Source organism: Lepus europaeus, chromosome X, assembly GCF_033115175.1.
Source record: "Lepus europaeus isolate LE1 chromosome X, mLepTim1.pri, whole genome shotgun sequence".
Lineage (NCBI taxonomy): Eukaryota > Metazoa > Chordata > Mammalia > Lagomorpha > Leporidae > Lepus > Lepus europaeus.
The window spans coordinates 24,187,754-24,331,932 of NC_084850.1; the positions used below are offsets into that span (position 1 = coordinate 24,187,754).

A 144,179-nucleotide genomic window follows, 5' to 3' on the forward strand; every position below is an offset into this window, starting at 1 on the left:
TTATTATTCATTCCATAATGGTCATTTTGTGGACAGCCCATTAGCCGGCAATGTTGTAGCTTCTTTAGGAACGAACAGAGGAGGACTGTGGTTTTTAGCATTTGAAAAGAAATCTGTATTTAATATCACAGCACGGCTCATATTTTCCCATTAACCTTCCTTCTAGAACAGGTTCTCTTTTCTCAAGGGACAATAACAGCAAATTCAAAAGATAGGCTAAATATTGCTAAAATAGCAAAACAACAATAACCGTTCTCTTGCTCAAGAAGCTATCATTGTTCTTTGGGATAATTCCGTGAGTCTTGCCTCGTGAGCATTTGTGGGGAGAAAAGTGTGGTTCTGAGGGAAAGAACAGGGGGGAAAATGCTCTGTCTTTTCTGAAGGAAACCTCTGTGTTGCAAGGGGTAGAATTAAGCAGTTGTAATGAGAACTTCAGGAAGTAATGACAAGTAGGGAAGAAAAATAGGATAAAAGACAATTTAGTTTGATTTAGTACTTCTAGTTCAAGGTTCTTAATATAATTCCTAGCTACAAGATGATTGCATACAATTATACCTCAACTCTTCAAGAAAGAACAAATGCATTAAGCACATCATTTGGTGTTCGTGTTCCAGCATCTTAAGATATGTACATTTTGATGTCAGGATTTACATGTGAACATTTTGAAATGTTCTACATTTTTGTTGGAACCCCCCAAATGCTGTTTGCTCTGATATTTACATTAGCTACTAAAAAGGAACAAAGAGTTCATTTTTTTCAAAATTCGTGCAAAATGCTGGTTGTTTTCTTTTATACAAAGATAGACAACTTTTGTAGCTCAACCGTGATGCTGGGTGTGTGGGTAGCCCAGTTTTCAAATGAGTATTTCATTTTTCTTTGAATCATGTGCTTTGGGGGTTATAACTTCATGGCTTCAGCTGCTGTTTTGCTGTCTCTTCCTTTCATTTTGTGTGTGTGTGTGCATGTGTGTGTGTGTGCAAAAGGCATTTCTGAGTCCACGGACCTGAAAGATTTGTTTTTGTAGCAAATAGCTTCCATTAGAGGTATGAGGCATTTCCTATTCTTTCTTGGAACTATATTTAAGGGGTGGAAAATGTCTTTTGAGTAGTTTATCCATTTGCGAGCTGGCGGTATATGCTCGCAGTGCTCCAGTACCTGAATTAGGGAGCTGGGTATTCAAAAGACACTGCTTTAGGCTAAGTTTTTAATAGATATTTCAGGCAACTCAAAGAAAAATCTTTGACAAAAAGTGACAGAAGAGTTTTCTGAATATGCAGTTCCAATTCAGATCCAATTAAAATGGGGGGAGCAGGAGCACAGTATCATAGCTTCACAAAATTCACCTTCTGAAGAACCAATTCCAGCAACTCGAAGCCAGCATGCTTTGGCTTCAAGTCAGATTGTCTGTTTCCAGCTGCAACACATTGTGTTCCTTGGAAAGATAATGAGAGAGATTTGATACCCAGCAATTGGGGTGTCAAAGTGTCTGATCTTTTCTGTTCTGTGGAAGGCTACTCTGTAAGTAGCAATTGTGCTGTTACCGAGAGTGGCAATAGCATTGGCTACAGTCCCATGAGCAGCTTTGTCCTGAGGGTGCAGCACCTTAAGTCAGTCATCCAACCATCCAGTCATCCAACCGTGTGTTCGCTCCTTAACAGGGTGGGAAGAATCATTATGTTCCTAAATTTGTTTATATAAAATGCATGAAGTTTGCATTCCTTAAATAAAACTTATTAAAAAAGGTAGTTGACTGATGAAGATGATGGTGGTGGTGGTGGTGCCAACGATATTAATGATAGCAGTAGTGAGTCGCCTGTGGATAGCATGATATTTTTTTAACATTTACAAAGCAATTTCACATCCATTAGTTCATTTGTTCCTCCATTCTACCCTGTGAGTGAAAGTAGGGAAAAAGATTCTTTTCTCATCTTGTCAAGTAAGAGATGTGGAGGTGAGTATTTGGCACAATGGTAAAATGCTGCTTGGGATGCCTACTCTACACATCCTGGAGTGGAGTGCATGGGTTCAAGTCCCAGCTTGGCTCCTGATTCCAGCTTCTTGCTAATATGCACCCTGGGAAGCAGCAGGTGATGGATGGCTCAAGTACTTGGGTCTCTGCCACTCACATGGGAGACCCAGACTAGTTTCAGGCTCCTGGCTTCGGACTGGCCCCATGAGCAGTGAAAAAACAGATGGTAGTGCTTTCTCTCTCAGATACATTTTTTTAAAGAAATGGAGGCTCAGGGATCTTAAATGACTTTCACAGGATTACACAATTTGTGAGTGTAGAACTGAGACTTCCTATACAGAACTCTTCCCCAATCCTACATATACACTTGTATCCAGAAGATTCGTCTGTCAGCAGCCTTCTATTACTGAACGATTGCTCCTATATTTTATTTTATGTTGTCCTAAATGGGCATAGAATTTTGCATACTGTGAGCTGTTGATGATTGTTGTGAACCAGTTAATATACCCTTCTTTGCTTGCATGGATGAGGAGCCATTCAGGAAAGTGATTTGTAAAGGTCTGGGAGATCATGGCATGAATGTTTCCACTGATTTAAATGCTTTAAACATAATCTAAAATGTGTCCTCTTTTATTAGTAGTAACATTTTATTCAAGATGAAGAAATGCATAGGACAATAATGAAGAAAACTCATTAGTCACCGAGGAAAGCCACTTGGAAGGGCCCTTGATAGCCACTTAGCCAAAGTCTCAAGAGACATGGGTCATCCCAAGGGAGAATTGTCCTTCGAGATGAGATTCAAGAAAACAATTGGTTGCATAATGAAAAATAGCAGACTTTTGGGAATTGGTGTTGAATTTACAGAAAGTGCAATGGTAGAAATATAAAAAGGACACATGATTAGAGAGAATAATGTCATCTGAGGGAGGTTAATTGACACCCAGAACCCATATTCCATCCCCCAGGGCCATTATCTTAGTGAATTTGCCAGAATCCAAGATCTAGCTCAGGCCTACAGATTCACAAGTATGATTTGTCAGCACTCCCCAAGAACCGAAGTTAAAAGTGATGAAACGAAATGCTACGGTCACCATTTGTAGTGGGATAGGGACACAGAGGTCCTCTCATCAGTTACATCGGAAGCCAAATTTTGATGGCTTAATTACGCATGCATCTCCACCAATGGCCCGTCATTGAGAACTTTTAGTCATTCATTCATTTAGTCATTTGTTGACAAATTATTATTATTGAAGACCCAGCATGTTCTAGACCCTGTCCTGAGCACAATAGACTCTACCATATGGGTAGGTAAGGATGGTGAGCACACTCTGTCCTGGGTAGTGCTGGCTGAGCACTACCAACCTTGGCTCTAGTGATTCCTTTTTCTCTCACTTCTTCCTTTATGAAACCCCACGGTGATTGTCCTATTCTGTCTTTAATTTGTTAATACCTTCAGTTAGATTAACTGGGGAGAATGATTGGCCTCAGAGTCATATTTTTAAAGTTCCTTTGCATATTTGTGCTCTGAGGCACTATGCGTTGACTTTATTGACGAATGCTGTAATAATATCAGTCAATCTTTTTCCTTTATGAATTTCTGAGAGTATTTAGGGGATGCCAGATATGTATGGGTCTTCAGAATTTGCTGGAATGTGCCTAGTAAAGTATAACTCAATGAAGAAAATGAATTTAGGGAAAACTTCATCTTTCTTTAAGCCCTTATATTTATTTCATAAAACTAATCATTGTCAAATACCAGTATCATTCTGAGTGCTCTTTTTATCATTGACAGCATATCTTTACACAGTCAAGGAGGGTCCTCTAGAATGATGATGGGGGTGGGTGAGCAGGAAGAAAAATGCAGTAAGATAATGTTTTAAAAATTAATTGCAGTTCTGGTGTAAATTTAGTTTTGCTTCATCACATGGGACCAAAATTTTCTTGACAGAAAAGGGGAAGATAAACCCAGGTCTTAGAGAAAAGAAAGTCAGGTTTGTAGGTCGACTATGAATGCCCCCAACACACACACACACACACACATACAAACCAGTAATAGTAATCAGTATCTTCGGATGACAGTCAACTTTTAAGTCTGAGTTGTTTCCAAAATAGTAGTCTCATTATCGTAACTGGCACAGTTCATGTGGTATCCCCCTGCCTGCTGCATTTCTGTCTTTGAAGAAGCTGTTTCTGAATTTCCAAATCACTGTTGACTTTGATAGCTTCTGAAGCCTGAAGTGAAAACAAGTGGCTGAAATTTCAACTTTTGCATTTGCATTTAGCCTTGGGATGTTTGTCCAGGAATTCGTTTTTTCAGTCTCTAATGCTGAGAGATCTTTTGTAGTTTGGTCAACAGGAAACTAGACAACCTCCTCCACCCCCACTTTCATATGATGAAGCCAGCTCCAGTGAGATCAAGTTGCTCTGGTGTCATGGAGTGTGTCTGAACTGGGAGTTACAAAATCTGTGCCATTTTGACCATATAATGTTGGGCCAGTCTCTTACTCTGTTAGCTCCATGGTAGATCATTCAGGCAATGCACAAGTAGTGTCCGACAAGTGCATGGAAAGTGCATATTATAATAAAATGTCCATGAAATTAAACATCTTTCACAGCAAAATTAACATATTTCAATTCCATTTTCCCACAGGCATTTTGAAGTACCCTTATATTCTATGTATGAAAGAAAAGTGTTGCAGAATCACTAGAGTTTAAACAGCTCAATGTGGGACACCAGCATCTATTTACTTATTCATTAATTCAGGCATTCATTCACTCAGCCAATATTTAATGAAATATGTGTCTTAAATTGCTGAAGATGCCAGGTATAATCTTTTAAAAAAATATTTATTTATTTATTTATTTGAAAGGCAGAGTTACAGAGAGGCAGAGGCAGAGGCAGAGAGAGAGGTCTTCCATCTGCTGGTTCACTCCCCAGGTGGCTGCATCAGCTGGAGCTGTCGCGATCTGCAGCCAGAAGCCAGGAGCTTCATCCCATGCAAGTGCAGGGGCTCAAGGACTTGGGCCATCTTCTGCTTTCCCAGGCCATAGCAGAGAGCTGGATCAGAAGTGGAGCGGCCAGGATTTGAACCGGCGCCCATTTAGGATGTGGCGCTGCAGACCGGGGCTTTAACCCACTATGCTACAGCACCGACCCCAATAGAATCTTGATGAAAGTATCAAATTTAGTGAGTCTAATTTTACATGGACAAACTACATTATCATACATACTAGCATATTTCAACAAGTTCATGGAAAGTAGAATTAAAAGATAAGTTTATTTTGGGGGTAAGGAATGTTGAAATCCATGCATATGCAAGGTCTGCAATAAGTGTGTGTTATGAAAAATCTATGCACAGATTTCAGAATTTTTATATGAATGAATTCAATTCCATTTCCCCACAAACCTTTTGCAGTTCCCTGGTGTGCCCAAGCCTCAATATTCCAGCTGATGGGGCTCTGAATGCAGTTAGTGGTGAGGATAGATAGGGAATATGGATAAAGGAGATGCTAATGAGAGAATTTCTGGACCCATTTGATGGCCCCATTTGTATAGGAGAGATGAGTAAAAAGGGAGTAGATAACCTCCAAGTTTCTCACTTAGATGGTGCCATTCACTGACATAGAGAATAAAAGCAGAGGAGCAAGTTCGGGGGACCATGATCAGTTTTGTTTTGGATTTATGGGATTATAGAAATGAGACACATCTAAAATTGTACTACCTGAATTCTACTCCAAGCTCCTACAATTTTAAGGTAAGGGACTTCAGGTGGGTGACTTCACCTCTCTATCCTGTTCCCTATCTCTAAAATGAGGCTAATCATAGCACATGGCTCCTGAGGTCATTGGGAAGAAAAATGGAAGAGCAGAAGTAAGGTTCCTAACACAAAAGTATGTTAACTGCCCACTCTCTTTCAAACCTCTTTGCTTCCACACTTCACAAACCAACATAGAACGAAGACTGTTCTCTGTCAGTTTGGAGTTTCTTTTGCTACTGCTTGATGTTGCAACCCACCTCCAGGCAACAGAGCTGTGCTCCCCCAGGTCTGCACTTCCTGTGGGGCCTTTCAGAGTTAATTTATCCCACTTCTGCCTTGTTTGGCCTGTGTTTAGTCATCAGCCCTAGGGGATTTGCTCTTTCCCCTGGAGTCATTAATCCTGGGAGGGCCCATAACAACTGTCTAGTCTAAGGAAGCAGATGGATATAGCCAAAGCCTTTGCATTTGACTACATTCTAAACTACTCCCTGGCCACTATTCGGAGTAATACTAACATAGTTACTAGTATTAACAACATTACTGAATAATGATCATAAATGGATTTATCACAAGCTATGTTCTAGAAATATTTGCATGTGTATTCTTATGCAAACTGTTGGACCTCTCAGAAGAGATGCCCACTTGCTTGAGAGGACGCCCAGAAATCCAGACTCCAAACCAGCTGATGCAAAAAGCATGAGGTATTTATTGTACGTTTGCGCAAACGGGCCCCCCACCTCAGGCAGTGAGGAGAGAGCCCTGAGCGGCAGTTTTACACAGGTTATATAGGCAACGAATTAGCATATTCCTAATGCATGCATAGGATTGGTCAGTTCAGAGGGACCGTTAGCATATGGGAGAATGCTGGCGAAGAATGCTGGTGGAGAGTGCTGGTATAAAATGCAGAGGTGGCACGGGATTGGTTGGTTCGGAGGGACAATTAGCATACCGGAGAATGCTGAGGGAGAGTGCTAAGGTGTTACAGGATTGGCCGGTCGCAGTGACATCATAAGTGTGCGCCTAGAGACCCTCCGAAGGGAGGGGCAGCTCTGCTCTGGGGCGCGCCCAGAGGTTTCCTGGAGGGGAGGGGCAGTTCTGCTCTGGGCGTCTAACCTCTTAAGAAGCCCCTGATATTTGCCCAGGCCTAGTTTCTTGTCCCTCTCCCCCATAAGGGTCCTTCATTCCCTCCTTTTCTCTTTGCACAGATTTTAATCCTAAAATCTATTGGACCTCGGAGATCTTTGAAGCTTGACACTGGTACTGTTGAGTCAGCACCCGGGTTTGGAGTTAAACTTGCCAAGCTAGGCGAAAGGGTGGCTGGCAAGAGGGGTGGTCTGGGGAGAGCCTGCCTCACTGGAGGGAGGGAACTCTGTTCTTGCTGGACTGGGTTGAGTCCCACTGACTGGGGACTGGGAGCCATACACGCCCCAATAGTTAAGACTATTTTTAGGGATTTTTGTCAAATTATTCTGGTCAGGTACATCCCAGGTATCTAACCCAGTAACCAGTTGACATACGTTCGGGTATAAGGTGGGCCACCATGCCCTGGGGGTATGTAACCACTAACAGACCAGGCCACCCGTCCTGTGGGGGAAATTACTTCCCACGTTAACAATTGTGGAGCATGGGGATTGGAAAAACAATGGGGAAAGGCCAGGAACATCACAAATATTAAACAGTTTTTGAAAGTCTTAGCTTGAGCGGGTTCTGAGTGCGCTGGAGCTTCCATTTGGCTGGTCTATCCGGATCCTCGGGGCCCTGGGGGGGTGGTGCTCGCTTCACGTGTGAGGCGTGGACCCAAGCAGCGATTTCATCGACCTTGACAGCGGTGGGAGTTGTCAACAGCACAGTGAAGGGGCCTTTCCACCGGGGCTCTAGAGTCTTAGATTGGTGCCTTCGGACATACACGGCATCACCGATTTGGAAAGGATGTGGGATGGTTGTCGTCTTGGGCTGGTAGGCTGCTGCAAGAGGTTTCCAGACCTGGTTCTGGATGATCTGGAGCGCTCTTAACCGGGCCTGTAACTTAGGGGCATCGGCAACGGAGTCACTGGCAAGGTCAAGCAAGCCTGCTATTGGTGGGGGCCCTCCATAAAGGATTTCGTATGGCGTCAGCCCGCAATGAGAGGGCGTGTTTCGGACCCGGAACAACACCATAGGGAGGAGTTGGACCCAGTCTTTAACGCCAGTCTCCAACGCTAATTTGGTCAAGGCGCCAGATGTTGGGTCTTAGTCCACCCGTACAAGGATGGACTGGGTCCGAGGAAAGGTAAGTGCGCGCCGCTCGCCCGTTCCCCAGCCTCCTGGTCCCGGAGACAATCAGACGCAGCGGGGAGTCAAGTCTAGCAAGGACTCAGTCACCTTCTGTATAATAGTACCTTTTATAACACAAAACTGCAGAGTCATTGGGGCAGGGCTAAGGACCAACCAATTACTTAAAAAAACACCTTGGGGGGGGGGATTTTTATAGGACTAGCCCTATGTCTATACACTTGTTACTAGTTTTGTTACCTCCCTTGTTGTTGCGCAGCCAATTAGTTTTAGTGGTAAACAACTTTGGATTCCGCCCATCTTACTTCCTCTGGGCGCCATCTTACTTGGCTCCGCGTGGCTTTGTTTCGCGCAGTTCGGTCGGGGGCACCCTGGAGCAGCTGCGCATGCAGAGCCCCCGGGCCTGGCCTGGCCTGGCCTGGCCTGGCCTGGCCTGGCCGTGCTCATGCCCCACAGATTCCCCCTTTTTGTTTTAGCACGCGGTCCCTGTCTTAGGTTGCCCCCAGCCGTCCTTGCCCTTACCCGTCATTGGTAACCCAGGCAGCTTGGCCATGAGCCCTGTCTTAGGTTGGTGCAGGACGCTGGGTGCTTTACCCGTCTTGGGGTGTCGCGTGACTTGTAATTATGGGGGCGTGGTGAGCTTTCTCCACCGCCTGTCTTAGGTTGTTCCGGTCCATCCGGAATCTTACCCGTCATTGGCAATGTGGAGAGCACCGGGGGTGCTTCCCCAGTTCAGGGGATCATAGCCCTCTGTGGCTAGCAGCCTCTGGTAATGAACCTCAACCTGTCTTACCCTAGTTGCCTCTATGCGCTGTTGTATAAACTGTATAAGCCTATTCGTTATGCATGGGCCAATAGCAAGGATTAAAAGCAGGGCAAGAAGCAGTCCAAGAAGAGAGAAGAGGTAGGGAAAGAGTCCATTAAGGCTCATCCAAAAGAGGCTTTTTTGGAGTACACACTAGATTACCTTGGAAACCAGAAATAAACACCTTGAACATAAGAGTTAGCACACAAAATCCGCACATAACTTAGAACTATTTAACAGAGCTAAAAAGAGCTTACATGACCTAACTTTAGAAATGGCAGAGTAACCCACTAAGCAGACACTGTTAAAAAGAGACACTATAGTTTTTGCAAAAGCAGATCTGTAAAAGAAACAAGTTTAAAGCATATTAAGGACATATAAAAACTTGTAAGACCACCTTAGCTGGAAAGCAAAAACACGAATACAACATAGGTCCGACATCATCTACAATATTTTAATACACTGCATAATTTAAATAGACTTAAACAGTTGTTACTTTAACAAATTTAGAGTCCCATCCTTTGAGAGTTCCAGGGATCCTACTGGAAGTCCCAAAGTTGTTAGACTCCATTTGAGAATTTAAACTGTTAGAGAGCCCAACCACTCAGCCAAAAACTAGCACGTATAACCTGAGTATTTTAATCAAAGCTGTGGGGTAGATCTGATCAGAGTTAGGTAATTACTCAAACATTAAAGACAGACAAATCCAATAAAACACAAAACCTTCAAGACACGTGCAAACTCTTAGATAAGTTAACTACAGCAGCACAGAAAAGAGCTGGTCATCAGCATAGGAGCCCATTGCTTAGGACAGGGAAACACATCTGAAACAAAGCGGCAGGGAATGAGAGACTTCCGTAGTGCTGGAGAAAAAGTCTTATTAACTGCAAATAAAGACTCATTAGGTTGGAAAGGGTTAGGTAAGGCCAGTGGTAGCCAAAGGCATTTTTTTTTCTTCCCCCTCCTAGTGAGGACAGCATTGAATTGTAAATGGAGAGGAAAAAAGCAGTCCAAGGACTAGTCTCCCCTAGAGTATCTGGCTGTGGCCTGCAAGGGTGTAACAGGCTACACTGACTGGAAGAGAGTGCAGAGAAAGGCCGTGGTCCCCCATTTACAGGGAAGACTGTGCACGTCGGGGTCTAGTAGGACTGGCTGTGAGGTTGGGTAGGCACGCTGTTTACAAGATGGCGGCGGGTGATTCAAGGGAGGGGAATAACCAAAAAGGGGTGGCCACATGGGCGGAATTGGAGGCGCAGTGCCTTAAGGCAGTGTTGGGCTTTTAGGGGTTGCTGCCACACCTGAAGGCTCCACCTTAGTTTTAACTGCCTCTGGGGATTTACGAGCCTCCCTCAGGCCAGTGCAGGCCTTCCGATGATCAGCATTCATTCCTTCCCAAACAAGCATTTTAACAAACTGATCCCAAAGGTCCCCAGCCAGCAACTTACGATGGAGACTGTGTTCGACCCTAGCTACAAAATCTGGCAATGACTTTCCTGGCTTTTGTCGCACCCCTGCGATGGGAGATTTGGTGGGCCCCTCCAAACCTATATATTGAAATACAAACTACTAAGGTAAAAGTATTAGGAGGTGAAGCCTTTCTGTATCCTGCACTACGGTGGCCAAAACTCTACTAAGCTCTTGATTACGTCTTTTATCTCTTTTGTCTTCCCTTTTTTCCTGCTCCTTGTGGATCCTTTTTGTTGTAAATCCTTTCTGCCTCCTTCATTAAATCTTGCATGGTATACCCCTGAAGCCCCTCTAGCCGCTGCAATTTATTGCGGATGTCCGGCGCTGACTGTCCTATAAAGGACATGATTACATCTCCCTGCCGGTCCTCTGCCAGGGGTCAAACGGGGTATACATACGGTAGGCTTCCATTAATCTTTTTAGGAAGCCTGCCGGCGTTTCCTCAGCCCCCTGCACTACTGCACGTACCTTGGCCAAATTGGTGGGGCGCTTTCCAGCCCCTCTGAGACCCGCAAGGAGAACCTGGCGGTAAAGACGAAGTCGCTCCCTACCAGCAACGGTGGTGTAGTCCCAATCAGGACGGGTTAAGGGAAACGCCTCCTCGATTTCGTTTGGCAGTAGGGTCGGTCGGCCATCTGCTCCAGGGACGTTTTTCCGTGCCTCAAGGTAGACACGCTGCTCTTCCTCAGTAGTGAGGAGGGTCTGCAAAAGCTGCTGACAATCATCCCAAGTGGGCTGGCTGAAAGACGCGCGCCTTAATCTGTAAAATAATATCGAGGTTAAAAGTGCCGTTCCTTGGCTAGCCGACCTCGAAGGCCGGCCACTCTGAGGAACAGAATTTTGCCCATCGTTTTCTTTTAACCTCCACTGAGAGGTGGCGCGCGCGTTCTCGAACGTCCTTCCAGTGATCTAGAGTGAGACTTAAAGGGGTGGTTATTTGTTGACCCATGGGTGCAAAGATTTCAGCCCAAACAAAAAGAATAGCCAATACACAGACACATACAGTAAACAAGACAAACCACATGGCTAGGACAAATCGAACGCTATTGCGCTATTTTTGGGAGCGGCTGCCTGACCAGCCCTCCCCGGGAAGGAGGGAGACTTAGTCTCCGACCCACCTCCAGACCACCCCGAGTGCGTCTTCCGGGGGAACAGACCGAGGGTTTCCCCTCATAACCCGGAGCGTCCTCCGGGTAACGGGCCAGGGGTTGCTGGGCACGCCTGCCTCCCCCACTGGTCCCACAGAGTCAGGTCAGATACTGGCCAGTCAGAATACTCAAGACGAAGACAACAACAGACAGAAAACACTTAATTATACCTCCAACTGGTCCGCAGAGAATGGGTCTGAGGGCGACCTCAAGCCCCACGTTGGGCGCCAAATGTTGGACCTCTCAGAAGAGATGCCCACTTGCTTGAGAGGACGCCCAGAAATCCAGACTCCAAACCAGCTGATGCAAAAAGCATGAGGTATTTATTGTACGTTTGCGCAAACGGGCCCCCCACCTCAGGCAGTGAGGAGAGAGCCCTGAGCGGCAGTTTTACACAGGTTATATAGGCAACGAATTAGCATATTCCTAATGCATGCATAGGATTGGTCAGTTCAGAGGGACCGTTAGCATATGGGAGAATGCTGGCGAAGAATGCTGGTGGAGAGTGCTGGTATAAAATGCAGAGGTGGCACGGGATTGGTTGGTTCGGAGGGACAATTAGCATACCGGAGAATGCTGAGGGAGAGTGCTAAGGTGTTACAGGATTGGCCGGTCGCAGTGACATCATAAGTGTGCGCCTAGAGACCCTCCGAAGGGAGGGGCAGCTCTGCTCTGGGGCGCGCCCAGAGGTTTCCTGGAGGGGAGGGGCAGTTCTGCTCTGGGCGTCTAACCTCTTAAGAAGCCCCTGATATTTGCCCAGGCCTAGTTTCTTGTCCCTCTCCCCCATAAGGGTCCTTCAAAACTTACACAAATCAAATGAGTGTCACTGTCTAGGGTAGTTATATAACCTCTCCGTAGCTCCAGTTTTCTCACCCGTAAAATGGGCATAATGTGAGACTACCCACATCCTCTCTGTGCCTTGGGTTTTCTCATCTGTACAATGGGAGTAATAGGAGAGTACCCATTCCACAGAGTTGTCACAAAGGTGAAATGAATTCATATATGTAAAACACATGGAGCAGTGGCAGACAGTGCTATGTGTTTGCTACACTGATATCTAATGAAATTGGCTTCAACTGTAAATGGTGAACACATATCCTGATACTTAATCATATGTCTAAGTTGCAATATTCCAAGGTGATGATGCCTGAAATATTTTTATGTCTATTTTGCAGGCATGGAAACTGGGACATAGAGGTTGACTTATCCAAGGTCATATTTTTATTTAAATTAGTGCATGAACTGAGATTCAAGACCCAGTCTGTCTAGCCTATTTGGCACATCACAGTGCCTGGGTTCAATCCTTGTTGCAGCTCCTGACTCTAGCTTCCTGCTAATGTACATGCTGGGAAGCAGTGGTAATGGCTGAAGTAAATTGGCTTCTGCCATCCACGTGGGAGACCTAGATTGAGTTCCTGGGCCCTGGCTTTGGCCAAATCCAGCCTTGGCCATTGTGAGCATTTGGGAAGTGAAGTAGCAGATGGGAGTGCTCGCTCTCTCTTTCATCAATCAATCAATCAATCAATATCTCTTAAATTCTGGCTGGTCATTGGTTAGGTGGTAGGGTTTTGACTTGAGTATGATTGCTGTATGTGCAGCCAAGATTCCTGGTTTTCCAGGACGTCATGGTATATTCTCTTGTCCCAAGCAGCCTGCCCCACACTAGGTGCTCAGTCAATATTTGTTGATATACTGATCAACAGGCTGACCAGATCAGCTCACCTCTTCCCCATGCCTGAGCAAAGAATGTCAAGTGAGGGGCTGGCGCTGTGTCATAGTAGGCTAAGCCTCTGCCTGCAGTGCTGGCATCCCATGTGGGTGCTGGTTCAAGCCCCGGCTGCCCCACCTCCAATCCAGCTCCCTGCTAATGCACCTGGGAAAGCAGTAGAAGATGGCCCAGGTACTTGGGCCACTGCATCCACGTGGGAGACCCAGAAGAAGCTCCTGGCACATGGCTAGGCCGTTTCAACCATTTGGGTAGTAAACTCAAAGAGATGGAAGATCTTTCTTTCTTTCTTTCTTTCTTTCTTTCTTTCTTCTTCTTCTTCTTCTTCTTCTTCTTCTTCTTCTTCTTCTTCTTCTTCTTCCTCTTCCTCTTCCTCTTCTTCCTCTTCTTCTTCTACCTATGCCTTTCAAATAAATAAATAAATCTTTAAAAATATTCTTTAAAAAAAGAATGCCAAGTGAAGCAGCTTCTAAATCGGGTTAGATTCTTCATCCTCAAATCATAATGTCCCTGTATAGCTAGCCAATGTTGGCTGTCTCTCTGCCAAGGCTTTATTTGTCGTTGCAGGGGTCCCATGGTTCCCGGGGAATGTCTTTGTTTACACTGGGTTGATTCTGTCCTTCATATCCTAAGGCTTGTTGATTTGTTCAATAAATTGAACTGAGAAAGAAAGAAAGTGCTTGTGCTTTGTCTGGCCCCAGGCCAGGCTGAGCAGCAGGCCAAGTGTGGTTTGGATGCCACCTGCCCCACACCTCTGGGGGGCCCCACATCTGCTGTCACCTGGCTGCTAGGCTGCCTTCCTGCTGGAGCTCAGAGGGGAGGTCTGCCCTGCAGCCTTCCTACGCCCACCCCTCCCCTGCCCCACAGCTGAAAGGGGGAGGGAACCGGAAGCCAAGAACATGTGAGGTGCTGGGGCAGGGGATTGGGGAACTGGCTTTGGAGCTAGGTGGGTGGCAGTTGGGTGTTTGTGCAAGTCTACACTCGTGGGAATCTCTGAAGAGTTTCAGTTAGTTGGGGCCTTGCCACCCCTTCACATTTCATCCCGGCCCTGGAAGGGCTCCCTACCCTGCAGCCAGAGTTCTCTGCTTCTCTCCCAGTGAAACCTGCTAAAGGGCAAACATCAGTCTATAAGGCTTTCTCTCTTTTGAATGGCCAGCTACCCTGTATTTGCATTGTTGGTCTGTCACACACACACACACACACAGAGGACATTAGCCTTAATTTGCACTTTAAGACAATTGAAATGCCAGTTGCAACTGAAAGGAGAAATTCTTCAAACTCCAAAGTCTTGGGGTCAAAAGGGTATGGCCTGAGGGGCAGAACCATCTTGGAGTTAGCTGGACTGGCCCAGTCATTTCCTCAAAGGGCCTGGAGCCTGCCAGCCGGGTGCTGGCTTTTGTGAGAGTAGGTGCTGCCGCGAAGCAGCTTTGTGCCAGACTGTCAGAGCTGGAAATGCGTTCGGTTAGACCAGTTCTACAGCTGAGCGCTCCACCCTGAAGAGTGCAACTGCACCCCAGGAGGCAGTGCAGAGTTGGCCAATGAGGGGCTAGGGGAAGGCAGCCCTGGGAAGAGCTGCCAAGGGCAGTAAAGCTCAGAAAGAGTGGAAGGTGACAGGCTCTCAAAGGGGCGCTCCTGTGGGGTAGGGCTTTGGAATGCTCTGAGATATTTCTTGTCTGGGTCTAAACACAGCTGCTGTGCAAAAGCTACAATTATACCCCCACAGACTCTGACGTCACCTCCCCTTTCTTGATCCCCTCTGCTCCTCTTTTCCCATTCGCTCCTGCTCTTCAGAGTCCAAGGTGTGAGGCCAGCAAAAGGGGAGGTCTGTCTGGGTGAGCTGACCCCAGGCCCTGGAAGCACTTAGGCATGGCGCCTCAGCACTAATCGCAGGGCTTAGCCGTCTCCAACAAGAGGTCCTTTGTCCTCTGAGAGGCCTACTATGATGACGAAATTCACCTTTCAACAGACTTCAAGCAAGGTTCTCCAGAACTTCACAGCCAGGGCATTTGAAGAGCTTGCAGGAGCTCTGTTACAAAGTTACTGTCAATTTCCCAGGAAGCTAGCAGATACAGTTTCCGGCCTTAACCCTGTTCCAGGTATTTGCACTTATATTATTTCATAGCTACGCTAATGAATAAGTTTGTGAAATAGGTGTGATTATCCTGCACTCATTCATTACTCATTTCACAAGCTCACATGAGCCCTCGCTGCTACCACACACTGTGTCAGCCATTGAGGATGCAAAAGCGAGTAAGATATGGTGCCTCCCCTCCCAGAGCTCATAGGCTAGAGAACTCTCAGAGATGCAGACAGCACGTGCGGGAGGGGTCTTCAAAAAGTTCACCAAAAATGCAAATTATAACAAAACTGGGCATGAGTCTCAAGAATCTTTTGTATCAAAATAAACTTACCTTTCAATTTCATTTTCCGTGAACTTTTTAACGTACCCTCCTATAAACATGATAGCAACAAGGGTCATTTCTGCTGGCACAATAAGAGACAAACGGGTCAGCCAGCTTGAAGAATGTTTCTGGAGGGGATAGTCGGATAGGGTTTACAGAGCATGGTGATGGCTAATCTGAGCCCTAAATGACTGGTGCTAATTATTAGGTATGTGTTAGGGAACTGGAGGGGGGGTGGGAAGAGGGGAAGCCGATTTGAAGGTTGGTCCAGGCATGGGAGTAGTAGGGAAAGACTTGTGGTCCTCAACTGCTGTACAACTTACAACGGAGGGCAGAGGGTGCTGAGAGACTGAGAGCTGAGACAAGAGAAACAAGCAGGAGCCAGTCATAAATGGGATTTTTCCAATGAAGAAATTAAGCTTCTGCAACAGTAGCCAACTACAAGTAAGTACTTGCAGCAGGAAGTAAAAGTTCAGGAATACTTGTAAAAGTTTGTGGAAATGAAATGAAAAGATAGGCTTATTTTGGTGCACAATGACTTTGAAATCCAGGCATACAAGAATTTTTCTAACAGTTCATGGGAATGTACATTATGAAAAAAACCGCATGAACATCAATTAAATGTTTTAGAAATTTATTCATTTTATGTATTTGAAAGGCAGAGAGACAGAAGCAGTGATCTCTCATCCTCTTTTTCACTCTCCAAATGCCTGCAACAGTCAGGGCTGGACCAGGCCAAAGCCAGGAGCCTGGCGCTCCATCTGGGTCTTCTACATGGGTGACAGGGACCCAACAGTCATTACCTGTTGCCTCCCTCTCTTTGATGATCAACTTTTATTTTTTTATTTATCAAAGAATACGGTTTTAAAAATATTTATTTATTTATTTGAAAGGCAAAGTTACAGAGGGAGAGAAAGAGAGCAAGGGAGAGAGAGAAAGATCGTCCATCAATTGGTTCAATCCCCAAATGCCTGCAATGGCCAGGTCTGGGCCAGGCTGGAGCCAGGAACTAGGAACTCCATCCAGGTCTCCCACATGGGTGGCAGGGATCCAAGTAATTGGCACATCTTCTGCTGCTTTCCCAGGTGCGTTAGCAGGAAGCCTGACCAGAAGAGGCGCATTCAGGACTTGAACTGGCACTCTGATGTGGGATGCCAACACTGCAAGCTGTGCCTTCACCCACTGTGCCACAATGCCAGGCCCTGTCCTTCAAGGTTTTCTGCTCTGGTGCCTTCTTTGTATTACTTCTCTTTGGCTTTAGGCAATTATTAAATAAAATACTGGTTATTTGAATATCAGCACTGCAATACTGCAACAATCTGATAACTCAGATGGCTACAAATCACTAACGGGGTCTGGGGGCAGTAGTGTACACATAATGGATACGCTGGACAAAGGGACAATTTCATTCTGGTCGTGATAGAGAGGGCTGGAGCAAGATTTCATCACACTACTCACAACGGCACAGAACTTACAACAGGAATTGTCTATTTCTGGAATTTTTCATTTCATACTTTCAACCCTCAGTTGATGGTGGGTAACTGAAACTAAGGAGGGTGGAATTGTGGATTAAAGGGGACTACATCATTGATGTCCTCAATAAGTAGGTATTGTCAAAATCCCCATGTGACAGATAAATAAACCGGGAAGAGAAGAGAAGTAAACTTGTCTGAAGTAAGTGGTAGAACCAGAATTTGCAAGGGGCAGTCTGCTTTAAGAGCCTGTGCACTTGACCACTTTAGCCACTCTCTGTCCAAGGTCTGTGTTTCCAGAGCCACCATGCTGGAGTTACCCTGGGATTTTCCATCTTAAATTAGCTTTTGTGTATTGGGAATAGTGGTGCAGAAAACAAGGTCAGCAGTTGATGGGAAAAAACTGACTTGGAAGAAGCAGGGCTGGCAAGAGCTGTTAGGGAGCTTTCATGGGACACAGGGACACTGGAAATCTCTCAGAGAAGTGGACAAGGTTATAAAGACGTGTGGCCTCTGAGAATCACATGAGGCTAAAAACTAAGGTCATTTTTGGAATGAGTGGGGTTAGAAGTCCAAAAGGACACCGGGCTATTCTATGAAGGCAAGGAATGTCTATTGAATAATCAGTGCTTAACCTGAAACATAGTAGATGCTCGCTAAATATGTGTTGAATCAATTAAACAGTGAATTCTGTTCTTGCTCTCAGCTGCCAGGCAGCCAATCCCAGCTCCACTGAGTTAGCTGATAAAGGGCCAGCAGGTAAAACATTCTAGCACATTAAATATTTTTGTAAAGATTTGTTTTATTTATTTGAAGGATAGAGCTACAGAGAGAAGAGAGGGAAAGAGGGGGAGAGAAGGGGTGGAGAGAGAGAGAGAGAGAGAGAGAGAATATCTTCCTTCCTCTGCATCCTCTGGTTCACCACGCAGATGGCCGCAATAGCCAGGGATGGGCCAGTCTGAAGCCAGGAGCCAGGAGCTTCTTCCAGGTCTCCCACGTGGGTGCAGAGGCCTAAAGATTTGTGACATCCTCCGCTGCTTTCCCAGGCCATAGCAGAGAGCTGGATCGGAAGTGGAGCAGCTGGGACTTGAACAATGTCCATATGGGATGCCAGTACTTCAGGAAGTGACTTTACCTGCCACACTACAACATTGGCCCCCAACATCAAGTGTTAAGTCAGGAGGGATGTGGGATGAACATTTCATGTATTTTAGTAACAAGTTTTCCCTGAATCAGCTGTGCATGTGGGTAGAACTGTTTGAAATGGGGTTTTCAGAAATGAGAAATGTTCTGCCTTGGGTTCCACAAAGGGCAAAAAAGGAGAGGTCATCTCTACTCTTGATAATCTACGAAGCTTCTCGGATCTCCCCATGGATGCCATCATGAACACGTTCATCTGTGCATATGTGGATTTGAGTCTCTTAAATTGAGAAAAGCAAAGGCCAAGTTCAACATTCCAAAGTGAGAGATAGCTTTGGTTTTGATTTATAAATAGCAATGAGTCTGCTTAACAGGATACCTCTCCACAAAGAATTCCACCTAAGCAATTAGAGAATGGTGTTGGAAAAGCTTACACTGGGGTGTGCTGCTAATTTTAAGATACAAAGATCAGTATCCCTTGGAACCCAGTTTCCCACTGAAGATTGTAAGTCAGTCATGAATCCTACCACTACCTCCTTCGCAGGTTCCTCATCATTCTGCACTTCGAAAGTTCAACCTCCATGTTGTCTCTTTATTCTACACTAGACTTTTCGATGCGTAGCATTTAAATGAAATATATGAATTTAAGCTGTTCCGGGCTTGGCTGTGCCTGTGCCTGCGTATGATTAGAGAATCCCAGCAAACTGCCATGAGTTCTGTTGCACACTTTACCAACAGAGCCACTGCACTGAACATGGAGGAGGGAGGATGGCAGAGTCTGTGGTCAGCCCCAGACTAAGCCCAGCTGAGAAGGCTGTACAGTCCCTGAGTTCGAGTTGAGAGTTCAGGAAACTCGAACGCTTGCCTGTGTGAGTTAGCACTCAAGGATTTGGATGGCCACAAACCAGAATAGGCTAAGGAAAGGGGTGGAAAGCTGCAAGCAGGTTCAGGAGTTAAGTTGTGCTAAACAGGTTCAGCAAATCTTCGTGAATGTGTGCATGGTTTTCTGGCATGTGTGCATGCCAGAATGTGTGCATGACTTCAAAGACTTCGTTAAAAAAAAAAAAAGAATGAAAAAATAAGTGTGGGGTGAGCCTATATGTTAGTACTCAGGTTAGGATGCTCACATTCTACATCAGAGTGCTCGGGTTTGATACCTGGCTCTTGTTCCTGACTTCAGCTTCCTGCTAACACAGATCCTGGGAGGCAAAGGTAATAGTTCAAGTAATTGGGTTCTTGCAACCCACGTAGGAGACTTGGATTGAGTTCCTGGCTCTCGGCTTCAGCCCCAGTCCAGCCCCAACTGTTGCAGGCCTTTAGGGAGTAAATAAAGAAAAAGAAAACGTGAAAGATAAGTTGTTTTTTGAACTCCAGGCAGTTTTTTTTTTCACAATATGTATTTTCCACTAACATCTGAAGACCGCTTGTATATGTAGATTTGTGTTCTTTGTGGCAAAATAAACTTAGGTTTATTTTTTAAGATTTATTTATTTATTTCAGAGTTAGAGTCACTGACAGAGAGAGGCAGAGAGAAAGGTCTTCCATCCACTAGTTCACTCCCCAAATGGCTGCAACGGCCAGAACTGAGCCGACCTGAAGTCAGCAGCCAGGAGCTTCTTCCAGGTCTCCATGTGGCTGCAGGAGCCCAAGGATTTGGGCCATCTTCCACTGCTTTCCCAGGCCATAGCAGAGAGCTGGATCAGAAGTGGAGCAGCTGGGACTCGAAGAGTGCCTATATGGGATGCCGGCACTGCAGGCGGTGGCTTTACCTGATATGCCATAGCATTGGCCCCAATAAACTTATATTTAAATTGCACTGTTCACGAACTTTCTGTAGTACCCTCCTACGTGCTGATCAGTCAAGAGGCGAGCAGAGCTACATGGAGTCAAGCGAGTACCAAAGAGCAGGAACACAGGTGGAGAGACTGGATGAACCCGGGTCAGGAGCTCAGGCAGATGTCTGGGTAGGGAAACAGGAGTGAAATGACAGGTCCTAACTGACTCCGGCAAGCTGGGAGCTTGGCAAGGGGCTGAGTCAACTCCAAGGTGGGGGCCCCTCTGAGTGTTTGTGCTGCAGGGCGGGACTGGTAGCTTAGGTGTTGACAAGCAGGCACACCTGGCTATCATGAGGGTGTTGGGATGGGGGTGGGGGGGACTTCATAGCTGGATGACTAGCTTGAGTGATAGCTCACAAGTCTCTCACTGTGCTAATCAGCCAGAAGCCCTCAGCAGTTGTTTTTGCTTTTACTAAAACCTTCACATGCACCTTCAATAAACAATAGCACCTCAGTTCATTACAAACAACTGTGGCAGACATGCTACTGTGAGGTGGTAACAGAGGAAATGGGCTGAGGGCCTTACGGGGGAACTCTATGTGTAACTACTTCACAGTTTTTGTTTGGTAAATTTACAACTATTCTGAAATCAAATCTGTTTAAAAAAAGATTCTGAGAAGCAAAAGGAACACAATGAAATTCAAGTATCAGTTCAGCACTCCAATTTTAGCATACACACATATGTAAGGACTTGGATGATATGCTATAAGCAGTTTTTTGAGATGAAGAGAACATCAGTGGGGAGAGAGGGAGGGAGGATGCTAGACAGTGCTCCTATCCACTGGCTTACTCCCCAGATAACCACAAAGGCTGGAGCTGGGCATGGGCTGAAATCAGGAGGCAGGATTCAATCCAAGTCTCCCATGTAGGTGGCAGGAACCCAGTTCCTTGAGCCATCACCACTGCCTTCCAAGGTCTGCATTAGCAAGAAGCTAGAGACAGGAGCTGTAGCCAGGAATCCAACCCAGACACTTGGATTGCAGGACAGGAGCATCTTGTCTACCAGGCCAAATGCCCATCTCTGTTATATATTTTAAACCCTGAAATATTACTTTATTCCAGATCCCTATACTCCACACGTGTGTTCCCATTACACTTGGGAATAGTTTCCTGAACACTTTTTTTTTTAAGATTTATTTATTTATTTGAAAGTCAGAGTTACACAGAGAGAGAAGTAGAGGCAGAGAGAGAGAGAGAGAGAAAGAGGTCTTCCATCCACTGGCTGCAGCAGCCAGAGCTGCTCCGATCCAAAGCCAGGAGCCAGGAGCTTCTTCCAGGTCTCCCACACAGGTGCAGGGGCCCAAGGCCTTGGGCCATCTTCTACTGCTTTCCTAGGCCATGGCAGAGAGCTGGATTGGAAGTGGAGCAGCCGGGTCTTGAACCGATGCACAAATAGGGTGCCGGCACTTCAGGCCAGGGCATTAACCCACTGCGCCACAGCGCCAGCCTCTCCTGAATACATTTTAAAGACTTTCTGAATAGTCCATCCAGATTCTCCGCAGTTACCCTAATATGCTGGGCTCCGTGGTCTAGATGTTTTCAAAGGTCCCATTCCTTAAGGGCTTCTTTATAGCGTTTCTGTGAATTTCACAACCTGTCAGAATGCAGTCACTTTCAACCTGCTCGAAGCCCTACCTGGGCGAGAGAGTGACTACTCTTTCTCAAGGAAGGGAAGCTCATCACAGGAAGGAAGAAACAGGAACTGGGAGCACGTGAGCCTAATGGAAAACAAGACACTGGGGGCGGGGGGAAGAGAAGAGTGAGTCCACCACAATACAGTCCAACGTTCACAAAGGATGATACATTCAGGTGCAGTGAATACGAAAGGAAATAGTGATCAAAAGAACAAGTTGCCGGTGTTTAGCTCTTGCTTCCCCTTCCGGCACCTGGATATTAGTTTTCCTTTTGCATTTTTAGGCCAGCCTGGTGTGATTAAATGAGCCCATTACTGGAGGCAAGATCTGGGTTCCACTTGTAGGTCTGCTCTTCACCTGCTGAAAGAACCCCAGGCCAGCATCTCACCTGCTCTGGTTCTAAATCCATTTACAAAATGAAGGGCTTGGAGTCCAAGACAGCTAATGGGCTCTGTTGTGTCCTGGGTGTCACTCATTGCTAGATATATACAGATTCAATTTCAAGCCCGAAAGAAAATTCCAACTACCATTTAGAATCGTGCATCATGCACACCGTACGGATTTAGTGCTACAGCAGTGCGTAGAAACAAACAATTATAATTGTTTTAATTACCCAGAGTAGCTAGTAATTTCCAAGCAACTTGGGAGCACAGTCTTGAGAATGCTGTTATTATGCTGTCACTTTGCAACAGTCTTTCTAATGTAGGCATGTTAATTTCCCTGTCCAAGGAATGGGGGTAAGATTGTTGTTAGGGTGGGAACGTTGTGGGTATTTTCTTAGTATTAAGGATAACTGTACTTTTATTTTTTACACTTTTATTTGTTATACTTGTTTCTGAGAGCAGAAACAGTCTGAGAGATGTCGCCCATCCACTGTTTCACTCCCAAGATGCTTGCAAGAGCCAAGGTTGGGTCAGGTTGAAGCCAGGTCTCCCATGTGGGTGGCAGGAACCTAAGAACTTGCACCTGCTCACAAGGGTCTGCATCAGCAGGAACCTGGAATTGTGAGCAGAGCCGTGACTCGAACCCAGGCACTCCTGTATGAGATGTAGGAATTGTGAGTGTCCCAAGCAGCATCTTTTTTTTTTTTTTTTTGACAGGCAGAGTTAGAGAGAGAGAGACAGAAAGGTCTTCCTTCGGTTGGTTCACCCCCACAAATGGCCGCCATGGCTGGAGCTACGCCGATCCGAAGCCAGGAGCCAGGTGCTCCTTCTTCCTGGTCTCCCATGCAGATGCAGGGGCCCAAGCACTTGGGCCATCCTCCACTGCCTTCCCGGGCCACAGCAGAGAGCTGGACTGGAAGAGGAGCAACCGGGACTAGAACCCAGTGCCCATATGGGATGCTGGCGCCGCAGGCAGAGGATTAACCAAGTGAGCCACAGCGCCGGCCTTGTCCCAAGCAGCATCTTAACTGCTGTGCCAAACTCCGCCTAAGAAGGAGAACTCTAACCAGTGAGAGTCTCATCTACTCCATCCGCCTACTCCAGCCAAGAGTGTGAATCAGCTGCCAAGCCATCAAGGTCCCAGCCAGGCCTCCATAAGGCCTCAGGCAATGACATCTTGCAGCTAGGAAAAGGTGTCTGCCCCACGAAGTATCCTGTCTCAGATCCTAGGCCAGCTGACTTCTTCCCGAGGTCTCATCGGGACCAGAATGGCCACGTGGCATGGAGGTGCTCATTTAGCTGCCGGCTCAGTCGCCTGGGCCAGTAACCCTTGTGAGCAGTTAATCCCGAGCAACTTTTAATCTTCTGCCTCTCACACTTGTAACTTCGAACTGCTTTATGCTTTCAGAAAGAAAATAAAAGCCATTTATTATTTGGTGTCAATTTCACAGGTGCACAAGCAACATAAGGGTTAGCCTTGCTCTACCCTGCGAGCAGGAACTTTTAAGAACACAGTTAAACTGTGCTTCCCTCCCGGGTTTATAGCTGAGTCCTATGGGCTCTGGGGAAAAGGCCTCAGTTGACTTCCTACTTAGTCTTTGCTCTTTGATGTGTCTACCTGCACCTTCCCCTCCACCAGCTGCTGAAAGACCAGACTGCCGGTGGAGAGCGCTCTCTCTTAGAATGAATTGCTGCTACCTGGCAATTAGCCTTTCACAACACCCAGCGGTTCTCTTTTCACCAGGAGTTAAACCCCCAGAAGGCTCACAGCTTGGTCAATGGAATTTCTTCTGCCCTAGCCTGAAGGGGCATTTTGCCCATTTCCCTGGGTGGCTTACTCAGTGCAAACTTTCAAAGTAGATTCAATTTATTTCTTGCAAAATTGGTTTCACTTGATTATTCTGGTAAACGTGGAAGATATGCACATACCTCTTTTTTAAGGACTTATTTATTTATTTGAAAGGCAGAGTTACAGAGAGGGAGGGAGAGACAAAGATCTTCCATTGGCTCCTTCACTCCCTAAATGACCAAGATGGTTGACCAGGCAGAAGCCAGGAGCCAGGAACTCCATCCAGGTCTCCCACCTGGGGGGCAGGGGCCCAAACACTTGGGTTATCTTCTGCTGCTTTCCCAGGTGCATTAGCAGGGAGCTGGCTCAGAAAGTGGAACAGCCAGGACTAGAACTGGTACTCATGTGGGATGCTGGTGTCACAGGCAGAAACTTAACCCACTGTACTACAACATCAGACTCATCGTTTTTCACCCCCAGTGTCAGACTATTTGCTTTTTTAGTGAAAAGTAAAAATCTTTAAAAAGTAATCTCAGGCCTTAATACTCAAGAGGCTCTGAGATTCCTTGATGCAGCCTATGGGTATAAGAGAGGAGAAAGGCTTGCCTTCAGGGGGGTCCGAGCCCTCTATAAGTGAGGTGTGTGCCTATTGCTATTCCTAAAGAGAGCAGGTTCAAGTGAAGGAGGGTACTAATGGACCAGGATGCAAAAGCAGGTTTCACTGTGTGACCAAAATGAAATCAGCACCATTGCAAATGGTCTGAGCCTGCATCTGCATCAGATGGTACCAAAACACAGAAATACCTTCAGGCTTCCTGGTGTACTTAGCAGCACAAGTCCACTCCCTAGCCAGTCCTGAGTTCCAAAATATGTCATTTGGAGTTCAGGCTTTGAAGAGTAAAAGGAGACGGAAAGTAGCCAGCCGGAGCTAGTGGGCAATGTGCTTATATGATTGGGAATGGACCCGATTTCGGGCTAATGCCAGGGTGGGCAAAAGGGGTGAGTCTCAAAAGGGCTTCTAGAAAAGGAGGCCTTGAGGTTCCCCATAAAACACTAGGAAGAATTGTGCTAGATGAGTGTCTTTAGAAGGAAATAAGAACACATCAGAGGTGGGATGTCAAAAGAATCTTCTAGAAGTTTATGCCAGCAGAAAGCTTTTGATATGATGAGCCAGGATTTTCTTTTCAGACTTGTGCAAATGGTAGGGAATCTCACAGGAGAGGCTTAAATATGTGCATAGATAAGTGGTGAAGAATGTTCTGGAACTTCTCCCCTTTTAAGTAGGGTGGTGTAGGGAGAATTGAGTAACAAGGCGTGGATGAGGAGTAGGTTAGGCAAGGTGCTTGTGTCTCCTCTTGTTGTCCACGTGGTTGGTAGACCAGTTGGTAAAGAAAGAAATGTCAGAGAAGTGCAAAGTGATGCATAAAGACTGCAAGATGTAGCTTAAGCTCAGAGTAGATGCCAACTCTTACCCGGACAGTGAGCAAGAGGGAAGCAAGTCTCTAAGGCCTGCAGAGAGAGTGCCAGTAATCTCTGGGATCCTCCCTGTCTGTTACCACCCCAAGTCCAGTTATATCATTATGGGGACACGTCCCCTATACAAAAAAGTTCAAAGATAAGGTTTTTGTGGTACAAAAAATACCCCTTGAAATTCAAGCATAATGTTTTCATAATGTGCATTTTCCTTGGACTTTTAAAATACAATTTAGATGTTTATTTACTTTAAGGGTAGAGCAACAGAGAGAAAGGGAGAGAGGGAGAGAGGGAGAGAAATCTTCCATCCTCTGCTTTACTCCCCAAATATCTATAACAGCTGAGGCTGGGCGAGGCCAAAGCCAGGAGCCAGAAACTCCATTCAGGTCTCCCCCATGGCTGACAGGGATCCAAATACTTGGGCCCTCTTCTGCTGCTTTCCTGGGTGCATTAGCAGAGAGCTGGATTGGAAGTGGAGCAGCCTGGATTAGAACTAGCACTCCATGATGAGATGCAGGCAGTGAAATGGGCGGTTTAACCCACTGTACCCCAAAGCCAGCCCCTTCCATGAACTTTTCAAAGACCCCTTGGATGCATGGATTTCAAACTTTTTGGCACCAAAAGAAGCTATTTTTAATGTCCTTTGCCGTAAACTTTTTGAAGTGCCCCAAACTAGCTTCTCTCATCTGAACTGTGGCAGCAAGCCGTGCTCCTCTGTCATCAGTTTTGCCTCCCCACGCTCTCAGCCTTCCCCTGTTGTTCCTCAAGGTATAATCCACAGAGCAGCACCAGGCGAGTCCCTTAGGAGCCTGTTAGGAATGTCCATTCCCAGGCCTCTGGCATCCGAATCTGCCTTGCAACAAGACCTGCAGGTGATTCATATGTGCTTTCCAGGCCAGTGTTCCTCAAACACAAGTCTGATGAGAGCGACTCACCGCTTACAGTCAGTCAGCCTCATGGTGCACCCCACCTGAAGGCACATAGCTTCATGTACCACAAAAGGCCCTCCTGCGTATGGCTTCTGTCCAGTATGTCAGATGCTTTGTCTCACTTTCACTTTTAGTAACATCAAAATGCTTGCAGGTTCACTGTTCACACCTAGTCTTCGTTATTCCTCTTTCCTTCCTTCCTTCCTTCCTTCCTCCCTTCCTTCCTTCCTTCCTTCCTTTTTTCCTCCCTCCCTCCCTTCCTCTCTCTCTCTCTCTCTTTTGAAACTAATGTCTTTTTTAAAGATTTATTTATTGAGAGGTAGATTTACAGAGAGAGGGAGAGACAGAGAAAGGTCTTCTATCCACTGGTTTATGCCCCAAATGGCTTCAGTGGCCAGAGCTGGGCCAATCGGAAGCCTTGAGCCAGGAGTTTCTTCCGTCTCCCATGTAGGTGCACGGGCCCAAAGACTTGGGCCATCTTCCACTGCTTTCCCAGGCACATTAGCAGAGAGCTGGATTGGAAGAGGAGTAGCTGGGACACGAACTGGTGCCCATATGGGATGTCAGTACTGCAGGCGGAAGCTTAACCTGCTAGGCCACAGCGCTGGCCCCACCCAGTTTTCTAAACTCTTCTGCCTCTGACTCCCTTCTAGCTTCCTTCTCTTCACCTGATGAATTCCAATTCTTTTTTTACACCTCCAATTAGTTGTCTTCTCTCTTAGGGATCCCTTGTACTACCCTCTTACCCATCTTCCTGGGTTAAGTGCCCTTTGGGCGTGATCCTGTACTGACCCTGGTATACACACCTCTGCAAAGACACTTTGCCCTAACTACTGTGATGAACTACTGCTGTGCCTGTCTTGACTGCCAGTCTATGTGTTCCTTGGTAGTAATGCCTCAGTGTTGTTCATATCAGCTCCCTGAAAACCTAGGAAAGTACCTGGCCCACAACAGGTGCTCAGTGATACATTGTTGGTTGAAGAGATGGTGGAAATGGTCACAAAAGGGTAAAAGCATATATGAAGGAACTTTAAAAAGTTCATGGAGAAGGGGCACTAAAAGATGAGTTTACTTGGGTGCATGGCATTTTGGAAACCCATGCGTAGTTTTCTTCATAATACACATTTCCATGAAATTTTTGGTTCACCTCCCAAATGGCGCTACGGCTGATGCGCCACAGCCGGCGCGCTGCGCCGATCTGAAGCCAGGAGCCAGGTGCTTCCTCCTGGTCTCCCATGTGGGTGCAGGGCCCAAGCACTTGGGCCATCCTTCACTGCACTCCCGGGCCACAGCAGAGAGCCGGACTGGAAGAGGAGCAACCAGGATAGAACCGGTGCCCCAACTGGGACTACAGATCTTGAATCGTCAAAGACATCCTGGCCTTGTCAAAATAGATCCCTTGGGTGGTCCAAATGCTAATAGCCAGGTAATCACATTCCACAGTTTGTCCCAAACAGCTCTGGTTTATTCCTGTTGTGATAATATAATTATTACTCCTGCTCCTTGTCACCTCAAAACCATCCAAGCTTGGTCAATAAATTATATGGCCACCCTACAAATAGCAAACACTTACTGAGCTTTTGCTATGGCCCAGGCACTATATAAAGTACTTAATATTCTCATTCGATGCTCACTGTGATCCTTTTAGAAACTGACATACAATGCACACACCAGAAAATTCATCCTCTTAAAGTGTACAGCTAAGTGATTTTTAGTATACTCGCTACATTGAGCAACCATCACAACTATCTAAGTCCAGAATATTTTCATCGTCCCGAAGAGAAACCTCTAATTAGCAGTCACTGTCCCTTACACCCCTCCCCAGCCTCCGGTAACCATGAATCTTGTTTCTATTCCTATGGATTTGCCTATTCTGGAAATTTCTTTTTTTTAAATATTTATTTATTTATTTGAAAGTCAGAGTTACATAGAGAGAGAGGAGAGGCAGAGAGAGAGAGAGAGAGAGAGAAAGAGAGAGTCTTCCATCCAATGGTTCACTCCCCAGATGGCCACAATGGCCAGAGCTGTGCAGATCTGAAGCCAGGAGCCAGGAGCTTCTTCCAGTCTCCCACATGGGTTCAGGGGCCCAAGGGGTTGGGCCATCTTCCACTGCTTTCCCAGGCCACAGCAGAGAGCTGGATTGGAAGTGGAGCAGCCGGGTCTCGAACCAGCGCCTATATGGGATGCTGGAACTTCAGGCCAGGGTGTCAACCCCCTGTGCCACAGCGCCGGCCGCTGGAAATTTCATATAAATGGAATCTTCGTATGTGGCCTCTTGTGTCTGGCTTCTGAAAATTCTATTTTGGAATTGAGGAAACTGAGGCTCTGAGAGATTAAGCAGCCTGCCCGTGATCAGCCCTCTAGTGGGTGGAGGAGTTAGAACTAGAGCCAAGTACATCTGGCTGCAGAGCCCACATTCTTAGCCACCATGGTGTGCTGCCCCTCATATTTATTGCAGGTGCTCAGCACATTCTTGGAACTCTTCTTTGGCCTTCTGAAACTGAGTACATTCTTTCCAAAATGCCTCACAAATCTTCATTATCTGAGCGTGGATTTAGAGTTTGAAAAGAGCCAAAAGTCATAAAGAGTAAATATAGTAACTGATGTGAACGGTAAACCTGGGTCCTTGCTATGGGTTGATTTGTATCCTCCCCAAATTTCCATATTGAAGCTCTCACTCTCAGTGTGACTGAATTGGAGATGGGGCTTTTAGGAAATAATAGAGGTTAAATGAGGTAATATGGGTGGGGTCTTTGTCCAATAGGATTGGTAGCCTTATAAAAAGAGAATTCTCTCTCTCCACTCCTACCCTTTCTCCCTCCCCTCCCTCTCCCCCTTACCCTCTCTCTTTCTTTTCTTTAAAGATTTATTTATTTAAAAGGTGGGGGCAAGGGAGAGCGAGAGCAAGCTATCTTTCATCCCCTGGTTTACTACCCAGAAGACCATGACAGCCAGGTATAGCCCAAGCGGAAGCCAGGAGCCAGGAACTCCATCTGGGTCTCCCATGTGGCTGGCAGGGACCCATGTAGTTGGGCCATCCTCCACTGCTTTCCCAGGCATATTAGCAGGGACCTGCATCAGGAAGTGAAGCATCCAGGATTCAAAACGGACAACCCTAGTTCCATCCCTGTCCCTTTCCCTCTCCTCCCTTTCATTCTCCCTCTTCCCTCTTTTCCCTTTCCCTTCTCTCCCCTCCTTACCTCCCTCCCCTTCCCCATTTGAGACCATAACAAGAAGACGGTTATCTGCAAGCCATTTGAAAGAGATACTTTACCAGAATCTGACCATGCTGGCACTCTCATCTTGGATTTCTAGCCTTCAGGCTGTGTGAAAATTAATTTCTATTGTTTGAGCCACCCAATCTATGGTATTCTGTTATGGCAGCCTGAGCTGACTAAGCTGGTTGTATTTTGGGTTAAAAATTGAGGCATAAACATAAAGGAGCATGAGTGATTATTATGTGTACATTTGAGAACAATTTCCTGAGGGGGAGGTAAGAAATATTTGGAATGCAAACAGAAGTGATTATAAGACACTTTGTGCTTTACTGTGCTTTTTAACTTTTGTCATATCTATAGCATTCCTTTGAAGAACATAACAAGCATAAGGAAAAAGTAAAAATATCCTATTACACTTCTGTTCATAATATGCTATTTGTTTCAAACTATCCTTTTCTGAAACTTTAATTGTAATGTGTATTGTTAAGTATATAATCAATATGTGGATATATTAAAAGTCTCTTTTTTCTTTCTTCTTTTTTTTTTTTTTTTTGACAGGCAGAGTGGATAGTGAGAGAGAGAGAGAGAGAGACAGAGAGAAAGGTCTTCCTTTTTGCCGTTGGTTCACCCTCCAATGGCCGCTGTGGCCGGCGCATCTCGCTGATCCGAAGCCAGGAGCCAGGTGCTTCTCCTGGTCTCCCATGCGGGTGCAGGGCCCAAGGACTTGGGCCATCCTCCACTGCACTCCTGGGCCATAGCAGAGAGCTGGCCTGGAAGAGGGACAACCGGGATAGAATCCGGCGCCCCAACCGGGACTAGAACCCGGTGTGCCGGCGCCGCAAGGCGTAGGATTAGCCTGTTAAGCCACGGCGCCGGCCAAAAGTCTCTTTTTTTCTAATGCTGGCTAAAGTGTTGTTGGTCAGTTGATTGATAAAATTTGCCAAAGCAAAGACTCATAATAAATCATATATACATAATACACAAACACATTTAATCGCCAATCTTAGTATAAAACTTACACATTTATATTCATCTGCCAATTTTTGATGTAGGGCCAAGGTCCTTTTTTGAATACAGACTTCTGATTGTGTTCTCCTTTGTCTTTCCTTTTTAAAATTTTTTTTTTAATTTCTTTGGGAGTCAGAGTTACAGAGAGAGCAGGAGAGACAAAGAGAGATATCTTCCATTCTCTGGTTCCCTTCCCAAATGGCCACAACAGCTGGGGCTGGGCCAGGCCAAAACCAGGACCGAGGAGCTTCTTCTGGGTCTCCCATGTGGGTGCAGGGGCCCAAGCATTGGGTCATCTGCTGCTGCTTTCCCAGGCACATTATCAGACAGCTGGCTCAGAAATGGAGAAGACTTGAACTGTTGCCCATAAGGGATGCTGGCACTTCAGGCAGCAGCTTTACCTGCTATGCCACAGTGCCGGCCCTCATTTATTTATTTATTTTTAAGATTTATTTATTTATTTATTTATTTGAAAGTTGAAGAACTTGAGCCATCCTCCATTGCCTGCCCAGGAGCATTAGCAGGGAGCTAAATTGGAAGTGGAGGAGCTGGAACTCAAACCAATATTGTATGTTGTAGCTTAACCTGCCAAAAAGAACTGGAGAACAGAATCCTTCTAAATTTTTATTTCTTTTCCCCATCACTCTCTCACTGCTGTCATATCCAAAACTAATTTGACAGCACATTTTTGGATAGGCCCACCTTACTCAGTCATTACAAAGAGATCAACTTAATTTTCACAGAGACAATTCCTGCTTTTACTAGTCATAATAGTTTTTGAAATATCTATAATTTAATTATGTTATGTAATTGGAATACCAAATAGAGCTGTCAAAAATATGTTCAAGAAGATAATTATTTGTAAACGTGGGACTCAACTGATGTCAAAGCCTACCATCATATTAGAGTGTCCTACTAGCCATGAGCTTTCATCATGATGTGGGAGTCTGCCAATCCTTGTTTTTCGTTTTTAAAATTTATTTGACTAATTTGAAAGGAAGGCAGGCAGACACACAGAGAGAGAGGGCATTGCCATCTACTGAATGACTCTCCAAATTCTTGCAACAGTTAAGGTTGGGCCAGGCCAAATCAGGAGCCAAGATCTCAATCTGGGTCTCCCATGTGAATAGCAGGGACCCAACACTTTGAGCCATAAGCAGCTGCCTCCTTGGGTGTGCATTGGCAGGAAGCCGGCATCAAGAGCAGAGCCGGGATTCTATCTCAGGCACTCTGTCTGATAGGGGATGCAGGTATCTCAAGCTGTGTCTCAACCATTATGCCAAATGCCCATCCCACCAATGTCTTTTTTTTAAAGATTTATTTAAAAGAGTTACAGAGAGAGGTAAAGACAGAGAGAGGTCTTCCATCCACTGGTTTACTCCCCAGATGGCCACAACGGCCAGAGAGCCAGGAGCCAGGAGCCTCCTCCAGGTCTCCCACGCAGGTGCAGGGGCCCAAGGACTTGGGCCATCCTCCACTGCTTTCCCAGGCGATAGCAGAGAGCTTGATCAGAAGTGGAGCAGCTGGGACTTGAACCGCGCCCACCGCACCCATATGGGATGCCGACACCCTAGGCCAGGGCTTTAACCCACTGCGTCACAGCACCGGCCCTCCACCAATGTCTTAAAGAGGGAATGAAATACATTGTCTGCTCATTGTTGAGTGGAAGTTGGTTAAGAAAGTTTCTACTGTCCTTGCTCATTTATTAAAAAAAAAAAAAAAACAAAACACAACCTCAGACATGTACAGAGTAAAAAGTTGAAGTCTCCCTTATTTTGTCCATTCTTCAGAGATAATGCTGTCAGCATTGGTTTGATGTATATCCTGACTCATTTTTTTTTTGAAAGCAGAGTTAGACAGTGAGAGAGACAGAGAGAGAGAGAGAAAGGTCTTCCTTCCGTTGGTTCACTCCCCAAATGGCCGATCCGAAGCTAGGAGCCAGGTGCTTCCTCCTGGTCTCCCATGCAGGTGCAGGGGCCCAAGCACTTGGGCCATCCTCCACTGCCTTCCCGGGCCACAGCAGAGAGCTGGACTGGAAGAGGAGCAACTGGGACTAGAACCTGGCGCCCATAAGGGATGCCAGCGTGAGGATTAACCAAGTGAGCCACGGCGCCAGCCCCCCTGACTCATTTTTCTACATGTATGCATTGTGTAAGTCACATGATGTACAAAGACCCTGATTTGAATTATCTTGTGTAATCCTCATCATGACCCTATGAGACGATACCATTTTTACCTCCATTTTATAGATGAGCACACCAAGGCTCAGACAGGTTCTGTAATTTGCCCAAGGTCGCATAGTGACTAATCTGTTTTACTCCTGCGAAGACTCTCATGCTAATGAACATGAATCAAGTTAAATTTAGGGGCCTAGTGCTTACTTCGGCAGCACATAAAGTAAAATTGGAACGATACAGAGAAAATTAGCATGGCCCCTGCACAAGGATGACACGCAAATTCATGAAGTGTTCCATATTTTTGTGAAAAATTACATTTTTACGTAAAAAAAATTGGGGGGGTGCTATTCATCTATTTTTTTCCAGTAGCCACTTACTGAATGTCCATTTTTTACCAGGCAGTGTGCTTAAACCAAACACGTGGTTTTTGTCTTCAGATACCTGAGAAAGGTAGATAAGTCTATTAGCTAATTGATTTGCCCCAATCCTCCAGTTAGAAAGTAGTACAAGATTACAATCGGGTTTATTTTAACAAATTGGCAACCGTTCTGGGGGCAAAGAGAGTTCAATGATTTGGTTTCTAGAGCTAGCCATTTTGATTAGTATTTTTTTTTCCATGAGGAGATGATTGGCACCCTAAGAATCAGTGTCCAATGATTATGACCCCGTGAACTGAATTTATAAATGCAAGTTCGGAAAGGTCTGTTCAAAATAATACGTAGGAGACAGAAATTTAGCAGAGCAGTTAAGAGACCTGAGTCACACATGGGAGTGCCTGGGTTTGCTGCCTGCTTCCCGTTCCTGACTCCAGGTTCTTGTTGGTATGGACCCTAGGAGGCAGGCGTGATGGAGGTGGTTGGGTTCCTGCCAACCCATGCAGGAGACCTGAACTGAGTTTCCAGCTCCCAGGTTCAGGCAGGTCCAGTCCCAGCCATTGGAGGAATTTCTTACGGGGAGTTGGGGGAGGATGGGAGGGTGAACCAGCAAATGGGAGCTCTCTGACTATTTGTCACTCTGCCTCTCTGTCTCTTTTTTTGTCTGTCTCTCAAATAGATTTAAAATGTAAATGAATAATTTCTTTTTTAAAAAATAAAGAAAATAGTACATGCATTATTCAAAGGTAGACACTGCTGCACTGTAATCCAAGGGAGATGAGGGCAAGACAGGATACAGATTTGTAGTTTCACTTCCTTGAGTGGGAGGACTGACTGGTGGGAAAGAATTTTAGATCCACTAAGCAGCTTGATTAGAATGCTGAAAAGTGTGGCTTACCCATGAGCGAGCAATTGTTCAGAGACTCAGAGAAAAGGAGAAAGTTGTACATAAGCAGAGAGTATGAGACAGATAATCATAACACAGAAATTGAGGAATGGGATCTTAATGGTAAAAAAAAAAAAAATAGAAACAGAAACAAACAAACAGAAAAGAAAGGCTGCATGTTGAGACGTAACCAAGACCTTACCTGTTATGCAACACATTCCACAGGGCTGGCCAATTTCAACGTAGGCTATGGAGGACTGCAGGGAAGTGCCGCTCCCGGAGATGGGGGTGGAGAGCTGGAGCCACGTGAGTGCCTGATCTCCAGGGGCATAAATGCCAAAGGCTTTTGGAACCAGTTGGCAACATTTACAAGACTGGACAAATCAGGGGGTTATTCATATATACCAGGACTTGGTATGGGATCTTCCGGAGGGGAGTAAAAAGAAGGCTTTGATTTGAAACTTCGGGGAGAAGGGCTATATATTCTTAGTGACTGCAGAAACATTTAAATATACAGACACATGGAATGTGGCAGTGTTGATAGGGAGGATTAAGTGCCGCAATGCAAAATAAGAATGAAAAATGAAGAAGCCAAAAGGAAATCTTGAGCTCCCTGAACTGTTTGCAAAGAAACTGGAGCCTACGACAGAATTTGGTCCTCGTGACTGAAATGTTTCTTTACTGTTGGAAAAAGTATTGCTGTCATCCCTCTCTCTTTAGAAATTCTTTTTTGTTGTTGTTTCATAATAAAAAATCTCGTGGCAGTTCCTTGTCTGGAGGACTTTAAAAATAGGAGCGATTTCATCTGTCTGGAATGGTTTGTGTCAGCATTTGCTCCAGGCAAGGTTGCCACATAGGCAAAAACTACCCCCCTACCTGCCCCCTACCAAGAGCCCCCACTCCCAGCCCCCAGTGCCCTCAGCGTCAGCACCCCCCCCCCAAGGGCTGAGCCCCCTTTCCTGGCCCTCGGCCCGATGGCGTTGCCCACATCAAATCGAAGCCCGGGTTCCTCAGTATGGCAGCTCTCTCCAGGTGCTAGGGATGCAACAGATTTCACCCTTTGTGGCCGACTTGCCTTTAGAAATAGGACCGTGGTTAACCCCAATGAATCTTGAGTCGGTGAGCTCTGGGGTGTGGAGAGACGTCCAGAGGCAGAGGGGTGTATTTTTGGTCAGTGGGGGGAGGGGGGCAGGGAGGCCGCCTTCCTGGAAGCTATTAAATCCCAGCTGTGGGCTCTGTTCCTGTGCTGCTGCTGCTGCCTTGAGGGCGAAGTGGGGGTGGGCGCTCAGAGGACTCGCTGACCTCTCAAGGTTGCTGCGAATTCTGTGGGTCGGTGATTTCCAGCGACATTTGCCTGCACCCGGCCTCCTTTGCAGCGCGCTATAGGCACCGCGTGACTCCGCTTTAACTAGGGGCTTTCAGCAGCCTGTCTTTGTGCCCATCAGCCAGGGCCCAATTTTCCCATCACCTTCCTCCCTGGAACAGCAACCCTCAAGTTTTAGCCACGGTGACTGCTAAAGATCAGCTTCAGCCGGACTCTGGGCAAAGAGATTTTCAAAGAGCTCTTCAAACTTCTTGTTCTTGGAGCCCCCCCCCCCCCAATATGGTACCTTGTGGGCTTTATGAAGAAAAAAAAATAAGGTGGCCTTAGGTAAACAGAGCGCTGTGTGCAGATTCGGTGAGCCCACCTGCAAAAAAAAAAAAAAAAAAAAAGAAAAGAAAAGAAAAAACCAACGAACTCTGATTCATTTGATCAGTGTCAACTTGGAGAAGCAAACATTCAGGAGCTGCTACTATGTGCCATGCTCTGAGTTAGACCTGGCGAACAATGGGGGAGAATAAAGCCAGGTCTGGGCTGTGGAGGAATTCAGTTGCATGGGGAAAGTAGACTAGACGTCCAGTGTAATAAGAAGTGCTGGGGTGAGGTAAGCCCGAGGGCGTCTGGGAGCACAGGAGACTGCCCTTGGCTTAACCTGGTGCTGACAGGGGCTGGGGAAAGCTGTCCTGGGGAAATGACATCCGAGCTGAGTAGCAGTAAGGCAACCCCAGACAGGTGGGAAGGGCGATCAGTAGAGAAAATGACAACAGCAGAAGCACGGAGGCATGAAACGACTTGCCATGTGCGGGGAACTAGGAGCAGGCAGCGATTATTAGAGAGGAACTGTCAGGACCGAGGGGCGAGAGATGAGGCTGGAGGGGCAGGCAGGGCCACGTGAGCGAGGGGGAAGTTTTATCCTGAGGGGAACCACTGCAGGCTTTTTAGCAGGGGAATAGTAGGGTCAGATTTACAGCTTGATTGAACTGACAATTCAGGCAAGATCATTCCAATCGCTGTGGGATTGATGAAAGAATTCAATCGAAAGGAGGGTCAATTTGCAGCCGGAGTTAAATGCAAGGCTCTCTTCTGTCCAAAGAGTTGGTCATCAGTGTGAGGTTGTTTTGGGGGATATCCCTAACGCAACTTCCAAATAGATGCGTGGATCCGTCTTTGAGGCTTAACTTAATTCAGGAAGACAAGCTTCAAGGAACCTGGCGGGGCCGAGTGCGGGTGGGGGTGGGGGCTTCGAGAATGCCTTGTGGCTTCTCCCCTTTATTCCACACTGTAACAATAGTATCAGGTGAAGAACACAAACTGTGCTGTGATGTCTGTGTCTCCTTTAGCAAAAATCTTCCGGAAAGGCACTGTTTAACCTCAGTTGCAGCCATCTCAACCTTGCTGAGAAGGAATATTTTGGATTAGAATTCTGCAGCCATTCTGGAAATAATGTAAGTCCATCTAACGTTGCTTTCAAATGCAGTTTTCAGTGAAGTCAATAGGGCTCAAACCTCGGATGGAATGGCACAAAATTATGTTCATCCTTGCAAAGTTGTTGAATCTGGTACCTGTTTTCCCTTCTTCCCCCTTGTAGTGCTACAGTCACCTCCATCCACCAAACGCAAACTTTTTCACCCTTGAACTTGTTTTGTCCCTTTGTGATCAGCTACCAGGCTTTATCTATTTTGACTTTGCAGAGACTGGACTTCAGCATTCAGAATCGGGACTCTGCCCTCAGCAGGGAATATCTGGGGGGCTCTCCTCTCCACTCTCTTAGGTCCTCATATTCACCCAGGTTCTGTCACCTTGTCCTGCCTTGGCCATCTGTAATCTGGCACCTGCCCAGAAAGGCTCATTAGGTCTATTAAGCTGGCGTTTGAGGACTGTAGCATTCAAACATGGAGCCAAATGCCTTCATTATTAGTCTTGTAGCAACTAATGAGCCTTGTATGTGGCACTTCCGTTGTCCTACTGAGGCAGAGGCGCTGTGATTGAAATGTCAACAGAGCTTATAGATCAAAAATGTTCACTTGTCCTTAGGGAAAATTTAGGGGCAGACTGAATGTGGTAAAGGTATGTCCTCTCTCTGACACTGCTATTTGTTTCTTAGTATGGTTAGATGTTAAAATAGTTCTGGTATTTATTTCTTTATCTGTTACCACAAAAGAAAAGAAAGGCTTCACTCAAAACCATGTTCTACCAATATTTTCATTAATGTTATTCCAGGTTTGGTTGGAACTTCTGAAGCCCATAACAAAGCAAGTAAAAAGTAAGTATGGAAAATAATTTAAGGAAGATAGTTGAAAAATACTTCAGCAACACCACACAGTTCCTCACCTTACTATAAGGGGACAAAGGAGCTTTGATAGATTGTTTCAGTCCTTCATACTTCCAGTAAATGTAGCAATTTAGAAAATGGTTTAATTTTTTGCCTGAGATGACGGAAATCATGCCCCTGGATCTTTGAGTAAATCTGAACAACCCTGATAATGACAGCACTCTGCAGATTGGCTCTGGGAATCTCACACTCGGGCACTGCACATCTTCAAGCATCCTTAATGTCAATCCGCAATGCCGTCACCTTCTGCCTGAAGCTGCTTTAGTTTTATGTCATCACGAGCATTGTCCATTTGCTTCAGTTCGTATTTCAGCACCTACTGTGTATGTAACACTTCCCCCTATATTTCACAATCCAGTGTGGTTGTTTTCAAGTCTCAGTGTGCATTAGGATCACCTGGGTTTCTTGATAAAACACACATTCCAGGGCCTTGTTCCTGGCGTGGGGTCTAGCCACCTGCCTATATTATAATACTCCACAGATGTTTCTGAAGCAGGTAAATTTATTTTTCTTTTTTTAAAAAAGTATTTATTTGAAAGGCACAGTGGCAGAAAAACAGAAACACACAGACAGAGCTCTTCCATCTGCTGATTCACTCCCCAAATGGCTGCAGCAGCCAGGGTTGGCCCAGGCTGAAGCTAGGAGTCAGCAGCTCCATCTAGGTCTCTCACATGAGTGGCAGAGGCCCCAAGCAGTTAGGCCATCTTTGACTGCCTTCCCAGGCACATCAGCAGGAAGCTGGATTGGAAGTGAAGTAGCAGGGACTCAAAGTGGCCTCAGATATGGGATGCTGCTGTCCCATTTGTTGGCTTAACTCCTGTGCCACAATGTTGGCCCTGGGAGACGGATTTCAATCAACACCTTGAGCAACACTGTCTTAGTGTCTCTTTTTCTGATTCCTCTAAATCTGGCTGCTCTTCACATGTTGGTGCTTCCCACAATTTTGTCTGTTCACACTGTGCAAGGATCATCTGTGACAGTATTCCAATAGCTTCCAACTTGATTCTCCTGGATCCTTCATCTACACTATTGCCAGAGGGATCTATTGGAAACACAATCTGGGGCCGGCATTGTGGCCTAGCAGGTAAAGCCACCACCTCTGTGTTGGCATCCCATACGGGCGCCGGTTCAAGTCCCGGCTGCTCCTCTTCTAATCCAGCTCTCTGCTATGGCCTGGGAAAGCAGTAGAAGATGGCTCAAGTCCTTGGGCCCCTGCACCCATGTGGGAGACCCGGAAAAAATTCTTGTCGCCTGGCTGCCGATCATCCCAGTTCTGGCCGTTGCGCCATTTATGAACCAGCAGATGGAAGACTTCTCTCTCTTTCTCTCTGCCTCTGCCTCTCTATAACTATGCCTTTCAGATAAATAAATAAATCTTTAAAAAAGAGAGAGAGAGGCCGGTGCCATGGCTCAACAGGCTAATCCTCCGCCTAGCGGCACCAGCACACCAGGTTCTAATCCCAGTCGGGGCGCCAGATTCTGACCTGATCACTCCTCTTCCAGTCCAGCTCTCTGCTATGGCCCGGGAGTGCAGTGGAGGATGGCCCAAGTGCTTGGGCCCTGCACCCCATGGGAGACCAGGAGAAGCACCTGGCTCCTGCCTTTGGATCAGCGCGGTGCGCTGGCCGCAGCGCGCAGCGGCCATTGGAGGGTGAACCAACGGCAAAAAGGAAGACCTTTCTCTCTGTCTCTCTCTCTCTCTCTCTCTCTCACTGTCCACTCTGCCTGTCAAAAAAAAAATAAATAAATAAATAAAATAAAAGAGAGAGAGAGAAAACCCTGTCCATACAACTCTACTGCTTAAAACGACTTCACAGCTCCCTATTGTTCTGAGAGTGAAGCCCAGACTCATTAGCATGATACACAAGGCACTGGACTCTGAATAATTTTCTAGCCTCACCCTTGCCACTAACCATTTGATATTCCTACCTCTGCTGACTTCCATGAAACTAATCTCAGGTACAGGCTCCAAAGGTAACATGCAGGATGATTAATTAAATTGGAATCCCAGATAAACGTTTCACAAGCCTCCCTTTCTCTTTCTAATTTTTTCCACATTTGTGAGTTGTAGCCTACTTTGCCAAATAGTTTGATATCTTGATATCAGTTTGCATTTGCTAAAAAAATAACTTTTTTTTTTGTATGAGAGTCTTCAAAAAGTTCATGGATTCATGGAAATGTTTATTATGAGAAAACTATGCGTGGACTTCAGAAAATTTTACGCCAAGATCAACCTTATCTTTTAATTCCTCTAAGGAATTGGTTGTAAAGATAAGGAGGTTGTTTATTTATTTATTTGAGAGGCAGAGAGACACAAAGCAAGAGAGATACAGACAGAGTGGAGAAAGGCTCCCAAGCACTGGTTTTTACCCACATGCTCACAACAACCAGGGCTGGGCTGGGCTGAAGCCAAGAGCTGGAAACTCCAAATCTGAGTCTCACATATGGGTGGGAGGAACCCAGTCACTTGAGCCATCACTGCTGCTTCAAGGATCTACATTAATAGGACGCTGGGCTCAGGAGTGGAGCTGGAAATCAAAACCAGGAACTCTGATACAGGATGCAGGTGTCCCAGTGGCATCCTAACCGCTGCCAAATGCCAGCCACAAGCACGTGTTTTCTTAGTGTGAACTTTAGATAGAAGCACCAGTGCGCACTGCTTCTAGTTCCCTTGATAAAATCCTTAGGCTAGGTGATATTCACCAGCTCCAGCTGAATCTGCACTCTCCCCTTTTAAAAGACAAGAATGCATAATCCTAAGTAGCAAGTGATATACTTTTCTGAATGGGACAATTTAAAAAAAGAGGGCATAGTAGGCCTCGAAGGAGCACATCTTTACATAAAAAAAAAAAAAACTCAAAGGGAGGGAGGGGGAATAGGGAGGGGGAATTACTGAATCTCTATCCACATAGACTCACTCCAGAAACAGAAATAGTTTATACATGTGAAAAATGGAAATGTAAAAGTCTGTGGGAGGGAGAGATGATGAAGGGAGGGAAGAGGGGAGGGATGTGTGTGTAGACCTGTAACTGTTGTGATGGACATTTAAATAAAACTTATGGAGATGTTGTGTTTTAAGATCCTAAGGAGATTGTTTTCAAATTTATGGTGAAATTTTTCCCAGTGGACCCTGGACATCTGCGGGAAGAACTTACAAGGTATAGTACTTACCTGTGTGTCTGCTGCATGATGTTACTTAAGAATCATTATTTTCCACTTAGCTGGGATAGAGCTTCTGACCCTCTTTGCAAGGCTTGGCTTTAAGTCACTTTCTGGGAGATGGTGAAGAGCTGGAGAGAGGGAGGGCCCGGCTGGTCCCTAAGGTGTTGTTCTTCCGAAGGCTGGGGACTGCAAGGAGCAGGAGGGCGGTGTTCTCAACATGGGAACAAGCCTGAGCCACCACTTGGGTGGTTGTGCCATTAACTGCTATAACAATAAGTGTGCTCTCCTTCGTGGCATCTGTGTTTTGACCAGGGGTAGCTTAATAGAATGGGTATGCCAGTTAATTTGAAGAGACATTGACAAAGGAGTGTGTGTGTGTATGTATCCCATAGGTAGAGGTGAAATATTCTGTAATGATGATAGATACTTAGGAAAAATGCCTTTCAGAATTACAATGTAAACCTACCACTGCAAAAATACATTGTCAATGTAAGAATCTCCAAAACTTTACTCTGCTTTCTAGACTGACACACTCCTACACATAGTAGGGATCTAAGAGATAATCTAGTCCAGCCTTTTTGGTTTATAGATGAGGAAACAGATCTAGGGGATCCAAGGTGATGTGGTCAAGATAGCGGAATGTGGGCAGTTGTTCTCCCCAATGTCTTTTCCCCAACGTGGGTCGTGGCCAGTTCACCTTCACCTCTTTCATAAGAGGGTCTTCTCTGAGAGGTTTTGCAGAAGTCACATTTCACAAGCCTCCCTTTCTCTTTCTAATTTTTTCCACATTTGTGAGTTGTAGCCTACTTTGCCAGATAATTTGATATCTTGGTATCAGTTTGCATTTGCTAACTCATTTCAGTTGAGTTTGAAATTGTGACCAATTTTGATGGAGATAAACTTGCTCAAAAAAAAGAGAATGAGAAAATCAATGTGATGATAAATGATTCATCAGCTGTTCAGAGCAATGATTCGGTATTTGTAGCACACAGCTGCCTTCTTAACGGCAAGGAACGTGTCAAATGACAAGAAGTTTCCTTTCTTCCTTGCTAGGAGCAAAATGAAATTCACTTTCCTTTTAGCAACCAAAGTTGATTATGCTCATTCACATCTACATTTGAAAACAGGCAATGTCAAAGGTTAGGCTTTCTCTGTTTTTCTCCATTGGCTCATTTAAGGATTCTTTATTCTAGTTGAATGTACAAGGATGCCTGCTTTGGGGCTAATACATGAGTTATTGAGAGCCGTATGCAAATATAATTTTTCTAATTGCATCACTACTAATGCATTAGGGAAGCTCACAATTTGAAGGATTATAATAATGAATGCTTTTGCAAGCTGAATAATCACCTTGCTTATTTACCTGGTTTTTTTTCAATCTGGATTTTCATCTATTCCCTGTAATTAATTTTAGTTCATCACATTGCCTTCAAGGCTTAATTGGTTAAAGAAATATTCCACATAGAACTTCATTTAGAAAATCGCATTATATGAATTTTCAATAAATTCATGGAAAATGCATATTATGGAAAAATTGCATCTATTTAAAATATTTTTGCCTCCCAAAGAAGCATTTTTAATAACGTTTTGGAAAGCCTTCTGTATGTAGGAAAATGCCTGCAATAGAGACTCCATAAATGTTACAAAGTATAAATTACAATGCTGGAAAAAAAAAATTTTTGGACCATGTTAGAAAGCAATCTGTGGTGGAGTGTTTGTTGTATACATTTTCCCACAACAGTTGACTTTCTTTTGATTTCTAAAGTATGGGACAAATGCAATCTGTCTGGCAGAGCCCTGGATACCAACTTGTATTTTCTATGTCTCTGATGAGCCGTATGTGGGAAAAAGGGCAACCTGGCTTAATGCCACTCAGCAAGCATGAATTACATACCTATTCTGTGTAAAGTGCTGATCTGGGCTCTGGTGATGGAGAGATAGTGGTACAGGCAGGAGGAACAGCATGGGTAGGAAGCATGGCCTCAAGTCCTTGATTTCGGAAACACAATCTTCCTTTTGGGAGGCAGACTGGATTCAGTGCCATAGCTCTTTGGGTCATGTGACCTTATCAAAAATTCCTAACTCCTGTCTTTTCTTTAAAGTTTCCCCCTTATTTATTTATTCAAGAGAGGGGAGGGAGAGAGAGAAAGAGAGAGAATAGGAATGAATTTCCATCTGCTGGTTCACTCCCGAAATGCCTTCAACGGTGAGGGCTGGGTTGGAGCCAAGACTTGGAGCTGAGAACTGAATTTCATGTCTCCCACATGGACGTCTCAGCCCAATGACTTGAGCCATCATTGTTGCCACATAGAGTCTGCATTAGCAAGAAGCTGGAGTCAGGAGCCTGAGCCAGGTATTGAACCCAGGTACTCCAATATGGGGCACAGGTGTCTTAACTAGCGTCTTCATGACAAAGCTAAAGGCCTGTCCTTTTTCCTAATTGTACAATGTGGTGATCTTTCCTGTTCCGCCAAACTCCTAAGTTGTAGGCATAGTGAGTGCTTGACGATACTTTGTGAACAGTGCAGTACTGGCTTCCCAAGTGTCCTTATTCTTGTTGGATCTCCTTTTCTCTCTAGCTAGGGATGTGGCTTTGCTTTGGGGCAGAAACCACCAGAGACTGATTATCTAACTCCCTCAAGTTGTCGAGAGCATTTGGACCAGGGTTATTCCTAATGGCTGTGAAAACTGCCAGAGTGCTGGATCAGCCCAGTTGTGGTCTGGGGTTGGTTTGGAGCTGAAGCAAAGCCTGTATTACTATTCACCACCCTCAAAAGGCATCTGACTTACTGGGGGTGCACTTCCTGTCTTGAATCATTTCGGATCGGAGAGAAGGGAACTGCTTATTTCTCATTCCTGTTTCTTTTCTCAAGAGATTTTCCCCCAACTTCTTTGCAGGTATCTTTTTACTCTGCAAATAAAGAAGGATTTGGCTCTAGGAAGGCTTCCATGCAGTGACAAGTGTACAGCGTTGATGGTATCTCACATCTTACAATGTAAGTAGCAAATGTCTGCTTCGGGACCTATCAGCCAGGGAGAGAACCAAGCAAAGGAGCTGCGCACCCTCAGCATGCCTGTCATTGTGTTAGGTCCTACAGAGGAGAGAAAACATGGATTAGATTTAGAGAAACAGCATGGTGCAGTGGAAAGAGGCTGCTTCATTGTAGTCACTTGTATTTGAATTCAAGTCCAAGTTCTACCACCTCCTGACTATTGTAGGGTGAAGTTCACCTCATTTCTCTGAGACTGAGTTTCCTGTCTTTCAAATAGTGACGAGAATACCTTCTGTGCAGACAGTGTAGATGAAAAGCTAACATTGATTTTCTTTTATCTCTGTCCAAACTTTCTGTCCTACTGCCCCTGGGCTTGCTGTGCAGGATCTGGTTTTGATAAATCTGGGCATAGATTTTGCCAGGCAAACCCCACTCTCTCCGCTTGCCCCAGGATATATCTCTGGTGATGCTTTCTGTGTGGCACATTGTCACGTTCCATGTGATTTCTGTTTTGTGCTTTATCATGGTTTCAGAGAACAAAGGCCGGAGCGCAGCAGGTGGAGAGACACTAAAAGGGAAAAAGGCCTGAGGCATCTAGCAGAGTTCCCTATATTCTAACAGCCAAGTAGCTGGATTAGGCTTAAGAATACAGGTAGAAGGAGCCCTGGGGAACAGCAAGAACTTGCCTAGGGGGAGGTGATCCTGAGCTGAGAAGGCTGCTCTTGCAACCATAAGGACAAGGACTAGGCGGCTGGAGATGGTATCTCTTGTTCTAGGGCCAGCTATACTTTCTCCCTCCTCTAGAGAGGCCTCCCAAGAATAAGCAATTCCTTACTAGTGCTGCAGAATGATAACTTTTTTATTTGTTTGATCCATTTTTGACCTATGTCCCTTACCTTCCTGATAGTTTAGAAATGGTAGATGTCGGATTTCACTGGGAACTCCACAGTGGAGTACTGAAGAACATTTACCAAGAAACTACTGACAGGGACAGGAGATGGGAACCCTTAGATCTCATAAAGACAGTGGGAAGTAGCAAAAATAGTAATCAGAGAAGGCTGATTGAGGAGGTGGCCTTGGCGCTGCGATTTAAAGGGAGTTGGATAGGTAGTGATAGATAAAACAGCATGAGAACGGTGGTCGGACAAGAAGCAACACTAATAGAGATTGAAGAATGACCCAGTACAGGTCAAGCATAGAGTCTGTTTAGAAGTGGTGGAGAATGAAGCATTGTTTTGGACGGTCTTGAATGCCAAGGACGCTAGCCAGCCGTATGTCCAATATTGTACTTGGCACTGGGATTGGAGAGCATGGCCTAGAGAGGAGAAAGAAAAGAATGCTGGAAGATATCCTTCTCCACTAGCTGCCTGGGAGAACAGCAGTCATGAGTTGGAGCTCCTGCCCAGCCTCTTTTGGGGGAGCTCAATTTCATTCTTAACAGTTCTGCCTTATGGGTTTGGGCATTCCCTAGTGGCCATTTCAGGCATAGCACAGAGCACTTGCTTCTCCAGAGGCTGCTTTGGTTTGTCAATAGAAGTGCTTGGGGGGGGGGGGGGGGGCTAAATTTGCAGTGAGATATTGAAGAACCTCCACGTGTGACAATTTGCCTGCTTAATTCTATTTTACATATCTCTCTGCTCTAGCCAAACGGTTCTTCCTAAACACGATTTGTATATTTCTAACGAAGCCTCCTCTCATTAGTTCCTGTAGCAACAACTCTTTGTCATTCATTCAACAAAAATTCATTGAGTCCCTGCCTTGTGCCAGATATTATTATAGGCACTGGGAATTCAGCAGTGAACTAAATGGACAAAGACCCTTGCCCCCCATGGAGCTCACACTCTGGGCATGGAGGAGAATCAAACAATGACCAAAATAAGTAAACAAATTATACCATGGGTGCTAGAAGGTGATAAGAGCAAGGAAGAGAAATAAAACCTGGAAGAGAGATGGAGGATTCTGGGGGTAGGTACTAAATATTTAAATAAGGTGGTCAGTGTAGGCTTACTGTGAAGGTAACAGCTGAATAAAGACTTGGAAGAAGTGAGAGTGGTAAAATTGATGGAAAAGAATTCCAGGCAGAGAGAACATCCAGTGCAAAAGGCCTGAGGGGGAAGGATGCCAGAGGTGTTCAAGAAACATCAGAAAAGCTTGTACGTTTGGCTGGATCTGAGTGTGAGAGGACGAGAGTAATCAAGGAGGGTGGAAAAAGCATGCTCAAGACCTAGAACGCGAGTCTAAATGAAATGGGAAGGCACTGAAGAAGTTTAAGCGCTGGAGTGAGATAATGTGAATAGGGTTTTCTCGAGATCGTGTTGGCTGCTGTGGTGCAAGTAGACCCTGCGAGGGAGTGGTGGAAGTGGGAGGCCAGATAAGAGGATATTGCCATGGAGAGAAGTGATGGTGGTTTGGACCAGCATGGGAACACTGAAGGTGCTCATAACATTTTTCATCTTCTGATACTGGTGATATTTCCTCATTTGCATGTTATCATTCTCTTCCTAGATTGTTACAGACTTGAATGTAGAGGGGAAAAAAGCACTTATGTTTCCTTAGGCTCAACACACAGACTTGTGCCTAATAAACTGAAAGATTGCAGAGAGAGAGAGAGAGAGAGAGAGAGAGAGAGAGAGGACACATATATGTGTAATGTATTTTAAAAGATATTTCAATTGAGGTACAATTTACAAACAATAAAATTCACCCATTTAAAATATGCAACTCAATTTTTTTAGTAAATTTATAGAGTTGTACAATCATTGCTACAATCCAATTTTAGAATATTTTCATCACATTAAAAGAAATCTCTTGTGCCCATTTGCAGTCATTCCCTGTTCCTATGTTGAGTCCTAGGCAACCACTACTTTAATTTCTGTAAATTTGCCTTTTCTGGACCTTTCATGTCAATGGAATGATAAAACATGTGGTCTTTAGCAACTGGCTTTTTGTACTTGATGTAATGTTTATAAAATTCATGTATGTTCTAGCATGATTCATAAATGTTTCTTCCTTTCCATTGCTGAGCAGTATTCTGTTTTATGAATTTACCACATTTTGTTCACCTCTTCACCTAATCATGGATGTTGGCACCATTTGTTGAAGACCACTGTTTCCCCATTGAATTAACTTGGCAACTTTGTAAAAAAACCAATTGGCCATAAATGTAAGGAGTTTATCTCTGGACGCTCAGTTAAGTCCCATTGATCTTTATGTCTATCCTTATGCTATTAATACACTGTCTTGATTATAGTAGCTTTGTAGTTAGTTCTGAATTAGGAAAGTGTACATGCTCTAATTCTTTTTCAAAGTTGTTTTGGTTATTCTGTGTCCTGTGTAAATTCTAAGATCATTTATCAATTTCTACTAAAAACCTTCTGGGATTTTGATGATAATTGCATTTAATTTATAGATCAATTTTGGAAAAATTGCTTCCTTAATGATATTGAGTCTTCTAGTCCATAAACCTGAAATATATTTCTGTTTATATGGAACTCTTAAAAATTTGTCTCACCAATATTTTGTAGTTTTCAATATACAATTCTTTTACTTCTTTCACTGAATTTACTTCTCAGTATTTTGTACATTTTGGGTGTTATTGTAAATGGAATTGTTTACTTAATTTCATTTTATGATTGTTCATTGCTAGTATCTACAAATGTAATCACATTTTTTGTTTTGGTCTACTATCTTGCTACCTTACTAAACTCATTTATTGATTCTATTCTATTCTATTAACGTCTTTATATAGGATCATGTTGACTACAAGTAAAGATAGTTTTGTCTCTTCCTTTCAGTGTAAGTTCTTTATCTTAGTCTTCTTGCCTGATTGCACTGATTAGAACCACCTGTATAAAGTTAGCTAACAGGGCAAGAGCATCCATTTTTATCTGGTTCCTAGTCTAGGGGAAGCATTCAACCTCTCATCATGTGGTATGATGATGACCTTAGCTGTAGGTTTTCCATAGATAACCTTTATCAGGTTAAAGAAGTTTCCTTTGATTCCTCATTTGTTGAATGGTTTTAACAATAAATGGATGTTGGTTTTTTTTCTTTGTAGCTATTCAGACAACAATGTGTGGTGGGTTTTTTCCCCATTATTCTATTAACATAATGTGTTATATTAATTGATTTTATGTATTGAATTGACCTTGCAATCCTGAGGTAAATCTCATTTGGTCATAGTGTATAATCCTTTATATGTATTTCTAGATTCAGTTTACTAGTGTTTTGTTGAGGATTTTTACTTGTCTATTTATGAAAGAGACTGATCTGTAGTTTTCTTAGGTTTTGTCTGTTTTTCATATCAAAGTAATATTGGCTTCAAAGAATGAGTTGGCAAGTATCCTCTCCTCTGTCTTCTAGAAGAATTTGAACAGAATTCATTATTTATTTCTTTTTTGAATATTTGATAAAATTAATTAATGAAACCATTTGGGGCTGATCGTGTTTTAGAGAGATTTGTACATTTGTCGATACTGGTGGAAAAAAAAAAAACAACTAAAAGAACTATTCCTTTGGTCTCTTAAAAATGCTTTTTATATACTTTCATTTTATTGTGATTTTGAAATATACATATACACTCCACCTGTCTACAAGTGAACATATCATCTGTCTAAAACACAAATGGAAAACCAAGATAGAAGAGAAGAAGGACAGCCTTCCAGCACCCAAACTCAGGGCCTATTGTCCCTGTGTTTTACTTAAGAGGAAAGCACCACAGGATTTCCTGGAGAGTCTATTTGCTCTGACAGTGTATTTTATGCTAACAGGTTTGCATACCTGGGTCCTCATTTTGTGTTAGCTTAACATTTACATGTCACAGTTTACAATGTTCTGAAGTCTGACTTCAAGGTAAATCAATGACCAGGAAGTGATTTACATAAATCTGAGAGGGAGGAGGTGTAAAAATTACAAAGGAGATAAATGAATTAAAAACTGAAAAGGGTATGAGATCATTTACATTAGGTAAATACCTCAGTTGCCATTGTAGGCATAGTATTGTAAGAGATGGTTATAACCAAACAAATTGGAGACATCTAGAAAAGAGTAAATTATGATCATGAATAAACTGCAAGCCATTTAGAAAAGCCAGAATAAGTTCCAGAATGATTCATCTATTAGGGATTCTAGATAGCTGGAAATTTACTAGATTACAAATATGCAGAGTAATGAGTTGGCTGACGGATTTGCATTGTCGCTGGTATTTATATTTCCCTTTCTTGATAGTGTATAATCAGGGTAGAGTGAGGTTGTGGCACTGTTTGTTTGCTAGAGCTACCATAACAAGATACCAGAGGCTGAATGGTTTAAATGGTAGACATTAATTTTCCCATAGTTTTGGAGTCTAGAAGTCCAAGACTAAGGTGTTAGCAAGCTTGGTTTCTTCTAAGGCCTCTTTCCTTGGCAAGTAGATGGCTAGCTTCTTACTTTATACTAACATTTTTGGTGTCTCTCTGGGTGTCTGCATTTCCTTATTTTTTTAAAGATTTATTTATTTGAAAAGTAGAGCTACAGGCAGGGGGGGGGGGGAGAGAGAGAGAAAATCTTTCATCTGCTGGTTTACTCTCCAAATGGCCACAACAGACAGGAATTGGCCAGACCGAAGTCAGGAGCCAGGAGCTTCTTCTGGATCTCCCACATGGGTGCAGGAGCCCAAGCACTTGGGCCATCTTCTGCTGATTTTCCAGGTGCAATAGCAGGGCGCTGTATCAGAAGAGAAGCAGCTGGGACTCGAACCAGCGCCCATATGGGGATGCCAGTGCTGCAGGTTGTTCCTTATTGTACTACACTACAGCACCGGTCCAGATTTCCTTATTTTTTAAAGTAATTATTTATTTGAGGGGCCAGTGCTGTGGCATGGCGGGTATAGCTGCTGCCCACAGTGCCAGAATTCCATAGGGGCATCAGTTGAAGTCCTGGGTGCTCCACTTCTGATCTGACTCTCTACTATGGCCTGGGAAAGCAGTAGAGGATGTTCCAAGTCCTTAGGCCCCTGCACCCACTTGGGAGACCCAGAGGAAGCTCCTGGCTCTTGTCTTCAGATTGGCCCAGCCCTGGCGATTGTGGCCATCTGGGGAGTGAACCAGTGGATGGAAGACATGCCTCCCCTGCCTCTCTGTAACTCTGCCTTTCAAATAAATAAATATTTTTTAAAATAATTATTTGAGAGAGAGAGAGAGAGAGATGGAGGAAGGAAGGAAGGAAGGAAGAAAGACTCCATCCACTGGTTCACTCTAACAAATGGCCACAATATCTAGAGCTATGCCAAGCTGAAGCCAGGAGCCGGGAACTCCATCCAGGTCTCCTACCTGGGTGGTAGGAGCCCAAATACTTGAGCCATCATCTGTTGCCTTCTCAGATGCATTAGCAGGAAGCGTGGTTGTAAATGGAGCAGCCAAGGCTCCACCAGCACTCCAATATGGGATGCTGGCATCACAGGTGGCAGCCTAACCTACTATACCACAATGTTGTCCCCCAGATATCCTCTTCCCAAATGGCCAGCCACCAGATTGGGTTAGAGTCTGCTCTAATAGCCTTATTTCAACTTAATCACCTCTTTTAAAGGCTCTCTGTAAATACAGTCAAAGTCTCTGCAAGCAGGGGTTAGAATTTCAATATACGAATTAGGGAAACACAATTCAACTTATACCAGGGGCTTATTGGAAGTTGGCAAGATTGCAAATACAAAGTGGGATGGGGCAGGAAAAATCTAACTATGTTCTCAGAGCCTTTAAAACCTGCACTGGGGAGGGCAGCGCTGTGGCACAGTGGATAAAGCTGCTGCCTGCAGTGCTGGCATCCTGTATGGGCGTCAGTTCGAGTCCTGGCTGCTCCTCTTCTGGTCCAGCTTCCTGCTAATGCACCTGGAAAAGCAGCGGAGGATGGCCCAAGTACTTGGACCCCTGTATCCACGTGGGAGACCCAGAAGAAACTCCTGGCTCTGGATTGGCCTAGCTCCAGTTGTTGGGGCCACTTGGGGAGTGAATTAGCAGATGTAAGATCTCTAACTCTGTGTAACTCTGCCTTTAAGGAAATAAATAATTTTTTTTTCAAAATAAAAAAAAAAGAGCTACACTGGGTCTGTGGCTTACTGTAGTGAGACTTCATAGCAACACACAGTTTCTGATTTGAAAAAGAGGAAATTGTCTTCCTCCTCATATGAATATAAATACACATAACATGGGGAAAGGGAGACATGGGGCTGCACTAGATGCAAAGAAACCACTGTCTGGCAGAGGTCAGCGGGTATGCTGGGCACTCCATTCCTTAATTCCTCAATGGTAATGTGAAAAATGTTACATTTTCTATCATGCAGCAGAACTGGGAGACTTTCATGAAGAAACGGATAGGAAACATCTGGCACAAACCCGGTACTTACCAAACCAAGATTGTTTGGAGGCCAAGATCATGCACTTTCATCAGAAGCACGTGTAAGTACTTCAACTTGCCACCTGTTTTCCCTAAAAGAGACCACTAAAGCTTGGGACAGACGCTAAAAAGACAAATAATCAAGTTTGAGAGGCTTCAGGTTCAAGAAAATGTTGAGCTTCTCATGGGGCCCTTAGGGGGGAAGTGTCATTCTTGCTGCATTTATTGGGTTCATAAATTCTTTCCCCTTGCAGTGGCAGGAGCCCAGCTGAGTCTGATATTCTGTTACTGGACATAGCAAGGAAGCTGGACATGTATGGCATCAGGCCTCATCCCGCCAGTGATGGTGAAGGGTTGCAGATTCACCTGGCTGTTGCTCACATGGGCGTACTGGTGTTACGGGTAACAAGTTTTCCCTTTCAAGCGCTTCAGCTTGGGTGGGAGGTGGGTGGCTCAAACTGGGATGTTAATCCCCATGGTGATCCCCTCCTCAGTCTAACCTCCAGCCAGAGAGGAAACCATGCTGGCGAATGTCTGGAGTAAGCCCTCTCTCCTCAGTGCGCTGCTTTTACGGGCAGTCTAAAATTGACTCTCGCTTCTGAAGCGTTCACACATTAGGGCCTATGGTGGAGAGACGAAATCTCCAGAGGCTCTTTGGAAAGTTCGATCACTGGAGTTTGGCATTGTAAAAGCTTAGACTGTGACACAAAGTGCAGCTACTCTGTCCAGATTCTCCCGAGACAACACAAGGAGTAAAAAATTTAGTTCTTGTTGTGTTCCAGAGCCTGCTTTCAGGGGATTAGTGCCCAGCCCTGCCAGCAACTACTTTTATTTACTGGATCATTATTTTCCCAGGGCGTTGTTTTCCATGGTTAGAAACCAATTCAGGACTCTCTGGTCTTCCGTCATCAATAATGCTCACTCCAGGGAACTTTACCAGAAGCTATTTTTTTGTTATCAGTTTCTTAGTCTAGTAGATCTCCTCATATCTCTGAACATTCGAATTTAGATCCAAGTTGAGGTTCAAGAACACTTGCCTAATCTTCAAAAAGATAAAAGAATGATGGACAGACACCTAGGCAGTTTTGTGACTAAACCACTTGTGAGAGAGGAAGGGATGACCTCAGGCCCACTAACTCTTTAGACTGAAGTTAAGTCACAAAGTAGGGCAGCTATGAACTTGGCAAAGGGTTTTGGCCTTCTCATTTATTTGCTTGTAAATTTTTCAGTATGAGAATCACAATGGTGGGAAAAATACCTAATGGAGCACTTGTTCACCCAGGAGAGACTTGTTATCCAATTCCACTTTAACATTTTATTCTTGCTTTTTTATATTGCATGAGAGGATGGGGAGGGAAAGGCTTCTCCTCTTCCTCCCACTTTCTCAAGGCCATTATGTTGGCTGTGATTGCTTTCAGTGTGAATACTTCCATGGACAGTTTGGAACAGTATTGCTGGTCGTTTTTTATTATTATTATTATTTATTTGAAAGTCAGAGTTACACAGTGAGAGGAGAGGCAGAGAGAGAGAGGTCTTCCATCCACTGGTTCACTCCCCAGATGGCTGCAATGGCCGGTGCTGCGCTGATCCAAAGCCAGGAGCCAGGAGCTTCTTCTAGGTCTCCCATGTGGGTGCAGGGGCCCAAGGACTTGGGTCATCTTGTACTGTTTTCCCAGGCCACAGCAGAGAGCTGGATCGGAAGAGGAGCAGCCGGGACTAGAACCGGCACCCACATGAGATGCCGGCGCTTCAGGCCATGGTGTTAACCTGTTGCGACACAGCACCGACCCCCAACTTGTCTTAATTAGAGTATCTATTGTTCCTACCCCAAATTCAAAGAATACATACTTATATATTGAATACTTTCTATGTGTTCTTCGTTGTGTTCTTTTAAAAACAGCTTTATTGAGATATAATTTATATACTGTAAAGTTCACCTGTTTGAACTATACAATTCAATGGTTTGTAGTATGTTTACAGAGTCGGGCAGATATATATTCATTCATCTTTTTCTTCAGTATGCTTATTATGTACCCTTTCTGTGCCAGGCAACAGAGCTACAGAGCTGAACAGGAATGATTCTGACTTCATGGAACTAAAACTCTAATAGAGGGAACAAAGATACTTACACAAATAATTCCAAACAAATGTGATGTGCTTGGCTGCTTTGCGAGAGGAGAATGGGGGGGGGGAGTTGCTAAGGTGACACAAGTGATTGGGAGTTAACATTTAAGCTAAAACATGAGGAGGTTATTTTGGCCAAAGGGATATGGTTGGGAGATAAAGAATGGTGTTCCAGAGACAGGACAAACAGAAAATACCCTCAGAATAAAGCATGACATAATAAATTAACATCAAACAGGAGACATGTGCCTGCCATTAAGATGATTATAGTCTATTTTGCAAGACCAGAGAAATAGTGATCAATATCAGACAATAAGTAGTCAACAGCTAATCTGCCACATTTACTTGTAGTTGTCTGGCAAGTATACATGATAGAATGATAAATGTGGTTGCCTATAGGGAATGGGAATATAGGGACAGAAGTAGGAGTGACAGTTGTGGGAATGAGATTTCTCAATAGTATATATCTTTTTGTGTACCTTTGATTTTTGGACCATGTAAATAGATAACCTATTGAACAAACAACAAAGAAACCAAAAGCTAAGCTTTGGGAGCAGATCAGGAGACCTGAAGGAGTTTAAGGGAGTTAGAAATGGGTATGGGCTACAGTAATTGGAATATCCTAGAAGAGGTGCTGTCAGAAGCAGCAAGAAGGTTTGACCATGTGGAAGGCATGTGGGATAAAGACAATGAGGAGACTAGAGGAGGGAAGGTGCAGCGTTGGACAAAATGGTGTTTTCTGAGAGCAGTGGGAAAACAAATTGTATATTCAGTAGGGATAGGGCAGGGAAGTCCAGCCAAGATTTGATGATGCAGGCAGTGGGAAGCTATTGAAGGTGTTTGAAAAATGGGAGGCAGGAGAAATAGAGCATATTTTTTAGCAGTTGAATCAGTAAATATGGGAAAAATATAAGATTGGAGAAACTATTGCAGTAACCCTTTCCTATTGTGAGCTCCCTTTCTTGGCAAGATCTTCTCCAGGCGTAGCCTGCCTGTCTGTATGTCTGTCTGTCTCTCTCTCTCTCTCTCTCTCTTTCTCTCTATTTTTTTCTTTTCTTTCCTCCCTCCCTCCCACCCTCCTTTCTTTCTTAAATCCATCATCGCTCAATCACACTTTTATTGACCACCTACTAAGCACCAAGCCCCACTTGCCTGCTCATTTAAGCACTGCCATGCCTTCAGCCCTAGGAAGACATATCCTTTCTTGCTTGCAGTCCAGAGCAGCCTTCTATTCCACCTGAAATGCCTTCTTTAGCCATATCTTGTACTGAGTGTAGCAGGATCAATATGTATAAGAGACTGGTCCAAGATGGTCTCATTCTTGAAGTTAATTTTCTATTAAGTTTGCACTACCTTACAAACCAACTCATGCTGATATATTCAGTCATCAGCTATGTGTTTCATTATAGGGAAATACAAAGATCAATACTTTCAACTGGGCTAAAATTCGCAAGTTGAGTTTTAAGAGAAAGCATTTTCTCATCAAACTTCATGCCAATATCTTGGTAAGTAATTTTCTAATAAGTTATTTTCCATTCTGTTCAGTTGGAATTCTTAGTTGCTTCTGCAAATTGTTTGAATATGAGGGTAAAAGCTGACTGGTCCTTAGGGATGATGTGCCACCTCCTTTGCTTCTTCATAAATAAACCAGAGTTGTTGTCGGATTTTCACTAAAGGCAAAACATTAAGAAGTCAGTTTCGCAGTTCAGAGTGAATAAGGAATAGGAAAATGGGGCAGCTGGCCTGAAAGATAAGTCTCCTTGAATACCATTTTTTCAGGGATTTGAGTCAAATGGGAGTAACCAGACCTAGGATTATGGACATATTAATTCCATATAGTCTGCTCCATTTTAGAAAGTATCTTCACTTACTTTCCTTAACAAAAACTATTGCTAGCTACCACATGCCAAAGCAAAGCAGGATATGTGAGGTGACCATACATATAAACAAAAGAAGCCATTATTCAACAAGGCTGCACTGTACAGGGTGAGACAAAGGGGCTAGAAAGAATTTCTTTTATGACCATAAAAGCAATAAACATGTATGAACTAATTTTTGACCTATAGAAGATCCAGTTGTCTGGGTTTCCTTCTCTTGATCTGGGCCTTACATAAAAATATCCTTTTGGGCCATTCAGGAGACCAGATCCAATGTGGAGCTCAGGGAAAGCCCCGCGGGCTGCATGTCGGAAGTTGGAGATGAATGGGAGAAAAGGTGGTCAGTGCAGTGGGTTGGTGGGGCTGCTGAAAACTGGGCTACAAACATGCCATCTAAAGGGGAGTATATTGTAAGTTAGGAGCTAGGGAAAACTTGAACTTTAGATCGGGAAGGCCAAGTTCCTCTAGGACAGATTAGAATACGCTAAGTGAGCAAGACATGGCATCATAAAACAAGGTAGCATATGGGGGAAGAAGTATTTCTAGCTAGCGCACTAAAGACTCATATACATGTAATCATCCTACAAACCATTGCATCTGTCAGGAAATCTCCCTCCCCTTTCCCGCTGGTCATTTATAACTTCGTGTCACCTTGAAAGGACGCCCTTTGATGTTCACTCTGACCTAATTTACAACTTCATAAAAGTGTTTGTGGCAGAGAAGAGGAGTGAAAAAGTGTTGGAGGTGAGGGTGTGTGCAAAGCAAGATTAGCTTCTTAGAGAAGGATCTGTTTGTGAGCAGTGGCTTTGTCTGTTCCTTGGAAGATTGCCAATCATTTGGTTTCAGTAGGTGTGAAGCCTATGGGAAGCCAAGTGGAAAATCAAAAGCTGCATGGGCCCCTCAACCCATAGTTCGGAAGGCATTGGGATGTGAAGGTCTTTGATATTCTTGCAAGATGTTTTGCTTGATGGGAATTGGTTTATACAGGTGCTGTGCAAGGACACCTTGGAGTTTACCATGGCCAGCCGAGACGCGTGCAAGGCTTTCTGGAAGACTTGTGTGGAGTACCATGCTTTTTTCAGGCTTTCTGAAGAGCCCAAATCAAAGCCCAAAACCTTACTCTGCAGCAAGGGTTCTAGTTTCCGCTATAGGTAATTAAATAATTGTACACAGGCAACCATACACATTGCTTCGTTTCAGTAACAAGCAGGGTGATAGGCGTTCGAATTCTAGAAGCAATAAAAAATCCATTTCAGTCATTTAAAAGGTAATGAATTATACCTTTCACTATTTATTCTTTAGGTGACAGTTTCTTTACTGGGAGGCAGGAAAATGGGGGAACCCGACTTAAGGGTTAGATCAGAATCTCAGCAAGGTTGGGGGAACATATGCAGTTTGAGAAAATGTATTCCATGAATCTGTTATTTCCCCTACATCCAACTTACACATAAGTCATGGAAAAGAAAACTTAACACCACACTGTTGGTGGTTTTTAGGCAAAAGATAGAGAAAGCACTAGATGGGATAAGAATGAAAAAGATTGTTTTATAAAGTAATAAAATGTATTTTAAAAATTGTATATATTTATGCAGTACCTTGTGGTGTTTTGTTACATGTATACATTGTATAATGTCTAACTGTTAAATATATTTATCTCTTCAAGTATTTAACAATTCCTTATAGTGAAAGCAATCAATATTCAATCTTCTCTGTTTCACTTTTTTTTTTTTTTGGACAGCCAGAGTTACACAGTGAGAGAGAGAGAGAGACAGAGAGAAAGGTCTTCCTTTTTCTGTTGGTTCACTCCCCAACTGGCCGCTACGGCCGGTGTGTTGCGGCCGGCGCCCTGCGTCGATCCGAAGCCAGGAGCCAGGTGCTTCCTCCTGGTCTCCCATGGGGTGCAGAGCCCATGGACTTGGGCCATCCTCCACGGCACTCCCGGGCCATAGCAGAGAGCTGGCCTGGAAGAGGAGCAACCGGGACAGAATCCGGCGCCCCAACCAGGACTAGAACCCGGGGTACAGCGCCACAGGCGGAGGATTAACCTAGTGAGCCACGGCGCCGGCTCTGTTCCATATTTTTTAAAAACCATATTTATTTATTTTGAAAGTCATATTTACACAGAGAGAGGAAGAGACAGATACAGACCTTCCGTCTTCTGGTTCACTCCCCAGATGGCTGCGATGGCCAGTGCTGGACCAGACCAAAGCCAGGAGCCAGGAGCTTCATCCAGGTCTCTCAAACGGATAGCAGGGGCCCAAACCCTTGGGTCATCTTCTGCAGCTTTCTCTGTCCATTGACAGGGAGCTGAATTGGAAGTGGAGCAGCCAGTACACGAACGGACACCCATATTGAATGCCAGCGTCTCAGGTGGCAGCTTTACCTGTTCCGTCACAAACCTGGCCCCTCCAGGTTTCATTTTTAAATAGGAAAATATACAGTGCATTAAAAAGATTGAGCAGAGGTAGGCATTTACCCTAGCAGCTAGACCGCGGTAGAGATGTTTGTGTTCCACGTTGTTGTACCTGAGTTTAAAGCCTGGCTCTGGCTCCTGACAGGAGCCTTCTGCTGATGGCTCAAGTGGTTAGAGCCCTGCTGCCCGCATGGGAGACCTGGATTGTGTTCCCAGCTCCTAGCTTTGGCCTGGCCCAGCCTGGGCCATTGCAGACACTTGGGGACTGAACTGGTAGATTGGCAATCTCTGCCTGTCTCTGCCTCTTAAATAAATAAATAAACAAATAAATAAATGTTAAAGATTGAGCAATGTTTGCCAGAGGCTCTTCAGGACAGGTCACATCTCCATATCCTGGAGGAACAGAAGTGAGGTCAAAGTAAGATCTTGTTTTTACATGAGCACACAAGCATAGGAATTCTTTGGAAAGGCATTTCAAAACTGAGAACATTTGAATCAAAGGCTTCCATTTAAGACATTTTCCCAACAGAAGGCTGCCCCAGTAAGAACTGAAATTTTCAATATGTGTTTTTGATGGAATCTTTCCAATGTATATTTTAAAAATCTCTGCCTTTGTAAACAGATGACACTGAGCATATTTTGCCCTTTTCATAATGACCAGAGTTCTTCTATACATCACTCATTGCCCTCTGCAGGCAGCTGTAATGTGGGGATGGCCTTGGGGGCGGGAGAGACATGTCAGATCCTGCACTTTAGTGATAAATGGCCCAGACTTTCTGGGTTTTATTATTCTCATGATTATTTATTTGTTTATTGATTTATTTCAGAAGTATTTACTTATACTCTTGTATTTTTCCCAGCAGTGAGCTGGCTTTCTTTACTAGTGTATGCCTGATTGGAGCAATCTCCTTCTACTGTTTAGTTTGATGTTTTTTTCCTTCTGCCATGGGTTGGGACAACAGATAAACAGCCTCATTAGAAGCTCTGTGTAAAATTAGGAATCAGTTGATTTAGAGGGAGGGGAAAGACTTTTAAAGGAAAGTATATTGTTTTTCAAGCCCAGAATTTCTGAGACTTTAAACCATTTTCTGTTGGTTGCTCTATTCCTCGTTTATGGGTGGGTGAGTTTTACCATTAATGTGATGTTCAAGATTCACAACATATGTCATTCATTTGTACTCTTGGTTTCAACAACAAACGAGGCTTTTGAACTTTTAGTAACCTATTGAATGATAACTGATAACTGGAATGAATGATTTTTATCTTATCTTTAATACTAGTGGAAGAACCCAAAGGCAACTTTTGGAATATGGGAAAAAAGGGAGGTTGAAGAGCTTGCCATTTGAAAGGTACTGGCTTTTTTTTTTAAGATTTATTTATTTATTTAAAAGTCTGAGTTACACAGAGAGAGAAGGAGAGGCAGAGAGAGAGAGAGAGAGGTGTCCTCTATCCACTGGTTCACTCCCCATTTGGCTTCAAAGGCTGGAGCTGCACCAACCCGAAGCCAGGAGCTTCTTCTGGGTCTCCCACGCAGTTGCAGGGGCCCAAGGACTTGGGCCATCTTCCACTGCTTTCCCAGGCCATAGCAGAGCTGGATCGGAAGTGGAGCAGCCAGGTCTCCAACCGGCGCCCATATGGGATGCTGGCACTGCAGGCGGCAGCTCTACCTGCTACGCCACAGCGCCGGCCCCAGTACTGGCTTTTGTTTCTCTCGCTCTCTCACACTGATTTTAAGTTGAATCTAGAGATGTACAGTGTATGCTAGTTTTCATGTGAAGGCCACTTCAATGTCTTCTCTGTTTGGGGATTTCAGGAAACATTACCCATCTCAGTACCATGAACGGCAGTGCAGGTCCTCACCAGACATCCTCTCTGATGTGTCCAAACAAGTAAGCTTTCTGAAAATTCCTGTTTCATTAGATAAATGGGAAATTCATCCAAATTTCAAATGCTTCCAAGAATTGATTCTGCCAGAGTCTCCCAAGATGTAAAAAGGTTAGTCTGTATGAGGAGGTTAGTCTCCTGGGAGGATCTGTCAGCTCAGACTTTCCTGCCAATAGAACATGTAGTAAACTACTTATAGACTAGAGGGAACTGGCACATCTTCACATTGCAACCCATATTGGCAACATCTTGCAAAGTGCAACAATCCAAGTGAATTTCCCTGGCTGTGTATTTTTAAAACTAAAAGCTCTCCTCTTTTGCCTACAAAAATCTTAAGGCTTTAGAGAAAAGTATAGTCTTGGGTTGAGGTTTTACAGCATTTTTGCCATGTCATTTTTTAACTCAAGGAGGAAGTGTTGTTCCCCTGGCACTGTGAGATGATGGTGGCTTTATTTGAGCTATGAACCTTGTTAATTATTTTTCTTTGGCTCTTTCTAAAATAATAATTATAGGTCTCAACCTTTCAGCTTTCATTCAAGGTCACAGGCAGTTTTTATCTAAAAGGCATCAGAGGTAAAATGATGAAAGATACCGTCTAGTATGTGAACCTACTCTCCTCCCCACCATTTTACGTAGAAAAGGGAGGAGGCTGGAACAGGGACATTTTGAGACTTGCCTAAGGTCACACAGCAAGTCAGACAGAGCCAGGACTAGCCAGGACTAGGCAAGACTGCTAGTTCATCACGTAACTACTAAATCAATGCTCCCTAAAGTACAGAGACTCAGAGGCTGGAAGTGGAATGGCATTGGGAAAGGAGAATGTCACATGTATTTTGCCTTTTAGTTTTAAAATTTTTAATTGACAATATGATATTTTAATATATGTGTACAATGTATAAATTATCAGATCAATGTCACTGGCATATAGAGCACCTCAGACATTTACAAGTAGCATTTCTGTGTGTTGGGAACATTCAAAAGCCACTTTTCACATGTACTTTTTTTTTAAAAGATTTATTTATTTATTTGAAAGTCAGAGTTACATAGAGAGAGAAGGAGAGGCAGAGAAGGGGGAGGGTCTTCCATCCACTGGTTCACCCCCCAACTGGCCGCAACGGCTGGAGCTGTGCTGATCCGAAGCCAGGAGCCAGGAGCTTCTTCTGGGTCTCCCACGTGGATGCAGGGGCCCAAGGATTTGGGCCATCTTCCACTGCCCTTCCAGGCCATAGCAGAGAGCTGGATCAGAAGTGGAGCAGCCAGGATACGAATCAGCACCCATATGGGATGCTGGCACTGCAGGCGGTGGCTTTACCTGCTACGCCACAGCGCTGGCCCCAACTTTTCTCAGGTACATTTAAGCACACAAGTTGGGACATGGTGCAAGTTACTACCCTTTCCATATCTATCTATCAACCCTGGGATAGAATATGCATTGAAATGACTTTGTACCGTCTACCTTGTTGACATCTGAAGCTACTGCAGATCTCTGCTCTCACCCTAAGGAAACGGCTTCTTCCTTCTTTCACCCATGTGTCCTTTCTCTCAAGGTGGAAGACTTGAGACTAGCCTGCGGTGGGGGGTACTACCGGAATGTGAATGGAGTGCACGCCTCGGAGCCTGTGCTGGATAGCAGGAGGAGGAACTCGGCTGTGGAGGTGACGTTTGCAGCCGAGCTGGAGTGTTCCAAGCCAGAGGCAGATACCACATCCTTACACCAGGCCCAAAGCACTTCCTCATTCCCTTTCATGTATACACACCCTGTCTTTAACGCTGACCCTGAGCCCAGAGCCTTCTTTGAGGAGAGGAGTCCTCTCAGTTCCTTTCAGACCAGCTCCAAGTTTGCCGACAATCACATGAGCGCATCTTCTGGGTTCGCAACTAAAGTGAGTTCAGCAAGGCAGCTAACTTACACAGATGTGCCCTATATTCCTTGTACTGGTCAGCAGGTTGATATTATGCCTCCCCAAGTCTTTTTTTATGTGGACAAGCCACCCCAGGTGCCCAGACGGTCTCCAATCATGGCACAGGAAAGGTCAAGGCCAGAGAGCTGTAAAGAGCCCACTGCCATGAAGCCAGTCAAAAGAAGTCCCAGGAGCATCAGACTGAAGAGCTTTCAGCAAGACCTCCAAGACCTCCAAGAAGCTATGGCCAGGACTAGTGGTAGGAGGAACATCAGTGTAGATCGAGAAGAGGAAGACCCACAGCTAGAAGATGCATTTGCATGTAACATTCAAGAGCAAACCCCTAAACGGTCCCAGAGCCAATCAGATATGAAAACCATCCGTTTTCCTTTTGGGTCGGAATTTAGACCTTTAGGGCCTTGTCCTGCTCTGAGCCGTAAAGCAGACTTGTTTACCTATATGTTTGCTGATCAGGAACTGCCAACAGTGCTAATGGATCAAAGTACAGCAGAAAGGTATGTAGCCAGTGAATCCAGTGATTCTGAATCAGAGATTCTTAAACCAGACTACTACTCTTTGTATGGCAAGGGAATAAGGTCACCCATGGCCAGAATCCGCCTGTCTTCTGGCAGCCTACAACTTGATGAAGAAGATGAAGATGTATCTGTCAACACCCCAACTGCTGAAGACAGGACTTTGCTAGAATCATGTAATTACTTTTTAGCTTAGAAGTTGAACTCTGAATATTTTAAAGCCAGTTCCATGTTATCAGCTTAAGAAAAAAAAAAATGGGAACTTTTATTTAAACCATTTTCTTAGCTGCTATTCATTGGTGTTAAGGGACTATTCTGATTTGGGGCACCTAGCTTATGACAACTCCAGCTGTTGCCTCATTGCCTGAGCTTCACTATTCTGTGCCACCTGAATGGACTCTGGAACATGCCCTTTCCTCTCCGGCAACCGTGGTGGGGGAAGGGGATCATTTGTCATCCTCATTATACATGTCCTTGTAAAGACGTTTCAAATGAAAGGTGAGCTCTTCCACGCTGAAGAATAGTGATGGTACGGGTTGGCATATGCAATTAGCTTCTAAAAGCATTGTGTGATTTAGAGGATTGTGACTGTTGATTATTTGCCTCTTAAATGATACTGAACAACGTTTTCAGTCCTCATTATTTGTCTAGGGCCCAGTAAAAAATGGTCTTACATGTCAAGGAATTCAATTTTTATAACATGTGTAGGTGAGCATGGGCCCTTACAGCCTCAGGGATGAGTTGGTGGCATAGATACTCTCAATAGAACACACATTTACAATTAACCCAGGACATTCAGGAATTACATCAATTTCTAAACCCAAGGAATTCATGAATCATAACAATTTCTAAAGCCAGATATATACCTGAAGAGGACACTATGATGTTTTACGTAAAACTTCTGTTCTTAATTATTACATGTTAATGAATGGCAAAAGTAACATGGCAGCTTATCTACTCTCTCCTGCCAGAATTTGTGGTGTTTGTTTCCTCCCATATCTTGTTGCATGTATGTAGGCAGGGAAATGAAAGGAATGTTATTTTAATAAAGAGTAGTAGAAAACTCCATTTAATTAAAAATAAGTTATGAGTATGGTTAGTTTCAGAAGTGAATGGTTCTGGCCTATTCGTAAGGAAATGGCCAGTTACAGAACACACAATAAAAGGAGGGAGTCAAAAGAAAATGTATAGTCAGGAGTGGAGAATTAGAAGATTAAATTATAGCTAAAAAGAAAAAGGATAGTACTGACACCAGAGTAAATTAAGGAATCAACGTTGTTTCTTAGCCCATTCAGAATTTTTCTACTAGCCCTCCTGCAAGGTATCATATTGTATTTGAGAACTTTGTTTATTGCTTTTAATGATAAGTATAATGTATTTATAAGATAATGTTAAGTACTAACTTCAAAGAAGTGATGTAACTATATGGGCAAACTATTGTTATATATAACTTAATGGAGAAAAGATGGATGGAATAGTTTCTTTACTCTTTCTAGTCCTCAAATCATGAAAATCAATTTTCATATACCTCATTCTACCCCTTTCCCACATTCTAGTACTTTCTTCTCTGATCCTGAATTCATATCCTGTAACTCACAAATCTAGAGCAGCTATTTAATCATAGGAATATATTGAATCCCAATCACCTATAATCTTATAGACCCCTGAAGCTATATTGAAGTCATCCTCAACCTTTACTCTAGAAAAAGCGGAAACTCCTTCATGCTATATGCTGTTTCTCTTCTCAAATTCTGGAAGTCTTTGTTGAATTTATGTTTTCTTCAGAGATCTGTAGGTCTCAAATCGTATATGATCTTCTAATAAAACAATAATTAAGGTGACTATTGAATTTATTGTCTAACCCAGGACACTTTTGAGTCAAAGGGGATTTTATTGATAATGTTTTCAAGATGGAAAGCAGAAACTGGGGTAGATGTCAGTATCTCCTATAAATGTGAAGAGAATCTTCAAATTTCCAACAGAAACTGTGGTTTGATTATTCCGACAATTAAGGGCAAAGGAGAAATATGTTGAAACAAAATAGAATATCCCCCAAGTAAGCAAACACTAAGGACCATGAAATTTAAATATTTATTTTTAAAACCCCCAAAACACTAGAGTATGTTTCACATACAAACAGTGTACAGGACAAATGACTATAATGACAAAACAATCCAATTTGCATCTGTGATGCTGTTGTGTTGTAAAGTTTCAAATAATCAATTCATAAATCTGCTGCTTTTACTTTTACAAAAGTTCACTGAATTCATAATATGTATTTCCAAATTATTTCTGGCCCTCTATAGATTATAAACTGTAACTGGGTTTCAGTTACAGAGTAGGTGAAAAATGGAATGGAACCACTATTTTGAAATACAGTTTAGGCCAATGAAAAGAATTTTCTGGGCATATGATGTGACAACTTTCTCATGTCTATTATTGTTTTTCTTAAAAAGGGGGATATAATGGCTAATTTACCTAAAAACTACTCATTACTTGAAGAACATCTTTCTTCTGATATTTGGCAATTATTCAGATTTTCTTAAAAAAATTACTTGTGCAAAAATCAAATTGCGCAGACCCAAACAATAAAACGCTAGCCATCAAAACTAATTAATAGCAACAATCCTACAACTACTAAAATATAGCCCCAGTTCACAACTCAGGCAGGCATAATATATATACTGGGCTTAACAGAAAAAAATGTATTACCCACTTAACAGTACCATAAATATAACTGAAAATTAACTGTACAGTCTATCTTTGTATGGACAGAAATTGTCCTGTACTATGGTTATTTTCATATGAACTAGAAAATGTTCATTTAAATATCCTTTCAAAAATGATGCTTATGTACTGATAATTATGAAGAACAAAAATGTATAAATAGTTTATAGGACAATTTAATAAAGTGAAACATGTATGCTGGTGTAAGTTATACCCGTTGATCAAGTGCTTAATCACATGACAATCAGCTTTATATAAGCTCTCTAAATTCAAGCATATACCATGCAGTTTGAGCTGAAGAGTTTAAAAATGAAGGCAGACTAAATCTTCCAGTATTACCAAAACCCTGTTCTTGGCTAAATGATATTGCTTTGAACTCCTAACCATTAACCATAAGGGTCAATTGCCTCTTCGATCTAAAAGAGAAGGTCAATACTGCACACCACAAGATACCTCCGTTGCTACACATTGCCTAAAAATGCTTCAAACACAGGGCTCTCAAATGTGATAATCATTGAGCTGCCTGTAATTCATACCAACTTGGTAAAAGAGTCAATACTTTTTCAGGTTTCATTGCCAAGAGCTTATTAAAAACTTGTGTTTTAAGAAGGTATGACTGATTTCCACCTCATCACCAATAGGCATTTTTAGAATATGCTTGTATTTAAAAATAAATGGCTTTTTGAAGCCTGATGATTTATAAAAGTTGAATATTTAGGATAACTTTGAAAGACCTGCATATTTCATGAGTGTACAGTTAACTAAAGATCAAAACATGAAAGGTATTCAACCTAGTAACTTAAGAAATAATGATACCTAAAAGCAACACTGTATCTCAACATTTACTAGAATACAGGTGAAACTATAGTATTAAAAGTTATTCCTTACAAAATAATCTCTTTAAAATATAAAATGATAAACACCATCACAAAATAGTCGAATAGCTTCTTCCAAATCTTCAATGTCACAAAGATCCAAAGGCACACGGAGCTCATGAATTAAGCATTGTTAAGCTTGAAGTAGCTTTGGTGGGTTTCTCTGGGTCCATATGAAACAGAAACCAACAATGAGTTCCCTAGGGTGATTCATCTGCTGAACACCTATAAAATTGAGAAAAACTTCAACTGATGTACAACTACGCTGCATGTTTGCATTGAGGAAATGATTCAACAAACAAGAGAAATTGTTTCTCTTCAAACTTATTGTGTAGATGTCAAAATAAAAGTAAGTTCAAAAATCCCTGCTGCCTCTGATTTCACAACTTCCAATGGCTTTGTTGGCATATTGGAAAACAGATGGGAGTTTTCCACTGAAATCGAAGGGACTTTAAAAGGGGCTTTAGTTTATGAGTACAAGTTGGCTGTATCAGAAAAAAGGATCTTTAAAAGTGTGTGATTTTACAGACCATATGATTTGTTTCATCTTGATCCCAGTGGCGTCATAAATAGGTTTAGTATCCCAGATCCAAAATGCTTGCACCAGAAGTGTTTTAGATTTTGGAGCTCTGTGGATCTTTGAATATTTGCATAGCCTGTACCATTTGAGCATCCCTAATCTAAAAATCTGAAATTTGAAACATGGTAAGTGGCATGTTGTCACTCAAAAAGTTTGGGATCTTGGAGCATTTTGGATTTTCAGGAGAGAGATGCCCAACCTGTACAGGGAACTATGAGGATGCATGGAGAAGAGAGAAAATGGGGTTAAGGCAGCTTGCTTCAGCTAAGAAGTATGTGTGTGTATGCGTGGAAAAGTCTTAAATGTATGAACTTTTTTGAATGTGAGCAAAATCAAATTAGTAGTTCAAGAGGTAGAAGAGAAACTGAAGTCAAACATAAGGGCCTTATATCATTTGGAGTCAGTTCCTCTACCTAAAATCCTTTATTTAACTTTTCATATGGGGGTCAAACTTAGGAATGTTAGTGCTGACAACTGTGAATAATGGTGTTCCTGCAAATGCTGAGGGTAGTGGCAAGAATGAAAACATTCCTAAATGATGTTTTACAAGGGCCCAAATAAGAACATGCTTAGTGACCTTTTCTTCCAACTCTTACTAGCAGAGAAAAGGAAAGAGAGCAAATGGCCATTTCATTCAGTGGAAAATTACCTTGTCATGCCTAAAGAGAATAATTCCAAAAACTAATGTTTAGCTGGGCAGTAAATAAAACACTTTACATACTCACATCTACTAAACAGAGATCCTGTTAGCAATAACTGAAATGGCTGAATCAAAGTTATACTGCATCATAAATTAACATGCCACAAAAATGTCAAGATAATTTTTAAATGGCATTTCAAACTTACTTCTGAAATTTCTCAATTAATTTCTTCACCATTTTATCTGTGATGCCAGGGCAGGCAGCTTCAGCCACAGCGATACTTTTCTCGAGTTCTTCAATGGCCTGATTCCTGCTAGCATTATTCTCATCCTGCTGTTTAAGCTGAGAAAAATGGGCGGTTATAACTTTTAAACTACTATACTACTTAACGTAGGCATTCAATGTTAGAGAACCTGCACTTACTTCAGCAAACGCGGGTGTGATTATCATGGACAAACAGCTCAGGGTTTGTACAAGATCTTGCTCCTTTGAATAAATAATATAAGGTTATATCCATGAAATGAAAAGATGGATTCATATTTTTCTTCATTATCCTATAGCAAACGTGCACTAATTTGAGGCTCCTCCAAAAGCCCCGACAAAAGGCAAGTCCCTATGCCTTCTTGCCAATCCACCATCCAGAGGGCCTCTATCTTCCAGGACTACATCAGATTTGCCAATTCCCCAGGCTTAGGCATCTGTTAAGTGAAATACATTTAAAATACACAAATGGCCACCTTAACGACTTCTACCTTTTCTCAATTAGCTGCAAACTAACGACAAACGAAGCACACTGTGTATATAGCAAGGCAGACAGTCATTCTAATACTTTTTGGCCATTATAATCATTCTACATAGTTTGGAAAAGTCTATGAAGGGGAAGCGATCACCCCCACATACGTACTGCCCCATTTTGTAGTTTCTTTGGGTCAGGCTTCTTGCGCACAGTGGTAAAGCTCCATTCAGGATGAGTATTATTTTCCCTGCTGGTGGATTCCCTAAAGAAATCGCCAAAGATACCTCCATAAATTTCAAAATAATTAAATGTGGTGAAAACATCAAATGAATGTAGGTAGACTTCAAAGAGATCATTGTCCCATTGTTTCAATGATGTCAGTTTCAGGTGGATACTACATCCTACCACAGACTAGCAGTAGTTCTCAACGCCAAGTGTGCATTTTGAGTCCCACACGGAGACTTCCTACATCTGTAAATATGTTTCCCATTGCTCCCACTCACTAATCTGGATCTCCAGCAGCATGCCTTGTGATGTTTTTTAAGGCCCCATGGGTAACTCTCATGAGCAGCTAAGGCTAACAGCCAGAGGAACAAGCTACAGACTCTTCTGGTATTTTCCCCTCATTTTTAAATGTTGGGTAATATCTCATAAATGCAAGAATCTGAGAGTATACTGGAAAGCAATTTGGTGCTTCCTTTGTACCAGTTCCCTGGTGGTGGAATAATAGGCTTTCCTAGTTTAAATTAAGTCTGAGGCTGCATTGTTAATGAAAATGCTGCTATTAAAAAAATAACACCATTTTTGCAAGGGGCAAAATTCATACATAAATGAATATTTAAATGTACCAATCTGATGACATTTGCAATGTAGCCACAAGGCGAGAAAGGCCTGGAGTTCAATTCTCCAGGGGGATTTGCAGATTGCCACCAATGTAGGAGAAGACATAGCTCCTTATTAGTTTGGGCCAACTTATGTAACACCTTTAATCAAATTCTGTTCCAAAATTTTGTAATATACTCATGTATCCACTAGGGGTTAGACTGAGACCATTTAAAACTAGAACCATTCACTTCCAAGAAAAACATATTTCCAAATTCAATGTATTCCACATACTGTGACTGAAAAAAGAGTTTCATAGCTACTAAAGTAAAACCTCAGAACACAGTTGATATTTTATGGTAGAGCAAGCGCACCGGATTATAGCTAAAATATGCAGTATTACAACGGGCTACCTACATAAAAATTAAATCAATTGTACATACGAGTCAGAGCCCTCGGAGTCAGATTCATCATCACTGTGTCCTTCTGCCTTCCATCTCTTAAATCGATCTATCAGTTCGGTGAGGTAAGAAGTCTTCTTTGAATTTTTTACAATGAATTTGTGTTTCAGAAGTTCTTTAGCTGTAGGACGCTATGGAAAAAATATCAAGGGTGCAGGATTATTTCTTGGCTTTTTATGACTGTAAAAGAGGTAAAAACAAACTCATTATTAAGCTAAAAGATGTAATAGTATGTCTAAAGATATAACAACTAAAAAGCTGGAAGAAAGTGGCTAATTCTATTATTTTTAAAACACTCTTTTAAAAATTCTTTTAATAATTTAAATTTACTTGTCTTAATCTATTTGAAAGGTAGAGACAGAGAGAGACAGAGAGAGACAGAGAGAGAGAGAGAGAGATCTTACATCTACTGGTTCACTGCCCCCAAATGCTGGCAACATCCAGGGCTGGGCCATGCAGAGAGCCAGGAACTGGGAGCTCTATCTGGGTCTCCCAAGTGGGTAACCAGGGCCCAAACACCTGAGCCATCACCTGGTACCTCCCAGGATGCATTAGTCGGAAGCTGGATAGGGGGCACACTAGTGGGGACTTGGATTGGCACTCCAATATGCATTGTGAGTGTCTCAAGCGGCAGCTTAACCAGCTGCACTGCAACACCTGTCCTGCTAATTCTATGTTTGAAGTGGCTCAAGGCATTCAAATTAAATTCACTACTTTGGTATGACAATTTGTCTAAAACCCAATGGGCAGAAGGTGGCCAAACTAACAAACCAGGGATTTCTCAAAAGTAGAACAATACATGGCAGGATTTAGAAAGTCAAGTAAGCCGGCGCCGTGGCTCACTAGGCTAATCCTCCGCCTTGCGGCGCCGGCACACCGGGTTCTAGTCCCGGTCGGGGCACCGATCCTGTCCCGGTTGCCTCTCTTCCAGGCCAGCTCTCTGCTGTGGCCAGGGCGTGCAGCGGAGGATGGCCCAGGTGCTTGGGCCCTGCACCCCATGGGAGACCAGGATAAGCACCTGGCTCCTGCCATTGGATCAGCGCGGTGCGCCGGCCGCAGCGCGCCTACCGCGGCGGCCATTGGAGGGTGAACCAACAGCAAAAAGGAAGACCTTTCTCTCTGTCTCTCTCACTGTCCACTCTGCCTGTCAAAAAAAAAAAAAAAGAAAGTCAAGTAAAAATTAAAAACATGTAAAAAATAATGCTTTAAACTACTTTTAGTAAGTTTACTGTAAATTCAGAAAAAAATGTATGCAAACTAACAAGGCTATCCTTTTGTGTTTATCCGTACAGATCTTATAATCCAGTTTCCATCATCCATCAAATTTTCATGCATCTAAATGCAAACACCAGGCACTGGGAAGCGGGGCGGCGGGGGGGAGGGCTTTATCCCCACCAGCATTTTATTCATATCAAAATGTTCGTTATCAACTTAAAGATGGTTATATCAAGCTTAGAGAGGTCTTCTACATTTCTAACCTCTAGAAGTCACAAGGCAGTTGTTATTTTTAACAACAGTAAGCCAACTATAATCAAATGTGCTAACTATATGAATGGAGTTCAATAGATCAGCAAAATATATAACTTCTTATTGCTATTTATAAACATTAAATACAAATAAACAAACATAAATTTTCATGAAAAATGAAAACACAAGTGAATAAATACCACTGTGAATATTTACACATACTTTAATAACGATATAATATAAAAGAACTTTACTTCTCAAATTTCCTTCCCCTTGAAATAGGAAGTGAGCACTAGAATAAAGAGGAAGCTGGGGACCAAGAAAAAGGTGCAGAAGAAGGAAAAAAGAAACTAAAGATCTGGTTAAACATGGAATAGAATTAACAATAGAGGGAAGAACCAGGTCTCTGGACGGACCTTTGACAATTTTCACATGTACTGTATTCCCCACTGTTACGAAAGCCATCTTTGCTGTTAAGTGGTTCTAATAATAGAAAACAAATGGGAGTAACAGCCCTTTATACTCACGAATGATGGATCTTTGTTCAGGCAAGCATCAATAAACTCCTTAAAGGACTTAGTAAAATCTCCAACAAGAGTTGGAGGGTTGTTTTTTGGAATAAGAAACAGAACTCTCATTGGATGCATATCGGAGTTAGGTGGCTCTCCCTTGGCTAGTTCAATAGCAGTAATTCCCAACGACCAAATGTCAGCCTAAGGTAAGAGAAAGAAAAAATATATATAGTGCCTTGAAACCCCATTCCAACACACTACCACAAAACAGCCAGTAGTACAGTTCCAAGAAGACAACCACACCTATCTCACTCCCCTGTACCTATGGAATGCATAAAATCTGTTCTCTTTATGTCAACAAAAAACTTTTGGGGCCGGCGCTGTGGTGTAGCAGCCATATATGTGCACCAGTTTGAGTCCTGGCTGCTCTACTTCAGATCCAGCTCTCTGCTATAGCCGGAGAAAGCAGTGGAAGATGGCCCAAGTCCTTGGGCCCCTGCACCTGTGTGGGGGACGCAGAGGAGGTTCTAGGCTCCTGGCTTCAGATCGGCCCAGCTCCGGCCATTGCAGCCATTTGGAGAGTGAACCAGCGAATGGAGGATGCCCTCCCCCCCCAGCCTCTGCCTCTCTGTAACTCTGCCTTTCAAATAAATAAATAAATCTTAAAAAAACTTTTTATTTTTTTTTAATTTAAGGTAAACAAATTTCATGTACTTCCTATGTACAGCTTTAGGAACACAGTGATATTAATAAAATGTAAAAAAAAAGAAAATGATAAAAAATAGCCAGTGGAATCTTATGGTCATATAATATCAAAGTCTCTCAAAAATTTGATGTTAATATATTTTATTAATAGAATTCATTTATTTTTAAAAAATATCAAATTCCATACTTTGTGCCAGATAACATTCTGGGCATGGAGGATTCAGGTGAATAAGCTAGGCAAAAATCCTTACTCTCAAAGATCTTACATTCTAATAAGAGATAAATAAATAAATATGAAAAGTCAGATAGGGCTAAGTTCTGGGAAGAAAGCAGAGTAAGCGAATAATGAATGATGGGATCAAGGGAGTTGCAGATTTGCATAGGATGGCTAGGGAAGACTTCACTGTGTAGATGATATTCAAGCAGAGAGCTGACTGGGAGGAAGGGTATTACAGACAGAAGGAAGGAAGTGCAATGGTTCTGAGGCCCGCCTATAATTGCTATGTGTGACGAACAAGGAGGCCACTGTGGTTGAAGCAGAGAGATTACAGAAGAGAGTGGTGAGAGAAGATGCTGGAAAGGAAGACAATGTCCAAGTCATGTAAAGCCTTATATGTCACAATAAAGACTTTGAGTTTTATTACAAGTGGAATGGAAAGGCAGTGATGTGAGTATGACCCAGACAGGACCAGAATCAAGGGAATTTATGCGTAAGTTGCAAAATGACATAACCTTAGCTTCAGAGAAACAAAAAGAAGGGAAATCTAAGGTACTTTATTAGCTAGGATAGTATGCTTTATAAAATGTACTAGCAAAAACAGTTTGTATAGGTAATACTTTACTTTTGAGTCATAAGCTGACTGTTGAATAACTTCAGGAGCCATCCAAAATGGAGTTCCCACAAAAGTATTTCTTTTAATTTGTGTATCTGTCAGCTGGCCAGCAACTCCAAAGTCAGCAAGCTTAACATCTCCTTGTTCTGAGAGCAGGACATTGGCAGCTAGGAGGAAAAAAAAAGGAAAAAAAGAAAAAGAAAATTCAGCTTTCTTGGAATACACGTATTTTTTTCCTCAGGTTTGTATTAGACTTTTGTATACCTTTTATGTCTCGGTGAATTTTCTTTTCTGAGTGCAGATAGTCCAGACCTTTCAAAATTTCCTTTAGCATCGTAGCGATCTGGAACTCATCAAATGGACCAGCTCGCAGCTTAAGGGGAAAAACACACACACACTCACACATGTATAAAAGTTTGGAAAGGCAAAATTCAAAATGGCTACCTTTGAAATTAGATATATGAAAACAGCTCTGTTTATTAAACCAATATTTAAAGAAATGAAGACACATTAAAAATGTAGGAGAAGAGAGCCAAAGGGTTAAGTCCAAAAGAATGAATAGGCTTGAAAGATAATACAAGCACTTTTACTTATTTATTAGCTTTGAATTTCGGGTTTCCTGAATATTTATCTGAAAGGTTCATGCCTAAATATGCACAAATAACAAAAGATCCAAGGACCCCTTTTTTCACATCAGAAAATAGAAATCAGAGACTGAAATTCTGCATTTGCTATTTCAAAGTTTTAGACATTGACACTAAACTGATTTTTAGATGAGATCACCCATGAGGTTTCCATTGCAACTATCTGCTCAGATAGGTCAGCTTTTAGCATTCATGTATTTCACTAATATTGTAAGGAATAGAGCCTTTTGAGAGTCAAATTTTAAATTTAGCCAGGAATATTATAATTAAAATTTTCAGACTTCCATTGTAAAAAAAAATTTTTTTTTCAAATCATGGAGGGATAGTTTTTCAAGTCAATGTAACACATTTCCCTTTTTTTTCCCCATCCCTGTACTAAAGCCAATAGTTCCAATTGTAATACAAGGCAAGCAATGATTAGGTTTCAGGAGAACTTGTAATGGAATATCTGAAAATCTCTCTTTAAAACTAAATGGTTATTTTAAAATTCTGGTACCTCATAAAGCACAAACACTGGACTGTATAATATTATTACAGGAAAGGGTGGGAAGCTAAAGTCAGAGCTGAGGTAGAGTTCTGTTTGCTGGAAGGAGGGAAGAGGTGGTGAAAATCAAACACTGCCCATGCTGCCTCACACTGGGAGGGATTCACAGCTCTTTGGCACCTTGTGTATTTCATCTTTCATGAATGCCATATTTATGTGGAATACAGGGCACTTTTCATGTTGCAATTTAACAGCCTAAAATAGAACGCATACTTCGGTCTCACCATTTAATATTAACTGTGGTCTGGGTATATAGTATACGCTAGGGATTTCTCTAATGCCATAGGTCCCTTTCCTAGGTAACATTATCTATTTACTTTTAAATCTATCAACTTCCACCCCAAAAGTTTCTGTTTAAACAGTAGTGATTAAAGTCATTCTAAAAGGTGAAAATGGCATATCATTTCATTGATGGCTGGCAATGAAATTCTCAAGTAGTAGTAAATAACTGAAGGACAATCACCATACTATTCAGACTGGTGCTTAGGATCACTTGATCATAAAACGTTGGCAGGGCCAAAGGAGGTATGCCCTGTTTACCTAAGAAGTTGGGCAAGGTCCATGGGGTACTAGCTACTACTCATATACTCACATAGATAAAACAGTATACTGCCTAACCCAGAGTTTTAAAATATACTTAGGTAAAAGCCTCCAAAAGGAGTCCTAAAGGCCCATTGACTTATTTTTACACCCTAAATTCAGTTTAAAGTTCAGTGAAACTATTAGCTAATTGCTGGAGGAGTATGGGAAGGAAGACTGTGGCAGGTAAATGGGCATGGACAGGTGGTATGGGTGCATTTGTCTGTTTTCTTATCAAATTGAATATGGTCCCAGAAGTTCTGGTTAAAATGCTTCCTTGGACATGTTGGTAGTGATTAGAAGAGGGGGAGTTGTAAACAACAGGAAAGTAAAGTAGACAGAACACAGATTCTTCTTTTTAAATTACCATTACAACTTTGGGAAAGATTATGCCAAGGTCTTGGTCTACTGTCCTTGGAGTGCTAATTGAACTGCTCTGGGCCATGGTCTCCAATAGGTAACCCCTCCTCTCCAGGGCACTATTCTCATCTTGAGAAATTTGCCTCTGTTTTCTAGTGAGGATATGCAAGAGAAGGGCATTTCCTCTTTCAATGACTTTACACTTCTGGACTTCCAGATTTTCCTCAAACTGCCTTGACTTTCAGCCAATCCCCAATGCAGCATGCTATGTTGTATCTTCTCTTATGGTTAGCATATTAGTTTATTTCTTGGTGCTCATGTTTTATGTTATTTACCTTTTTATATGTATTTTTGTTGTAGGTGGCTACATTTCTTTTTGGAAAGAAGTGGGCTATAATAAATTCGATAAAATAATGTATAATATGTTCCAAGCTTGTTCACATGCCACTGTTTTTTCAAGAATGGGAGGGACTCTTGAGGATCACATTACATAATGCTGACATCAATTACAAGTCCTAGTCTTATGGTAGCCCATTAGGCAGGCAGCAGTTGAAAGTGAGAAATACATGCTCAACATGCCTCTTGTTTTCTCCTGTTCCTGGCAGCAGAGCTGTCCCCTACACCTAAGTCTTTCTTTCTTTCTTTCTTTCTTTCTTTCTTTCTTTCTTTCTTTCTTTCTTTCTTTCTTTCTTTTTAGTGGGAGGTAAAATAGCAAGGTTTATTAGGGAAGGGACATCTGAAAGGACGGATGGGCACCTCTCCAGACAGAGCCTGAGAGACTGGGGAGGAGGAAGGAGGGAGGTTACATGTTGCTACACCTAAGTCTTTCTTAGCTCCACCAAGTGACAGCATTCATTTCTATAGGATTAAAAATGGAGAAGGAATAGTACATTTCTCTTCCTACAAAGCCCAGTTCCACAAATTTATGACACCCCATATTATTGAATTTTCTAGTTAAAATAATAAAAACTAATGATTACTAAGCTACTTTCTTCATTTTTTTTAAAAAATGACTTATTTTTATTTATTTAAAAGGCAGAGTATCATAGAGAGGGAGAGACAGAAAAAGAAGTGATCTTCCATCCACTGGTTCACCTCCTAAACAGCCATAACAGCTAAGTCTGAGCTAGGCCAAAGCCAGGAGCGAGGAACTCCATCGTGGCCTTACAGAAGGGTAGCAGGGACCAAGTACTTGGGCCATCTTCCACTGCTTTCCTAGTTGCATTAACAGGGAGCTGGATCAGAAGTGGAGTGGCTAGGACTCAAACCAGCACTTTTATCTGAGACACCAGAGTCATAGGCAGTGGCTTAACCTACTGTACCACGATGACAGTTTCCAATTTTTTCATTTAACATTTGAGGAAATTAGGGTAGAGAGACAGTAAGCGGCTTGCCAAATTTTAGCCAGCTAATCAATGGCAAAACTGGGACCAAGTGCTAAGAACATTTTTAATTTGTTGACTTCACATTCATTAATTGCCATTTGTTTTGGTAGGCAGAGATCAGAATGGCAGGATGAGATTAAGATCTCACAATTCATTTCACTCAGAGATTTCATAAAAGTGACTGTCGTGTTACTAGGGGATATGAATTAGGGCTGTTAGTTGGGGTTGGTCTGTTTTAAAGGCTTAATATTGTTATCAGTGATCCTGATGAAGAGTGGATGAGAACTGCCAATGCCTAAAAAAAGGGGAAGAGACTTGGTGAATGCCTAGGGGACCAGATAAGGTAACTGATAAATTTGGAAAGGGCCAGTAATATTTAGACAATGGAAGGAGGACTGCAGAGCAATTGAAAGGCTTCTTGTGGAATTAATGAACACATTATTGGATAATTTGACTCTGTGACAAGACAATTGGAAGGGAGATCATTTAACTTCAAGAGGAGAATGAGGGGCCCGGCGCCGTGGCTCACTTGGTTAATCCTCCGCCTGCGGAGCCGGCATCCCATATAGGTGCCGGGTTCTGTCCCAGTTGCTCCTCTTCCAGTCCAGCTCTCTGCTGTGGCCCGAGAAGGCAGTGGAGGATGGCCCAAGTGCTTGGGCCTGGCACCCGCATGGGAGACCAGGAGGAAGCACCTGGCTCCTGGCTTCGGATCAGTGCGGTGCACTGGCTATAGCAGCCATTTTGGGGGTGAACCAAGGGAAGGAAGACCTTTCTATCTCTCTCTCTGTGTTTGTAACTCTACCTATCAAATAAATAAATTTAAAAATCTTTAAAAAAAAAAGAGAATGAAGCCTGACTCCATTTGCGGGAACAATTATTATGCAAAGAAATGCCAGTGGAGTTCTCTCACTACAGAACAGAGAGAGGAAAAAAACAAACTTAAGCTTTAGGATACAAAAATCAGGTGAGACACAAGGAAGGATTACCAAACTCAGCACAGCACAACTGACTGCAGGGAGATGAATGCCTAGAAGTAGATGAGGCTCTCCATCAAGTTTAATTACCATTTCTTTAGCATGGTTTAACCATCATTCTGCCTAAAGGAAAGAAAATCTCCTATAGTCATCTCTGTTCCTAATACTATTTGAAACTTTGAGTCACTTGCAGTCAGGGTTGAAGTCTTGAAAATACACTTGACGGGCAGGCGCTGTGGCATAGTGGGTGAAGCCATAGCCCACAGGCGCTGGTTTGAGTCCCCGCTGCTCCACTTGCAATCGGCCCTCTGCTATGGTTTGAGAAAGCAGTAGATCATGGCCCAATTTCTTGGGCCCCTGCACTCACATGGGAGACCTGGAAGAAGCTCCTGGCTCCTGGCTTCAGATCGGCCCAGCTCCAACGTTGCGGTCATTTGGGGAGTGAACCAGTGGATGGAAGACACCACCCCCCTCAACCCTCTCTGCCTCTGCCTCTCTGTAACTCTGTCTTTCAAATAAATTAAATAAATAAATCTTAAAAACAAAAAGAAAATGCATTTGATCACTTTTGGTTAGGAAAACTCAGCTCCACTTTAAAAATAAGAAGACATTATTTGATGATCTTCATTTTCAAAAAGTGTGTATTGGTACGTGTGTGTGTGTAATTAAAGATACTTACGAGATCCAGTGCTGAGCCACCTCCCAGGTATTCCATTATTATCCATAATTTTGAACCCTGTAAAGTCATGAAACATTTCAATTACAAACCTGAGCCAAAAAAACACACTAGGAAAAATGTTAAACCTCACATACCAATGCACTGATGCTAAGATACAGGTTTAAAAGCTATTGCTTGGAACTTAAGAATATATTTTTCCATAGAACTTTACAAAATGAACCAGCCAATGTTCGCCTCTCCAAACCTATTCACCCTTTGATATGGCTAAACCAACACAAGTACTGTTTGTTGTTGTTGAGCTGCAAATACCAATTTTCATAAAATCCAGAAAAAGTAAACTACACCTTTAATTTATTAATATTGAATGATGAGATTGAAAGGAAAAGACAGTTGCATTTAAGAATGAGGAGGCAAGTGGACACATGTACAAATTCTGAATCCTTCTCATGCCATTTTAGAGTTTCATAGAATTTATTTTTTAAATTCTCACATAAAATTATACATGTTTATGGGGTACTATGTAATGTTTTGATAAATGTACATATTTGCAATCTTCGAATCAGGGTAATTAGCATATGCATGACCTCAAAAATGTATCTTTTCTTTGTGGTGAGAACATTCAAAATCCTCTTCAATAGCTTCGTGCAATTAAAAAAAAAATTCGTTATTCATTGAGAGAGAGAGAGAGAGAGAGAGAGAGAGAGAGATCTCCTATCTACTAGTTCACTCCTCAAATGCCCTCAAACAGCCAGGTGAAAAGCAGGAGCTCAGAACCAATCCAAATGTGCTGCGCGGGTGACAGAGATCCAAGGACTTGAGCCATCATCACCTGCTGCCCCCACGGGGTGCATTATCAGGAAGCTGCATTGGCCGTGCAGGAAACAGGACTGGACCTCAGGCTCTCTGACTTGGGGGACATGGATGCCCCAAGTGGTGATTTAACCACTGCCCCAATGCCTGCCCCATTTCTTGCAAGTTTTGAGCTTAGGGGACACTGGCTGGATGTTTTTCTTTATTTCATTTTTTGGCTTTCCTTTTTAAAATGTAATTTACAACTTTTTACCAGTCATGATTAGTATACCTTGGAACCTAGAAAGCATATTGCTTATTTTTCTTCTGATGTACATGGTTAAGAAAAAGGGACTATGTGGCTTAAAAAGCATATGATTACTGCAATTGGAATGAACTTCACTATGAGTTGCCCAAGAAGAAACAGAAGAGAATACATACACGTGAATTCTAAAACAACTGCGCACACATACATAAACACATACCACTCAGCTCTATCAGTTAAACTGTGGAATAAATCATCACCCCCCCTTTTCCCCCACCTACAGCCTGAAATACTAGGGATACCTCTCCATACCATTTCATAGGTGGTATTCTCTGAATTTTTGTGGGACCACAGAGCTGACTGGAAGCAGAATGCTTGGTTTTACTATACTGGCAACAGCCAAGTTGTAAATGGTTCCAAAAGTCCATTTCTAAGTAAGATGTTTGGAATTTTGAAAGTAAGCATTTTCCCATAAAAACAATGTCTAGGTTCCTGGGGTAGTCCCTGCAAAAGACAATTGAACAGAAATGTATTCATAGTATAGCATGAAGGGTTCCAGAGAAACTACTATTTATGCCTTAACAATTTTTTTCTGGGAGGAAACTATATTCAGTGCTGTGCGTCACCTTGGGATGCCAGGAATACATTTCTCACCTTTACAGCCCCAGCTATGGGATGAAGATTCTCAACTCTCAAACTCCGCCACTTCTGGAAAGTACTCAGGAGTTCAATTTAAAATTTCCAAGCATCTCCATGGAGTTGGAACTTTATCAAGGCAGAGAAGGGACTCCAGTGACATGATGATGAGTGCTTAGCAGATGGTAGAGGAGGGGCGAAGAGTCAGAAGTGGGTTTCCATGGTAGTGTGGGGGGTGGGATGTGGCCTGAGGTTAGGGATCGTGCAGGGAGGGCTCCGTTATATTGAGACAAAAGGATTCTCCTTTGTTAATTCTGCAACTATGTAGAATGTATAAGAGAAAGAGAGAAACAGTGTTCCCTGACCCCATTCAGCCCCTCCACTAATGGTGACATCCACTCTGGCAGGCCACAGCAAACCAGCTTGAACTGAAGGAGTTGAGTGTCTTTGTTAGTAGCAGTGTACACAATATGCAAGAGAGGAAATAAATTCCCACAATAGTGGGGTGGGAAGAGGAGTTCTGGGAGTGGCTCATGCACCTTGTATTTATGTATAGAAATTCAGCACCAGACGGTGAGAACTGTGAACCCGAAGAATCTTTATATCAAGGGAAGAAAAAGGTGTTACTTATGACAAGATTTTTCCCTTAGGGCGAACATTCGGCCTAGCAGTTAAGACACTACTTGGGATGCCAATATCTTACCTATATCAAAAGGACTGGGTTTGGGTCTCAGTTCTGCTTTGGATTCCAGCTGCTAGTGAATACACACCTTGGGGAGTGGGGTGGTCAGTGGGTAACAGCACACACAGTTGGGCTTCTGAGACTTGGACTGAGTTCCATGCTCCTGGCTTGGGCCTGGCCCAGCCCCACCGTTGCAGTCATTTGAGGAGTAAACCAGCAGATGGGAGATCTCTTAATCTCACGCTCTCCCTCTCAAATAAAATAAACTTCAAAAATTTTCTTTTGACATGTTTGTTTCTAACAAGCACTATATTCTACATTATGAATTCAGAAAGTTTCCCAAGCACCTGACATTTAAAAGAAAATGATCTCCTAAAACATGTTTATCTGTTTTGCACTTCTGTGTGAATGAAAGCACCTGTTTTCCAAGTTAAAAACACCGTGTGCTTTTTGTTTGTACTAATACAAAACAGAAACTTACCAACTCTCTGTCACTAAAAAGTATTCACAGAAACCTTTAAAAGTGACTTTATAAAGCAGTCCATACATACTGCCAGGTTATTGATGTTAATGTCTAAGCAACTTCAGGTCTGAAAATAATGCTTCTTATCAGTAAGCAAACTGTTCTGTGGAACCAGGACTTCTTCCGATGGGCAGAGGACCAGGGCTACCCAATAGCTTTTCTGGCTGCCTCCTTTTGACTGCTACATCTAGAGACAAGCCTCAGTGGAAGATGGCCATTGGTCTGGACACTCAGGAATAGCCTGAAGCAAGGCCTAAGTGGGTACTGCTGGGACTGGCCAGCTGGTGGGCCCCTTCTAGGCTCATGGAAGCTTAATCCACAAGAGATTCTTCTAACAAGTTCCTCGTCCACAACATGCATGATTGGCTCAATGGAAACGTCAACCACAGACAAAACCAAACTGAAAAACCTAGATAATATGATCCTATTATTTTGAGGGATGATGACTTCCACATTGAGAGACTTAGTGTGGAGAATGCAAGAAAGTGTGCTTGGCTTGCTTTTTGAATATTTTAAAAAGGTAACGTCCTGTATCAACATGGGTGGCCAGTCAGGGATTATGATTGTCCCTAAGTTCAGAACACCTGAAGAGTAACTGCTCTAGAGTGATACTAGTTACTTGGAAGAAGTTGGAGCCTAGTGTTAACAAATTACTGATATCTGAAGTATCAACTATTACTCACTGAGGCTTCCGACTAGCAATTCTTTGCCACTAAAGCAGACATTTAGCCAATGAGGGGAGAAATGCTACTGTGGAACTTACAGTTTATTTGTTTATGGAAAAAAATTAAAATTACCATTATAGGTATTTGATATTAGATTATTTGTAATACATCTATGATTAAATAAGCTTTAATTTACAACTGATATATTTGATAGAAGTTACTTATATATTGAATTATGTGAGCTGTAATTTGTTATATATACATATACAAATCGAATTAAATGAGCTGATCTTTTAATCCAATAGCCAATCATAACACTGGCCACATATACTAGCAGGTATAATTAAAATAAGCCAGTCAAAAAAGGACAAATAGTATAGGGTTCCATTTATATGAGGTACCTAGAGCAGTCAAATTCATGGAGACAGAAAATAGAATAGTAGTTGCCAAGGACTGTGGGGAGGGGGAATGAGGAGTTATGCTTTCGTGGGTATAAAGTTTCAACTGGTGAAGATGTTTTGGAGATAGATGGTGGTGATGGTTACACAGCCATATGAATTTACTTAATATTACAGAATTGATACATAAAAAGAGCTAAAATGGGAAACTCTATGTTATGTATAGTTTACCACAAGTGAAAAAACACAGCACACAGACTTTATAGAACTGCAGGGGACAGCAGAGATCATCTTGCCTAGATGTGGCTAGATACTTCACTACCTCTGAGTCATTTCTTTCCAGTTTAGAATGTTCTGTCCACCCTCACATCCCAACCCCAACCAAAGTCACATTCAAGATCTAGTTCAAATGTTACCGCTCCTGTTGTCAAGTTATTGTACTTAATGTACCCACAGGCCTAATGAGTAATATGAGGCAAGTGGCCAGTACATAGGTGGGGCTGAGGAGGAAGGATGGAACCAGAGGCAGGAATTTACAAGTGGTGAGAATAAAGCAGATTGATAAGGGCAAAAATGCAGAATCAGAGAAATACACAGAGTAGGCACTCAATAAATAAGCGTGTGTTGAACTAAAACTAATATGGGGCTTCTTATGAGCACATTATGCTAGGTTGAAAGCTATTCTTATTTTGAGAAAAGAACATTTTAAACAGAAGAAAATGTTCTATTCTTGATTTCCCTCAAGTTTTATAAAAAATTCAATTTTTTTAAAAAAATAGAATATTTTAGAAGAATTGAGCATACACTGGATGTAAGCACACACAAAGTTTCCGTGAAAAATGAGGCTAAAAGACTTACAAACTTGATTATGGAATACTTTACTTCATTCATCCAATTTTTTATTATTGTTGCTGTTTTTAAATAAATACTGGTAGTGTGCAGGGAAAACCAATATTTCTTTGCCATAAAAAGAAATCTATGTTTCGCTAAACTCAGTATTTCACTAAAAAAAAATCTAAAAGTAATTTCTTTCAGTAGCAAATAAAGGCATGATTCAAATTCTATTCAATGCCTGGGTGAGCTTCATTTTAAGATTTATACCAAAATAGAAAAATATTTCAGGATTATAAAAGATTGTTCAAATATTGTGAGATCAGAAGGGACGGGTTTGCTTATTTTAGCACTCTTCATAAAGACTAACTCGGTTAAGAAAATCTGCAATGAGCTAAAATTAAAGGAAAACACTGTGGCCATGCTGATGTGTTTGTCTGGTTTTTACTCTTGTTTTTCAAACTGGAGCTACACAGTGACCTCAGTCAAAATGAATACCTAGTCATTTTTGCATGTCTCAGGGAAATCACTACAACTGTATGCAGTTTCAGAGAACATGTAATTTTCTCTCAAATGCAATAACCTTTTCCTCCAGCTTACAGTGAGGTCTTGGTTATGTATGATGTCGGGGGGGGGGGAGGGGCAACTGGAGCAAAACCCATATCCTGCTTTGTTCAATTCACTTCACTCACAAAATCCTCCATGTCCTCTGAAATGGATGGATGGGCCACAGTAAGTACATCAGCGGATTGATAATGCAGCTCCCTGATGGTGCTAAGAGGACGTGGCCTTGAACTACAGTGACGGCATTAAACAGACCCCCATCATATTTGACACAGTCTTAGTTTAGAAAAAAAAAGTCAAGATTTGAGACAGCAAATTAGATTGTATTTAAGCTTAAGCCATTATTGGATGATGAGTATATGCATACTACTTTGCTAGGTTTTGAAGGGAATTTTTCCAAAAAATTGAAATCTTTGGAATGAAAAATACAGCGCTGCAACACATTGTCTCTGAGAGTACTGAATAAAGGCTATAAGCAATCAATAAAATCCAATTTAACACAGCACAATCCATTTTGAATGGGGTTTACTTAAGTTATCAAAAATAACTGATCTGTTACAGATAACTAAATATAGCAACGATTCAGGTTTGCTTGACAGTGGTACTAGAATTACTAGGAATCCAACTAGAATGAATAAACACACACATACACACACACACACAGAGAGAGAGAGAGAGATGTCTAAGGAATCGGACCTGCTAAATTAACTTCTAAGGAATGAATACAAATGGAACAATTATGCTACAAAGGATCAAAAGAGTATGGATATGGTCAAATACAGAACAGACAGTAGTTACTACACTGAAGGAAAGGCTGATATTGGATAGAAACTTTCCAGTGTTATTACCTCCTCTGGGAGGTCTTTTATTCAAGTAATTCCACAGAAGGACAAACATGACCACCTCATTTGTGACTCATCTGTATTGCCTACATACTTTAATCAGCAAATCTGCAACATTTTAGAATCACACAGGAAGGTAAGTTCTTTGATGGCAGGAGTAGAGAGATCTCATTTTTCTATCTGTAGCTATTTGGCTGATTTATGATTCATTCTAAGCTTTCATTCCATATTCATCTAATTCATGTAATATTAGCATAATTAGGCTTTGTGAAAAGGCAGAGAAACTCATAATGAATTTCCTCATCTGTATTAAGTAATAGATAGCTCAACAAAGTGGTGACAGAGTGAAGTCACCAAGATCAAGTAGCAGGAGGTATCATTCTTAATCATCCCACACAGACAAACAAATAAGCCAACATAACATAATCCAAAATAACCCAGGAGAAGAATCCTCAGCAACCCGTGGGGTAAACACTGCACTCTCAGCACAGAAAGGATCGCTGGTGAGATGCGCAGGTCCAAGCCACCAGGAGACTGCCAGGAACCAAGGGCACTGTGGAGACACCACCATGGTCCCCACCTGGGGCGGAGAATGCTGGCGTCTCTTAACACTGAGGTAGCCAGCAGCCATTCCTGCCAGTGAACTGCAGAGAAAGGTACAGCGATACAATCCTCTCTCAACCAGACGCTGTTGGGGGCCGCTTCTGACCCCCCCGGAGAGGTGACATCCACACTGCAGACCTGTGCTTTGTGAACTTCGCCAGCCTGTAGCTCAAGCCATGGAGATATCCTGACGCTGCCATACCAGCCATGGCTTCCAACCGCGTCACAGCCAAGCGCTCTGTCCTTGTCCGTGCTCTAAACAGCGACTCAGCCACCACTGAGCCGGTCTGCGCTCTGAATTGTCTCCTGTGGCTAACCTGCGACCACCACACCTCCAATGCAGATGCCAGAGTGAATGCCAGAGCGAGCTGGCTCGCAGTCTGCCGGATCTGAGGTTTCTGCGCCAGCAAGTGGTCTGCGCACCTGCTCTGCCGCCATAGGCATTCGACTCCGCCCTTCCTCCCAACCACACTTGCTCGGTAAGCCCGCCCTCCTGGCCCTGGTGCGGCACAAGCACCCACGCCGTGCCTACCTGTAGCAATGTGGCAGCTGCAGGGGTAGGGAGAGAGGATGGGAAGAACTACACCTCACTACTGCCGCATTATGCCGGCAGACACTCGCGGGCTCATGCCTTCAAGCCTCAGCTATCTGGCCTTCCACTCATCAGATGAGCCCGCTCACAAGCCAGACTCTGTGTCCAGAGGGATCCCCTCGGTCATGACTTCTTCTGTGGGAGGAAGAACAGACTGGGGAAACCCAGCCGCCCAAGCCAGCAAAGACTCGCACGAGCCCTTTACTCTGTTGCTGAGACAGATCTCTGTTAACAAGGACCTCAGCAGACAGAGAGACACAGCCGACTAAAGGGTGCAGAACCACTGGGGAGCAGCCAGCCAGTGCCCTCACACTCGCCCACAAAAGAAGGCCTTTCCACGCTGAAGCCAGCCTGACATGTGCAGAAGAGGTGGGTGCACCAGCAAATATGCAGACATTAACTTAAGGCAACAAGAAACAACAAATCCTCTCCTCTCCTCCCCTTATACAAAGCCCTGAAGGGCAAGGACCTAATACTTTCACTGGCTTCTTTTGAAAAATTTTTCAACATTGTCAGAAACAATTTTAATTCTAAAATAACTTAAACTCGAGCCTTTTTTTTTTTGGCCTGCCAAGGGCCGTTTGGATATTTATAACATCATTCCTCGGACACAGAAAATGATCAACTTAAAAATTAGCCTGCAGTAGATTTATTGAATTTTGAGTCCCGCCTACGGTTGCCTTGGCAGGACCGGACCAAATGAGTTTGCTGGCCTTATATGGCCCGGCCGCCTGATGTTCCCCACCCCTGTACTAAGCTAAGACTTTCCCAGCTATTTATTCTTCATATTCCAATAGACACCAATTCTGCCTTCTAACACAGGAACCCAAGAACTCTTGCAATAGTATCTCCATCTGCTGGAACTTTTTAGCTGTCTGCTAACTCCAACTTTGGGGGGAGGGCACATAGATATTATTCCACTTAATTCCATTTTAACAAGTATAGTCAGCCCTCCAACATCCATGTTTTCCATGTCCCCAGATCCAACCAACTGCAGAGCAAACATATTCAAAAAACATTGCATCTATACATCTATACAGATATTTTTCTGTCATCAGTCCCCAAATGATACAGAATAACAACAACTATTTCCAGAACATTTACATTGTATTAGATATTATAAGACATATAAACTTATTTGGGAGGTTGGGTCTGGGTTATATGGAAATGCTATTTTATATAAGAGACTTGGGCAGCCATGCAGTTTTATATCTGCAAGGCATCTTGTGGAGCCAATCTATCCCCAGCGTGTACTGAAAAATAATCGTATTTATCAGTTGCTTAAGATGTGTCATACCCTGTGCTAACTGATGTACAAGCCCAGACTAGTTAAGCCAAGACATCAAGGAGATCACAACCTGTTTGCAGGGAGACATGCAAATAACCATTACAACTCAATGGAATAAGTGACATACTTACACAGTCTATCCAATCTGAGGTTGAAAAACACCAGCCCATTGAGAATAATATGTGGATACCTGGGGGATAGCCTTTTCCTGCCAAAAGATACATCTCGAGGACCAGCTGTACTTCTGCTCCCCTATCAACCCCCATCTAAAAGTTCAGGTGTGGAAAAAGGCTACAGCTGAGTACTAGATGCACGCAGGACACAGCTGTTAAATCTAACAACGGATTATTTGGTTCTATAAATGGGGCTGGATTCCGTCTTGAGGCCAAACACTGCCAAGTTCTAATTTAAGATACTGCCTTTCAAAAAATAGAATTTTTAAAAAAACAAAAAAAGTAATGAAAATACCTTATGACTTAAATAATACAACACATACATTACCTTTAAATATGACCCATAGTATTTTGTTACATATGAGCTGTCACATTGACTCAAAACAGTTATTTCTTGCTGAATGTCTTCTATTTCATCTTCAGCTTCCTCAAGGTCAATGATTTTAATAGCAACCACTTGCTGGGTGCGGTTATCAATTCCTTTGAAAACTTCTCCAAATGAGCCTTTTCCAATGCGTTCTAATTTTGTGAACAGTTCTTCTGGATCAGCTATATTATTCTAAGGGGGGAAGGAAAGAGACAAAGAAAGAACAAAAATGTTTTGAATCAAATATTTTTAATGGAAGGAAAATAAATCACATAAGATAATATTTTATAGGATTTTTCCTATTTTTATTATTTTCTTAATTGTATATATTTATGAATAAAATGTGACAACTCAATGCATGTATACAATGTGATGATCAAATTGGGGTAATTGGCATTTTCATCTCCTTAAACATTTCTCATTTCTTGATTTTTTTTCAAAGCATGCAAAGTCTTTTGATATATGCTTTGTTAGAACTACTGTAATCTCAAAGGGTCAGCTAGACCGCATTCTACTGAGTCACCCACATGCAGTGGGCTTTGCTGATCCTGCTATCCAAAACCATCCCATACAGCAAACGTGGTCTCCAGTGCCTGCCAGAGGATCAGACATTTTTTTTAAAATACAGCAACTAATTATACACAGTTTGTACAATCATGCAAATTTGGCAATGGTGAGAGAACACCTAACCTAAGCGAAAGTGAATCACTAAACATTCGAACATTCTACCAGTATGTATTACCTCTAACTTTCTTTCTCTGCCTGCAACATTTCAGTTACTCCACTCACACTTCAAAACCGCCATCCAGGCAACCACCAAATGCCAAAGACTCCAGGATTTACAAGCTGTCTTATTTATTCATTTATTTTACTTAGGATCCTATCTGTAGGTAAATCAGTAATTGAGATAAGGTTCTGTGCCTTTATTTTGTTAGTATCATTAAGAAATAGTAGCATGTGCTGGCGCCACGGCTCACTAGGCTAACCTGCGGCACCGGCATCTCATATGGGCACCAGATTCTGTCCCGGTTGCTCCTCTTTCAGTCCAGCTCTCTGCTGTGGCCTGGGAGTGCAGTGGAGGATGGCCCAAGTCCTTGGGCCCTGCACCCGCATGGGAGACCAGGAGGAACCACCTGGCTCCTGGCTTCAGATCGGTGTAGCGCACCGACTGTAGCGGCCATTTGGGGGGGTGAACCAACGGAAGGAAGACTTTTCTCTCTGTCTCTCTCTAACTCTGCTTGGCGAAAAAAAAAAAAAAAAAAAGAAAAGAAATAGTAGCATGCTGAACTTTCACAACTCACAGTGAGGAACAAGAATATGCTACAATAAAATCTGTAATCAAGTGTAGGATTTTAGACCTAAAAATGTATAAGGCACATTTACATTTATAAATGAATTGTTCATGCATGGGTCAGAAATACCATTTATCTTATAATATGCATACATGATCTTGAATTTAAATTACACTCCCATGACACAATCTTTATAGCTTTGTTTGGACTCATATTGCTTAAGATTTCATAAAGCAGAAACTCAAGATTTCCAAATTCTCAAAAATTAACATTACTAAATTACATTTAATGACTTTATTATGCTAAAACATTACTTTGAATTCCTGTAAAATATATGAGGATGCTATCTGGTTCTGATGAGGTATCTATAATTAATTTGTCCATTAGACCTGGAATACCTGTTCCTGTACTACAATTTTACCTAGTTTCACTTCATCAATTTCAGATGACAATTATGGAGGATTCATGTCCCTTATGTCTTCTTTTCTTAGACAAAGAGGCCATTAAAATTTAGTATGTTTCTCTTACCAAGTTCTTTGCACAATGATTGCCAAATTTATACACTACTACTTCAGTAAACTCCTTATAAAGAATTTGACCAAATTCTCTTGTTTCAAGTAACCTATAATACAGTTTGCACATGACCTACCTGTTTATGAGTTTCTCTATTCCATTTGATTGGATTTTTCCCCATTTTTAAAAGATGTACTTTCCATGTGGTAGTCTCTTTGATGTTGCAACCTATTTGTGTATCTCCATCCTCATCCAGTACCCACATGGAACAAACATACACATGTTGACTTTCCCACATGACTTTCCCACTTTCAGAAATAGTTTAGACTTCAGTTAAGTTGCAAATTCCTCTACATTTTGTTATAATGCCTTCTCAAACACTACAGAACTATCATAACTCATTTATTTGGTGTCCTCTTTTTCCAAGACATTGTACTCCATTGAGTTTACTACTACACAGTGGCTAACCCACAGGTACTTCTTCCTACTTTGGGTGATGGTTATTGTCTTTATATTACCTTGTGCTAAAAATACCCACCACATAACTTGGTGAAGGATTCACCTCCCTCTAAACTTCCTAAATGTAGTGGTCTTGGAAAAGTTTTTTTTTAATCTTTTTTTCTCATACAGTCACAAAATAATTCTAAAATTTGTAATACAGTATGTATTGAAAAATTCAGACTGTGCATTCTGATAACACACTCCAGGAAGTATATTAATTGTATAAGAAGTTATCATCTGTTGTTAAGAAACAAAAATTAAATCCTAATCTTACTAATTAGTGCTTTAAAAGGATTTGAGTGAAACAATCAACTCCAGGGAGGATACAGCTGTTCCTTGCTTTCTGTAATAAACGAGCTCCTGCAAATATGTAAATCAAAGACTTAAAATCCAAGTCACATTTTGCAGTTTAAAGAAGCTCTGAAGTGAAGCCTAACTCATTAATATAGTTTAAGATTTTAAATTGAGGAATGGCATAAAACATTGAGAAATGGCAGGTTGGAGAAAGAAAAGGAGAAAGACCCATCATTTACAAATGGATTGCACTTCAGTCTTTTATTTGGGGTCTACACTTTTCAAGCAAATCATCAACTTTCAGGGTGGAGAGGATCATGAAAACAAGTCTTTTACCATCGTAAACCAAAGTTTTCTAAATCTTTATAAGACATATTTCCTTCCTGTTTTTTAGTACAAGGGGGAAAAAAAGTCAAGTAAATAAATGGTAAATATCCCAAGTAAAACAATTTAAAAATCATTTATAAAAAGAAAGCTGGTTTATCCAAGAATTCCCATTGTTCTTTGGAGCCTGTAAGAAAATCAAGCCAAGTCAAGTCCCTTTCTATCTAAATCCAATATTCTTTTAAGAATATTAAAATTTCTAAATCTTTCTACCTCTACTGAAAAATTATAATTGAGCAATAGGTTCATATCTGTGTTTGCATTGCCATACAGCAGAGGTGGGGAACATCCTCCCCCTGGGCCATTTAAGGCCTGTGAAATCATTTGGTCTGGCTCTGTCAATGCAACCACAGATGGGACTCGAAATTCAATAAATCTGTAGCAGGCTAATTTTTAAGTTGATAATTTTATATGGTCCGTGAATGATGTTATAAATATCCAAATGGCCCTTGGGAGAAAAAAAAAAGGTTCCTTACCCCTGCCATAAAGGAAGGAGCAGTAGGTTCTATAGCAGCAAACAAGAGGAACCGGTAAATTAACTTTATATTGATTTACAACAATGGACCATTTCCACGTGTCCCATAAAAATGAGTCTGTGAAAATGAAAACCTCACAGACGCACCTCAGGACATTCACATTGTTGCATGATTTACTTTACACCTGTTCTTTGCCTTAAATCTTCACCCTTCACATTAATGTACACTGTCACAAATTTAAGTCTTAAACAGAAGGTATCATTATCATTAAACAACAACAACAACAATTACTCAGAATGGAAATAATCTCAGGAAATCCAAAAGGGAAAAAACATAAGGTGATCAATTGTTTGTCTTCTGGGGGGTAGATAGAAGAGGACTTCTTGGATATTAAACCACAGAAAGAGAGCTGGATGAAGCTGTAACAGTTCTCTAAGAGCTTTCTAATCTTGGCGATACATTAACATTATGAGTTTAACTTAAAAAAATGTAGGTAACTAGACTTCATCCGAAACCACTGGTTCAGAATATCTGAGATTGGATCCCTGCAACCAAGTACTTTTTAAAAAGCACCCCAATGATTCCTATGTAGGCATGTGGCAGTAGTCTTGAGATCAACCTGTGGGAACTGCTGAGCAGACAGATGTGAACTTTGTATACTTGTTTCCAGGGAACTCATTATCCCTGTTTTTCCCAGGCAAGCATATGGGTCTAATGTAATTCTGTACACTAACAGTGAACAACTTGGGAATGAAAATAAAACCAAGAGGATTTTGGTATTTACATATCAGAGTACCTTAAAAGTTTTGTGGAAAAGGTGTATCATGAAAAATTCTATGCATGGATTTCAAATTTATTGTACACCAAAAAAACTTATCTGTTAATTACATTTCCATGAACTTCCTGAAGTATCTTTGTAGATAAACTTAATATGCTAAAACAAATCAAATCTGCAACACTTAAAAGTATATGTCTCTAAAATTAGCACTTGTTCTCAAGGCTAGACTTACAAAATTAAGCACAGTATATCCCAAACTCTTTATGTATGTATTCTTCAATATTATTTTTACCCAACACAATCTATGTATAATCTACAGAGTGGATAATAAACTAAGATGTGATTGATTACAGAGTTTTGAGGTTGATAGCCAACACTGATGGAGTAAAAGTTTAGATCTAGGAGGCAATATAAAATGGGTCCAAATTGCAAGGAGGGCTTGAGGAATGGGTGGCCAGGAGCAACAAAGGAATCATAGACACAACTAGAGTTAGCTATAGAGTTCTAGCAGAACACAGACCTAGAAAGCCAAAGGTGAGAAAGAACCAAAGATGAGCAACGTGAAAGAGCTTGATGTGAGGTAGCTGAGGAAGACCTCCAGCATAGCACTGAGAATAATCAACAGATTGCTCAGAGGATTTGACCAGGAAGGACTGAGCTCTGGAACACTGGAGGCACTTTCAAAAACCAAGACCTAAGCCAAGCAACATTGAACTCACTGTTTTGAACTTGTCTCCCTACATTAACGACATCCATACTATTGATGTTTGTTGAATGTTTCCTAATTAAGGTATGGCCAGAAGAGGGGGAAGAAAGATTTTAAAATCAACAGCCCGGTCGGGGCACCGATCCTGTCCTGGTTGCCCCTCTTCCAGGCCAGCTCTCTGCTGTGGCCTGGGAGTGCAGTGGAGGATGGCCCAAGTGCTTGGGCCCTGCACCCCATGGGAGACCAGGAGAAGCACCTGGCTCTTGCCATCGGATCAGCGCGGTGTGCCGGCCGCAGCGCGCCTACCGCGGCGGCCATTGGAGGGTGAACCAACGGCAAAAAGGAAGACCTTTCTCTCTGTCTCTCTCTCTCTCTCACTGTCCACTCTGCCTGTCAAAAAAAAACAAAAAAACAAAAAACAAACAAAAAAAAAAAACCCCACCTTTTCTATGTGCTAAAGCATGATCAGCACACAACTGACTTCTACCTCAGTGATAGACTTTTAGGGCTAGAAAGAAATGTATAGGCCATTGAACCCAACTCCTTATACTATCATAAAGAACAAGCATTTAATGTACGCCTGCTGTGTCCTTGGCCAATACCATAAAATGGATGCCACGAAACTTGAGATCAATTATGTCAAAACAATGAAAGAGGTAGAGGGGTGATGAAGTGATCAAGTGCTTGGAATTAAAAAAAAGTGTGTGTGTGTGTGTGTGTATAATCTTTTGAGTTGAAATGGAACAAACACCTTAAACAAAATCAATTTTTTCTATCAACAAAACTGTAGTTTAAAGAGGTTATACATTGTTCAAGGATATAAAGTAGCTGACTAGTGGCAAAGTTCAGTGTTGAACTCAAGTATCCTGACTTAAGTCTAAGGTTCATTTATCAGGGCTTCAATTCATTTGTAACTTAAGTCATACTTCCTTTTGCTATAAAATAAAAATGATTTTCTATCATAAACAGATCACACCATTTTCCAGTGTCTATTTTATACTATCCCAATATTTATAAAGAATTTGAAAACTTTACACTTAAAAGAATTTGCAAAGCACAGGACTTTCCTGTTCTCCAAATGATATATTTACTTATTTTATTTTTAATTTACAGACAAAATTGTATAAGAGAACTCTAAAAAGTTCATGGAAAAACAAAACTGAAAGATAAGTTTAGGAGGCCATGTGGTGGTACAGCAGGTTAAGTCACAGCCTGCGATGTGGCCACTGGTTCAAGTCCCGACTGTTCCACTTCCCATCCAGCTCCCTGCTCATGCACCTGGGAAAACAGCATAGAATGGTCCAAAGTTCATGAGCCCCTGATACCTAGGTGGGAGACCTGGATGGAGTTCCTGGCTCCTGGTTTTAGCCTGGCTCTGCCCAGCTGTTGAGGCCATTTTGGGAGTGAACCAGCAGATGAAAGATCTCTCTTTCTCTCTCTCTTTCCCTCTCTCTCTCTCTCTCTCTCTCTCTCTCCTTCACTCTCTATAACTCTTTCAAACAAAAAAATCTTTTAAAAAAAACAAATTTATGCGTTCGAAGGATCTCCAAAAAGTTCATGGAAAATGTACAGTATTGGAAAAAACTGCATGAACTTCAAAAATTGTTTGCATTGAAAATAATCTTTTAATTCTATCTTCCACACACTTTTTGAAATACTTGTGTATTTATAATGTTCAACATGATGTTTTAAAGTACATATACATTGTGGAATGATTAAATCTAGCTAATTAATATACATGATTCCTCAAAAGTTATCAAAGCTTTGTGGTAAGACATCTTACTCTTTGCATTTTTAACAAATACAATATATTAACTATAGTCACCATATTGTAAAACAGATCTCTTGAACTTAAACTTATTTTTGAGATTTTGAGATTTTGTATCCTTTGACCAATCATTTGTGATAATACAGCTGAACCAGAAGGACATGCTGTTAAGTACAATAAGCCAGGCACAGAAATACAAATACTGTATGATCTTGCTCATATGTGGAACCTAAAAATTTTGATCCCCCATAGCACTAGAGAGCAAAATTCTGGTTACCAGGGGCTTGGGTGGTTGGGAGGAAGGGGTTGTCAAGTAGATACTGGTCCAAATGATATGATCTCACAATTTTTGAACACCTATAAGACTGTCTGCCCCATGTGTATATGCACGTGTATGTGTGTGTTGCTAAATATTTCAAATTATAATGTTAAGAAAAAGTGATCTATAAGTAATCCTGACTTTCTGGCAAGTTTGCTATACCCATGCCATTTTTTCCCATGTCAATAACTAGACTGGAATGGGCTAGCCTATAGAGTGTGGGAGGCAAACTTGTAAGGATATTCAATAACACAATTCCCATAGGATCTGATGTCAGCGAGCCAACAGCTCCAATTCCAGCTTTGTCTGTGATTTATTGTAGACTTCAGTAACCGTTTAATACTATGGTTTTCAGTTTTGTTCACAAAAATGACCACAAACTGATGAAACTGCACAAGAATAAAAATAACATTTAGCATCAGTTGTTGATTTTGTACTAGGTTTTATGTAGGCTTATAATTATTAAAATGATCATGTGAATGCTCAGATTACTTTAATAATGAGAAGGGTGAAACAAGCTCCCCATAAATTTTTCTAAATTTGGGAAGGATGTGATAGTAGCAGAGCATTTCTCTACTTTGCAAACCTACGGTTCATATTACAAGGATCTGATAAAGGTTTTTGAAATTCTTAAGAAACCTCTGTGATTTACATTTCTAAAATAAAATACTTATATTTGCTATATTTTCACATATGACAGAATAAGAACTAAGATAAAAAAATTAAGTAGGTCGGTGTATGTTTCAAATTAAACATGAAGAATTTGGCTCGAGATCAGATTTCTTCAGGTGGTCAGTTGCTTCAGTTTGGATTTCCATGTTTATAAGAGCTCAAAATATTTAACTAAGTGGGTAAAGAAAATGTTCTTGGTTTACCTATCTTTTGGAATATTCACATTTTTACATCTCTCTGAAAGGTTAGGATAACTCTCCTTTGCCACACAACGTACCAAATTGCCAATTTTACATGTATGCAAGAAAATCAATGAAATATAGTCAGAAACACAGTTACAACAATCATGGGCTTCCTGGGGTGATCAGATAGCACTTTCTCAACTCACAGTTGATGCCCTGTCTTGAAAGGTAGTTCTGAGATGGAGGAGGCACAGCACTGCAACCTTGGTCTTAATGGCAAAGCAAAAGTCTCACGTGGTATGTAATGTTATACTCTTAAGGCAACTGTTTAAACATTCACCCATATTGTTCATAGCAACAAGAAAAATGTATTCATAAGGCAGAAATAAAATTAAATTTATAAGTACTTTTCCATCTCCCCTTTATTTTATTATTCCTATTTTTAGTGCATCTCATTAGTAAAAACACTTGGAATGCAAATATTTTCATAAAGGGTAACTTGGTTAAAATTATTAGAAAAGGTTTTGACATAGTTGCACAAATAAAGCAGCTGGAGGAATTTCTCCTGCTTAATAATTTTGAGTCTACTTTATCTTTCCGAACAAAAGAATAATTGATAATTTTCCTTCATTTTAATTCCTCCTACTCAACAGTAGATAGAAGAGTTTGCTCTGTCTCCTAACATTAATTCTTCTCTTTACGTGGGCTCAGAGCTGAGGAAAAGAACAACAAGGCAAGCTGGCCACATTCTGGGATGTGAAGAGTGTGGTTCTTTACATATGTCTGTAAGACACTCACTTTACAATTGGGTAAAAAAAAATAAAACATTTCTTATATTCCGTTGTCATTTTACCACATACCACCGTTTTCAAAAGAAAAATGAGATAAATTGGACCATATCTTCTACATCTTAGAACTCCTCATGCGAGCACCAAAGTCACTTATAGGCAGCACCTATAATGGAGTCATTAGCTCCATTTCCCAGATATAGAGGTCTTCACATCCCTGTTACTTTAATTGAGAGTAGAAATGTCTGATCATTTTGACTAGCCAGCTAAATTATCTTTGGATCCAAGACCTCTTAAAGGGAAGAACTGATTTTGTCTTTTTGACTAGTTTTCTGGGATCTGAAGTTCCTTTTAAGCCTTTAATTACATCCATGGGTAAGGGTGAAGGAAACATCCTGCAAACAATCAGAGTCTTCTCTCAATAAACCAAAAGCCAAGGTACCATCACAATAAATGCTGGATGCAAATTCCATTGCATCATTTAGCTTATTTCTCTCTGACCTTATAGCCATTCGAAAGGAAAAAGGAGGTCTAGTTTCTCATATGTATTACAGACATAAAGAGAGCAAAGAGGTCAGGCAAAATTGGCTTAATTTTGCTTATCCCCAAAATTACAAGAAATCAGTGATTAAATGCAAGCCTCACCGTCTGTGTAATGAAGGAGAGAAGTAGGTTCCATGCTCTCTGAATCCCTTGCTATTATGAAGCTGTGTAAATTTGTGAAGTATTGGAAGCCAAATCCCTCCATTCCCTTCCCTTTATCACTAGCAGTCACCACCCTAGTTTTGACACACAAGCTAAGGGATGAACTGGCTTTGGCCACATGGCCAAATCTGTAGTGACAGAAAATAGCTTCACGATTTAATGTCCCAGTAAGAACTTAAGAATCATTAGTAGACTGCATTCATATCTCAAGTCTCTGATATTGTGATGAAGATGGCTAAAGAGCAGCAAAATGAGTCATTGTCCACATTGATCTCTCACCTGTCACACTAGCCATGCCCCATTATGTTTGTGACTGTCCCCAAAGAAGTCATGGAGGGTCAGTAGTTCACTTCATTCAGGACCTAAAGTCCTATTAGTCTTCCTCTCCTTTAAATGTGAAGTAAACTCATTCAAAAGTAAAGTAGTATTCAGAAAGTAATATAACTGTAAAAAGCAACCACATATTGAACTTGAGCATCCAACAAAACTAAGTGACCAAAGGGAAAATTCCAGGCATATCTTAACCATAACTCAAGCCCAGTGACTCAGTAAGTAGTAGTTTAGACAAATAACCTTAAATGCAATTCTCCATTAGGGAATTACTTTCTTATTTTTGAGCCTTTGACGTGTGCCTTTTTTTTTTTTTAGTCTACAATACCCTGCCCATTTGTCCATCTCTGATTGAACTATCTTTGATTGATGACAACAACAACAAAAAACCTTCCCAGTTCCCTTTGGAAATCAACTGCTTTATTCTCTGCCCTCCTGCAGCCAGCCCTTTCCTTGTGCCTTCATAAGAGTACATATTGTATTATGTTCACAAACTTTTTCATTGCTATGACCGTTCTATTTTCATTAAGGTCATTAAGAATAGAGCTCTGTCATACTCAGAGCCAGGTACCCTCAAAATGGCCCTTGGATACATTTGGAATTTTGTTTCTGACTTTTGGTATAAGTGAGATTACATTCAAAAAACAGAATGTTGTTAAAATATGTGAAATGTAAAGTCAACCCCTACTCTCATGATTAAATTAATAGAAGCTTTCCAAGTAACACCTTTGAGACATTTTTCTTTCAGCTGGAGAGCTCTTTATGTTACAAAATAGTAGTTCTTGAAATAACATGGAGCTATACTACAATTGGTAGTAGCCACATACATAAGGATGCATATCACTGATATATGCAAATCTCATTTAGAAACACACCAACAATCACTTTTAACCAGAGTCACATGACTACTATATGTCCTGGAATATATATGATGATGTCATACTTCATTGTAAAGATTAGAGGCCTCAGGGAACCACTCTGCTGTACATTTCTTTTAATTTAGTTGGGCTAAAAACATATAAAAATATACAATTCAACCAGGGGTCAGGATTAGCCACAAGCATTCATGTTAATATTAAAGGGATTATTACTGACTAGCCAGGATGTTACATAGATATGGCCTGGGATTGATAACAAGCCCTATCTATAAAATATTCATATGGAAAGGGGGAGGTGGCTGTACAATGAAAGGAAGACTAAGATTCTCTTAATGCTTGTATATGAATGATAAAACAGGTATCCTAATTTATTCAGGCCATTATTTAATCAAATCCACACAGGGCACTTTAAAGTGATGGACAATTTCAAGTGATGGACACGGAGAGCCTCATTTTATGCTATTCACATTAGAGGTAAAATTAAAGCATATAATTTTAGTACTTTTAGAAATAAACACCTCTGGTTAAAATCTAAGGCAGCAGACCCTTATAGAAAATATCGAACTATCATGTTATGGTGAATCTTCAGCACACTTATTAAAATGGATTGGATTAAAACCAAATTGATTTGCTCACAGCCTATCTTCCTTCTAGATGTGGAACTCCAATTAAAATCAATGGGCTTGAAGCTTGTAAGCACAGCACTAAATTATTAACACCATGAGTTCTTTAGAAAATTAACACTGATTGAAAAAGTGGAATTTTACATAGACCTACCTTTTCATTCTTAATGAGAAAGTGGCTGCAGAATGATTTCCCTCCAACATTTTCCTCCTTAATCAAATCTATACTCTGAACGCATTTAATCAAATAGTGTTTGTGAAGAGTTACCCAGTGGAATCTTAGGACTTAAGAAAATTATCTCTAGGGGCCTGCTGGCTTTACCATTTATGATCACAAGAAAAAAATACTGATGGCATGAAGGCATCAATAGCAAATGATTTTACTCTTGGCAACCACTGGAGCACAGAGATTTTAGTATATTCTAAAAAAATGGTCTCTAATATTTTCAGCAACTTGCTTTTCATTTCCCCAAAGTAAAACATATCATCAGAGTGTATGTTTATGTGTGCACAGGTAGAAGAATGCTTATTATTATTTTTATATCCTATTTACTTCTTCAAAAGATTTTGAATAGTTCATTAACAAACACAAATACACTCAGAAACCAACTAAAAATGGTATATGTAGGTTTGTGTGAAATAGTTGTACCCGAAAGCCTAAGCTAAAAACTATTACAAATAAGTATAAAAGTTAGATCTTCACTGAGCACTATGGTATACTCAACATGCTTAAGAAAGTAGCTTGTTAACAAGACAGGAGGCAGGCTAGATTTCAGCATCCTTAATGATGATGATTGTATCATCATTCTTTCCACTTTGCACAAGGAGTATCATTTGTTTGAAAACAAAGCCCTCAACGCTGTCATATTTCCATTTTCCCAAAGAATTCCAGCTTCTTATAATTTTTGTAGAAAAGGCTAATCTCCTTTTAAAGTTCCCCAATGTTTCTTGAACTAAAATTTCTCAATCCTATGAGAGGTCTTCAAAAAGTTGAAGGAAAATGCATATATTAGGGGAAAAGTACACATGAATTCCAAACCTTTTTCTGCACCAAAATACTTTTAAACTTCATTTGTCCATGAATTATATGGCCATTCCACTCGACACCCTGTTGTGCTCATTGTCAAGAGCATTTGTGAACATCATAATCCATATCCCTACAGCTGCAGATTCACCAGTTTTTACATCCGTTGATCTGTGACATTGCTGAAGTCTATGAGCAAAACATGAATTAAGTGTTCAAATAAGTAGGAAATGCTACCAAAATCATTAGATGTGTACTAATATTAGTATGAGTTGACACTTTCAATTTTTAGCTAGTATAGCACAGAGCTGTTTCCAAGCTCTCCATGCAAATATATATGCCAAATACCAAATATATAGCATATATATCAAATACAAAGCATTTGATTAGTTAAAATTTATAGCCCTTCTCTACTTAGCAATCAATTTTACAAAACTGCAAATCTCCAATTAAAATACTCAACAAATTTGCATATATGTGCAAAATCTAAATTTTCCCTTCAAAAAGATGCCACACAGTCTCTTTAAGAACTTTAGGGGGCAATAGGAGTTTAGAACTGGATATGATGTTTATAAAATACTTGGGTTTTTTGCTTTTGTAATGAGTGATTTCTAGCTGGGTGTGGGGTGGGAAAGACAATGACAAACAAGTAACCACAGGAAAGACAAATGACAAAGTTCCCTAATTAGTTCTTGAGTTGCCATCGCCAAAATAAGCTTGATGAACATTTCAAAATAATTGAAATGCTTGGAACAATGTGTGCCTTAAAGATTTGTGATCTACAACTTGAGTTAACTTGTACCCTATCATTTTACAGCTCTAACCAGAGAGAAAGTACCATTCACCAAATTCTCACCACCCATCCCAAATGGACTCAAAAAAGGTTTTGAAAAACACAACCTTAAAATTCTGTGTTCTTTTTTAAAATTTCTTTTGTTAAATTTTATTTAACTCACACAAGTTTCATGTATTTCATATACATAGACTTAGGAACACAGTGATACTTTCCACCCTTGCCTTGGCTAATTTCATTGCCTTCCTTTATTTCCTTCTTCACAACCAGTCTGAAAGCCAGTTCTGCGACCCGGCGATGCCTTTTCTTAGCATCTCAGCAGCCTGGCTTCACTCCTCTTTCCTCAAAATTTCTGGTTGGGCTAGTACGGAGCCACTGAAAGCTTTCAGCAGAGGAGTGGGGGAAAAAAAATAAACGCTGTTTCAGGTAATTCCATCACATCTGCACGCAGCCTCGGGTCTACTTAGTGACAAAGGCCAGAATGGCTTGCTAAAAGAAGAGAGAAAGCCTGACATTTTCCAGAAAAAAAAAAAAAAAAAAAAAAAAAAAAAAAAAAAAAAAAACTGCCAAGAGAACTTCCTGATGAACCAAATATGGACATAAAAGGAAATCAGCAGCAAATTGCAAATAATGCCTGGTCTTTTTTGCCCTCGATAAGTTTGCGATTTACCAATCCATGTTTGATGACTGATGGCACATCCCCCACTGAATCGTCAAGTGTTAAGTGTCATTTGGCAGAGCCTGATTATTTCCATAGGCTATGATGTATTAATTTTAATGCATTTTTGATTAGGTATTGTTCTGCTGACAAGGTACCTGAGACCTTAATTGTGGGATGAAGACAACACTTAACACTCGCTATTCACTAGCCTTTTCTAACACATTTGGCCATCTAATTTAAAATCCTGATAAAAGCAATTAATGCTCTTCCCTGCCCTCCCTTATATTCCTTTACAGAGTAACCCCCCCCCTTTATTTTCTTTCTCCAGAAATGGAGAAGAACATTAACATGGACCCACACACAACCACACAATGTCCTTTATTATTCATTATTGTCAGATATACAACTTTTCATACAATTCAATGGCTAAAAGTTTACCACCAGTAAAAGATGACTACAGATTTACTATAATCTGAGGTCGTTACTTGAATTAAGCACTACACTAGTGGGACCGATATACAAGTCAGTTACCTTGGTAAAGGGGAAATCTTTGTTATTACCATACTGTATCCCCAAGCTCAGTGAAGATACTATAAAATGCTTCCTTTCTTTAGCTCAGCAATTCTCAATGGGATTCCAGACCCTAAGGCAGGGGTCAGAAAACGTTTTCTGTAAAGGGCCAAATAGGAAATATTTTAGGCTTTGTAGGTCACGTACACTCTGCAGCCTGAGTCCATGTCCCATATTCTTCTTTTTAAATAACTCTTTTAAAACCTTAAAAAAATAAAAACACAAAAAGCTTGCCGGCCACACACAAACAAGCTACAAGGAATCCACCGCATGTAATAAATGAACTGCTCTCCAGTGTATCGACAGTTGGTCTTAGTTACATGTCCTTTTGGGGGAATCTGAGGAAACAGTAACAGAAACAGTGTTCTCTGTTTCATGGTTCAGATGAGGAGCCCTGTTTGAGAAAGGCTACATTAGATTAACACAGTGCCAAGAACAGTACTGTAGAAGGTAGATGATTGTTATTTTTTTAAAATATAGGCATCTGGCAATATTTACCATGAAGAACTTCAAAATGCAAAATTTCAAGGACCTTTCTTTCTCTCCAAAGCTTAAGGGAACATGATAGCCTTACTACCTCTTTAGTAAAAATTAATTACACATATTTAAAAAGTAACTACATATTAATTGCCTCAGTAGAAAATCAATTACTTCTAATTCAAATTTTGCTTGGAATGGGCATTTGAACCCTTTGATGCATAAACACCTGTGAGTGTATTATCTTTTACAAACAAGAACTTAATCCCAACTCCAGAGCCGAATCCCCCAAATTCCCAGTTTTAGGGCCTAAGGGTTACCTATGCAATTCTCTCACCTCATGTTTAAGGAGATGCATGTAGGCATTATTCCACAGGGTAGTGGAACAGAATACACTCTAGTCTTCATTCTAGTACTTAAGAGGAAATGATTTAGTGTCCTACCAGGAAGGAAAATTCAATTCTTCAGCTCTGGAACCACCTGACAACATTAAATAAGAAAATTCCCTTAAAATGAACAGATCATCTTTTCAATTAAAGAGGTTTTTTTTAAGCATCTATAACTCTGCTTTATCTCCCACCCAGGATCTCCACTACACTATAACTGCATGACACACTGTCATCACAATGTATAAGCCAGAGTAACCAAATTAAAATGTGTCTAGTTAAACAAATGTATCTAAAATCCAGCCACATGTGTAGAGAATGGTAGGGAAGTGTCTCTTTCATGAAACTTGGAAAGGGGGCTGCAATCCCTGGGCAAACAGTGGTTCTTGTTTTGTTTTCTTCTTCTTGTTTAACAGGGAGACATTTCTATCTTTTAAACTACTGGACACTAAGAGAAACAACGCTGTATTTTGGATACGTAAGTATTTTTAGAAAAAACTAACCGGCCTACTACTACTTAGAACTGTTCTTGCAGCCAAAACATAAATCAAGTGGTGCTAAAAAGTCATCAGGCAAACTGATTTTAAAGTAAATCTGAGATGCTACTCAGCCTTGAAATTCTCCAAAGTACTGTTTAAATCATTTCCCGAGGGGGAACTTTCATGCCAGAACCTACTGGAAAAGTAACAATGATACTGAGTGCAGTCATTTGAAAGTGAGACTCCTTTTTAGCCTCCCCTCCCCACAAAATAACAGTCCAAATTAGCCAAAGAAAATGTGGTGATATTCTGGCATTTTCCCTTGTTAATGAAAGATATTCATTTTGGCTACAGAGGCAAAAAGGGCCACCCCAAACGACTCCAAGTGTCTAGAAACACTTTTATTGGCCCAATTCACATGCCCCCCCAAATTTCCCATCTTCAATAGAAAAGCAGCTGAAATCACCATCCCCCCCATGATGTCTCCTCCTCCCCCAATCTTTCAAAAGCTTCCTCCCAACAAGAAAGACACTTCACAGACATTTATTTTCTTGCCACAAAAATTAACTATGGAAATGTAACTTGCATTGCAGAAGTCACAAACAAGTAAGAAATGAATTACTATTACCTCCCCAATTTCGCTTTCTGTTAGCTTTTTCTCTTCTCTGCAGAAAGTAGAGAAATTTCCCATTCTAAAAAAAATATGGAGAGAATTCTCAATCTGTAAAGCAAAAGACTACTTTTTTTTCTTTCCTTGGAAATACTGTCTTTCTGTTCTTCCACAGTCCAACACCGCTTCCTTCACCTACATTTTCTGTTTGCTCGTGAGGCAGCAGTAATCCTCTGGCATTATGAAATTCTACCTTCCCTAAGCAGGGTTTAGACCGCAGCCTCCAAAAAACTGATGCTTGAACCTCAGCAGATAGAAGATCCCTAGCAACAGCAGGAAGAGTTTTTCTTTTTTTCCCCCCACTTGTTATTATCAGAAAGCACAGTCCTAAAAGACGACCATGGAGGTGTCACCTGTGCTAAAACCTCAAAATTGATTCATTATTTAACCAGTGGGTTCCCACGTTTTCATTTTATGTGCTCTTTGAGAAGCCTGTAACAGAGTAAAAAAGATCTTTTGCAGACAGTCACCATTTTTCATGAAGAGATAAAGAGTTAACAACAACAACAAAAAGCAGCTCTCTTGGTACAAGATTCTTGTTTGTCACTGAAACTGAATCCGAAGCCCACTTTTCTCCCTTCCCTATCACCTTAGAATCTGTAGTGTGAAGTACCTATAGCAATTTTTGCTTCAAAATAAGAGCTTACACAATGATGGTAAGCTACTGTCACCTAGAAGTCATTTGTATACCACCCAGTTTCTTTGATTCTACTAATAGGTAAACAGATTTGTATTTATCAAAAGCACTTGCTTTCATGTAATGATTCTCTATAAGACTGTTCTATGAGAGAAATTAAGCAGAATCGGAAATCTTGATAAATGTAATCCTGTGTAATGTTCAATTCAATTGCAATTCACCAAAACTGCTTAACACTAGTATTGAATTTCATTAAAAGTAATTTCCCATGATCTGTAGGCTGTATGGAATAGACCGCTGTGAGTTCAATTTCTTCAAGCATGCTAAGAGTTTTAGTATCAAAGGCAGAAAGAAGTAGCTGTGACAGAGTGTGAGATGTGTCACAATAACAGTGCAACATGTGTCAACTCCTGATAATCCTTTTACATTTGGATATAAGGACATATACACAGATGTTTTTACCTTAGGGTAAATATGTTAATTGAAGTAAACAATTCATTATTTTCTATACATTTCTCATATAATAAAAACTTTATCAAGGCCATTGATACCACAGTGTTTAATGAATACATAATTTTAAGTAAATTTTACTGATTTATATACAAGCCTCCTTAGATGATATTGTCAGATGGTATTTTTCTGTTTCTTTCTTTTGACAATGCATTTTTCTACTTCTTAAAAGTAGTTATATCTATAATTAGTGCAGCTGGTTAAAAACTCTATGGGCAAATATTGAGCCTTTTAAAATACAAAATAAAACACAGAATATGCTTCATGTGTAATATAAATTGCATGCACATATATACAAGATCCACTCATCTTGCTATCATTTATCTATCATTTTGAACAAGAAAACCTTAACTATCCACAGTGAGAAATGGGTCAAAAGACTAAGCACCTTGGAAAAGAGACAGAAGTGTAAGATATAATGGAAATAAACTGGAATTTTTATATCCAAACCAATTTTATTCCCCAAAGGGGAAACAAGTCGTGTAATGATTCTATGAATTTATTCTAATGATAAACATAACTTGAATTTTTTTTTTTTTTTGGACAGGCAGAGTGGATAGTGAGAGAGAGAGACAGAGAGAAAGGTCTTCCTTTTTGCTGTTGGTTCACCCTCCAATGGCCGCCGCGGCCGGCTCATCGCGCTGATCCGAAGCCAGGAGCCAGGTGCCTCTCCTGGTCTCCCATGTGGGTGCAGGGCCCAAGGACTTGGGCCATCCTCCACTGCCTTCCCGGGCCATAGCAGAGAGCTGGCCTGGAAGAGGGGCAACTGGGATAGAATCCGGCACCCTAACCGGGACTAGAACCCGGTGTCCCGGCACCGCAAGGCGGAGGATTAGCCTGTTAAGCCACGGCGCCGGCATTAGCCTGTTAAGCCATGGCGCCGGCCACTTGAAATGTTTTTAAGAGGACTTTCCGACACATGCTGCTAAATATCTTCTTGGTGGCAAGCATTTGATTCAGAAGGATAGATTCATTTTTGTTGCTTGGGTATTCATTTTAGATATGTCATGAAAAGTGATTTAAGTGCAAGACTGGTGAATGAAGTGGGTAAGCTTGCACAAATTGTCTAGTGTTGGCAAACTCATCAAATAGGCCCTATTTCTTTTATTTGCAGTTCTAATCCTTTGTTTGAACTAAAGTTTGAGCTTTCCTATATGGTACCTGTTGGTAAAAGGTCATATATTAATCTCGCTCGAGAGGCACAGAGACACAAGAGAGCGTTACGGATAGGGAGAGCTCTCATCTGCTGGTTCTATCCCCAAATGCATACAACTGCTTGGGCTGGACTAGGGCCAAAGCTAGGATCCAGGAAATGGGTCTTTCACATGGATGGCAGGAACCCGGTTACTGGGGCCCTCACTGCTGCCTCCAAGGGTCTGCATTAGCAGGAAGCTGGAGTCAGGAACCTGACCTGGCTTTTGAATTCTGGCACTCCAGAATGGGATATGGACTTCTTAACTGGAGTTAAGAGCCACCTCTAGAGAATATTTTAGATAGCAGAGAAGTCATTTGGGAAATTGTTTGATATTTCCTTAAAGATTCAGAACTAACTTCCTTTCCCTTCCAGGAATTCAAAAATGTAATCCAAATTGGCTTCAGAATGTCATAATTATTAATGGGAGTATTTTATACACTAGCAGCTCAGAGCTATTAGGTCTAGTTTATTTGTTTGTTTGGGGGGAGGTGATAAGGGAAAGGAAAGGAATTTTGAGCAATAAAAATTGGTGGGATATTATCAATATTACCAAAGGTCTTAAAATCTCTGCTACTGGGGGAGATATTACTACTTACTGGTATTTAAGACACTGACATTTTATTTGCCTTTAGCTAAGTTTCATTTCCACAACTGTATGCATAAACAGATTTTATGTTTAGCGTTTACATTTGAAGAGCAATTACTACACTGTTTACTATGATAAACACCTAACCACACTGAATGTGGTGATAACACAAATCCACAGAAAGCTTCTAAGAACCTGTCATCTAAGATGCTTATTCAGACAGAACAGTGTCAAAACATAGAGATATAAAATGAATAAAAACGGAAGTACCTTACTTACAGCAGTCATAGGCCATGAGAATGGGCATTTGCTGTTAAGAGTTGGAAACCTACCTGGATCAAGGAGAACAGAAACCATGGACAACAGTGAGATTTTGCCAGCTGTAGAATTGAACCCAACGATGAGTTCTCTTCTTGGAAGGATCATTGCAAATCTGATTATGTTCACCTCGCACAATTTCACATACTATCTATTTCCACACAGGACTCTCCAATCTCCAGCTTTTCTCCTCAATAAACCTGTTGCTAATTGTTTCCACTTGGATATGTGACCAGCACTGCAACATCTCTAAAAATGAACACATTTTCTTCCAAACTCAGCAACATTTTGGACTCTCTTGTTCCTTATCATGTTTCTCCTTTTCCCACATTCAATTAGTCACCGTGATCTGCTAAGATCTTCCTTGAGTGGTGCTCAGTGTGGTCCCCAGCTCAGCTGCAATCTTGTTGGCAGTGAAAATACATGGACTTCACTGCAAACTCACTAAATCAGAAACTCTGGGAACACAGCCAGGACACTGTGCTTTAACACGCCCTCCAGGGGGTTTTCGTGTGTGTTCCAGTTTGACCATCACTGCCCTAGATCAAACTCTTATCACCTAAAGTCTCCAGCCTTCCCCTATCTCCAACCCAACCTGCTGGGTTGCAGGCCTCATGAAAGCTTCCCAAACAACCAACCAACCAACACTGCTTCCCTCCTCTTGCTCTCTTGCTGAGAAACTCCTTATTACGGACTGAGTAAAGAATAAATGTCTCAGTCTGGCATTCAAGGTCTTTTACAATCAGACCCTAACATGGGTTCATGCCAATAGACGCCTACCTTGAACCTCAGTTATAGAAGGAACATGATGGGTGTCATTTTATGCCTTTTCTTCTGATTATCTCCCATTCTTTTTTAAAGGGCATGTTGAAGGCCAGCCTGCCCAGAAGCCAGGCAGTGTCCGGTATAAAGGTATTCCACAAATGATAGCTTCACTTCCTATTCCAGTCTTCCTTGGGATGCTTCTAGATCAGATTCCATGTCGTTTGTGATTCATCCTATTGGTCTGCATTGTGAGACTTCTAAATGTGAAGTCACTCCAGGGAGAGTATAAACTTCTTGAGGTCACCGACTCTGTAAACTTTTTGTATCTTAAAGACAGACATCAAAAGCCCTTTGTCCAATGCAAAACAGGGCTTCCAAACTTTGCTGTTAATAATTTTCTAGCTTAAATCAGAAATTGTCTCATGAAGACCAAATGTGTAAAAACATTAAACCCAGGTCACCAATGTCCAACCTGGGCAAGTCCAATATATTACCATTTACTGATAAGCACAGAGGAAGCCTCAGAACTCAGTTCAAACAAAGCATCTGAACAAAAACCAGAGAAGCAAACAGGACTCTAATTAATGAGTTTGCTAACCATTTTTCCCACGGGGTGAGTAACACTTAAAAAGCATACATTTGAAATATGCTTCTTTCCCCGAGGCTGCTAGACACACTGACTATAGTCTCTCTCTCTCTTTTTTTTTTTTCTGACTATAGTCTCTTTACCCACAAGAGGTCAAAGTTCTATTGTCTATCACCATACTGAGTAGCATGTGTGCATGCTTTGCTGATTGGTTTCTATTGTGCTTCTGCTTAAAGTGAAGGCGGGCAGCAGGAAATTGAGAACAGGGAGTCTAGAAACTTTCCCAGGTCTAGTGGGCAGCAATAATGATGAAGTGGAGGCTTGAAAAGCTTCTGACTTTATGGTTCCTACTGAACCAGCTTCGCCCAAATTTTGTTACATTAATAACAACTTATACCCTACCTACCTATCTATGTTGCCCAGCCTTTTCCCATCGAAACTGCTCGGTTTTTTATACTATACTGTGTCAAGCAGTTAAACCTAGCTTAATATAACAGGTTGTGAGTGGTAATGTCCCAAAGCAAACAGTTTAATGGAAAGCTGGGTGGGGTGGGGAGTGTGAAAAAGGCACTAACAGAGCTTCTAAAAATGCATTTTTAAAGAAGTCTGGATGCTTCTAGATGTCCTTGAAGTATTTCCTCCACCTGCCAAAAATTCACTCGCAGGATTGTGTTACCAGGCACTATTGAAACCTGGTAGAGTAATTCACTCGGATGCTTAGAAATTTCCTAACACATCTAGTGTGCTATGGATTTCAAATCCAGCAAAACTTCACTACTTTGATACTGGAGGGCTGCTTTTATAATTGAAAGTAACTGTTAGTGTTTGGCTAGATACCCTACTGTGACATAATAAACAAATTGAAAAGAAATCCAATGATGGTTGAGATGAACTCAACTTGTTTCATTCCTTTGTATTTTAAATGAACAGGTTTTACAGATTTCTTTTTGCTACTCTAACAGGTGAAAAGCGGGAGAGGGGAATAAAAAAGAAAATCAGTAACACCACACAGTATTACAAGGATCACAAAGAAAGGATCCAAAGTATTTTTCATGAAAAAAATACAAAAACACAATGCCTTGGATTTCCTCAACAGCACATTTTTAAAGCTACTTGACTAACAAGGGGGAAAGTAGACGATTTTAAAAAGAGAATTACTTTCAGCTCTTTCATCTAAACTGTCTACAATTGTGTTTACTCTGGAAGCCAAGAAATATGAACCACAACTTTGTTCTCATTTCACCAGATGATCCGAAGCTATGCCATATGAATGGCTAATCTGATATTTGGGGACATGAATCTCTCTAATCCATGATCTTATGATAAATGAAGGAAAAGGCAGCCCAGCAAGCTGCTGAAAGGGCACTGCCAAAACAAGTTCAGAAATGCAGTGTGTGTGTGGGAGGGGTTCTCAACAGCATCCTTTAGCTCTGGCCCCAGGGAGGTATATGCCAGTGAGAAGTGGGGGAGGGGGGAGGCAGGGAGGAATACAGGACAGGACCTCTACTCCATACATAGGTTTTCCTGCTTCTCTGAGCATGCACATCAAGTGATTTCCTGAGTCATGGAGTTTTGGGGACAGAAAACCAAGGTTCACGGGGGGAGTAGGCCAGCAATGTGCTCCTAGTTTTATTTATTTTTTCATTTTGAATATCAGAGTTGCAGAGGGAGACAGAGAGAAAGAGACAGAGGGAGAGAGAGACCTTCCATCCTCTGGTTTATTTTGCAGATGGCCACAATGGCTAGTACTGAGCCAGGAGCTTCATCCAGGTCTCCCATGTGGGTGCAAGGGGCCCAAGGAGTTGGGCCATCTTCTGCTTTCCCAGGCCATAGCAGAGAGCTGCATCGAAAGTAGAACAGCCGGGACATGAACTGGCGCCCATATGGGATGCCAGGGTCAAAGCAGCAGCTTTATCTGCTACACTACAGTGGCAGACTCAGTTTCCTTTGCTTTTAAATATTTATTAGAAAAGGAGAGACATAGGGAGGGATGGGAAGAGGAAACAAGGAAGGGGCAGGGGAGACGGGGAGACAGAGAGATTGGAGGATGAGAGAGAAACAGTGAGAGCTCTCCCATCTGTTGGTTCACTCCCCAAATGCCCACCACAATGGGATGCAGCAGCCTGAAGCCAAGAGCCAGGAATTCTATTTGAGTCTATTCTATTGGGTGGCAGGGATCCATGTATTTAACCATCACATGCTAGCTCCCAGTGTGCATATCAGCAGGAAGCTGGAAGTGGAAGGAGACCCAGGACTCAAACCTAAGCACTCCAATACAGGAAGCAGTGTCTTCTTTTTTCTATATTATCTGTTTTTGTTTTATTTTTCCACCCAGAAACCTTTTATTTAAGGAATATAAACTTCATACATTTCATAATTACAACTTCAGCAACATGGTGATTCTTCCCACCGTATCCGCCCTCTCTCCTATTCCCATTCTTATTTTTTTACCAAGATATATTTTCAAGTAACTTTATACACATACGATTAACTATGTTAAGAGTTCAACAAATATTATGGAAAAAATCTGTTCCTCAACAGTTGAGACAAGGGCTGTTCAAAGTCATCACATCTCAAAGTGTCAATCTCACTTCTATAGATTATCTTTTAGGTGCTCTATTAGTTGTCACAGGTCAAGAAGTACAGAAGCAGTGTCTCAACTACTGCACCAAATGCCCACTCCTCATAGTTTGATTTTTAAATACAAATTTGAAATCCCCTAAAGAATCGCTCTTCCTATTTCATAGAACTGTTGAGAGGAATTGGTTAATATCTTGAATACTTGATTCCTACAAACATTAATTCAAAGACGTGGTCTCTACCATATAATACCTTAGTCTGTGGCCAGCAGGTTGGGCTGCCACTTGCAACACTGGCATCCTATATCATAGTGCTGGTTTGAGTCCCAACTGATCCACTTCTAATTCAGCTTCCTGCTAATGCTCCTGAGCCCCTGCCACACATATGAGAGACCTGGATTGGGTTCCTGGCTCCTGGCCCTGACCTACCTGGCACAGCCATTTGAGTTGTAAAATACAGGATGGAAGATTGATCTCTCTCTTTCTCTCCCTTTCAAATAAATAAATAAATAAATAAATCTTTTTATGAAACAAACAACAACAAAACAACATCTCAGTCTACAATGACAAATGACGAAGTAAGAAATGTAGATGAAGTGAAAAGTTTAGATGTGCAAGGAGGGCATTTAGCCTACCAGTTAAGATGCCAATGTCCCACATCAGAGTGCCTAGAATCTATACCCAGCTCTGACTTCTCATGCCAGTTTCCTGCAAATAAGGGACCCTGAGAGGCAGTGGTGATAGCTCAAATAATTGGGCCCCTGCCCCCGACATGGAAGACCTGGATTAAGTTTCTGGCCCTCAGCTTCAGACTAGTGGGCATTGGGCAGTGAATCAGTGGATGGGGGTGTTTCTCTCTGCCCCCCCCCCAAATAAAAAACTTTTAAAAAAATTTAGTTGTAGGTATTTCATTGATTTTTGTTCTTTTTCAGGCAAGTTACTTCCAGAGAAATTTATTTATTTATTTTGAAGGCAGAGAGAGACAGAGACAGAGACAGAGACAGAGGCAGGCAGACAGAGAGATCTTACATCTGCTGATTTGCTCCCCAAGCGCCCACAACAGCCCAGGGATAGGCCAGGCCAAAGTCAGAAGCCAGACAATCTGGGTAGAGATATTACTTTATATGTACCTATGGTAGAAATTCTTTGAGTCTGAGTTACAAGAAATGTATCACACCTAATCATACTACTAATTTTTGTTCTCACTCCCTTTTCTGGCAGCAGATGAAAACAGTAAGATCACCACTCTCTCAGAAGACACAACTCAATCAAAAACTATTATCAAGACATCAGAAATTCTCTTATTAGATTTCCATTTCATTATGGCATTATTCCCTGTCCAATATGCACATCCATAGGAGAGATCTCATACTGAGCCATTAATCAAAACCATCTTATCAGATTTTCCTACTATGACTTCTGGGACATGAAAGTAAAGAATTGTTTGTTTGTTTTAGGTGGAAGGGTAAGCCAGAGGGAAGGGACAGGAGGTAGGTGTGTCCTAAGGACCAAGACAGAACACTGAAGAGCCAAGAGAAACTACAACTAGAAAGAAGGAATAAAAGGAGAGGAGATGGAGGGGAGAATGTTTCCCCAAAGACATGAATTTATCTGAAATCAGCTCTGCTTACTAGGCAAGCATTGAAGCACATTATTTTTATCTCAGAGGCCTTGGAAGGCAAGGGAATGCGAGTTTCACTGTGTGAACAACTGATTAGTTACAAGTATATTTTGCTAGGCACATTATGTATAATAGATTACAATTATTTTAACAAGTATAGAAAATCTACGTTGTTCATACACAAATTAACCTTCATGATCCACAGAATCCAAACATTATACAACATATTTAGGGTCAGACTTCAGAAAATGAAAATGTCAAATCTGTAGCATACTTATTAGGCAGCACTATTAAATATGATTCATACCTAAGGGTATAAAGAAAAGTAAAATACATGGTCCCTGCTTCCAAGAAATTTACAACTCAGTTTGGGAGACAAATGTAACATACATAATTAGAGACAATCTAAAGCAGTATATAAATTAAGGACTAGTTTGGTTTGCTGCTGACAGTAGGTACATATGTGCTTGGAAATGGGATAGATGTCTATAGCATGAAATATTCTAAGAAGGTTAATGCAGTTGGCATGATGGAGACCTTGAAAATGAGGTAGGATTGGGCCAATCAGTGACTACTGAATTGTAGTGGGCATGGCAGAGCAAGAGATCTCTTTGTGGAAGTAGTAAGAACTAAATTTTGATCTATCCAGAGGAGCCAGACAAGAGAACGTATGGAAAACTGAGCATACGGCTTTGCATCTGATTGGAGGGGAGTGGGGGAAGAATACAGATTGGATTTCAATAGAAAAATATGGGTTATCAGGGCTGGCTCTGTGGCTTAGTGGGTTAAGCTGTCGTCTACAGTGCCAGCATCCCTTATGGGTACCAGTTCGAGTCCCAGCTGCTCCACTTCCAATATAGCTCCCTGCTAATGCACCTGGGAAAGCAGTAGAAGATGGCCCAAGTGCTTGGGCCCCTGCCCCCATGTTGGAGACCTGATGAAGCTCCTGGATCCTGGTTTCGGCCTAGGCCGGGCCATTGCAGCCATTTGGGGAGTGAACCAGAGGATGGGGGGTGAACCAGTGGATGGAAGATCTCTCTCTGTGTCTCTGTCTCCCCCTCTATTGCTGTAACTATGACTTTCAAATAAATAAATCATTTTTTTAAAATGTGCATTATCAAGCAGGATAAAGATGAGAGAATGACCTGTTTTCATGTGATTAGCCTAGCACTGTTTTTCAGGATGAACTGCCCATATATATCATAACAATGTTTAGAAAGCAGAGCAAAGTATATTGCACAGATGATAGTTAATTTATCCTATTAACCTCTCATTGAGGCAAAGTAAATGCAGTTTTTATTATTCCCCAGTTGGTAGATAATTTGCTCAAGGTCACTGAATAAAAAGAAAGGCAGAATAAAAACTACAGCATCAAAATATTCAGTGGTTCTCAAGTACCAGCTAAATTATATCTCTCATTTTTTTATGACTCAAGCAAGGGAGATACAAGATGGACCCATATACGCAAATGCCATTTTTCATTACTGTTCAAGGCACATGTCCTACCATCCCAAATTCCAATTTACTCTCCCTATCAGTCCCTAGTCCCGTAACTTCAAAGCTTCCAAGTACCCTCAAGTCTCTGAGGTAAGAGTTGGCATTGATAATTTTGTTCCAGCTGGTCCTCTGCCATTATCAGTAGCATATTCAACACCTCTTCATTGACCACTCAACAACAAAGATAATGCTTTGGAGGCCGGAGCTGTGGTGCAGCAGGTTAATGCTCTGGCCTGAAGCACTGGCATCCCATATGGGCGCTGGTTCGAGTCCCAGCTGCTCCTCTTCCGATCCAGCTCTCTGCTGTGGCCTGGGAAAGCAGTAGAAGATGGCTCAAGTGCTTGGGCCCCTGCACCCGCTTGGGAGACCCGGAAGAAGCTCCTGGCTCCTGGCTTCGGATCAGCGCAGCTCTGGCCACTGCAGCCAATTGGGGAGTGAACCAGCAGATGGAAGACCTCTCCCCCCTCTCTGCCTCTCTTCTCTCTGTGTTACTGTGACTTTCAAATAAATAAATCTTAAAAAAAAAAAAAGACAATGCTTTGGTTTCAACAAAGCAAGGCAATGCTTCACCTCAAATTGCAAATTTAATTAGTTCTTTCCAAAGATGTAAAGGGAGGTAAAAACTCCACATCCTGGAAATTGTTACTAAACTGAATTCCTTCTCCTTCTTGTTTGCAGGCAAATAAAGAATTCCCCACAGTTAACTCGCTTGGTCTCTACACATGTTTTCATCCTCCCTTGTATCTTAAAGCTATGCTTCCTATTATTACAACCTTATCAGGGGCCCTCACCTCCACATATTGTCTCAGAAAGTAGGAGTATCTCCTGTGTTGGAGGCTCCATTCTTCATTTTTAAGTAAAATACTTGGTATATAATAGATGCTCAGTAAATGTCTCATAAATGATTAATGTTCCAGTGCTACATCTTTACTCACTGAACAGGTTTACTTGGTCATCAGCTATTACCTCGAAATTCAGAATTCTAGAACAGAAATAATTAATTTCCTACTGGATCTGGCTCTTAATAATCACATCCTGATTTCTTTCAGATGTAGTATAACTCTCTCATACTCCCTATTCAACACCACAAAAAGCTTTGGCTCCTCCTTCTGTAACTAGCTAATTATTAAGTTTGGTAAGTCATTTTCTACCACAGTATTAGGCATATGGAAGGCAAGCTGTCAATGCAAAGCCCATTGTATCAGCACAGCTTGATTTTCCCACTGAAATAGCCTCTGTAGAGCAAACTGCCTTTCTTCTCTCAATCCTCCACGTCATCTATTCCTCCAATCTGGAGATTTTAATGTCTATAACTTTGAGTATCCCTTACTCAGACATGTTTAATGGGAATTTCAAAAGCCAACATCCTCCCCTAGCATTCAAGGACCACCATATTCTGGACCTCATCCAATTTTCCAATAATCTCTGTTGCTTTTCTAGAGGAATTCTGTAAGACAGCCCAAGTGATCTTATCCTGCTCTCAAAGACTGCATGTGCATGTGCAGGCACATCTGCTTTTCCCCAATCTGTCTGTCCATCTCCACCTTCCCCTCCCTGTACGGGGCCAGCCCACCTTCTAAGAGAAGCCTTCAAAACTTCCAGTTGCAAATTGTGATTATCCTTACAGGAAGTTCACAAGCTTTACATTGTATTTTTTGCACTAGTTTTAACCACCCCCTAAGATTTTAAGATACAGTGAAGTCATGTAGGGTACTCCTGTATCCTTCCCAGAACCCAGAATCCAGGGTCACCAGTGCGAGGCAATATTTTACACCTCTTAGATAAAAAGTGTTCAATAACGTTTTCACGAATCCTTAAACTTTGTTTCCACTTCAAATCTCAACAGCCATTTTAAACCTGTACCACCTTAACTTATTTAAAGATACATGAAGGTTAGTTTTGAAAATCCTTAGCAGGAACTTTAAAAAAAAACTATTATATATAATAACATTTACAACTCTAATCCAACATTTAACTTTATTCTCCCAACTACATTTTATGCAAGCTCTAACAATCAATTTAAAATATCTGTCTTCATAAATACTTCTAAGGGGGAAATATCTTAAATATAATTTATAACAGAAAGCTTCAAAGGAAAAAACACGTTCTAAACCATTAAATAATAAATATTTGGACGGAAAGAAACAGGTTTATAGGTTTATTATTTTTTAAAGCTGTACTTTGAATATTTTTTGAGAGTTCACCACCCACTACGGAAAATTCCTTTACTTATGCACTCAAGAAGGAAGCACAAGGTAAATGCCTAAAAATTCATACCCTCCACATTTGGTGTAATATGGCAAAAATGTTTATTACCACAATATTGAGAAAAATCAACAATGTGAAGTTGAATAACCGATTCATGAGGAAGAGTTTGAACTGGATCAAATCCTGGGTTTTCTTTCTTCACTCCAAGTTTCTTTTCTATTTTAAACTAGTGGCAACAGAAATTTCTTTGTTTGGAAGTCAGGAATGCTGGAAGTCTTAAGTGATAGAACAGGTAGCTCAGCTTCTACTCCTAGTCTCTCCTCAGAGGGAGAAAAACATTGTGGATAAAGTAATTTTGTTTTTGTTTCTGGAAAAATCATTTTTCCATCAATCTTCATAATTCTCTAAAATAAACTGTTAAAAGTTATAGGCCAGTCAACCACTTCACTGTGACTTGTGGAAATACTATACATTAATTTCAAGAACACATGGCTAACTCAAACTTTCTTCTTACTTGAACAGTCTAAAAGTCCCTCCTCCTTTTTAAACCAAACTCGAGGAGAATTTTATAAGCACGTGGTATATTTGTGCATCTCATCCACAATAGTTTTGCACAAAGTATAGTGAAAGTAGCATGGGCTCAATTTGTGCTAGCAAATTGATTTTTAGGGTACTGTGCAATTTCAGCTGTGGCAAAAAGCATTGTGTTGCACTAAGTGCTTAAGAACCATAACTAGAAAGCTAATGGAACTAAAAAGCTAAGGATCTGCAAGTTCATTAAGATGGAGAGAATGATATAGCTTTCTCTCAGCTAACACTAAGAAGATTGAGCTACTCAAACGAGGTTGAACTAAGTCATCGAAACTTTCAGAGGGCATAAATTGAGAGGCAGAATTTGTAAAAAATAATTAATTCACATTCTAACCTACTTTAAGATTTTAAAAAATTCAAAACATAGGGAGCTCAGATAATTAAACAAAGCAGGGAGCAATAAGAAATACTAAATAGCAAGCAGTTCCTCAACCATATAAATGAAATAAAGTCAAGACAAATCAAATAAAGACCAGAATCCATGTTCATCAAATAAAGGCAAAGTGAGGTCAAAGACCAAAAGTAAAGACCAGAAACCATTTTCTGCCCAGTACACGGTTCCCCCACCATCACAGACTTGATGAACGGGAGGCACTCTGCTGACGTACGCACGCACGCACGTAGGCAGGCAGGCAGGCAGGCAGGCAGGCAGGCGTGCACACACAATGGAGAGAAGCATGGAGACCTCGGGAGGCAAACTTTAACATCCGTACCGTTCGACTCTCCACAGAACGGGGAGAGCGCGGTGGGAAAATCTCACACTTTCTCCCATATTGGACAGAACAAAACTGTAGTTAGCTTGGGAGCTACTCATTCCCTTGACACAGGCAAAGACAGAACTGAATGAATGGGGTGTGAGTGAGGGAGGTGGATGTGGGAAAGAGAGAGAGGGAGGGAGAGGGGAAAAGGCCTGGGAAGAAAAAAAGTTTGAGGCACTTCGCAAAACTTGTATAGATTAACTTTAAAAAAAAAAAAGTTAAAGCCCTACTTTTTTTTATTTTACATTCGTCTCTCCACACACCCTCCCCCTTATTAAATACACACCGACTTCCTGGGACTCGATACAGACATGCCCTAAATGTAGCTGAAAGGCCTGCTTCTTGGGACACACCAGGAGTCCTAGGTCAGATATCTGTCCCACACAAATGGCCCTCACGTGGGAAGGGATTTTAAAAACCACTTTTGTGACTAGGCATCAAATGAGATCAAGTGCTTTAAAAAAATAATAAAGATGAATTTCCTGCATCGAGAAGTAAATTGAGGCCCCAGTGCACAGCACTTTGATTCCCACTAGAAACACATGCCATTTTACCCTTGGCCACAAGTGCTCTGAACTTGAAACAGTGTAGTTTCACACTTTTAGAAGATCGTCAGGGGCTGAGGCTTTAGTATTTTTAGCCTCTGACCTATTCACAAACGAGCTGTTTAGGCTAGCTAGCAAAGGGGGAAAAAAGTGCGAGTGCCTTAAAAAGTTAGTTGATTTGGAATTAGCAGACAGCCTGAAGGGCTCCGATTTAAAAACATAACTGCACAAACAGTCTCTCCACGTAACTTTTCTTTCATACATAAACATATAATGCGGGGGAGCGGGAGGCGAGGCTGGGTAGAGTCCCAGTAAGAAGTTGGGTCTCCTGCGTTAGTCCAGGACAAAAAAGCTGCTGTTCCACATGCAACAGTCATCTTGTGGGGCAGGGAGGCGGAGGGGACTGGGCACTCATCACCTTGGCTACTCTTCATAGGACCCTGCCTTTCTCACGCCACCCTTAGGGGCTGGGCCAGGTGGGAGAGAGCAGTTCAACTTCGCTCTGAGGCAGCAGCACCAGCAACGAAAGGGAAAAAGAAGTCACCCTGCTCTTCGCTTCATACACACAGGAAGAGCCCAATTCAAGGCCACCGCCACCGCCACCCCGTGTCTTGCCCCGCCCCAACTTATGTGTGTGTGTATGTGTGTGCGCGGGGGGGGGGGGGAGGGGAGGTGGGGACGACTGGCATTTTGCCCCCACACATTCCGAGCCACCTCCATCTCTCCCAGGTTAACTTCCCCCACTCCCAATCCGCAATCGTGCCACAACTTAGCAGGCGCAGGTGTCTCTGGCCTGTTTTTCTAACCTCCTCCGGGCAACTGCCACCTAGTTGCGCGCCCCGTCCCTCCTCGCCTGCCCAGCGCAGAGCACCACCTAGCCTAGACGCCAGGAAACACCTCGAGCCCTATCGGGGTCACCTGGGCCGGGCGTCCGGCCCTGCCATCAGCTGGGGGCCGTGGGGCCGCCCCTCGTCCCTGGTGCCTAGCGCCAAACACTCCCGGGACTCCAAGACAGTCACGTGGGCGGCGGGGAGGCCTGGGCTTCCTCACCTGCATCCCGGGCACTTGCACAGCCACCGGTGAGTGGGCCATGAAGACGACTGCTGCTCCGCACGGCTGCGGCGGCGGCGGCGGTGGCGCCTCGGGCTCCGACTGGCTCCTCCTCCGGGGGTAGTTCGGCGGCCCTCCCAGGCTTTTCGACCAGGGCCTGGAAGGACACACAGAAGTGGGGTTACTGGGCTAGTGGCGCGTAGCCCGCCACTGGGAAGTGGGCGGCTGGCAGTGCGGCTCTCGGGGACTCAGTCTACCTTTCTGGCGCCCGCCCGCTGCTGTCGCCGCCGCCTCCGCTGCTGCTCCTCTTCCTAAATGCGGGCCGCTGCGTGCGGCGGTGGCTGGGACCTGGGCTCGAGTGATGCCGCTCGTCTGCGCCTCGCCGCTTTAGGAAGAGGAGGTGGAGGCGCCCCAGCAACCCGCCTGCTCGCCTGGCCCGGGAGGCGGTTGGGGGCGGTCCCGCCGTTGGCCCTGCCCCTGCCCGGCAGCTGGGCGGCGTCGGGGGAGCTAAGGCTCCAGGCAGCAAAGGGGCTTGGCTGGGGCTGCTGGAGCCCGAGAAGGGGGAGACTCTGTGGGCAAGCGGCGGCGAGAACCCGGGGACAGGGAGACCTGGAACACGGCTGGGGCTGGAGAGAGAATGGAAGCGTTTAGGAGACCCTGGGGGTAGGAAGGCGTCCCAGTCGCGGCCACGTTGCAGGCAGGCAAACGAGGCTGGGACGCGGGCAGCGTCGGAGACGTCCTGGGTTGAAACTTGCAGAGGGTTGGAACTCTTTCCTGGCTTCCGGACCTGGCAGAAGGTGGGGCCACACAGAGCCCCCGAGACCGCAGACCTCTGCGCTTCCCCGCCTTCGGGTCTCCCCAGCCGTGGGCCGCAACACTCGGTGTAGCCATTCGCATTCTTTCCAGGTTCCCTGTCACCAGACATGCCTCAGGTGGCTTCAGCCTGAGGCTAACCCTTAGCTCTTGGGCTATATCAGTTGAATAACTGCCAGACTGGGGCTTCCCTACCTCCCTCTCCCCCACCTCCACCCCTTCACCAACACCACCATCACCAAGTTCTGCACGTGGAACGGAGAGGAAAATTGGAAAACAGATGGTATATTGGCAGACAAATTAATGAGGATAATAGAGGCGAGGGAAATGAGATTGGATCATTAGCAGGACGTATGATTGAATTCAGCACACAGGCTGCTCCCTGCCTCTGCCCCATTTTCTGTGGCACTCCAGGAGGCATATGGGCTCTTTTAAGAGTACTTAATACGCGTAACAACAACAGTAACAATGGTAATAATACCAATGGCAGGAATCTCATTATGAAAATACCTTTGGGAAGGCACAAGAGGTTAATTACATTGGAAGGAGGTAGTATCCAAGTGCCAGTTTCAAAACCCTTATAGTTTGTTAGGGGTCTGTACACATAATAAATGTACACACACACACACACACACCAGCTCCATGCAATTTCCGTGCAATTGGGGGCTCTAGTAGACATAAATATTTCCCTTTTTCCTTTTGAAGCCTTTTCAGAGAATAACGCAGGGGTATTCATAGTCTTATTAGTGGATGTCATTTTCTTTGTCCCAGGGAGCACTGCATTCACAAGGGCCTTCGGCTCCTCTCTCATTTTACACATGAAGGGAAAGGCTCTGCCAGGTTAAATAATTTGACCCAAATATCACATAATTACGAAGTGGTGGAGCTAGAAATTGAAACCCAGGCTCCCGGGACCTACACTGTGGCGCAGTGGGTTAACACCCTGGCCTGAAGCGCCGGCATCCCATATGGGCACCGATTTGAGACCCGGCTGCTCCACTTCCACAGCTCTCTGCTATGGCCTGGGAAAGCAATAGAAGATGACCCAAGTGCTTGGGCCCCTGCACCCATGTGGGAGACCAGGAAGAAGCTCCTGGCTCCCGGCTTCGGATCGGCGCAGCTCTGGCCATTTCAGCCATCTGGGGAGTGAACCAGCAGATGGAAGACCTCTCTCTGTCTCTATCTCTCTCTGTAATTCTGTCTTTCAAATAAATAAAAATAAATCTTAAAAAATAAATCCAGGCTCCCCTGACTGGTCATGAGCTTACTACTTCCTTTACGGTTTCTGTTTTGAGTGATGCTAAAGGCTATCACTGCACTCACTGTCCTTACTCCTAGTCCCGCAGATCCAGGCTTTCACTATTTCCAATCTGCTGGTGGGCTCCAGCTCACATTTAACAGTGCCAGCCTGGCTGGAAACAAGCGGTGCCACCTAAACTTTAATGTCCACGGATGTGATGTCAGTCTGCAGTGAGCCCGAGGTTCTGGGTTGCTAACAGCTCCCAGGTGGAGGTGATACAATTGATCCAAGATCACACTTTCAAGTAGCAAGGGTCTGAATCAAGCTCTATGGCTAGAGCGCTCTCCAGTCACACTGCCAATGAGCCTTTCTAGAAGCTGCAAGCCCTCCTGCAAACTCCTCCTACTGCCTATCGGGAGAAGCAGCACTCATGTTGTAATTCTTTCTTCCTCTCATTATTTCATATACTTCATTTGTTTTGTTCGCTCATCCAACTAAATGAGGTCCTCAAGGCCAGAGATGCAGCTTCTCTTACATGAGAATATTCACATCCAACGACAGTTCTCCGAGGACAAGGTTTTGTTTTTGTATGTTTCATTCATGCTGTTTCCTCAAAGCCTAGGAAAGTGGATCTGGTGCTGTGACACAGCAGGTTAACGCCTTGGCCTGAAGTGACGGCATCCCATATGGAGGCTGGTTTGAGTCCCAGCTGCTCCACTTCCGATCCAGCTCTCTGCTGTGATCTGGGAAAGCAGTGGAAGATGGCCCAGGTCCTTGGGCCCCTGCACCCGTGTGGGAGACCCAGAGGAAGCTCCTGGCTTCAGATTAGTGCAGCTCTGGCCGTTGTGGCCAATTAGGGAGTGAACCATCAGATGGAAGACCTCTCTCTCTCTCTCTCTCTCTCTCTCTCTGCCTCTCCTCTCTCTGTGTAACTCTGACTTTCAAATAAATAAATAAATCTTTTAAAAAAAGTGCATGGCAAATACTAGGCCCTTACTTTCTTGAATGAATGAGTATACTTCCGCTGAATTCTTCATGGAGGTCAGTAAGTGTTTAATGGCTGTTTTATTGGTGCCAGTTTAAACTCCTGGGCTCTGCTCTTGCTGAACCTTTAAACCGTTCGCTTTATTATGTATTACACCTTTCATTGTTTTGCCTCCTAAATTCTTTCCAGTTGCTTTCATTTTACAACTGCCTAGGAGCGAGTTGTGCGATTTCAATAAATAGGTAAATGAAGAACATCAGAGAAGCGACTTTCCTCGTTACCATTCTGGGAGGGAGTTATATAACGATGTAGAAGACTGAATGACATCTCCTCGAAGACACTGCTTTTGAAAGCCTAGTAATGTAAACCTTTTGACGTTTATTTAGGTCTACTGCTATTAAATAAATCATATGTTATTATTAATAGAGACCATCTGAGTTTTTGCATGGGATTCCTTGTTGTTTTGTTCATGCCTTCTCCACTGTGCATGAGTGTATACATAAAATCTTGTGAAGGTGTCAACATTTGAAAAAAAAACAATTCAAAATGTATGAGTACTGGAAACTCATGCTCCCACCCCCACCCCCACCCCAGGGCTGCATTACTTTTCAAATTCTTAATGAAGTAAAATGGTAAGAAATTCAAGTATTTTGTTATATGCCCCCCCACACACACAAAAGAACACTTGAATATTTTACTTCAAAATGTCAGTCCAGGGGCCAGCGCAGTGGCGTAGCAGGTAAAGTCACAGCCTACAGTGCCAGCATCCCATATGGGCACCGGTTCAAGTCCCAGCTGCTCCACTTTCGATCCAGCTCTCTGCTATGGCCTGGGAAAGCAGAAGATGGCCCAAGTCCTTGAGCTCCTGTACCCACGTGGGAGATCCAGAAGAAGCTCCTGGCTCCTGGCTTCGGATTGGCTCTACTCTGACGTTGCAGCCATTTGGGGAGTAATGGAAGACCTTTCTCTCTCTCTCTCTCTCTCACTCTGTAACTTTGCCTTTCAAATAAGTAAATCTTTTTTTTTAAAGTCCAGCACCTAATGCTACATTACAATGTATTCCCATGGCTTGATAGCAAAAGTTCCTTGAAGGGAGACAGCACGTGCTATGATTTTGGATAGCCCTGTAGGATGCATCATAGCACCTGGAATAGCATTTTGTACTTGCTTGCTTGATGTGACCTGAGTGACTATGTATTCTTAATAACCATGTAAATCAAGTAAGATTATACACAAATTCCAAGTTTGACCATATCCTTGAGCCCCACCCACAAAGGTTAATCATTTAAATTTAGCATTTGTACTTTCAATTTCCTGACATTTGTCATATCTCAATATAAAATATTTAACTTACCCATGTTGATAAATTTTTAGTGAATGGATTAGTTCATTACTTAAATGGCAGGTAGATGGAAATTTTCAGGAAAACTGTTTTAAGGATTGGTTTATTTATTTCAAAGGCAGAATGAGAGAGATACACACACATACAGAGTCAGAGAGAGAGAGAGAGATCAAGATCTTCCATCTGCTGTTTCACTCCTCAAATGGCTGCAACAGTCAGGGCTGGGCCAGGCCAAAGCCAGGAGCCAGGAGCTTCCTCCAGGTCCCCTATGTGGAAGCAGGGGCCCATGTACTTGGGCCATTTTCCGTTGCTCTCCTAGGTGCATTAGCGGTCAGCCGGATTGGAAGTGGAGCAGCTGGAACTTGAAGTGATTCCACTGTCACAAGCACTGGCTTAACCTGCTGCACCAAAATGCTGGCCCCGGGAAACTTTAACATGGGCAACAATGCATTAAGGCCACAGTGCCCAACCATTGCCAATTTTGCCTCCTAGTGAACAGTTTTGGCTGTCCCAAATGAGGAGGAAGTCTGGTACTGGCATCTAGTAGACAGAGGCCAGGGATGCTGCTAACCATCCTCAAAAGCACAGGCCAATTCCCCGAGCAAAGAATTATCCAGCCCCAAATGTCAGTGATGCCAACGTCTGTGAAATAAGCTCCATACTCTTTAAATTAGGGGCTACTAGGCAAGAAACAGACTTGGGAGTCACTGTTCCCTGAGTGTTGAGAGAGAGAGAGAGAGAGAGAGATTGGGCCATATCAAATAGCAACTGGAAGCAAAGTCGTATATCATATGTTTTCTTTATGGTAACCATAGAATATCTGCTCCCAAAGACTGAATATAACCTAATTAGAAGTATTATTGAACAGAAAATAACTTTAAGAAAAGAACTTAATGATTTGTTTTTAGAAGTATTTAATCACTGAGCATGTTCTCATGTTGCAGGTATTATGTAGGAACCTCCCAATACGTTTTCATCAAGATCAATTTGCCCTCTTATTTCCCTTTACAAAATGTAAGATTGAGTTTCACATTTTGAACTTCCACATTTTGAGCTCGATGATTCTGTTGAAATATATAGTCTGTAGAGTATAATAGCAACTTGATGTGCTTACCTGAAGTTCTTTCAATTATCTGAATATTTGAAGCTTGAGGAAATTATCAGGGTAATTCTAGAAGCTCACCACCCAGGAGGGGAATATTTGATTGAGGCTACAAGACTCTGTACTGATATTTGGACGCACACCATTCAAGGGGCCCCTTTTGTCTTTTTAATAACAGCATCTGTGATACCTCAAATCACCTCCTGACTCTCTGTGGATATCAAATTGGGAACGGTGATACAGCAGTTCCTGCAGATGTTGTATCCTTGCTGTCGTTCCAGCAAAGCATCCCGAGGAAAAACCTACTTGAATCAATTCTTGGTCAAGGAACATTAAGCCTGTGTAATTGCTGAATTCTCCCGAATAACCTTGCACCTTTGGGGGCTTACATAATCCTCTATGTAGCATCATTTATAACAGAAACTAGAGTCTGACTCGGCCCAGCTGAATTTTCTCGCTAGCTTTACTTCCTGATGCTACGGAGGGGAATAGAGCAACAGAGGAGGTGGCTGGGAGCAGATGCTGTTTAAGCGCTTTCCTGCCTAGCAGCTCCCTCGATGTGAAACGCTTGGATTTAGGTGTGGAAAGGCTGGAGCTCATAGCTTCTTGCCCTCACCAACTCGTTACAGAGCACAGAGGGAGAGACGACTCGAAAAATCTGCATGTATAGAAGAAGGAGTCAAAAGGTGGAACTTGAAGAGTTCTCTTCCTGCTTTCAGTTTTGCTCCCTGCCAAAACTCTCACTCACACAATCACCCGGTTGACCTTCAGCTGCCTGGGAGCCAAGGTGAAGCCCCCTCAGAGGCTTGCGTGAGCTCACTCCCAGTCTCCTCCACGCTGAGGGCTGTACTGTTTGCCACACCGGTCGTGCCATAATGACGGTTTTGTCTTGCCACGCGGGTAACGTGAAGAGACTGGGCAGTTCCTCGGGAGAGCTCCTGCGGGAGACTGAGCTCTTGGTAAGGAGGTCAGGTAACCTCTTTGTTTGCTTTCCAGGGTGAGGTTTTGAGCCACAGGAGAGCCTTTCATGTGTTCCCATGAACTGATGCTAAATGCCCAATCTGGGTGCTATTTTTTTCCCCTCTGAGTTGACTTTTTAAAATGTGTTCAATCGACCACTGTTCTTTAATTTGTAGGCTTCTCAAGAAAACAGTTGTAGTCAAAGGTGGCAGTTAAAAACAGGAAAAAAAAAACCTGGCCGTTGAGAGCAAATAGGAAGTGACTATGGCATCAGCTCCCACTGAGGAAAAGGAAGTTGTTGCCAGGGCCTCTAAGAAAGGCAGTTGTGTAAAGTGACCACCCTTCGAATTGCACGGCTAACGTTCTGTCTCTCTGTGCTCAGGCCTTGCATGGCTTTCTTACTGCTGTGCCCACGAAGACACGAACACAGTAAGGGAAGAACAGGCCCCCTTGAGGGCTGTTATCAGGGACTACCAGAAGTGTCAGCGGAGCAGAAAGTCAGCACTGTACACCAGCCTACTGCTCCCCTCCTCCCCTCCTCCCCAGGCCACATCAGTATTTTTAGATTAGTTAACACTCAGTATGTCATAGGATGAGGCCCACCGCGAGGTTCCAGCTTTAGACCATAGCAGCTAGTTTTTTTTTTTTCTCCTTCTGGGAAACAGAACAATGTCTTTTGAGACCTTTGGTCTGGCCCCACATCCAGTCTATGCCACACTACCTTTCCCTTTCGTCCCTTCCTTTCTCTTCCCTTCTTTTCTTTCTCACATCTTTCTTGAACACACTGCCCGAGAGTGCAAAAAACACAAGGAGCTTGCTGACCCACGAGAGAATGCCACAGACAACAAGCAGCATTCAACAGAAGGATGTCTGTTGTAGAAATCTGTGAAACATACTACGGCAACAAGCACAAGACAGCAGTCATTGACTTGTGGAGATCCTGGAAAGGCCTCATCGAGGAGGCGGTATTTGAGCTAAGCCTTGAAAAGCGAGGAGGAGCCAGGAAGAAAATTGTGGAGAGGAGATGGAGAAGAAAGGGGACTCCAGACAGAAGAAACGGGGAGAACAAATGCCTAAACCAGGCGTGTGTATCCCCCACCACTTGATGAGCTGGTGAAAATACAGGTTCTGTTGCCCATTCACAGAGACTCTGAATTTGTAGGTCTGCAATGTAGGAATGATGTTTTGTATTATCATTAGTACAAACCTCCCTAGGTGATTATGATGCATATACTCTTGGTTAAGAACCACTAGCTTAGAAAAAAAAATGACAAGCTTTCTTTGAGGACTAGCCGGTAATCTGGTTTCAAAGAGGCAGAAACAGAGTTCATGAGACATCCCAGCAATGAGGCTGGAAGGATAAATTCAAGGCAGCCTGGGAGCCTTTTGTGCCATTCAGAAGAGTTCAGTCTTGATCCTGTAGGCTCCTAGGAGTCCTAGCAGGTTTTACAAAAGAGAGGAATTTGATCCAGATTTGGTTTTTATTTTTTTTTTCCTAAGGAAAACTCTGCTTAGCACATAAAGGATAGATTGGTTATGGGAGAGCATTCGAAGCAGAGGGACCTATTAAGAGGCCATTAGGAGGCCATTCTAAAAGTACAGGGGAGGGGCTGAGCTAAATAAATGGTCATGAGAATGAAGAGAAGGAGATAGATTCCAGAAACAATTTGGAGTTGGAATCGACAGCATTCAATCGATTGGACGTGGACAGGACTAGAGGGAAAGGTTTAAAATGCCAGAGTCATGTAGCTTAGGGAACTGGGTGAATGCTGATGGCTGGAGCTGAGCCAGGGATTCTAGAAGGAGAAGCAGGATTAAGAAAAAGATAAGGACTGCAGGCTGGGTACACTGAGCTTTCCTCTATGACTTCTAAGTGGACATGTCCAGAAAGCAGTTGAAAAGAGCAAGAGACCAGCAGATTGCAAATATAGATTTGAAAACTGCAGAGAAAAAGCCTTTAGCCTCATGAAAGGTGTCGATGAAGGACATAGAAACATGGAAACTAAGTTGGAACCCTTCACTTTCCATTTAGAAAACCACTTCTTGAATACCTGCCTCATGTTTTGGGCCAGTCAAATGCTACCTGCACCAATGGCATCATCTATCTATGGAAAGCATACTGTTTCCTTCGAAACGATCGATAGTGGTTAAACTCATGTCCATAAGACCGGATTAGAAAGTATTTCTGCTGGGTTCCTGCATATACAGGTTGTGCTTGCAATGCACGATAATGACAGTCAAGAAAGGACTAGCAGCATAAAGGACAGAAATTAAGTGAAGACATCGAAATGCTACATTGCCAGGTTTTCTGGGATAGTTTTCTTGCATGCAACTGTAAAATAGATTATTGTGCACCAGAGCGCTTTGTATTATATTTCCCTCCTACACTCTAAAGAAAATGAGGTGGGAGATGACATGCGTGCCTGGTTTCATGAAGCCAAGTTAGTGTCTTCTACAATGGAAAGAAAAACAGGAACAATTTATTGCAATCTAAAGCACAGATTACTGGCAAAGCCATGATATTTGCCTCCTGTGGAAGTGCACGGCAACTTTTGTTAATATTTCTCCAATTTTTCAGAATCATTCATACTCTTCTGGATCTTCCATTCTTTCTGTGATATTGACCTTTTATGAAACTTCACACATCCCTGTAGTTTACCATATGTGAAGGTAAGCATTCACATGGCTAAATGCCAACTTGAAATTAACATAGATAAATCATACTTTCCATATAAATTGTGAAAATAGTGGTGGACATTTACAATATGAGATCATGAAAGCAGATACAAATCGATTACATTTTAAATGTTTTGTACACTGCATTTTATTATGTGTTTGGATTTTTTCTTAGGTGTTACAAGAAACTGAAATATACCAGCTCTTAAATTTTCATGTTACTTTTGCACCTGACAATATACAGATTCCCACGATGCAAATATAGAGAAATGGGTGCTTACTAGGCTGTGAAGGATAGATTTAGTTCCTGAAATATATTTTTTAAAATATATACATTTCTAGTTTTTTCCCAGACTTTGTAATCATAAAAGGTTATTGCTGTATGGAAAGGTCATTTATATGAACAGTGACAGAAGAAACTGGGTTGTAAAATGCTGGGTTATTGAATATGTTTCCTGGTTTAAAAAAAAAAGGATAAGGTATGAAAGTGAGTATATGCAACAAAATACTTCAGTTTCACTCGTCTGCATTGATTCTGGACATAGTAAAAGAGGTATAATGTAGTCCTTTACTTGTCCTTTTTAAAGAAGATGCCAAAGCCAAACTTGAATTGATGCGGATGAGTTAATTGCAGCCGCTATCTAGACAGTACTTTGTGTGAGGCAATGGTTGCAATTTGCATATATTTCCATTCATTGTTTTAAAAGATTATTTGAAAGGTAGAGTACAGCAATAAGGATAGAAGTAGGTACACACACATCTATATATAAAGAGAGAGGAAAGAGAGAGAGTACGCTTCCATCTGCTGGTTCATACCCCAAATGCCCACAAAAGCCAGGGCTGGGCCAGGCTGAAGTCAGAAGCCAGTAGCTCCATACCCCTTTATGGGAGGCAGGAATTCAAGTACTTAGGCTGTCATCTGATGCCTCCCAGGTGCATTAGCAGGAAGTTGGATCAGAAGTCCAGAGTAACTGGGACTGGAACCAGGCACTCTGGTATATAGGTCAAGGGCATTTGGAGCAACAGCCTAACTTGCTGCGTCACCATGTCCACCCCTATATATTCCCATTTAGTCCTCACTACAACTCTATGAGCTGGCTACTATTATATCACTCCCATTTTTTTTTTTTTTTGACAGGCAGAGTGGACAGTGAGAGAGAGACAGAGAGAAAGGTCTTCCTTTTCTGTTGGTTTACCCCCAATGGCCGCTGCGGCCGGTGCACTGTGGCCAGCGCACCGTGCTGATCCGAAGCCAGAAATCAGATGCTTCTCCTGGTCTCCCATGCGGGTGCAGGGCCCAAGGACTTGGGCCATCCTCCACTGCACTCTCGGGCCACAGCAGAGAGCTGGACTGGAAGAGGAGCAACCGCAACAGAATCTGGCGCCCCAACCGGGACAAGAACCCGGGGTGCCAGTGCCGCAGGCGGAGGATTAGCCTATTGAGCCATGGCGCCCGCCAGTATATCACTCCCATTTTACAGATGAGAAAACCAAAGCACAAAAAGAGTAAATATCCAATACAGTATTACCAGATAAAATACAGAATGCCAGATAAATTTGCATTTTAGGTTAACAATGAATAATTCTGTATGAAACACATTTAGACTCAAAAAATTTATCTGAAATCCAAATTCAACTGCCTAGACAACATTTTTATTTGACAACTCTGACAACCCTACAAGCCAAGGTCATGCTGTTATTCTGAGGCCAGAATGTGAACCCAAGGAGTGTGGTATCAGAATTCACACTCTTGATCATGTACCTAAACAGATTACATGGAATGCAAGGTAGTGTGCCTTATTATCTTTATCTGAAATATTGAAGAAAATCACGGTTAATGGATAAGTCTTATCAGCAGTATTGTACGTCTATGAAAACTTTGAATTTATTTGAGTTTACTTTAATTGTTGATATCATTTGGTCACAGTATTTTTGCTGGTAACTTTTTGTTCTGAAGATGAAAAGATCTATAGTATCATTTAAATGACTTTTCCCTTCAGTGTTCTCCTAGGAGGGGGATTCAAGAAAAAGTGAGAATCACTGTAATGACCCACTATAATGTATAGAATTAACTGAGCTATATTGTTTAAATACCCTTTTCTCCTTTATCAGAAAGTCGCTTTATGTTGTTTATAAACAATATGAACTTTCTTTCAGTAACAGCTTTTTATTTTTATGTTTTTTTAAAGTTTTATTTATTTATTTGAAAGTCAAAGTTACAGAGCGAGAGGAGAGGCAGAGAGAGGTCTTCCATCCGATGGTTCACTCCCAGTCGGCTGCAATGGCCAGAGCTGCTCCGTTCTGGAGCCAGGAGCCAGGAGCCAGGAGCCAGGAGCTTCTTCCGGGCCTCCCACGTGGGTGCAGGGGCCCAGGCACTTGGGCCATCTTCTACTGCTTCCTCAGGCCATCAGCAGGAAGCTGGATCTGAAGCGGAGCCACGAAGACTAAACAGATGCCCACATAAGGTGTCAGTATTGCAGTGATGGCTTAACCTCCTGTGCCACAGTGCAGGCCTCAACATCATTTTTTCTATAAAACAGGTAATGAGATAATTCCTTTCTGAAATGCAGTGCAATTTAATGAAGAAAAACATGGGCTTTAGAACCAGATGGACCTTAGCTATGTGAATTTTGTATCTAAATCTCATTTTTTGAATCTGCTAAATGAGGATTATTAATACCTACTTCAAAGGGTGATGGTGAAGATTAAATGAGATAACGAACATAACATAGTGTGGCATCTGGTGCAGAGTTGACACTTCACAAATAATGGTAGCTCCTTTCTCATGTCCAGTTGCCCCTTTTCCTGAGCCTCCAACACTCTCAACAATACTCACAAATCTTTGAAAATCTAACCCTTATTTACAGAAGCATTTTGACTTGCCTAGAAGTTACACAATAATCAAAGATAGAGTCGACTGGAATCTAGAATGCCTGGAATATTCTCCTTCTTTCTTTGCTTTTTTAAATCCCTAAAATGTTTCATTTAGAATAAAAAGACTATGCTGTGATTTCTACTGTAGCTGGAAGGATTTTTAGGGGGCTTTATTAAAAAGCACATTGAGAATGTTCTTAACAGTTTCATAGGGAAACTGAACCTGAGCATCTTTGAGGGGCACAAAGAGGCACAGAATGGATGGCAAAAGCAGGAAAATGGTGTCATGACAGCATTGGCCTCACATTCTCCTCTAAATGAGGGGGGGAAATTCCAAAGCTATTGCCATGAGGGCCAGATAGTCTTGGTATATTAATTAAGAATACGGACTGTGGAACCAGGCTACTTAGGTTCAAGTCACAGTTTTGCCTATACAGTAGCTCTGTGATCTTCAACAAGGGATTTAGATTCTCTGTACCTTGGTTTCCTCATCTCAAAAGAGGATAATAAAATATCTACCTGCTTAAGTTGATTTAAGGGCTGATGTTTTTCCTTTAAACTTTTATTGAAGTATGGGATACCTACAGAAGCTACACAAATCATTAAGTGTCCAACAGCTCATTAAGTTTTCACAAAGTAAACATACTTTTGTATTTATTACTCACAACAAGAAATAGAATACTACCTGCACCCCAGAAGTCATCTTGGTGTTTCTATACAGTCAATACCTCCCCTAGCCCTAAGTTGTCCACTTCCTTGTCTTCAGAAAATGTACATCCATATTGCCTACCTTTAAAATTTAAATTTAGCATTTAAATATTTAAAATTAATTAATTTCAATTTGGGGCATGCTCAATTGGACTTGCCCCAAATGATGGAGTTAGAAATGTGCCAGGGGATTCCAATACAATCCCATCAAGGTGGCATGTACCAATGCCATCTCACTAGACCAAGTGATCATCTTCAGTTCACAATTGATCACACTGATAGCTCTAAGAGTCAAAGGGATCACACAAACAAGACTAGTGTCTGCTAATACTAACTGATAGAACCAAAAAGGGAGAGAACGATCCAACATGGGAAGTGGGAGACACAGCAGACTCATAGAATGGCAGATGTCCTAAATAGCACTCTGGCCTCAGAATCAGCCCTTAAGGCATTCGGATCTGGCTGAAGAGCCCATGAGAGTATTGTAGGCATGGAAAGTCAAGACACTCTGGAAAAAAAAAAAAGAAGACCTAAATGAAAGATCTCTGCGAGTGAGATCCCAGTGGAAAGAACGGAGCCATCAAAGAAGGAGGTACCTTTCTCTGAAGGGAGGAGAGAACTTCCACTTTGACTATGACCATGTCAGAATAAGATCGAAGTTGGCGAACCCTAAAGTCTTCCATAGCCCTGGCAACTCATGACTAGAGCCTAGGGAGATTACTGACGCCATAAACAAGAGTGCCAAATTGTTAAATCAACAACAGGAGTCACTGTGTACTTTTTTCACATGTGGGATCTGTCCTTAATGTGTTGTCCAATGTGAAGTAATGCTATAACTAGTACTGAAACAGTATTTTTACACCTTGTGTTTCTGTGTGGGTGCAAACTGATGAAATCTTTACTTAGTGTATACTGAATCAATCTTCTTTATATAAAGATAATTGAAAATGAAAAAAAAACTTGGTGTTAAATTGGAAATTGCATAGAAAATTAATCAATTTTTAAAAAATATCATGTAGGATTTCTGTCCTTAATGTGCTGTACATTGTGATTTAATGCTATAACTAGTACTTCAACAGTATTTTTCACTTGGTGTTGCTATGTGAGTGCAAACATTGTGATTTAATGCTATAACTAGTACTTCAACAGCATTTTTCACTTTGTGTTGCTATGTGAGGGCAAACTGTTGAAATCTTTACTTAATATATACTAAACTGATCTTCTGTATATAAAGAGAATTGAAAATGAATCTTGATGTGAATGGAAGGGGAGAGGGAGTGGGAAAGGGGAGGGTTGCAGGGGGGAGGGAAGTTATGGGGGGGGGAGCCATTGTAATCCATAAGCTGTACTTTGGAAATTTATATTTATTAAATAAAAGTTTAAAAAAATAAAAATAAAAATTAATTAATTTGAAAGGCATAGAGAGACAGATACAGAGAGATAGACAGAGAGATCTCTCATCCAACATGTGGGTTGCAGGGACACACGTACTTGAGCTTTTGCTGCTGCCTTTGCAAGTTCACATTACCATGAAGCTGGAATCGGAGGCTAAGGCACGATTTGAACCCAGGCACTCTTGTATGGGATGAGGGTGTCCCAACGTGTGTCTTAACTGCTACACCAATGCCCTACCTTTGAACTTTAAATGAGAAGCTACATAAAGTGCTTAGAACTATGCCTGCCACATAGTAAGCACTATATAAACTGAACAATGTGATTTTTAGCAATAAGAAAGAGATATGTTTTTGGGGTAGAAGTTTTGATAGGGATAATAAAATAAGCACACTTGGGAGACAAAGCATATAATAGTTAAACGTAACAAGTCTACTTAAAAAATAGAGTTCCTGAAAGTATTTATTCTTCCACAAATTATATCTCTTGTTTGTTCTAAAAAAATGCATTCCATTTGAAACATCCAAGAAAACATATGCCGAAACATTTCAGCACAGTCCAGAATAAAAATATTGCTCAAATTGTTAAAAGACTAATTGATGAAAATGAGTTTATCGGAAGCCTTCCTAGGCCTCAATTTCCTTAATGCAAAAAGTAGAGCTGGGTCAATTCTAAGGTTCTTTACAGTATTGACATTTAATGATTTTTAAAAAGATTTATTTATTTATTTACAGTACTGACATTTAATGGGTTTTTAAAAAATTTATTTATTTATTTGAAACATAGAGTTTCAGAGATGCCAACACAGAGGGGGAGAGAGAGAGAGAGAGAGAGAGAGAAAGAGAGAGAGAGAGAGAGAGAGAGAGAGAGAGAGAGAGTCTTCCATCTGCTGGTTCACTCCCCAAATGGCCACAACAGCCAGAGCTGGGTCAATCCAAGCCAGGAGCCAGGAGCTTCTTCTGAGTCTCCCATGTGGGTGCAGGGGTCCAAGAACTTGGGCCATTCTCCACTGCTTTCCTAGGCCACAGCAGAGAGCTGGATCGGAAGTGGAGCAGCGGGGACTAGAACCAGCGTTCATATGGATGCCAGCACTGCAGGTGGTGGCTTTACCTGCTACACCACAGCACTGGCCCCTGACTTTTAATGATTCTATGAAAGAATTTCTTAAAAAGCAAAATCTGCAATCCCTGAACCATTGTTTTATAGCCAAATAATAAATCTAAAGTCGTAGTCAAACATGACCTTTCAGAAGGAAGACAGTAGGGTTTCTGTGAGGGAAAATCATTTCTGATTAATCTATTAGTGCTCTTGAAGAGAGTAAATAATATATGGACAAGTAGGAACCAAGAATAGAATTTACAAAGACTTTTTAAAGAGACCCTGACAAGCTCCCATATTGTATTTTTTGTTGTTAAATGAGTCCTTTTAGGATTTGGGGAAAGCCTTGTTTGTGTAGAAGGCAAGCTAACATACAGAATAAATTGAAGACTAAGAAAAAAGTGAATGTCTCTCGGGATGGAGAAGAGCTGGCACTCAAATTTCCATGGATGCAGGCTTATTGAAGTTGTACATTATAAGTGATATATGATAAGATATTCAGTGGTATTTCTGTGTTTGCAGCTGATACTAAACTTTTCTAGCTAGTGAAATGAATTGGCCATAGGATAAATGGCAAGAAACTGAGGGTGTAGAAAAATGGGAACAGTAGATCATCTCAGCAAGGTCAAATATTTACAGAGAAAAATAACTAGACAGTACAAATAATTAGATGTGATATTACTTATGGCTTCAAAAGGTGATGCAGGAGTTAGGAGTTATTTTGAGAACAGTTCCAGTCTGTTGTGTAATTTTGGCCAGAAAGGCCAAGAAAATCGTGTCATTAGAAAAAAGATTAGAAATAAAATAACATTATCCTAGGTTTGAAAAAAAAATTTCAAAACCTGGTTCAGCCAATATCTGCAACACAACGTTTAATTTAAGAGGTCACAAATCAAGAAAGGCAAAATGAGATTCAAGGTGGAGATGCTCAGCAAGAGTGAGGGAATGAAGGAGAATTCTAAAGACACACACTTAAAGTATTTGCATTCATCAACTCAAAAAAGTGAAGATACAGGCAATGGCAAGCATCAGTACTAATACTAGTATTTTTAATAGCGATCACGTAGTTAGTACTCTGTGCCAAGCCGCTGGTCTAAGCACTTTACATCCATTGTCTCATTCAGTATCCATTAACCTTATGAAATAGGTCCCACCATTTTTCTCATTATAAAAGCATCATGAAGGGCATGTACAGAGTAAATAATGATCAAAGCTATTTACTGGCTAGAGCTCAGAATAGACCTTTAAACTCAAAAGAGTCAAATCCAAGACAAACAAAAGGAAGTGAGGCTTTATACACTGGGCAATAAAACCTGAGGAACTCACCACCTTCAGTAACAGTGTAAGTTGAGCAGCAAAGAGATTCAGTGAGGATTTGGACTATGTTTGTATAAGATAAAACCAAGATAGCTTATTAATAGAATCTTGCGAAATGTCTGAAACCTTTGAAATTGTCATTAAAGAGGACAACCCCACTGTCTGCACTCCTGTTACTAACATCTCTCTAAGCCCCCCTAAAAAATTGTAATTTGATTGCTTTCTGCTGTATCTGTGTGTTGAAACATTTCACTGTGTGCCCCATAAAAACATACAGACATTACAGGTTAATGAAAACACTGAAATAATAAAATTATTTTTAAAAAAATTTTTGGTCTGGATAAACCAGAAATTTGGTCAAATATGGTGTTTCCTTTTTTAATGCTGACAGATAGAAGGGAATGATACATGAATTCCTTGAGGTCCTGTCAAGATGGTTGTAATTTATACTGTGCTTGAATCTGTTAATTGATAGCCTAAACTATGCAGAATCCTATTTAAAGCAAAGCTTTGTGCTCTGCAGAAGTGGAATCTTTTTGAAAAATGACTTGTTGAAGAATGAATTGTCACAAAGAGAGTAGGTAGAGGATTTTTTCCTTCAGCATCCATCATCTAGTTAGCATTTATTTTAGGTTATTTCACACATATATTTCTTTGAGAAATTATATTTCAAAGAAAATACATTTCGTGCAAGAAAAAATAGGAAATGATTTTAGAAGAGACTCCCTGTGTAAAATCCCACGAAGACTTATATGGTGGCTTCTCTGTTACATCAATTCTCACTAAATCCAATGATAGACGTATCCGGTGTTGCTTGCATGTCTTTTGTCTTGTTGTAACACTGGTAGATTTCACAAAGTACACCCCAGAATTTCCTTTCTGACCTCTACCCGAATTGAAACACTGTGAGTTTTCTGGACATACCAGGAAAAAGAAACAGAGAAGAGAAGAGACACTAGGAGTGGTCATCTATTTCACAGAAAACTAGTTTTACCTATGAGGAGAAAGTATGAAAAGAAAAATGAAACACTGTAGAGTTGAGCAACACAGGAAGGGGAAAGGGACGAATGAAAAGAGAGGATTGCTTTGTATGCTATACTTCAATTTCAAAATTATTTAAGAAGAGAGCTAGGAGTAAATGTGCTATGACATGATGACATGCATAGTTGGACCATAAGCAAAATGATGAAGCTAGCTGGCCAGTCTTTTGAGCTCTCCTACTTCTCATAACAGAGTCTCTGCCCTCCCCTTCCCTCCTCACCCTGATCTTGTGTCCACTGGCTGTCCAAAGCCCACCTCTGCAGCCAGAGGCTAAGTCAGTACTTCCCCAGGCAGTGCCCTGGTTCTAGGCCAGTCTCACCTTTCTTAACTAGAATGTATCTGAGTTATGCCCATGTGTTAGCCTAGCCTAAGAAAATTTTCATCTTAATAGAGAAAGAATTAATTTCTACTTCTTCTGGCATGAAGTAGAGCAGTAGAGCAGAAGCAGAGGTTTCTGGACATCCTCAAATGACAGATGGGAGGCCAACAGATTCTGTGTAAGTCAGGTAACCACTTTCAGCTTACATTGCCTCATCTGTAAAATGGAGGGAATATCCTTATTTTTTTTTAATTTTTGACAGGCAGAGTGGACAGTGAGAGAGAGAGACAGAGAGAAAGGTCTTCCTTTTGCAGTTGGTTCACCCTCCAATGGCCGCTGTGGCCAGCGCACCGCGCTGTTCTGAAGGCAGGAGCCAGGTGCTTATCCTGGTCTCCCATGGAGTGCAGGGCCCAAGGACTTGGGCCATCCTCCACTGCACTCCCGGGCCACAGCAGAGAGCTGGCCTGGAAGAGGGGCAGCCGGGACAGAATCCGGCACCCCAACCGGGGCTAGAACCCGGTGTACTGGCACCGCTAGGTGGAGGATTAGCCTGTTGAGCCACGGTGCCGGCCTGGGAATATCCTTATTCTTATTAAGTTTAGAGCACTTTCACATGCGTTTACCTATTGGGATCTCAGTTCCACCCTGTGAGGTAATTATTACTTCCATTTTACAGACAAGGGAACTGAAACTCAGCCAGGTTAAGTAAATTATCCTGGGATAATATATGAAAGGGTCAGTGCGTAAGGAGAGGAGTCAGCTAGCCAAGACAGTGAATTGACATGCAATTACATAAGCTCCCTAAACAATGGAATGCCTGGCACAGGAGCCATGTGGCTATGTGGAGGCAGTATAGGATCAAAGCTAGGTGTATAGACTTCGGAGTCACAGAGACCTAGGTATGAGTTACGGCTCTTTCCATTGTTACCTGAATCCCTTGGGCGAGTCACCTTCTCTGAGTATACCTTTCTTCATTTGGAAGATGAGAACAGTAATGCCCACCTTTATGGAGCCATTATGAGGATTCAGTAGGTCAGTGAGTACAATGTGCTTAGTAAAATGCACATGGGAAACAGGTGAAACATGTGGAAGCTCCTGGAACAATTAGAAGTAGCAATACTTGGTGCACATGCTAGCCCAAAACATGGAATCCACTGCCTCAAAGGTATATTTGGCCACTATTGACTAGGTCATATGCAAATAGAACCCAATAAAGGTTAATACAAAGAAAGAAAGAGGAGGCTATGTGCTCTGCAAGGTGGGGACTCTAGACAGAGGATACACAGGACTGCCTTGTAGATTCCTTAGGCCCTTAGTTCTCAACCTTGATCTTGCATCAGAATCCCCTGGGGACTTGTTAAAAGACAGATTGCTGGGTCCCACATCCAGAGTTTCTGATTCAGTAGGTAAGGATAGACCTGAAAGTTTCCTTCTCTAATGAGTTCCCTGGGTCTTGGAAGCCCCCTTTGACAATCATTGTCTTGGACTAAGGAATCCCAGGACTGTAGCCCTGTTCAGTTGTATGCATCATAGTTTCCTTCATTTTGTGTTGTATTTCTTTCTTTGTAAAAAAAAAAATCTACTTGAGAAGTGCCAGCCCTGTTTTGGAAGGACAAAGGGAATTGCCCCTAACTGGTCCATGAAAACTAGGGCAGAGGACTGATGGAGACCAGGGCTGGTGGTGGCAACTACTGCCTTAGCTGGAAGGCAGGGGAGGAGCCTCAGAGCCAAGCAAAGGTCAAAACCCAGATGGGAAAGAGGCAGAGACGGCTGGGATTGCTGTCCCTTTCTCAACTTGGATTTTATTTCTCGAGCTTTTTCTTGTTTAAAATTGTTGTCCTTTCAGAACAACTACTATATTCGGGGAGCAGGAAGGATTCATTGCAGCCTTGCATTTTCCCTACTCCCTTGTTTTAGCCTTTGTCAACCACAAGGCCAGCATGTACTTCTCAGAGAGCCTAGAGCAGCATGCACATATTATGGTGGTCTGAGTAAAACATTGAACGAAATTAGACATCTCCCTTGAAGTAAAGTATGCGCTCTGTATCATGTTACACCAAATTTGAAAACCAAGGGCTGTGTTCCAAGTCCCTGTCTGGCAGTTATCAGTAACTAAGCCTCCACTACCTGTTAAATACAGTTAATGAAGGAGTCTGTGTTTATAAACTGGAAGATTTGTTTTTGAAAATAGGAACTCAGTTGAATGAGAAAGATAGCCTTGGATTTAGGCTTCTGGATTAGAAATTCTCTGTCCCATGAAGTTCAAAGGGGTGAAAGAATTTCTGGTCTTATGTGTTAAGGGGACTATATATTTAAACAGCAAATCATGGGAAACTGAAACACAAATCCAAAACTCTTCTCTAATTACAAGAAAGTGAGTTTATTCAGCTCCTAAGACAGACATACTTTGGCTTAATGAATCCATATAGGGTGCCTGGGCCTGCTTATTGCAATTCAACTATCAGGTGTTTGCCTGTACCAACCTGCCCACACTACATGAAAACAGGCCTCCCTCATTCTTTCAGAATTCATGGATTCTGTCCTGAACCATTCACCCCAGCTTATCTCATTCTCCAATTCTTTGCCCTTTCTTAGTTTGCTCTAATTTCTTACTGCGTGACTCATTTTTCCTCTTACTGCTTTGCCTCACCCTAGGATCTGGCGTTTGGTATTACTGCTTCAACTCGAACCTTTTCTGGTCCTCGTTGGCCAATCTTCAGATCCCTCACTTGGCTACACTACTGTCATCTATGGGTGAATGTTCCAGTGAGACCAACTTGTTCCCTGGGACCTCATGCTTCCATACTGGCTTCTGTGAAAGGGGCCCCCTGCCAGGCACACCCAGTCCTTGGGAGCAAAACAGACTGGAGAGATTTGTGGCTCCCTGATACTACTCTCAGAAGGAATAAAAAAAATGGAAAGGAAAGAATTTGATTGCCCAATTGCTATATACAAAAGTCAACTGAAATTCTATATCATCTAAAGTAAATGGGGAAGCAAAGTGAGGGTTTATCGTATACCCAAGGATACCTCAAAAAGTTTGTGGAGGGGCCGGTGCTGTGGCGTAGCAGGTAAAGCCACCGCCTGCAGTACTAGCATCCCTTATGGGTGCCGGTTCAAGTCCAGGCTGCTCCACTTCCCATCTTCCCATCTAGCTCTCTGCTATGGCCTGGAAAAGCAGTGAAAGATGGCCCAAGCACTTGGGCCCCTGCACCCATGTGGGAGACCCAGAAGAAGCTCCTGGTTCCTGGCTCCTGAATTCGGATTGGCACAGCTCTGGCTGTTGCTGCCAATTGGGGAGTGAACCAGGGATGGAAGACCTCTCCCTCTCTCTCTCTCTCTCTCTCTCTCTCTCTCTCTCTCTCTGCCTCTCCTTCTCTCTCTGTGTAACTCTGACTTTCAGATAGATAAATTAATATTTTTAAAAAGTTTGTGGAAAAATAGAATCAAAACATAAGACTGTATAAGGATTTCAATTTTTTTTGCATCCAACTAAGCTTATCTTTTAACTCCATTTTCCACAAACTTAAAAGTTTCTTAAGAAGTAGAGAGACAGACATACAATAAACAGAACCCTCATCTGCTGATTCCCTCCACAAATGCTGGAAATGCCAGGAGTTGGCTGGGTCAAGGCCAAGAGCCAAGTTTCCCACGTGGGTGGAAGGAACCTAACCACCTATGCCATAATTCAGGGTCCCAAGCTGGAGTCAAGAGCCAGAACTGGGACTTGAATTCAGGTACTTTTGACTTGGGATACAGGTATCATTTATGGATTTATTTTTAAGGAGAAAGGACCCTCCAGCCACTGATTTTCTCCCTGAAATCTTGCAACAGCCAGGGTTGGGCCAGACCAAAGCCAGAAACCCAGAACTCTATCTGGATCTCCCATGTGAATGGCAGAGACCCAGATAATTAAGCCATCAACTGCTTCCTTCAAGGTGCACTTTAGCAGGAGCTGGATTGGAAGGAGACACAAAGCTTTTTTTTTTTTTTTTTGACAGGCAGAGTGGACAGTGAGAGAGAGACAGAGAGAAAGGTCTTCCTTTTGCCATTGGTTCACCCTCCAATGGCCGCCGCGGTAGGTGCACTGCGGCCGGCGCACCGTGCTGATCCGATGGCAGGAGCCAGGTGCTTCTCCTGGTCTCCCATGGGGTGCAGGGCCCAAGCACTTGGCCCATCCTCCACTGCCTTCCCGGGCCACAGCAGAGAGCTGGCCTGGAAGAGGGGCAACCAGGACAGGATCAGTGCCCCGACTGGGACTAGAACCCGGTGTGCCGGCGCCGCAAGGCGGAGCATTAGCCTAGTGAGCCGCGGCGCCGGCCGAGACATAAAGCTTGAAACCCAGGCAACACAATATGGGATGTGGACATCCCAGGCAGCTTTCTAAATACTGCCAAATTCATGCCCCCACACAGGCATCTTAACAAGCATTTTAACCACCAGGTCAAATACCCATCCTGCCACCAAGTTTTTGGTAAAGATTTATTTATTTAAAAAGGAGTGGGAGAGTAAGTGTATAAAAGGAGAGAGAGAGAGAGAGAGGTGAGAGAGTTGCAAGAGAGGTATCTTCCATGCTAGTTCACTCCATCAAAGGCTGTGCCAGGCTGAAGCCAGCAGTCAGGTACTCTATCCGGGTCCCACATCTCAGTGGTAGGAATCCAAGTACGTGTGCCATTATCAGAAGTTGAATCAGAAGCATAGGGGCCAGGATTCAAACCAGCACTCCCTTATGGGATGCTGGCATCCAAGTGGGGCTTAGCCCTCTGCTCACACTGCCCACTGTAGCATGGGCACTCTCTCTTTCACTGCTTGTCTCTATACCTATCAAATAAATGAATAGAATTTAAAAACATGCATACATGGAGAGAGAAAAATCTGGACAGATTCCATTGTTCATTGAAGAAAGATGCCCTTGTACTATTTAATATTTCTTCTCAACCTCTTCCTGTTCTCTATATCCAACTCCCTCCAATAGCCAACCCAATAATCGATTGCTAGGACTTATTAATTCTGCCCTCCATAATGTCTCTTGAGTCCATCACTCATTGAGCTGATAGCAACAGCATCCTAATGACTAGTGTCCCTGCTGCCAGTGTCTTGTTCTACTTCTCATCCCACTGTTTATGCCTCTTACCCCAGCCAACCCATTCCTCATACTGCTGCCAAAGTAATCTTTCCAAAATATGGGTCTAATCATGCCCCTCCTCTTTTTTTTTCATGAACATTTTTAAACTTTTTTTATTTATTTGACAGGTAGAGTTATAGACAGTGAGAGAGAGAGAGAGACAGAGAGAAATGTCTTCCTTCCATTGGTTCACTCCCCAAATGACTGCTACGGCCGGTGCTGTGCCGATTCGAAGCCAGGAGCCAGGAGCCAGGAGCTTCTTCCTGGTCTCCCACGCAGGTGCAGGGGCCCAAGGACTTGGCGCATCCTCCACTGCTTTCCCAGACCATAGCAGAGAGCTGGACTGGAAGAGGAGCAGCTGGGACTAGAACCTGGTGCCCATTTGGGATGCCGGCACCACAGGTGGAGGATTACCCAAGTGAGCCATGACGCCGGCCCTGCCCCTTTCTCTTCTTAAAACTTTTTATTCCTATGTATTTATCTGATGATTATTATATGAATATGCTCGCATGTAATTCTGGTTTTCTAGAAGATAGACTCTTCTAATTAGGACAAGAGTACTGATCTATTCTCTCTGTGTTGTACTTTAGAGTATTTTCACAGTCGTTACTTATTTTTTACAACAATATGATTCATATATTATTTTATCCCTGTATTTGAGTGTATACTCTTGACATATAACGAATGGTACATGTAGGGTGATGTACTTATATTAAAAATTTAATACATACTAGATCCATTTGGCTAAGTGAATAGGTAAAGAACTCTTAAAGAAAATTCAAACTTCCAGAGATTATTCTATTCATTCTTATTTGGATACTGGTACAGCTCAGCTGTTTAAAGCATGCAATTCCTGAGGTCAGAGTTAGCAGTTCAATTCCCATTTGTTTAAGCTAGCCTCATGGAGTTTCATGAGCATGGCCTGTAACCCTAATCTCAGCTATTTTGCAATTGCAGGTCCGTTAGAACTTGAATAAGATAATATAGATAAATCTGTACCATCACTCTACCATTCATACTCAAAACTGTAAAAATGCTGATAGTGCCAAATGTTATACAGGTTACTGTATATACAAAGAATTTTTAGTAAAAATGTCCTAAACAAAGAGATAGTATGTGTCTCCAAAATGGTACCATGAAGACTCTAAAGGATTCAGTATGAACACCTCCTTTCAACAGTAGTTTCCTCTAGAGGATGTCAAAATGTTTATGGGAAAAAAGGTTTAAAAGGTATAGCACATTTACTATGAGCCCTCTGCAGTTTCTTTGTATAACTCTAATCTGATTATGCTAATTCTTTCTCTACTGTTGTCTTAGTTAATGGTTATTATCATAAATCTTCTAATAATTCACTTATTAAATTCTATATCATTCTTGGATGAACAGTGCCATTTTTCCAGACTATTCTCTATCCATATATAATATTTAATTATATATGTAGTTTTTATTAATTTATCCAATAGACATAGGGGCAGCAAAAGATAGACAAAGAGCTCCCATGTGCTGGTTCACTCCTCAAATGCCCATAGTGGTCAGCGCTGGGCCAGAATGACACTGAGAGCTAGGAAATCGAAACAGGTTTCCCACATGGGTAGCAGGGATTCAATTACTTTGAGCCACCTCCAGTGCCTCCCAGGGTCTGCATTAGGAGGAAGCTGCAGTTGGAGCCAGAGCCAGGAATCAAACCCAGGCACTACAACATGGGATCAGAGACTCCTGTCATCTTAACCTCTAGCCTAAACAATTGCCTGCTTGTCCAGAGTATTCTGGCTTTCTCATTCAGAGATGTGATGGGCATCAGGCTTAGCCTTATGTACAGATGACATTGCAAATGGCTTATATGGCATGGCAGCACTGAAAAAAAACAACAACCTGATCTGAAATTTTCAGATGCCTTGCTATTCATTCTAGGTTAAGGTGAGAATTCATTGTTAACATGAACACATCTCTGACAAGAGTAACAGATCATTGTCATTCATTAGCACCTAGGTATGAATTAATTTATCAGATGCTTCTACCTAACACTTAACTAAAATGGAGCCCTGAGGAAGAGAGTTGACTGGCTTATTTTTAAGGGAAGATGTGGAGGCAAAAGTTTTATTCCCAAAGAACAGTGTAAGTTGCATCCACAGATAAAAACAAAAACAAAAACAAAACAAAAGCAGAAGGAAATCTTAGCTATTCACCTAGGAACTGTGTATGATCTCTGATCAACTTGTAAAAACAAGATGCAGTTTCATTCACAAAAACAATTTAAAAGAAAAGAATGAACGTGCATATCCTTTTTCGGGATAGGAATTTGAGGACAAGATATCAGTGATGAGCAATCAAAGGTGGTTATTATTATTTGTGTAGAATTTTAAATGCTTGTTCAGAGAAAATAGCACTTGTGTTTGTGTCCTCCTTGGACCAAAGAACATTCTTTTCTTGTTAAGAATCCACTGATTAGCAGGCATAAACAAATCTCAAATCACTGAGTAACAACTGTTGCTTTTTGAGAATATAACAACAAGTCCTTACCTGTGTGACTCAAACCAGGCCAAAACACCAAGTCTGATGGAATGCGGGAAGTCTGGCTGTTAACTGTCACCTGCACAGTAACCCCTGACAATCATTTCCTGCCTGGCAGCAGAGAGGAGAGGACTGGTGGGTGTGGGTGATTGACTTGTCATCTTGATCCGTCATTAGGACTGCCTCACCTGCACAAGAAACTTTTTCTTCAGTTATGACAGACATAGAATCGGTAACTCGTTCTTAAACACTCAGTGCTCTATCAACAGCTAGCAACTCTTCTCTCGAATATCTTATGTTTGTTTCTGTCTTTCTTTCTATTCGGAAAAAGTCTACCCCCTGTTGTCCATCTTGCTTTGCATGAACAGTCTGTGACAAATGTCTTCAGTGAGATTTTTTTTTTCACTCTCGTTCATTGCTCCCATTTGTCCTCATATAAATTACTAC

General features: G+C 42.2%; 2 protein-coding genes and 1 non-coding gene across 3 annotated transcripts; 2 read left to right on the top strand and 1 right to left on the bottom strand.

The window, feature by feature from the left end:
- The first annotated feature begins 24,737 nt into the window (after positions 1 to 24,737).
- On the top strand, positions 24,738 to 61,968 carry FRMD7 (FERM domain containing 7). The gene is made up of 15 exons (XM_062183010.1): positions 24,738 to 24,798; positions 25,936 to 26,040; positions 27,308 to 27,342; positions 32,872 to 32,907; positions 36,526 to 36,630; positions 37,406 to 37,448; positions 40,642 to 40,675; positions 43,578 to 43,675; positions 50,988 to 51,102; positions 51,295 to 51,442; positions 54,574 to 54,669; positions 56,029 to 56,192; positions 58,735 to 58,803; positions 59,268 to 59,343; positions 60,886 to 61,968. The coding sequence occupies exons 1-15, from the start codon at positions 24,738 to 24,740 to the stop codon at positions 61,966 to 61,968; spliced, it is 2,268 nt and encodes a 755-aa protein (XP_062038994.1).
- Positions 32,801 to 32,907, top strand: LOC133753852 (U6 spliceosomal RNA). Its single transcript, XR_009865094.1, has one exon. It is a non-coding gene; the product is annotated as a U6 spliceosomal RNA (small nuclear RNA).
- A 1,881-nt stretch (positions 61,969 to 63,849) lies between the features above and the next one.
- On the bottom strand, positions 63,850 to 118,613 carry STK26 (serine/threonine kinase 26). Its single transcript, XM_062183913.1, has 12 exons — positions 118,487 to 118,613; positions 118,230 to 118,386; positions 86,476 to 86,706; positions 77,297 to 77,353; positions 72,396 to 72,504; positions 72,141 to 72,298; positions 70,609 to 70,794; positions 68,597 to 68,745; positions 67,500 to 67,593; positions 67,019 to 67,081; positions 66,801 to 66,937; positions 63,850 to 65,599 (listed from the first exon to the last, which is right to left on the bottom strand). Exons 2-12 carry the CDS (start codon positions 118,269 to 118,271, stop codon positions 65,575 to 65,577), a joined length of 1,251 nt encoding a protein of 416 aa, XP_062039897.1. The 5' UTR covers positions 118,272 to 118,386; positions 118,487 to 118,613; the 3' UTR covers positions 63,850 to 65,574.
- Positions 118,614 to 144,179: the final 25,566 nt, after the last annotated feature.

Coding starts and splice junctions, on each gene's coding strand:
- STK26 (XM_062183913.1), bottom strand. CDS start 118,271: ATGGCCCACTCACCGGTGGCTGTGCAAGTGCCCGGGATGCAG. Junction 67,594..68,596: donor GACTCCGAGGGCTCTGACTC/GTATGTACAATT, acceptor CGATTTCTTTAG/GGAATCCACCAGCAGGGAAA. Junction 67,082..67,499: donor AGAAACTACAAAATGGGGCA/GTACGTATGTGG, acceptor ATTTATTCAAAG/GAGCAAGATCTTGTACAAAC.
- FRMD7 (XM_062183010.1), top strand. CDS start 24,738: ATGTGCTTATATGATTGGGAATGGACCCGATTTCGGGCTAATGCCAGG. Junction 32,908..36,525: donor ATGAAGTGTTCCATATTTTT/GTGAAAAATTAC, acceptor TGTCTCCTTTAG/CAAAAATCTTCCGGAAAGGC. Junction 59,344..60,885: donor TCTCTGATGTGTCCAAACAA/GTAAGCTTTCTG, acceptor CTTTCTCTCAAG/GTGGAAGACTTGAGACTAGC.